The 140,844-nt window shown below is 40.1% G+C and overlaps 2 protein-coding genes across 2 annotated transcripts in view; both read right to left on the reverse strand.

Annotated features, from left to right (window-relative positions):
* Positions 1–23,301, reverse strand: part of ABCA4 (ATP binding cassette subfamily A member 4) — a 134,258-nt gene extending 110,957 nt beyond the window's left edge. The window contains exons 1-6 of the mRNA XM_021690258.1: positions 23,196–23,301; positions 15,623–15,716; positions 14,492–14,633; positions 12,465–12,604; positions 7,388–7,515; positions 2,992–3,189 (exon numbers count right to left, since the gene is read on the reverse strand). Coding sequence (XP_021545933.1) covers positions 2,992–3,189; positions 7,388–7,515; positions 12,465–12,604; positions 14,492–14,633; positions 15,623–15,716; positions 23,196–23,261 — 768 coding nt within the window. The 5' untranslated portion in view covers positions 23,262–23,301. The remainder of the gene's footprint in view (positions 1–2,991; positions 3,190–7,387; positions 7,516–12,464; positions 12,605–14,491; positions 14,634–15,622; positions 15,717–23,195) is intronic.
* Positions 23,302–55,870: 32,569 nt separating this feature from the next.
* Positions 55,871–118,505, reverse strand: ARHGAP29 (Rho GTPase activating protein 29). Its single transcript, XM_021690318.1, has 23 exons — positions 118,429–118,505; positions 112,753–112,989; positions 100,241–100,375; positions 90,317–90,413; positions 89,873–89,945; positions 87,446–87,494; positions 86,820–86,957; positions 85,884–85,948; positions 85,350–85,460; positions 85,163–85,243; positions 84,764–84,952; positions 83,883–84,020; positions 71,075–71,232; positions 70,400–70,539; positions 70,023–70,127; positions 67,697–67,795; positions 66,545–66,684; positions 66,083–66,271; positions 65,672–65,809; positions 61,379–61,611; positions 59,950–60,280; positions 59,702–59,810; positions 55,871–57,007 (listed from the first exon to the last, which is right to left on the reverse strand). The coding sequence occupies exons 2-23, from the start codon at positions 112,955–112,957 to the stop codon at positions 56,118–56,120; spliced, it is 3,813 nt and encodes a 1,270-aa protein (XP_021545993.1). The 5' UTR covers positions 112,958–112,989; positions 118,429–118,505; the 3' UTR covers positions 55,871–56,117.
* Positions 118,506–140,844: the final 22,339 nt, after the last annotated feature.

Genomic DNA, 140,844 nt, shown 5'->3' on the forward strand with positions numbered 1-140,844 from the left:
CGGGGCCATCGCCCCAGCTTACGGACATTGCCCCTCCTTCTTTGTTAATGAGCACTGCCTTGGCATTTAATAAAACCTTATTTGCACACTGGTGTACATGCGTATGAGAAACAGCCCAGGAGAACAGAAGGCACAGCATTCCCCGGTGCTGGGGCTAAGCGTGGCTGCCCGCCAGCCAGCTGCAATAACAGCCTCGTCCCAGAGAGGCCCCCACCCCTGGCCTTGGAGCAGCCGCTGCTTCCCCGATGTCCCTCTCGGAGGGTCTGAGGGTCTTCCCTGAGCCTTGCTGTGCTCTCAGGGCTGTTCTGAAAATACGGATAAGATGGGTACAGGAGCAATGAAAGCAAAAATCCTGTCTTCATGCCTGTAGTTTCTTTTGGGTTTCCTTATTAGTAATTAAAAAAAAAATGTTCAGCCACTCTGTCCATTTGTCAGATGAAGAAGCTCATGTCAAGAGCACCAGACAGGATGTCCGTCTTCTTTGCTTGCACTCCATGTGTCCTGTCTTGGGCTGGTCTTTCCCCACAAAGATGAACAGGAGCAAGAAAGGGCAGGTAGGGGTAATCCTGGGGACCCACCTCCTGCTGTTTTTTTTCCTCCAGGCCCTCTCTGGGGCTACACTGTCTTTGTTAAGAGAATGGCAGGGAAGATGAGTCCACAGCTCCCCGGTCTGACGGGTGATCAAATGAAAGTGCTTTGAAGCCTTAGTGGCATTTGGGGTATTATTATTATGCTTGGTCTACAGAAACTGAGGCTGTAAATCAAACTCCTATGTTCTAGGTCAGTGATTCTCAACCTGGGAACCCAACTCCTATGTTCTAGGTCAGTGCTTCCAACCCAGCTGGACATTGGAATGATCTGGGAAGCTTTTAAAAACACTGAAGGCCCACGGAATCAAAATCTCTGGGGTGGGGGCCAGGCACTGGTAGTTTTTAAAAGCTCCCTAGTGATTCAGTGTGTAGCCAGGCTGGGAACCACTGCTCCAGCGCCCAAATGTTGTGGGTGTTGGGTGTTTCTAACACCAACTGCTGTGACATGGTCTTTTTGCTTTTCTCAGGCTAAGAGTTCAGTGAGGGTGGTAGGGTCATGGTTGGAGCCTCAGCCTCAGGATAGTGCCTGGCCCCTTGAAGGCACCCGGGTCAGGTCTGAGTGCATGAACTCACGAACAGAGGTGGTGAGCAGGCACACAGGATATGTCTCAGGTCAGTAAGGGCGACCAGCCAAAGTTTTCCTCTGGTTTCTGAACTCTAGCACTTGTAGAAGGAAAGACTTTCTGGTCTTTCTTCTGTGATAAACATTCTGAAGCCAGTGATCTGAGCTTGGTTCCAGCCCCTAATGGAAAGTTTTGCCCAGGTCTCCCTTGATCCTGCTACATCCAGAACTGTCTTCCCAGTATTGCTGGTCATGCTCCAAGGGTACATTTACCTATACCAGCAGCCAAGGTACTTCAAAAAGAGATGCATGACCCTGCCTTTTTTCTATTGCTCAGACGATTGCACTGTCCTGGGTGCCCAAGGACATTAACACCTCTGCAAACACAGGTACTGGTCTCCAGCTTTGCTGGTGTTCAGCTGCCCAGCATAAGGGATCTTTATTGCCTTATTCACTCTTACGATTCTGAAAACAAACCAAGGAGTGCGTCTAAAATTGACTTCCTTTTGGAATTTTGGACAGAGAAGTTTGAACCACATGCCTTTTTATTCTCCCTACGGCATGGGGAGCCAAGGGGAATTTTCTGGGGTCCCGGGCTCTCAGTGGTGGGCCCTCTTACCATTCTGGAGACCCACCCTGATGAGCTGGGAACATTGTTGAGTAACGTTCCAAGGGAAAGTCACGTTTTGAAAGGAATCAAGTGTGAACTCTGCCAAAAACTGAGGGGCCTTGTTTTATTTATGTTGTTGTTGCTTTTAAAAGCCTTCAACTTGCTTTGTAAGACAAGCTGAGAGTGGGTTTTCGGGGACTTGAGAGAGCAACCATAAAAAGGTAAAACACAAATTCCTGAACCAAGTTCTCTTGACTGACATACCCTACAACACAGTTTCAGAAATTAAAATGCAGGCACAAGAAAAAAACACAATTGGATCCTAGAAACATTTTATAATTATAGAAACAATATGTCTATTTTTATACATGTCGCCTTCTCTGAAGGATTCTAATTTTGAGTGTTTCTTAAAGCATGGCCTATAATGACCTCCACTGGAATCACCTAAGGTAACAGGGCAGATGAGTCTCTGGAGATGGCAATTTGGAATTTGCATCTTTTGCCAGCTTCCCTCATGATGTTCATACACTCTGAAGTGTAAGAACTGCTGTTCTTTACCTCCTTTTTATAATTCCCTCTCATCCTTCTAGCAAGAGAGGAGGTATTATCAGGTCCCAAGAAGTGTGTCTGAGATGCGGTTCTAGAACACAGGGTTGTGCTAGATGAGGGCTTTCCAAATTTTTGAGACAACGAAATTTTCCGTTATTCTTTTCTACCTGGAAACAGTAACCTTTGTGGTCAAGAGCAGACCCAGAGTGTGAAGCTCTGATTTATTAAAATTTATTTAATGATTTGCACCTATTTTTTTTTCTGCCATTCTATAAAGTATTATATTTGTTATATAGATGAGTGATGGGGCCAGCAAAGGTCAACTATCTTAGGAAATAGTAAGTAGGGCAGGGAGTCAAACCAGGCCTTCTCCTTTGCACACTGCTAGAGGTGGTGGAGAGGATTTATTCCACATTGGGAGTGGACTCACACATGCCACAACCACATAACTAATGGTGAACCTAACAGTGACTGCTGGGTGCCTGGGCCACTGCTTTAAAAATATTATTGGCCAAGATTCCTTGGGCCTTTGGAGCCTGGAGCTTCCTCAAGGACTGTCTTGAACACCAGGCTCATGGCCTCCTGACCATCAATTCATGAGTCCCCGATGACTTGTCACCAGGCCCCATTGCACCCAGGAATTACTTTCCAAGGGGTCAGCGGCTGAATATCTCCCTTACCACACGGAAGAGCTTGAAGAAGTCCACATTGGCATACAGAGTGTCTTCCACCCACTGTAGCGTGCCCTGGGAGAGGGAGCACATGGCGTCACGCACTGTCTGTGCCCCGTGGCGCTGGCTAAAGATTATGAAGCGATTCAGGAGAGCCTCGTTGCAGGCGATGTCCTTCAGCATCAGGTCTGGGACTCCGTGAGCAAACTGCAGGGAGGAGAAGCAACATTGGAAACCTCCCTGTGGTAGGAGAAGACCAGCCACCCCAAAGGTGTCCATGCCCTAACCCACAGAACCCACGAATACATTATGTTGGAGGACAAGGGGAAATCGGATTGCAGATGAAATTAAGGGTGCGAATCAGCCGACTTTAAGATAAAGAGGTTATTTTGGATTATCTAGGTGGACCCAATGTAATCACAAGGTTTTTTTTACAAGCCTGGCAGAAGAGGGAGGTAGAAGAAACAAGGGCAAAGTAATGTGACATGAGAAAGACTTGACTGGCCACCGAGGGCCTCGAAGATGAAAGGAGGCCACCAGCCAAAGAGTGGGGACAGTCTCTGGAAACTGGAAACGGATCTTCCTCTAGATCCCCCAGTAAGAAGTAAAGCCCTGCCAACACCTTGACTTTCAGACTTCCGACCTCTAGAACCATAAGATGATACATTTGTGTTGTTTTAAGCCACTAAGTTTGCTTGGTGGTTTGTTATAGCAGTCACAGGAAACTAACACATTCCCAAGCCTCATTTTATCAGAGAGCCACTTAAAATGTGAGCAATCCATTCCTAGCATGATGCTAAGGTACCATCAGGACCTACTCCCCTGAAGCTGAGGACAGGGAGTGGCTAGAATTCATTTGGAGCGATGGCAAATGACCAGCCCCCTCTCTCCTTTCTCAACAGATTTAGCAAATAAAAATCCTGGATGCCCTGTTAAATTTAAATTTCAGATAAACAATGAACAGTTTTTAGTATTGGTATGTCCCCAATAGGGTCCAAATTAGACATACTTACGCTAAAAAATCATTCATTTATCTGAAGTGCAAACTAAACTGGATATCCTGTATTTTATCTGGTGACCCCAACTGCTGGATAAACCACATCCTATAGCTCCTGTGGAGCTCATCGACAATGACTCTTGGACAATGAATCACAGTCTGCTGATGGCCTCGGAGACCAAGGAGGCCACAGCCCTTGCCAGAGACCCTTGGCCACCTAGTACAGTAACTGGCCTCTTGGAGTCTTGGACTCCCAACACCCAAGTACCACGAACAGGTTTATGGGCTTCCCTGACCTCTGGAGTCTCCCCAGGACCTCCAATTACACAGTTCTCAGGGCAGGAGAGCAGAGCAGGCTCAGGCTCTACTTAGACCCCACCCCACCCCCACCTCCCACTAAATGAGGTCACGGCTGACACGGGGTCGGTGTGGACTCCATCAATCTCAGGGGACTGTAACTGGGTGCATGTTCTAACAGAGCCTTCCTGTTTTGCCCACACACTGCTTCTTATCCCCAACCCTAATCCCAGGGTCTAAAACATTCTGAGGTGGAGGGAATCAATGAGCTCACTTTGCCCAACCTCTAATATTCTAGGGGAGAAAAGTGATGGAGGAGAAATTACACAGCAGGCTAGTGGGAAAGCTGGGACACTATGAAGGTCCTGGCTCCTTCTTTCACACAGAGACTCATTCATTCAATGCCCATTCACTGAGTCCCATTCTGCAGGGACTAGAACAGTTACTGGGGATACAGAGAATAAGGTGAGTTTTCTGCTCTCCAAGGAGCTTACCGGCTGGCTGGAAATGCAGGCAAAGCGGTAAGTGCTCAATTGAATGTAGTGAAACCGGAGCACAGAAGAAGGAGTGTTAAGAATAGCCAGTGTGTTTTGAGTGTTTCCTGTGTGCCAGGCACTGTTCTTAGTGCTTTACATATATTAATTTTTTTGACCCCCATAACAATCATAGGCACTTTTACTGTCTCCATTTTACAAATGAGGACACAGAGGCACAGAGTGGTTACTTAACTTGCTTGAGGTCACACAGTTAACTGTGTGGCCTTGCTGAGATTTGAACCCAGAGCTTGTGCTTCATCACTACTTTAGCTCTTTGCTGAGTAGGGAAATGGGAGGGGGGCAGAACAAAGAAGGGAGGGTTTATGAATGATTTCACAGGGGAGGCAACACTTAAGCTGGGCCTTGAAGTAAGTCCAGGAGTTTACAAGGCTGGGGTTGGGGGTGGGGTGAGTGATGAGGCAAACAACTATTCCCCTCTCATCGTCTAACAATTTCCTAGATGGGGAGAGAGGTACTCGGATGCCAGGCCGAGAGGACCCAGGAAGGGCATGCAGCCCCTGATGAAGAACAAAATCCCATGTTTGCTGAGACTGACCTATCAGAGAGCTGTAAGCCCCACGTGGCTATTTAAATTTAAACTAATCAACATTAAATAATACTTAAAATTCAGTTCCTCAGCTGCACTGGCCCCATCTCAAAGGTCTATCCTCAAGGTGGCTATCCTCTTGGACGGCATGGAGAGAGAACACTGCCATCGTGGAGGAAAGTTGTGGTGGACGGTGCTGGTAAGGAGTGGCACAGTTGGATGGAGACCCGATGGGCTGATGGGGAGGCAGGTGCAGCCGGCGACCACGCTGAGAAGCAGGGAGGGCACAGGGCCCAGAGGGAGCTGGGACAACACGACCAGCCTCTTCCAGCAGCAGGAACTCTGGGCTTCCTCTTAAGCTCTGACGTTTGCTAATCAGGGAAGCACCAGCTCATCAGAGCAAGCAACACTACATAATAGCACAGCCCAGGGACACTGGCCCCTTCTGCCCACATGAAAGGCTCAGCTCTGATGCCAACAGCACAGCAAGTAAAGCTCCAAATGTCACATCTGGTTGAGAGGAACTGGAAAGAAATTTCCCCTAAATTCCTGCCCTTATCTCCATCTCCCTTTTATTACCAACTGGAAGTCATCACAGGCATTTCCAGGACTTCAGTTTTATGAGCTAAGAGAAAGCAAAGGGGAGAATGAGCCATGGATGCCACCCCCACCCCCCCCCAACCCAGGTGGGGGTGTGAGGGCGAGTGGAGCAGGGCAGCCAGGCCTGAGTTCAAGGGCCTGGGCACTGCGGGCACTGTGGGCACTGCGCTCCAAGGGCCCCGACACCCCGTCTCAGGGCCAACCCTCAGTTCCTCTCGTCTAGTTTCAGGGAAAACCTCAGAGACGGAGAAGCCGGAAAAGCAGGTATGGGCTTCACCACTGCGCAGGGAACCAGCCCCAAAACCCCTTTCGACAGAGCCGGCCCTGCCCGGGCGTGTGGGCTCCCCCTCCCTCCTTTGGGCTCAGACCTTTATCTCTGTACTGACACAAGCCCTGAAATTCTCTGTTTATGTCTCAGTCTCCCCTGGAGTCTGGAGGAGGTGCAGACCTGGCCAGGAGAGGCGGGATGGGTGTCTGCACTATCGGGCCGCCGCTTATCTTGCATTCTCACTGTGTTCCTCATGCCAGGAACCGGCGTGCCCAGGATGCTGGGCAGGAGCCGTGAGGCCCAGAACTTCCACAGATGGGAAAGTCCTGTGTTAGTGGTAAAAATGCTCTGAACACATATAGGAGATTATGAAATGCATGAGATAGATTTTGGGGGTCATGGCTCCATAGAAGAAGGAGCTTGGCTGGCACCAAGAAGAAAACGTGCAGGAAATCAGAGGTCTGTAACCGGGGCAGGTTAGCTCCCTCCGTGCACTCAGACACCGTGCATGCACGGCCCGTTTCTCACACTGGAATTCTCCTCTCCCAGCTCTTCCCACGGCTGCCGTCTGTTCAGCCAGGTGGGCTCAGATACCACCGGGCAGGAAGGCCTTCCCTGACCATCTCATTTCAGTCTGCCCCCATCCCATGCCTCCTAGCCCCTCCCTAACTCCCAGCCCTGCCAGATTTTCCTTCAGCACCTATCTTGACCAGGAAACGCTCCGTATCTTTGCTTATTTGATGATTGCCTGTGGTCCCGGCTGGAATGTAAGCTCCCAGAGACAGGGGTTTGCCTATATTGTTCACTACTGTATGCTGGTACCTAAAATGTCCCTAAATATTTGATGAATACATGAGTAAACCTCAGTTTCCTCAACTCTAAGAGGATTCTGAGCCACGTGTTCTCCAAGGTTCTTTCAGTTATACAAATCTGAGCTGTTTGAAGTGCTGCCAGGATTTGGGCTGTTTAGGAATCCTATGCCAGGAAGGCTCATTATTTCAAGAGACCACCCCCTGCCCCCAGGTATTTTTCTGAATATTTGGAACAAATCATGGGTTCTGAACGTAAAAGCGAGAAGGAAAAATAATGCAAGTTTTTCCCTGTTTTTCTCAGGCTCAGGCCTCACCCCTCCCTTCCCGGGACCAGTGATATCCACCTACCTGTTCTGGACGAACTTGGGAGTTGACCAGAAGGTAGACAACTGAGTCAGACAGGCCAATGTTTTTCATGAGAAATAGTGTCAGTGTTTCTTCATCTTTTAGGATATCCCGAATTCGTATCCCTCTTCCTGTATATCAATGAAAGAACAGGGTGTTGAATGGGGAATAAGTCAAAAAAGGGAGAACATGTAGAATTGACTGGAAACATTTCTAATTGGCTCTCAGCAGAAGGCTCTGTTCTTGGGTTCCCTGGGAGCTTGGAGGTCAGGGCTCCTGCCAGTAGGCTGTCACCAACACAGTCACGGCATTTACTGCTGACGCAGCCAGGCAAAACTTAGTGAGAAGGCACAGAAGGTGGGAAAAGTTAGCTCAGGGCAGGAGAGGGCTCATCAGATGCATTGTGGAGTGGTCTAGAACAGTGACTCTCAACCAGATGGGGGTGAGGAGCTAGAACGGGGCAATTTTGTCTCCCCTGGGAATATTTGGCAATGTCTGGAGACATTTTTTTTTTTAAAGATTTTATTTATCTATGAGAGAGAGAGAGCCCATGAGAGGGGGGAGGGTCAGAGGGAGAAGCAGACTCCCTGCCGAGCAGGGAGCCCGATGCGGGACTCGATCCAGGAACTCCAGGATCATGACCTGAGCCGAAGGCAGTCTCTTAACCAACTGAGCCACCCAGGCGCCTGGAGACATTTTTGAATGCTGCAGCTGGGCAGGTGCTATTGGGTAGAGGCCAGGGATGCTGGTAACACATCCACAATGGACAGGATAACCTCCCTCCCCAGTACAAAGCAAAGGACCACCTGGTCCAAAATGTCATTAGTGTTAAGGTTGAAAAAGCCTAGTCTAGAATGAGAGGACATACATGCTGTGTCCACAATGTGTTGTCATGGGGTAGAGGGCTCTTCCTGGCATTTCTGTCATCTCAGCTAAGACTCTAAGCTTGGTGTGCTGACATGGACTAGGAGAGATGGGCCTGTTTGGGGCAAGAAACGCTTCAAGTGGGAAAGAGGGGGTGGTCTATTGCCTGGACTTATAATTTCGTGCCCTGATCAGCCCCAGTCACATTCTCTCTGGCTTCCCCCAGGATATACTAAAAGCAGAAATTTTTTATAAGGAGGCATAAAGGACTGCTAACCTTTAAGGTGAGCCTGCGGTAAGTGATTGAACGATTTGTGTCTGTACTTTGCACACCTCACAGGGATATTGTGAGGGTGACTCGGGGTAAGGACAGTGAAGTGGTTAACTCCCAGGCCTGAAAACAGTGAGCCCCCTCCATAGATGCTTGTTCTGATTGCATTAATATTTTGACGCCTTCCGGGGGCTTCACCCCCAGGTTACCCACCTCTGTTGCCTGCTTCCAGGGCCAACACGCAGCCTCCAGTGGGCCATTGCCACAGTTCACGGGGCGCTGGCCAGCAAAGAAGGTTACAGGCCCAGACTCTTAGGAAATCATTTCAACATTAAGGGAAAGCGTCTGGGTTACATGAAAGTGCCCAGGTCTACATCCCAACTCCCCCCGGGAGCCTGGTTGACTACTTATCTCTTAGCTCTTCTTCAATTAACTCTGATTATCAAATGTCCCTGCTCCTCCCTGGTCCTAACACCCCAGCACCCCATCTTCTCTCCCCCAAATTCTCCCTTCACCAGGTGACCAAGAGGCCTACCTTACCCCCTTGAGTGCTTCCGTTTTGGGGTTGTGCCTTTCCCTGAAGAGCCTGGTCCAGGTGGAGGTTGCTGCCAATTTCCTCTTCCAAGGGGATGGGTCAAGCCCGCGGGCCTACCCACACAGCTAGGGCAGGGGCAACCAGTCCTGAGACTCTGCCCCACAGCAGCCTCTCGGGAGTCGTGCCACCAGCCAGGCTCACCGCCTTTCCCATAGGGAAAGCCCAAAGGCTTCAGGGGAACCGGAATACAGGAGGGAGCCCAGGGGGCAGGAGGGGGTCTGAAAGGGGCTGCTCTATTTTATTCTTGCCTTCCCCTTTTCCCGATAACATAAGTCATGTCATCTTCCAAACCCAGCTTCCTTTCTTCCTTCCTCTGGATGCCAGCTCAGTTGTTCTTCTTTCCCCAATCATTTCTCCATAGTCAGCATTATGTTATATACCGGCCTCAGTGATACCCGGGATGGACGCACACACACACACACACACACACACACACACACACACATACACAGAGTCTCTGGAGAGTAGGGGGCTATGGACCCTGCTTTCATTATACCCCTCCCTCATCATACCTAGCAATGTTGGGCACCCAGATGTAAGCCCTTGAGGTCACCTCTCTCTGACACCCAGCATAAGAGCGTGACATGGAATCAGGGCCTCGATAAATGACTGTGGAATGACAGGAGGCACCCAATAAATACCTGTTGTCATGACCTGAGAGTCGGGACCCCATTTGACTGTTTATCAATTCGTTATTCTTTAACTCAGTCACCTGACCTTCCGTACGGATATCTTGCTGGGGAGGGTAGCCATTTCCCCGCCCTCGCCCAGGTGACTGGGCTGCCATGGCCCTAGGGGGAAGCGGTGGGAGCGTGCTGGTTCCACACACCTGCAGAGGGGTGGGGGCCACCCTGTAGGGAGAGTGTAAGAGGTGGCAGATACCAGACGGAAGCTCCACTAGACTCCCAAGGGAGAAATGTGAACGGGGGCCCCGAGGAAAGAAAAATAAATTTTGTTTAAAATGTGGTTCTTCTTGTTCGTTTCCCTGGGAAGAGGCTGAGGGAGGGGGCTGCTGAGGCCCACGGAGCTGAGGGGAGCTGAGGGCTGGGGTGGGAGAGAAGCCAGGAGAATGTGTGGGGCTCATGGGAAGAAGGTGTTTGAAGATGAGTGAGAGACCACAGTGCTTGCTTGGGCGTGAGAGGGGAGGGGGCTTCCCGTCTGGTGCTTTATCATTAATCCTCCCCTGCTGAGAATGCTGTAGGACAGGTTTGCTAGGAAAAGAAAAGGCCACCCAGGTCAACCATCGGCATACTTTCCCAGGTGACTGGGGACTGACAGGCAAAAGCACATACCAATGACAGCCGCCTACCTTGCTCTCGAAGGCTTTACCCTCCACTGGGGCTTTGGGCCAAGGATTCAATGTTCACAGTGAGCAAGGTCCCCAGGTGACCCTGGGATGGACCCTGATATAGTCTGCCATGTTGATGGTGGGCCTCGGTCCCTGGCCTGGAATTCCTTCAGAGACTTTGAGGATGGTCCCCTGTCCCCACTTATGGCCACCGAGGTCAAGGGTGCTGCAGAATCTTTGTTCCCAGCCTCCAAATTCCTTTGGGGAGCCTTGGTTGACCTTTTCCCACCCTGTCTCCCCAGATCTCTGAAGCTGCTCTCATTTGGAGAACTTCCCCCACAGCCTGAAGGCCAGCAGAAGGAACCACCTGTATGCCAGTTCAAAACTAGTTCTGTGTTGGGGCTGGGAAGCTGTGACTTTGGTTCTCACATACACACTGTAAAGACCACAGAGAAATTGTGGTTTGAAATGACTTCCTTTACATTTCCTCCCAGCTGGACTCCATCGGACAATGAGACAACCAAATGAAATGTCTGCCTCATTCCAGATCCCACTGGATGAATGGGGTAGGCAATCACTCCAGGGGTTAGACAGCCCATGTTCTCATCTGCTTCTTTAATCCTGGCAACAGTGCTTTCTGCTTGCTGCCTCTCCCCCGAATTTCTTACTACGAAAATGCTCTTTGTGCCCACACCTTAGAAGGTCCTTCAAGCTTGAGCTAAGTAACTCTTCTATCCAGGGCAGCAAAGAAGGTCGTGTTTGTAATCTGGTCTGCAGAAAATTACTACATAAAGTACATGTGTTACTATTTTTGAGAGAATTAAAATGTAATGCAGTCACCTCAGCATGCCATCTGAACATACTCCTGTCCTTCATTGTTCCCAGATGGACAGAAGGGAGAAGGTGGCCGGGAGGGAAGAGGATAATATTCTCCTAAGGATAGTTTCCCCTCCAGACTGTTCTGCACTCTTGAAGCCCCCTGCTTCCCTCCACCGCCCTCCCCAAGGTGTGGTCATTCTTCTTTCGGTCCTTCCACTTCTGCTCTGGGAGCCCTTGGCATGGGCACCCACTCTGACCCATCTCTCCAGCTGCATGGGTGATGACCCCTGGAGGGGTCTCCTACCCTGGTGCCCAGCTCTGCTACCTGCCCGCACAAACAGTGACCCAACAGCCTGGCCTCTCATTGCTTCAGTCTCCTCCATCAGCTCAACCTTTGCCTCTGCCCCCCTTCAGCCACTGTGGCCACACCAGGGGCTCCTTCTCACTGCTCCTGTCTGCCTTCGAAATCCTGAATGCGCAGAGTTCAGTCTTTGACCACAGTCGTCAAGCCCTCCATCCCGTTCAGTACCCCAGTCCTTAAGCAGGATCATGGAACTCCCAGAGGCCTCTGTTCCCTTGTCCCCCCCATCTCCTCCAGGCCATTTCAGTACTTCTGGCTTCCCATCCATCCTTACGCAGCCTGGACCCGATGCTGCCTGTTTTCTAGTCACCACCCTCAACCCCTTGCCTCCTGGACCTTCTGCAGTACCTCCCTAAAACCCCCAGCCCTGCATCACCTCCCTCCACACCTGCTGTGTCTCAGGGCCCCGGATGCTGAATATCCCTGGAAGAAATGGAATGATCGTTTGTATTTATGCCACAATAAACATATGCACTCTGACCTCCCTGGCCCCTTACTTGGCATTGGTTCTACATGGTCCTGGTTCGCTCACTCTCTAGTGCTCTATGAAAATGCTCCCACACCTTTTCCTTCTCCTGCTTCCAGACTTAACCTAGCCTCATCCTTACCAGAGTGCAACCTCTCTCGGCATTCTCCTTTCTGTCTCTAGACTTGCCTGGAATGAGAACTTTCCTGCCCTCCTCAACTTCCTAACTTCTAAGCTGATGGAAAGAGGAGTCCTCACCAGGGTGAGCTTCATGCCACCTCTAGAGCCTTTCCCTCCTGCCTCCTCTGATATCTTTTCCCACCAAATCTCCTGCTCTTTCCCATGCCTTTGGTCTCTCTGACGGGTGAGGCAAGGGAGAGGCAAGTGATGGTTGAGAACATGCAAGCCCAGCATACCTGCAACTCTCTCAGGGTGAGTCCGGAGGGTGTCCATGAGCTGAGAAAAGGTGTGAAGTTCCTCCCACACATGGCCAAGGTGCTGCGTCTCTGGGGCCTTCATGAGCAGTTCCTGAAGATCTCGGAACACCCTTGCCAAGCTGTAAGGAAGACAAAGCTTCATCAGTAAAGATATCGTTGTCATTTTCATAATAATAATAACACTGCTAGTTTTTCAGATACCACATGCTTGACCTAGGTATGACATTACCGAAGGAGAGGACCAAGGAGAAAGGAGAAAAGGCCTCGTTGTACTTAGAGGCTAATAGAGCTGGTGAGCCATTTGTTCAGCTTTCCAGCTTCGGCGGGGCCAAGTCACCTCCTAACCCCATGCTCTGTGTGTCTCCTGCCCAGAGAAGCCTTAAGCAGGATGACATTAGAAGATGGTACTGGAGGTTCTTCCCAGCGTTGCCACTTCTCTGAGACCTGCCCTTCCAGCCATCATAGGCATGGACAACCATGCTTAATCCACAAGTTCCTCCCTGCGAGCACACGCGCGCAAGCACACACATAAACACACACACATGCGCGTGCACACACACACACACACACACACCCTCTGCCGTGGCTGACTGGATGAGGAAAACAAAGTTGAACCAATCAGCTATGTTCCCAGGAATTTGAATGTTATTCACCGATGCTCTTCCAGTTGCCTGAGGCAAGGTGCTCTGAACTGGGCAACCAGAGCCATTGTGGGCATTGAGAAGCAGGGACGTTGGTCGGTGGAGGGAGATAAATATAATAGATGCCCAGCAAGGGACAGAGGCTGAACCCTGCAGGCCCAGCCATCCAGCTCCTGTCCTGCACCTCCTGACGCCTGCCTAGCTTCCCCAGGCTTTGCAAGAAGGTCTAGTGTCCAAATCATATATTTCCTTCTAGAGCTTCAGCTTGTTGGAATGGGCTTCTTTGCCCTGCAAGCAAAAGAACCTTGAATAAGCCCGTATTTCACCTACAATGAGAGTGTGAAATGTGAAACCCAGGTTTCCTGGTTCAAATGCTGAGTGCAGCTGGAGTCTGAAGCCCCCTTCCCCAACTCCCTCAGGTTCTAGACACCACCAGTGCCAGTCCCACAAAGCCCCAGCTAGTCCCCACTCAGGTGTCTCCCAGGCTCCCTGATCCCACTGTGCGACCCCATGCGATCTCTATGGGGAGGTGTTCCTTCTCAGGCACCTCAAGGGGACTCAGGCTGAAGTTATAGATTGCAAGTTACAGTCTCCAAGCAAGTGTTTGCAACCCTGTGAGCTCAGCTAAAATGTCACCTCCCTGACATTCTCAGGAAGACTGATGTTCCCTCTTCTGTCTTTCTATATGCCAACGATTGGCAAACAGATACATATTACAGGCTTGTAGGCGGTAAGTCTCTATCACCACTACTCTCCTCTGCCACGGCAGGGCAAAAGCAACCATAGTTTGTTCCTAGTGGGGAAGGCTACCTCTGAGCATTAGGCTGACTTGCCAAGTGTCCCTTTTCTTGAGTCAAAATGCAGGTTTGTCCCAGAGGAATTATATCCAGAGCTACTTTAAGGAAAAAAACGGGAGTAACCAAATATCTGTTTCCATCTGACCTAGTGTTTATTTAAGTATAGTGAAGCCCACTCCCCAATAAGCCCTTGTTGGTGTCCCTCAGGTAAACTCAAGATCAGCCCGGTGGGTGAAGGATGACCCTGTGCACGTCCCTGAGCCTCTGTCTATAGGACATGCTCACATCATGTTCTTCCACCTCCTGCTCAGAAAGGGAATTCCAAAGGTAGACTCTCTTCCTATGGGATTTGACTTATTATTAGACCCCAGATGAGAGGTTATTAACCTGGAGTCCACAAGTCCCCTGAAATCTTATGCACAATGTAATGTTTTATGTGTGAGTCCATTTTGGGGGGAAGAGGGGCCATCGGTTTTCATCAGCTTCTCGGAATGGTCTTTAGCCCCCCAGGTTAAGAACCAATGCCCTCAAGCCATATCCTAAGATTTTGGGGAGTCTCAACACTTACATGGAGTTGTTATAGTTTGACACAATTCCAGGAGATTCTCCCGGGGTGGGACTTTGAAAACAAGGATTGTTCACATTGCAGAACATCCCCTGGAGCCACGGCAACATTCCTGCTGAGGGCATCGCCTTGTTGGGGAAATGGCCTTGAAGACAGGAAATGAAGACAAGGAGTTACTTATGGAAACCATGCGGGATGCCGCTTCTAGTTGCTGGGGCCTCTGCAGGAAGGAGCCCAGCCCCTCTGGTGTTTTCCTTCATTCATCAACATTTAAGAAACAGGAGCATCTAATATATGCCAGGCCCTGTGCTGAGTACTGAAGACAGGGTCTCTCCTCTCAAGCTCCCAGTGCAGTGGGGTGATGGACAAATGTTCTACTAGAGGCATGGAGGGCATGTGGAGGGGGCATAGAAGGGGGGACAGTGGAGGGATATTAGCTCAAGATGGCTCCACAGTGTTGCTCATGCTTTAGGAGAGGAGGTTCATCTACTCCTTCCACAACTGTTATGAGCACCTACCCCAAGCATGCAAGAAGGTTGCAAGTTATGGGCTCCTTTGGCAGTGGGGGGGAGGGGTTGATGGGATTGGGGTGTGGGGGGACAGAGAGAACAAGGTAAAGAAGCAAGAGTTTGATGGATAGGAGACTGAGGAGCAGACAAGACCCCAGGAGCAGAGTATAAAACAGGCATTCACAGGCTCAGCCCAGGTCCCACGATACCTCTGGGATCCAAGAAATAATATGTTACTACACATGGCTATATACCACCCCTTCTCATTCTTGTCTAGCACCGTATATTTCATTTCCCTAAATTGGTTTCCAGAATATTTTAGGGAACCCATTTATAATCTGCTCCCTTTAAAACTAGTAAGAGTTTAGGTATAGAAAAAAAACCCAAAAGGACCAACAAAAACAAAAACTAATTTCACAATGCTTCCATAACCACATACAAGTATTTGCGAAGATGTAGGATTAAAAAGTTCATTTGTATCATGCTGAACAATCTCTGTTTTTTGCACTGGAGGCAGGACATGATGATGAGTAGAGCCAATCCTGGCACCCCAAACCCCCAAGATCTTTCCAACTGAAAGGTTTGGACCTCCAGACCTGCCAGGGCTTCCCCCCTTCATGCTTACATTCATGTTGGCTGTAGAGTGGGTTGATATTCCTTAACCAGATCAAGATCAGAAATAAAGATAAAGGCCATACAAGTTCCACCACAAAGCGAATCTGGAAAAACAAGACAAAAAGACCAGTGATGCTAAGAGATTACAGGAGACACACCCAGAGTGGACACACAACTCAGCACGTGTCTGTGCAATAGGGCTTGGTTGTGGTATATTTCCTAAAGGACTTCCTTTTCTCTCTCCCTCTCTCTCTAGAGCTCCGGCGGTGGGGTGGAGGGGACAGAGGGAGAGAGAGAATCAAAGAGAATCTGAAGCAGGCTCCATGCCCTGACGCAGGGCTCGATCTCATGACCCTGAGATCATGACCTGAGCCAAAATCAAGAGTCAGATACTTAACCGGCTGAGCCACCCGGGCACCCCAGGCTTCCTTCTCTTATTCCCTTTCCCTCACTACCTCTCTCCTGAGATATTAGACTCACAAGACTTTGTGTCCATCTGGGTTCCACCCTGCCTCTATTTCAGGAAACTGCATTAACACAGGACTTTCATCAAGGACCAAGATGTGTGCTTCCGTACTTCTCCCATGTCGCTGTGCACATGAATACAGATTCTGCTCTGTAGGGCCCCACCGGCTCTCACGTGTCTCATGAGCTCTTTCCCCCCTCCCCATTGCCCTGCTTTCTTCTAGGGCACACTAGATCTTGCATACGTGGTCACTGAATGAATGAGCAAAGGACTCTGAAACACTGTGATCCATAGCAAGGTCAACAAAAATCTGGGTTTACCAACGTCTTTCCCGCCACAGGTTTCTCCTTGCTTAAAGGAAGAAAGAAGGGCATAAGGCCGTCAGTTTTGACAGTACTGGCAGAGGCTGCTGATAACAACCTATGGTTGAAAGCCAGAACTTAAATTTAGGTTCGACTTAGAGTTTAAGGACTCTTGACTCCAAAGGAAGGAGCAGTTGGTTGTTGGAGCCACAGTCCGTGGCATTGCACATGAGGGCGTGGGTTGCAGGTGTGGGATGGTAGCGGGGGAGGAGCGGAGGAGGGGGATGTGATTTGGGGAATGGAATAGCTCTTCTACCCAACCCCCACTCCAGAGACCTTAGGAAGGGAACTCCTAAGGTCTGAAGGACGACTTGTGCCACTGGCTAAGAATGGAGAGAGACTTAATGCATAGACCAGCTGGGGCCATTTGCATGGTCTTTAACCCTTTGTCATTCCTTTCAAAGAAAGGTACATAAATGCTCAGCAAAGTGGTAGACACCATGACAGGTACTCAGTAAAGGTTTATTCCTTTCCTGCTATTAGGGTCTGCTGGCTACAGAATTACTGCAAATTATAACATAAAGTGGTGGTGGGGGGGGGCAAAGATAATGCATTGAAGAAAAAACAAAAAGTGTTTAGGGCAGGTGGTGATTATGCAGCTGTAACTTTTTACTCAATGTTTTATTCAAAATATATCAAGGGAAGCTATGTTAGAGGAAACACATCAAAATATTATTATATATTATACATGATGTAGATTTTCCTTAAGGCACTCACTTTTCAGGGTTGCCCTGACACATGATCCTACAAGATGGCAAAACATCAACATTGGACATCCCATCCAGTGTTACAGAGACTGACCCCTGGCACACTTGATAGCCGTTGGAATGTTGGCAGTTCCCCCAGGGCCAGCAAACCAAGGAGGAGGAGAGGGCTGAGCCTCTTCCCCAGGGACTCTATCTCACTGTTAACACTCTCGCCCTTACTAGACCTGCACAGCTGTTCCCACAGCACCCTGCCCGTCCCTTGTCTTATCATTCATCATAAATCAGGGTCATTACTCCTTCGTGGAAATGGAACCTTCACTGGTCGTGAGCTGTCTGAGGGCAGGGACCCTGTCTATCTTTGTCACTACTGTGATTCTAGCACCCGACACAGGGCCAGCTTCATAATAGGTGCCCCATAAATATGGAATGAGTGAGCCTTTGTCAAGGACCAGTCTCGGAGGCTCCTTGGGAAGCTGGAGGTCACCGACACTTTGCAGATTTAACAAACCACACCCCCAGGGGCATGTTCTGTACACTGGCTTCATGCCTTCCATCCCAGGTCCTTCTGTCCATGAGTAAGATCAGGGAGCAAGTCTGGCAAGATCACAGGGTGAGGGATGGGAGCAAGCGATGAAACCGGAAGTCGTTCGTGCTGTCTTCACCGAGGAAGTGAGGCAACCAGTCCAGGTTCCACACATCTGATTCTTCCCCTTAAGACAATTGTGTGCAACCTTGGCTTTCTCCCAAGTCAGTCCGCTTCCTTCCATGTAGCAATGTCTGTCTGGGAGTAGTCTGGTATGTCAGACATTTGGGAAAGGGAAGATCTGGGTTAAGAATCACTTTCGGGCTTGTTTCATCACCAAGGCTCAGTTTTCCTATCTGTGAAATGAGACTATTTTGTCCTTCAGTATCCCCTAAGGGTTGAATGTGTCAGTCCTGTGGGTTTTGTCTGGCTCTGTTCCCTATTAGCTGTATGACTTTGGGTTGCCCATCCAATCGCTCCATGCCTCGGGACCTCATCTGTAACACAGGGGCTGGTACCAGAACCTACCTCCCAGAGCAGAATCTGGTACAAGGTAACATTCAATAAACACAAGCCCTTTATTCCTGACCCTCACTTCCCACAAAGACCACAGGGACGTTGTAGGTCACGACACACAGTACCAGCTGAAGAGCAAGGGGGTTATCATTAAAATGACCTTGCAAGCTCTTAGGTCTGGCCCCCCGTCCCATTCATGTTTTCTCCCCCTCTCCCTTTCTGGATTCAGAACTGCTCATTTGCCAGATTGGAAACATGGGGCTTCCTGAGAAACTGACCACTCACCGTCCCCTGCTCTACCTGTTCTCAGGGCTTGGACCGGGAGAGGGATCAGCCAGCCTGGCTTCCCTGTCCCACGGATAAAACACCCAAACCCAAGCTGGTGCACCCCCACCGTCTTTGCCGTGTTCCTCACACACTTTCTCCTCTACTCACTCATTTGTTCCTGTATTTTTGAAGTATCTGGTCTTTGCAAGGCATTGTGATTTGAAGCCCCCCCCAGTGGGGGGGGGGGACCAGATCAGAATTCTTGTTCCTTCCTTCATTCTTTGGGGGTGCCTAGGACGAGTGCGGACTTGCAGGTGTCCACGTTCCCCGCATCTCTGAGTTCGGGCTGCTGGTTCTGCCCCGGGTCCCTGCCCCTCACTTGACCACCTTTTTGAAGGCAGCTCCCAAGTGGCTGCCGGCAGAAATCAGGCAGGGGGAATGCAGGCCATGCCCCACATCAATTACCCGGGTTTCTCTGGGCGTGCGACCTCAGGTTGCTTTTTGTTTGTTTGTTTCTAACACTTCCCAGGTAATTCCAATGTGCAGCTGGGCTGAGACCCAATGGAATAGGTAGTGCTTGGTAATCTTGGACAAACGTTTTTTGAGAGGTCCGTGTTATTGTTCTAACTCTGCAAGGGTTTGTTTTGGAGGGGCTGCATTTCACACTCCCTCCTGCACAAAGACCACCGGCCATTCCTTTCCAGCCAGGCAGGTCCTCACAACAACCTCTCCCTGTGGCCCCCGCCCCAGTCGTGCTCTGCATCCCCACCCCAAAGCGGCATCCTTGTCCTTGATGCTCAACTGTGCACAGGCATACCCCAGGGAGAAATTCCACAGCGTAATTAAAAACATGTTTTCAGGGCAGCTCTGACTCCCCCCACCCTTTCCCTTTAAACATGTCTGTAACTTTAATTAAGCCCAGCCAAGGCTCAGAAGGGGCCGATGGAAAAAAATTTTTTCCCCCCAAACTGGTATTTCCTTGTTCTCTCTCTTTTTTTTTGCTTCCCCTCCCCCTCTCTTTACCATTCAATCTACATGGGGGAGGAGGGGTTGCAGGGAAGGGCAGAGTTGTGCTTGTTGTTTTAAATCTCGGCCAGCTAGATTTCCTTCCCTCCTAGTCTGTTTCCAATTTAAAGGTGGGTAGCCGAGGCTTGAAACGGGCTGAGTCTCCCTCCGGCACCCACAGCCCAGCCAGGATTCTTGCCTGGATGAATACAGACCCAGGACCTGGGTATGCTTGCGGCAGGCTGCCCACCCTCCCTGCACCCTCCCTGCACCCTGCCAACTTCTCCTTGCCTAATGCTGGGCCCCGGACCAGAGCCTGCTGCCGCACCAGGTGTCCAGGACACCCCTCCTCTCATGAGTCCTCAGGCCTCCCCAAATATCCTGCTCTGACATGGAAGCTGGGACAAGGGGATGACACCAGGGAGGCCCAACACTGTGAGCTCTCGGGGAAAGGAGGCACACCCAGTGATCTTTATAAACCCCCCCTGGCACAGGGCCTGGCCCATGGCAAATATGGGCAGGGTATATTTGTCCAGGACGGTGGGGACAGCTCTTGTCATGGGAAGTGCCCGTTCTATGGCCGAACTCCTTGAGAAGTCTTCTCTCACGCTCTCCAAACCCCATTTCTCTCCTGAGCCCCCAGAACTCCCATCCTCAGCAACGCCCCCCCCCCCCCCCCCCCCCCCCCCTCTCCCCCCCCCCCGGGCCCCTTATGCTGTCCGTAACCTTGCGCCGGCGCCGCCCCCCCCCCCCACCATCCTGAGGTCCCCGAGAGTGGGGGCTGCGTCTAACTCAGCAGGCTGTCCTGGCTGTATGGGCCCAGTTCGCCAGGTCAAGTGTGAGATTATATGTTTTACCCTGGTGCCATTGTTCCTAGTAACACCTTTGACTTTCAAAACTGCCCTGGTTTGGATGATAAATTAGACAGCCACCCTGACTCTGCAGTCTCCACGACCCCAGTGTGGGGTAATGGCCATGTCTGCCAGCCCCACCAGTCACTAACCTTCGCTGAAGCCTCACTGACCTCATCAGTCCCCATGGGGACGCAAGTGGTAGCTCTCTCATGGACCTGAGGTGACAGTACAGTGCCAGCCACTTAGTAATACTTGATAAGTGTTAACGGAGGAAGAAAATAAAAAGGAAGGAGGAATGCAGAGCTCTGAAGATTTTCATCTCATGCCCTCAGGGATTGGGAGAAGAGGAATGGGGAAACTTGGTATCTGTTTTGCCCTTGTTCACAACAGAGAATGCCCAGAACCATGGAAGTTTGAGCAGTTAAAAACCTAGCAGTTGAGTTATGGGTTAGGTGTGTTGTACTTTCTTTAGAGTAACCATTTTGTTGAGGCAAAACCTTCCAGAAGAACCAAAAGCTTAGGGAAGGAGCCACGGACCCCTGTCAGAGCTGCTGGGGGCTGTAGAAGAAACCTCCATCTTTACTCAGACATCCTGGTCATTCCCAGAATATGGTGGCAGTGGGCAAGTCGGCTGGAGGCACACCAGACAGAGATCTCAAATTGCAGGCCAGCAGGATGGCATCAAATGAATGTCAGCCCAGACCAGGCCTAATCCCGGGAGCTTCCCCCAGCCAGGGTTCTCAGCCGGGGCGGTCCTATCTCACCACTGAGAGGCTGGCAACGTGTTCCCCCTGGGAGCACACTGCGGGAAAGACGGAGTCCCTGAACAGGGGACACCCGCCAACGCCAGGGAAAGGGAGCAGAGCCGGTGAGAGCCTCTGAGCCAAACCCTGTCTTTGAAAATAGAGTTATTCTCTGTAATAGAAACATGCTTGCCACAGAAATGGAATCATTTCAGCAGGTAAAGTCCTCAAGGATATTTTTTGAGGGCCACAAAGAGCACATTAAGAGTAGAACTAGGGTGCCTGGGTGGCTCAGTTGGTTAAGCGACTGCCTTCGGCTCAGGTCATGATCCTGGAGTCCCAGGATCGAGTCCCGCATCGGGCTCCCTGCTCAGCAGGGAGTCTGCTTCTCCCTCTGACCCTCCCCCCTCTCATGTGCTCTCTCTCTCTCTCTCAAATAAATAAATAAAATCTTTAAAAAAAAAAAAGAGTAGAACTAAGTGAGAATCTTAATTTCTTATGGGAAAGAGAGAGAAAGAAACAGTTGCAGATTGGATTTTCCTTGGCATTTCATAGATTGTGAACACCATGTGGACAAGGCCCATGCTTGTCCTGTCTGCCCTTGTGTACCCAGCACCTGGCACAGTGCCTAGTGATTATTATTTGTTGATTGAAGGAGCACATTAATAAATACATGAATTTAATAGCGAATCTTGCTTAATTTTGTCTATTTTCATTCTGGAAGGGAAACTCATGGAAGCAAGGGATTGAGTGTCTGATTACTGTTAGCGCTTGGCTCCTGAGGGTGACAAATAACTTCAACACTAATTTGATAATCAGAGTAGCTTTGACAAGGAGAGCAGCCTGAGGACAGCGGTGTTTCCCATGTCTGAGGGGGGTCCTAACTTGGCTTCCCCCTGCAGCCTCCCTAAGTCCTATCCCAGTGACACACAGCAGAAAGGACCGACCACCTATGCACATGGTTGGATTATGTCCTTTGCTATTTGCTCTTTTCTGGGCTAATGATTAAGCTATTGTCCCTCCGCTCCAAATCTAGCCAGGGTCCCTCTTCGTGGGACTGGGTGGGAGACCCCAACAGCAGCCTCACTGCACCCCTCCCTCCCAGGTCCGAGTTAGAGCTCTACCACCATCTCTGTGTTTCCAAGTGCTGAGAGTTCCACGCTCTTCCCTTGGTTCCCTCAACACCAGGGTGGAAGGGACATCCTACACTTGTTACCTCCATGATACCTTGTTCACTTTCATCCCCTCAGTGACCAGCCTCGGACTTAGCTAACACCTTTTTATATTCCAGATTCTCTCTGATTGAACTCTGACCGAGACACTCAATCACAGGCCTTCAGATGCTCCACCCGTTGGCCCCCTTCTCCCCTAACATTTTTTCCAACGCCCAGGAAAACCCTGCCCACCTGCCAAAACCCATCTCAAATGGAGGCTTGGAACAAATCCATTCTCCTTATCCCTGGCCTAGCCCAGCCCTTATATCTGCTCCCTGAAAGGGCTCAGTTAAATGTCTGTGCTGGTTGAGAAGGTACCGTATCTCATTGAATCTAAGACACCCTCAACTGTAAGATGCACTGTTATTTTTTTGCACACTAGGAAAGAAACAGATGTGTCTAGTTAAACTGTCACTTGCTTGTGAGCTGCATCCCCATGTCAGAAAGGTGAAAATGTGGAAAGCCCTGTGTACCTCATAGAATCAATGAAACATAGTGTCGTTGGTCTGGGAGGCTCTTAGAGAGTGTTGTTTTTCTTTGAGCCCGTTCTTCAGGGCTGAGGATCTTCCCACAGCACCGTATGGACACTCAAGGGCTTGTGCGCTGGACTGGCAGGGTTCAAAGCCAGGGGGTGGGGGAAGGGAGGGCCAGGCAACGGAGTCATATGCAGGGAGGGCAAAAGAAGACCATACTGTGGCCGTGCTGGGCTGCAGGTGGAAAGCGTCCATCTCTGGACAGAGAAACAGGTCTTCCTGTGAAGGACACTTGTCGGAGAGGTTCACGGAGCAGTCACCTAACCGTCGCTTCAGTGCTGAATGGCAATGGGCCCACCAACAGCTCACCTTCCCTGCCCCCACCCCAACCCACCCCATCCACTGTTGATTTGCTCCACACCTCACTTTGAGACCACAGACTGCACTTGTTACCTTTTGCCTTTTCCTCAGGGTCCAGTTCTTCCAGAGCAAAAGCTGGATCTGTCTCACAAAGCCCATGCTGGTGACCGCACGAACAGGGGATCCCCTCGGAGCCCCCCGTCGGCGGAGGGACAGCGACGGTCGTAAATGGCGCTCGGGGCACCTCTGGCCCTGGCGCGCGGGCTGCCGTGTCCTTCTCCGGGGGATTAAAGGCTAGTTTCCCCCTGCCAAGTATAATCCCTTCTAATTCACGTGTAAGCCCTTTGTTGAGGAAAGCAGGCCGCCACTCTGTTGGCTCCTTTAAGAAGGAAGAGAAAGAGAAAGCTGAAGACCCGAGTGGCTGGGCATTTGGCAAATGGAGGCGGGGGCATTTCAGGGGTAACCAGAGGGAAGCAGGAGCCCCCGTTCACACGGACAGAAGCTACGAGAAATTCGAGGCGTGCGGGGACCCTAGCTTCAGTGGGTCCTCCGGGCAAAGGCACCCAGGCGAGGAGCAGAGTTCGGGCTGAAATCGGCTTGCTTCTGCCGACTGACCCCGGAGCCCTGCTAGAGGACTGCATCCAAGAAAAAGGAGCGCCTTTTTCTTTTCACACAGGGGCCTTCTGCTAGCTAAACGCAGAACGCAGAATGATGCAAGTGTGAGGTCGCCTCCACCCAGGGCCGCGCCATAGGGGCTGGCGGAGCCCAGAGGCTGCGAACCCCACCACGGGAGAAATCCGGTGTGCAGTAAAAGGGAAGGAAGGGAATGCACAGAGAGGCCGAGGCCGAGGGGCGTGAGTCCCAGCGGCGGCCCTGTCCCTGTTTCCGGCCGTCCTTGGGACACAGCTGCCCCCCTCTGTGTGGCAGGTTTAAAACTCATCAGTCATCATGCATTATTAGCTAGGACTAAACCTCTTTTCTAATTGATCCAAACGTGGAGAATATCAACTGATCCTCCAAACACTTTGGTGGCCAGTGAGTCAAGAGGGGTATTGATATTTGTTCCTAGTTTTGAACCAACTTTCGATTTAAAATTTATTTACCATTCCCTGTTATAAGAATTCTCTCTAAAGAGCCTCAAAGTGAAACTATAAACACATTTTCCCCTTTGTTTTTAAAAGTGGAAGCAACACCACATAGTTTATCATCAGAGAGAAATGATGACTATTTCAAAACCATTTGGCACTGAGTAGAGGAATTTCTCCACAAAAATAATCTCGAAAAGTCCCATATTTAAAAATATCTTTGGAGGAGAAAAAATTGGAAGTCATGAGAATTGAGGTAGTGCATGTTTCCCTACCTCCTCAGGATAGCATAAAATTAATATCTATTTTTATGAAGTACTAATTGCTAGATTTAATTTTATATTTTTCCTGAGAATGATTATACTAAAAAAAAAGTTTCTGAATTACTAAGCAATAGCAAAATGCACAAAAAATTTCTTTACAGACTTGATGTGAGTGTAACCCCAGACCTTTGCTCTTACCTAAAATATCTACAGTTTGATTTCATGTATTACTGGATCTTGACTCTTATTTGACATGGTGTCATTAGTGAGTCTCGGGGTTTGGAGCTATTGTATGTTGCTTTGACGTGGCCACTCAAGGCAGCAAAAAAGGCATGCCCATCTTCTCCTTTGCCTTGCTAGAAACATTTACACAGTGTCATAAAAGAGGTCCAGGTCCCATCACTGCTGTGGAGTAGAAATTAAGACCAAGCTAATAGAACGTAAGCATTCAGTGGTATTATGGAATCGTTGGCTCCATACACTGAGAAATAAATTATATTTTATTAATTTAATCTCTCCTCTGAGAATCTTGCACATAGCTGGCACTAATTTAACCTTTCCTGTAAGAATTTTGGACTTCAGGTTGTTATTATTGTTCGGCTGGTGTTACTAAATTTTAGCGTATGAAAATAGTACTATTTGAAAACATGTTCACCTGGAACATTTCCGCAGGCTTTCTTTCTTACTTAGTGAGAGGAGAGAGACACTGCTCTCATGCCTAAGCAATCTTTGCCTCCAAAATATTCCAGAGCCACTCTGAGGGACCACAGAGAGAGAAAGGTCTAGAATGGAAATCTAGGGAGCTCACCGTTTAAGAACAGGCACATGAGTATTTTATCACAGCATGCCTTCTAATAGTAAAATGTGGAAACTCCCCAAATGTCCATCACAGCAGAACAGATACATGAATTGTGAGGTATTCTCTCCGTCAAAGCTCCTATAGCAGTAAGCATGAACAAACTATACCTGCAAAAATATGGCTAATTCTCCTATCCACAATGCTGAGGAAAAAACAAACACCTGACACAAAGCATTTGTAGTCCACATTTATATGAATTTCAAGCACAGGCAAAACACATCTCTGACGTTCAAAGTCAAGATGGTGGTTACGCTTTGGGAGGGCAGGTGGCTGTAAGCAGGTGCAAGGGGTATTTCTGGGGGTGCTGGAAACTTTTTCTTTTGATCTGAGCGCCAGGTACTTGGGTGTGTTCAGCTGGTGAAAATCAGTCTGTAAACTCAGGATTTGTACACTTCTCTGTATGTCTGTCATACTTTAATAATCATCGTTTTTTAAAGAGCAGTTGAAGGACCAGAACTCAGTGCTTCACTGAGTTAGATGAACTAGAGATGACGGGGAAAGGTCTGGAAAGAGGGGTGCCCTGGCAGCCACAGAAAGGAAGAACTGTTCCTCAGTACCAAATGGCTTGAGGAGAGCGGGTAGCATAAAGCCCACTGGCTTCGATGACTGACCCCTGTGAGAATGGCTTGAAGGAGGCAGAACCCAGAAGCAGAGAGCTGAAGAGTGAGACGGGAGCGGGCAGCTGCCGACACATAGCTTGACTGTGCAGGCAGATGTTGGAAACGGGAGCCAGGGGGAGCATCAGGTCAACCAGGTCTCCGTTTCCCTGAAGACAGGAGAGATTGTTTGGCCATGTTAGTGTGTGGGAAAGAGCCAGTTGAAAGAAAGATGCTAAAGTTAGTGGGGGATGATTGATGGGGTCCCCAGGAAGGGGCGGGGGTGGAATTAGCCTTGGGCAGGGGAAGGGGCACTCTGCATTCCATGGACACCGCAGGGAAGGAGGCCAGGGAGGTGCAGGTGCAGACTGACTCAGGAAGCCAAGGCTGGGAGACAGGGGAGCTCACCCTAGCGGCTCCGGTCTTCACTGGGGCACAGAAGAATAAAGAGAGTGAGTGAGACAATGTGAAAATATTCAGTGACTAAGAAATTGTCAATTTATAGAGAGGGTATATAATGGGAGAGTAACTTATAGACAATGGGTAGAGCTCTCAGGAGCCAAATTAGTCGTGGATAACCCCCCTCCCACCACAGACAACCCCCTCGCACACCTGCTATTCTATTTATCTAATTAGTTGGCAAATCACAGGTAGAATCTCGTTATTCGGTTCAGCTTAACAGTTTAAACCAACAATCAGCATCAACAGAAATGTTTTCTGGAGCTTCTTTTCCCAGTTAGAGTTAATTCTGCTCCAGGTGAGCTGGTCCCTTTCAAACGTCTGCTGTTTTCAAAGGAAGACAAGGTCCTAGTTTCTGGATGTCACCCTCTACCTCACCTAGGCTGCACCCCATAAGGCCCCCCGTTGGTTTCCCTGTATTTCTCTCTTTCCTGGACACCCGGCCCAGCTCACATCTCTGGAGTTGGTTCCACGTTTTTCTTATTCTTTAGACTGAATGAAGTGTCTACGGACACCCCCACGTCCAAAGGCTGATGACTTTGGAGAAATGATTCATATGGAAACTAAAGATCTAGCAATGTATTTGTGTAAACTATCTTGCCTTGTACCTTTGGAAAGGCTTTGCGGACTTCGGGAGGTAGGGGAGGGGAGCAGTGCGCACACCCCCGTGGGAAGAACACAGCGCTAGCAGCAAAGTCAAGCCGTTACCGAAAGTGAGGAGGCCAATTGCTATTCCAAGCACATTTTATACACTTGCTTCCAAAGCTGCTTAGAGTTTCGCTGACTTGATGTTCGGAAAACCCACCAGAGCCCAGAGATTTTACATTTTTCTGGGTATTAAGTGCAAAATACTTAGCAGATAACGGAGTTTTGGGGGATGCCGGCGAGTGTTTCCTAGCAGACCATTAGTCTGGGCTGTTATCACAGGAGCTATAGCTGGGTTTTGAGCTGCGGGCGGTGCACAGCGTCTGAGGACACCTGAGTAACCTCACTCCCGGGGCCAGGCCTGCCACTCTCTGATCTCGGGGCATCGTGAGCTCAGCTGCAAGAACCAGGCATTCCAAAGGACTCTGGCTAGCGGCTAGCGACGCAACCAAATGACAAACTTAAAGAACAGAGGAAAAGAGCCACTTGGGGGCCAAAAATAATTTTTGAACCCGGGACGCGGACTAATTCAGAACAAGTTCTTTGTGACGATCCATTTAAAAAGCTATGTAACGGCAAGAGTCCGGGTACCTGTGAGGAAGGTGCGTGCCTCCTCACAAGGCTAAGGAGGAGCTGGCGCCCGCCCTGAGGAACTGGCCATCAGGAGGTTGGCAATGGCAATCTCTGCAGACCCGGGCCACACGCGTCTGCGTAACTTTCAACGACAGGTGCAGAGCCCGCCTCCTGGGCAACCTGGCAACAGGCGAACGAGCTGCAGGCGCTCCCTTCCATTCACCGGCTAAGTGGCAACGCCAGGCAATGACCACAGGCCACGTAGTCCCGCAGTTGCTGTTTGACCTTGAGCCTGGCGGAAATAGAAGGAAAATGGCAATTACGCTGGCAGTATTCTGTGAGGTGGGAGAAGCCGCGTGGGAAAATACTTTACATGGATCTTGTCTGCTCAGCCCGACAAGGAAATCTTGTGGTTTGTTGTCGGATTCCTTCAGCTAAATTTGTCAGAGGGGGGCGAAAAAAACCCCTCTCTTGGGTGAGGAAATCTCTCCCTTCAGACGGTGCCCTGTCGCTCCCCTCTGCAATGACTCATAGCACCCCTGGCTCTCTGCTTCCTTCTCTCTCTGCGCCTTCGGGCCGGGTAAGGAGGAGCGGTGGGAAGTGGGAACGCTGCTCCGGGGTTCTAGGGCGCACAGAGAGCCGCGGCCGCACTGGGGACCACGCAGCCCCCCTTAGCGACCCTCCCGGGGGCCCCGTCCCCACAGCTTCATCAAAGTCTGCTTCTCTTTACTCCTTAATGAAATGAAATTCTTGAAAAAGCGCTAGGCCTTGATATCACTCCATAAAGAGCTGAGCGTGACTACTGTGATAGGTTGCCATGACATGGTCTTTGCAAGCAGACGGGACTGGGCTCAGGTCCCGGATCTGCCCCTTAGCTGTGGACTGCTGGCGAATCACTAGACCGCCCTAGGTTTTAAAAACCCGGATGTTGCTATCAGGAGGATGAGAGAAAATGTCCGCACTAAGCTTCTCAGGAAAAATGCATGAAGGTTTTTTTCTTAATAAATGATGCTTCTTTTTCTCTCAGCCACTGTTTAAATAATTAGGTTATATCTGGAGAAAGATAGGATGTGGTCCACTGAAGTTCCTTAACAGACAAAACTGTTTTGCCTTTTTAAGAGGCCACCTCAGGTCAATATTGGTTTCTCAAGGCCTGGAGAAGCCATCTTAAGTGAAAGTCCTTTCATCAAAGACAAAGCAAACCTTGCAGTAAAATAGTTACCACTGGCTTCCAACTTTCAGCAGCTAAATTGCAGCTAGAGAATGGTAAACACTCAGGGCCTAAACTGAAGAATTAATCCCAGCAGGGCTGTTAAAACCTTTTCCAGAGCACTTAGGCTTTCTCTCGGAAACATGTTGGATCAGGACTTTGAGGATATCAAAAGCACATTTTTAAACTCGACTCATGCTCTGTGTAGAAGGTGCATCTGGGTTTGGATCCCCTCGGTAATGCAGGGTAAAAAGCCTATTTCTTAGAGAAGGATAAAGCAGCCCTTGGGCTCGAATTTCCTTCTGTATGGAGTGCATTGGGCCCAGAGCAGGGGAGGTGGGCGCAGGGTGAGCTCTGGGAAGAATGTCCAGGGGCCTTGTTACCGTTAGTATGATGGAAGGTGAACATGTGAAGAGATCAATAGAGATCAAGCAGAGAGAACTCCTCCAAGAGAAGTCTGTTTCCAAATGCAGCAAGCCTTGTCAATGCTTCCTAAAGGCACCTGCCTTCCACCTTGACCATGTTTGCTAGATCCAGGTGACACCTGTGCTTAATAATACTTAGTCAACTTTAAATTGACTCACTTTTCGTGCTTAGCTGAATCCTCAGCAACAATCAGGGAAATCACAGGTTTTGTATATTTTTTTAGAGTACTTGAGAGCATAGAACTATTAAAATACATTTTTCACACTCCTCTGAACATAATCCTGTGTCCCACCAGTAGGTACACTGTGCTTTGAAAGACACTTCTTTAGATGAGCAAATACATCGTGAGAGAAGCGACTATTACAGGCAGGAGGTTAATGATTATTTTTCTGTACTACTTACCAAACCTCCCAATCTCCTTCTGGTTGAAGAGATTCTTAATAAAGCCTTCCCTTTTCTTTAGTATCTATAAATGCGTTCATGTTTCATCTCACTTGAGCCTTACAACACACGGTGAGGTGGGCTGGATATATGGTAGGACTCTACTCATGGAAGAAATCAAGGCTCAGAGTTTAAATTCCTTACTCACAGACACACGGCTAGTCAGTACTAAGGCAGGAGGAAGAGCCTAAGCTTTCTGACTCTTCATTGGAGTGTCCACTACTCCTTAGTTATATCCACTTCTCCTTAGCAAATCATGGTGGACAGGGGCCAGGTGTGTGTGTGGGGGGGGCGTGTTTACACTATTCTCACCATCATGCACCAATTTCAAAGACAGGATCTTAAGTCAAGGCCAGATTGACACAGAGACAGGACTTCTCTTCTAATTCAGTGGAAAACGGTATGGCTTCCGTTCTCTTCAAGATTTTGGTGCCTCTGAGTCAGGATATGTGCCTCTGAGTCAGACACACTTGGGTTTGAAACTCCATTCCACTGCCTAATAGTGTATGACCCTGGGAAAGTTTGTAAAAGTTTAATTTTGACGAGTTTCATCATCTGTAAAGTGGGAATAATAATACTCAATGCACAGGGCTGTCAGTGATAGTGGCTGTTGAGAACATCTACCTCACAGGGCCATGATTAAATGAGATAATCTGGGGCGCCTTGGTGGCTCAGTTGGTTAAGCAACTGCCTTCGGCTCAGGTCATGATCCTGGAGTCCTGGGATCGAGTCCCATTCGGGCTCCCTGCTCAGCGGGGAGTCTGCTTCTCCCTCTGACCCTCCCCACTCTCATGCTCTCTCTATCTCATTCTCTCTCTCAAATAAATAAATAAAATCTTTAAAAAAAAATGAGATAATCTGAAAAAAGAGCTTATCACTGTACTGGGCCTAAAGGGAATATTAAGTGGTAGAGTTAAGGATAGAAAGAAATGTCAGAAATGTCTACTGTTGACACCCTGGCTACCTAACATTTTGAAATCAGTGATGGACATGATTGAACTTTAATAATGGAGGCCATCTTCATACATAGGAAGATAAACCTGTGATAAAGGGGATGTCCATTTAAACATTTACCATGTCCCCTCAAAGCTGTCAAAGTGCACTTTCCTCTCCCTTGCCTCATTTCTGTGACCCAGTGACCACTGCCATCCCTCCAAATACCTTCGCGGCTGCAAAGATATTTCACATTTTTATAGGGCTTAAAAATGTGCACTGACTCAGGTATACCAACGCACCCTTCCCAGCTGCCCTGTGATGCAGATACCATTCTCATTTCACGGATGAGAAAATGCACTCAGAAAGGTTGCATGACCTGCCAAGGTCACACAGCGTGTAAATAGAAAAGTTGGGACGGAAACACAGACCTTCTCATTCTTTCCAACCATGTGAGTCTCCGACAAAGCAGGAAATAAATACATGGTTGAATCTTCCTTTGACTTGCATCTCCTCTTCCTGGTACAGAATGTCATAAGCTTCTGCAAAAAGTTACCCAGTGCACTGGGGAGCGGGAAGCATCCCCTCTTTGCTTGACATCGATGCAGGAAGCTGTCCTTAGCTCCGGCCTGGACTGCCATTGGCAGGTCATGGTCTTATCCCTTTTATTGAAACAGGGAATTCAGGCCACTGGAAGTGAGCATTTTCTAAAAAGGAAAACTGAGTCATTTGTTTTTCGCTGATTTCCATTCTAACCTCCTTCTGCGTTGATAGATGGCAAATAGCTCCCAGACCTTGTGGTGACTCATCCACACATTGGCAGCTTGTCCGAGGTTCCAATTCAGTTTCAGGATACTAATTTCCTATTTCCTCCCCATTTCAGAAGGCATCACGATAGACTTTATCTACCACTGTAAGCATGCAAAAGGAGGAAAAGATGGGTTGGTTTTACAAACTGCTGTGCTCTTTCAGTCGTGAAGATGAGACCTCGGACTGAGATCCTATGGGTAAATATATCACCGCCATCTTTTTCAAAGGTCAAGTAGCCCTCTCCAAAGGGCCCTGGGTCCTAGACTTCACTACACCTTCGAGAAAGAGTAAGGGAAACCAAGATGGGAGAGCGAGGGAGAGAGGAGGTAAATGAGGAGAAAAGAGCAGATGGGGGAAGGGTGTTACTTTAGGTCCATGTCCCAATACCTCAGCCCAGAGTAGGGAAGATCTGGGATATGGAAGCCAATGGGAAAGGTCCTTCTCCTCTCTCCTCTCCTCCCACAAAGACCTTACAGCCTGAACCACCATTTGAGTTGAGCATTTTTGCGACACTGTTTACCAACTTGCCACCCAGGACAGAGAACTGTTATGTTGTCAGATGACTTAGCAGTATTCTCTCATGATATGATGAGTTCTATTTGAAGTTGTTTTAGTGGAGTCTATATTTTATTTTCATTCAGATTAAAGGGTAGAACTTGTAAAAACGTTCCCAATAGCTTTTGTAAGAGTTTAATTCATTGGGTTTGAAAACTTTGGCTCCGAGACTGAATTTCAACCAGGAGTAAATGTCTCCAAGGGGCAGATGAGGTTCTTTGGTGTATAAATACACTTGTTAGAAAACAGGTTAGAAAAACAGTTTAATACACAGTTTAATACGCCTCGGTTGTGAAGCCCTTCCATAAGTTTCCTTCAGATACTGGAAGTGAAAAACAAAAGGAAACAAAGCACAACCCACTACAGTCTTCCTGTAGGTGTCACTTCCCCTGTATCAGGATCACTGCGAAGCATGCAGATCCCCAGGCTTTGTTTGTGGTTGAGCCACTTGAACATCTCTGGGGGTGAGGTCTAGGAATCTGTAGGTTTAATGAGCTTTCCAGGCGATTCTGATGCACTTAGCATTTGCGAAGCACCATGGAGATCAGAAAGACAGGCCATTCTTCCACTGGGGGACCAGGGCTGCCTTCAGGCCCCGTTGTCTAAGTCCAGTTAATTCTCGCAGGTTTAGGATTGCTACAAATGAACTGCTGTTGTAGGAGCCACCAAAGGTGGAACTGATTTATACCAAGAAGATATAACACTGACTTCCATTACATCACTGGTAAATCTTTGGGAATTTTTTTTTTTTTTAAGATTTATTTATTTGCGGGGGGGGGGGGGGGGGGGGGGAGGGGCAGAGGGAGAGAGAATCTGAAGCAGACTCCGCACTGGGCTCATGCCCGACAGACAGCTCAAGCTCACGACCCTGAGATCACCACTTGAGCCAAAATCAAGCGTCAGACACTTAACCAACTGCACCACCCAGGAGCCCCAGTCTCTGGGAATTTTAGCTTACTGGATCATATAACTCAACTCTGGGATATTATATATGAACCTCTTATTGGAATGGATGGTTATTTATCCATCTTTAAGTCAAGGAGAAGAACTCCATATATATAAAGGTTGTTTTATGACAACAGAGGCCTATTCTTTCTGCTATCTTAGCAACCAGAATCTTTTAATTAAAACTTTTCTTTTAAAGATTTTATTTTTTTTTAAGTAATCTCTACACCCAACGCAAGGCTCGAACTCACAACCCTTACATTGAGAACCGCACACTCCACCGACTGAGCCAGCCAGGTGCCCCACAAAAATTTTTTTAATTACAGAAGAGGTTGTGCCTGTCGGGTTAAATCAGTAATCAGGTGACACAAATGAGGCAAGAGCGGCTGTGGCTTTGTCCACATTCTAGTTCCTTCCAGTCGCTGGACTTAAGCAAGGACTGCCAATGCCCCTCAAGTGAGGCTCCCTCTCAAACCAGTTCACCAGATTACAGAACCAGTTTTTGAGGGTTGTCTATGTGCCAGGCCAGTATGCTGGGTACTATGGATAGAATTAGATATAATATTAAAAAGAGGGCCTCTCAACTCTTAGCTGGGCATCAGAATTACCGGTAAAGCTTTTTCAAAATATTGCAGAACGGGTCCACCCCACATCTGTTGAATCGGAACCTTTGGGGGCAACATCCATGTTGGAATGCACAAACCGCCCCAAGTGGGCTTAATGCAAGGCTCAAGGCCTTGGTGCTAAATCAAGGCCAAGGCTCAAGACCATGGTGCTAAAAATCGTACCTTCTGAAAATTTTTAGTCTACAATGGATGATACTGATATAAATACATCTGGCAGGGGACATGTATTAAGAACACGTTATAGACAAAACACAGTAATGAAAGATGACATTAAATCCAACATGGAAACAAACGCATAGATGGAGGGATAAATGCAGAATTGGCCGTGGTTAGGGAAAGCACAGAGAGATTTCTGGGCAGAGTCTCTCCCCTCTGGTTGATGGGAGGAGCACAGACTCCGCTGTTGGTTTTTTTGGAGTTTCAAATTAAAAACTTAGAGTCAAAAACTGGTTCTAGTTTAAAAGGCAATGCTTTCACTTTTTCATAATTCTGATGTCTTGGAAGTTATATAAAAATCACACAAAGGAACTATCCAGAGTGTCTAAAATTTGTATTGAAATTATACGGCCTTTAATTTTTATTGTAGGGTAGAGCTACAAACAGCTGAGTTCTGCATAATATGTTGTCCAGGAAAAAGGAAAGACTAAAACAAATATGCTGTGAACATGTATGAACACATATTACATCTGTATTTAAACGAAATCCAGGCTGTCGTATAGTCGTAAGAAATCAAAGCTTTGTAGTCTCGCTAACGAGAGGTTCTCTGAAGGGCATTCTGTGGAATGCATTTCTCTTGGCGGTTGCTCCAGGGGACCCAATTCAATTCTAAGCAGATTTCTATAATCCTTAGCTCTAACTGGGTCAGCGTCATCTGATTTTAAGTATTATTACAGGAGACATATGCACAATGATTACTGAAATAGCTACAACCACCTTGTCTGGGGAGTTGCTTTTTCTTTGAAAATGCTCAAAAGACCCAAATCACATACGTGGACAAGTCTCTGGTGGGACCACCACTATGATAGGGGCAGGAACCAACTGAGGTTGCCCTCAGAAGATAAACATGCTGAAACTTCCACTGAGGTGTTTTTTTGTTTGCTTGTTTGTTTGTTTGTTTGTTTAATGGGCTGCTTAGGAAAAATGCTTAATTAGCTTACCTTATTCTCTGTATTGGTTCAGGAAGATTCTGTTGGGTAATTTGAGGACACGGATTTGACGAGAATTTTCAGAGTTGGGAGGCTAAACGTTTTGTTTTTGAATCAGAAAATCTAAACAAGGGTGCCTGGGTGGCTCATTCAGTTAGGCTTCTGCCTTGGGCTCAGGTCATGATCCCAGGGTCTTGGGATCGAGTTCCGCATCGGGCTCCCTGCTCAGTGGGGAGTCTGCTTCTCCCTCTCTCTCTGCCTCTCTCTCTCTCTCTGTCTCTCATGAATAAATAAATAATCTTAAAAAAAAGAAAAAAGAAAATCTAAACAAAACAGCCAATTGTGTCCCTTACCAGAGACAATTATCAACAGGTGGGTCAGTGATTCCCCCTTCAAGATAGCTGTTAGGTGCTACTCATTAACTTAGGGTCCTTTTCCTATACCGGATCATCTTACCGGATTCTCTTACTCTTTGTCCTTTGTCAGTGATTCTCTTTGAAGTTTTAATTTACAATCAGATTTCATCCACAAATAGTGATCATTCTATCTTGTCCTTGCTGAATTTTTTACCTCTACATTCTTTCTCTTGCTTAATTGTATCAGCCAATATTTCTAGTACAATGTTCAATGGTAAACAGTAGTAGTGACAGGTATTCTTACTATGTTTCTATGGGGACACCTTTGGTGTTGTTCGTCCATTAAGTATGATGCAGACATTTAGGCTGTCACCCTACCCCAACCTCAAATACAATTACGTGAATAGATTCTGTTACAGGACCATCCATACTTCCCTGAAATAAACTCCAGAGTTCACAAACGTTAAGAGGCAATCTATTGGCTGGGTCGAAGGAAGCCATAGTACCATTTTTCAAGTAAATGAGCTACAGAAGAGAGGGTCTTATTCTGTTTGCTTTTGAGGTCTCTGGATTGAAAATTCATCACAGGAAACATGCTTTATCCATCTCCGTATCCCTAAATATGCATTACCCGAATGTGCACCATAAGAAGTATCTTTAAATGCCCTCCCCTCTTTGTAATAGTCTTCAAGTCCTGAAGCCAGATTACCTAGAATTCCCCAACCCCGCAGATACCGGTTTTCACGCACCCACACAGTTCCCTAGCCACAAGGGCTGCTGGTAGTCAGTGGGCTTCTAAGCTCGACACCATTGTTCTTTTCCATCAGGCCGCTCGCCCTGCCTATTTGTAATAAGTTGCCTTCCAGCTAGTGATTTCCACAATAGAAAAAGCAGTATCTCTTCTTCTTCAATGGCCTTCAGAAGCTGGCAAGTGTCAACAGGCTGAGGATTCTAAGTAGGATGAGATGCCAGGGACCCCGAAGGCAGGATTTCCCTGCTTGTCTCAGATTATACAGGTTAGGGTGCTGGGAGTGGACAGGAAGACCAGGCAAGAAGGAAGGAATGTCAGCAAGGAATGATTCTCTCATTGCCATTTACCAGTGAAAGGAGACAAAGATGTCCATTTACTAGGTAATTCCATTATATTCTCTGGCTTGCTTGTATTGACATGCTAGAAGACATGTGAAGGTATACTGAAGTACAGAAATACTCACATCTATTATTTAATGGTAAGATTAAGAGCCCTGAGATCCGAAAGGGTACGTGCACCCCGATGTTTATAGCAGCAATGTCCACAATAGCCAAACTGTGGAAAGAGCCAAGATGTCCATCGACAGATGAATGGATAAAGAAGATGTGGTATATATATATGATGGAATATTATGCAGCCATCAAAAGGAATGAGATCTTGCCATTTGCAATGACGTGGATAGAACTGGAGGGTATTATGTTGAGCGAAATAAGTCAAACAGAGAAAGACATGTATCATATGACCTCACTGATATGAGGAATTCTTAATCACAGGAAACAAACTGAGGGTTGCTGGAGTGGGGGGTGGGGTGGGAGGGATGGGGTGACTGCGTGATAGACACTGGGGAGGGTATGTGCTCTGGTAAGCGCTGTGAATTGTGCAAGACTGTTGAATCTCAGATCTGTACCTCTGAAACAAATAATGCAATATATGTTAAGAAAAAAAAAAAAGAAGGTAGCAGGAGGGGAAGAATGAAGGGGGGGAAATCGGAGGGGTAGATGAACCATGAGAGACGATGGACTCTGAAAAACAAACTGAGGGTTCTAGAGGGGAGGGAGGTGGGGGGATGGGTTAGCCTGGTGGTGGGTATTGAGGAGGGCACATTCTGCATGGAGCACTGGGTGTTATGTACAAATAATGAATCATGGAACACTACATCTAAAACTAATGATGTAATGTATGGGGATTAACATAAGAATAAAAAAATTAAAAAAAAAAAAGATTAAGAGCCCTGACTTTGTAATCTCACAATTCTATGCGTGAGTCCTGGCTCTGTCAGTTACTGGTTGTGTGATCTTGGGCAAATGTCTTTTTTTTTTTTTAAAGATTTTATTTATTTATTTGAGAGAGAGAGCATAAGCAGGGGGAAGAGACAGAGGGAGAGGGAGAAGCAGACTCCCTGGTGAGCAGGGAGCCCGATGCGGAACTCGATCCCAAGACCCTGAGATCATGACCCGAGCCGAAGGCAGACGCTTAACCGACTGAGCCACCCAGGCATCCCTTGGGCAAGTGTCTTAACTAAGACTTAGTTTCCTCTTTTGTAACATGGAGATAACACACCAACCTGTTTCTTATGCATATTTGGATAAAATGAGAGAATGTATATAGAGTACCTACCAGTGCCTGGCACGTAATGGAGGTTCAGTAAATGTTAGCTACCATGATTTTTCTATTAGGTTTCCTTAAGTAATCTTCAGTATATTTCACACAGTGAGGACTAAAATCAAAACTCCAGAACAAGAAGGGTGGGCTATTCTTTTCCCTCTAGTTCTTAATGCTATTTAGAACTATAATATAACTTCCCATGAAATGTATTTCATCTCACAGCCAAAGGAAGTGTGATTTGAAATACTGAAAACCAAGTGTATGGCTCACAGACTTGAAAAAAAAACCTAAGAGACCATGATTTCAGAGGAGTCATGAGTCCTCGAAATAGGTTGCAAAAGTGCAATATGCATATATATATTGCATATGCAATATATATGTTATACATATGTATGGCTATAACAAGGTCATAAAAACATTTACTAGAGGTAAATATGATATGAATGGACTAATGTGGACATTTAGGCTATCTTGGCTCTCGTTTAGACACATCAGTTAAAAGCCAGAAGAGAGAACTCCTGTAGGTAAAAACGGCACTTACTGGAATAGCAACTGAAAGATTCAACTCACAGTCTGACCCATTCATCATATTCAGGGGTCAGCAAACTATTTTCTGTAAAGGGGCAGATAGGAAATATTTTAGGCCTTGCAGGCCATGGAGCTCAGTCCTAACTACTCAGCTTTGACATTGCAGCCACAGACACTATGTAAATGAATGGCATGACTGTGTTCTAATAAAATTTTATTTACAAAAACGGGTGGCAGACCAGATGTGGTCTGTGGGTCACAGCTTGCTGCCCGGTTCTAAACCATATATCATACTCCAAGTAAGATGCCTTACTCACCTATTCAAAAACAAGCTTAAATTAATCTGATCTCTGTACTAGTTAACAATTTGTGAGCTGTTCACATATGAAGACATGTAATTATATATATTTGATATATATAATATATATAATTGATATAAATATATAACAAAGTTCTAAATGTTTTCTATAATTTTAAGAAAGCTTAAAACCATATTGTATTTGCCCATATTTCAGTTGTTGACAGTTTTGTGTCACTTGACAATTAAAAAAAATACAGTTAATCTGGTCTTTGAATTGTGAGTTTCAAAGAAGCCACACTATTCGGAGTAAGATTTGATGGCTTTAAAACACTAGGAGTTCATCCTCTCCCAAAATTTCAGCTTTGTTGTACATGTAGTTTGATTTTTTAATCTGTAATCTAGTTCTGAACTTTTTCACCATTATATACAATATTTAAGTTGTGAGGAAGTGTGATTTGAAATACTGAAAACCAAGTGTATGGCTCACAGACTTGAAAAAAAAAAACCTAAGAGACCATGATTTCAGAGGAGTCATGAGTCACTAAATTTGACTGGAAATTTAAAATTTACATGTCAAAGACTAAGTGCCAAAAGACAAACTATCAACATATTTTAAAATCCAACTAATGAGATTTAAGTAAACCACATGATTCAGAAACAGGCTTAGGTGTATCTTTATGCAATCCAGATGACTGACATTGGTAAATATTATAATTGGTAAATATTGGTAAATATTATAATTGGTAAATATTATAATTCTGGTATAAAGATACATAAATATAGTTGCTAGCTATTATAGAAAATATTTGAAAATGAAGCTGTCAATTGCCATTTGGAGGATAGAAGCTTATGTTTAACAGGGGACAACTGTTAAAAAAAATCCTGTCATCTCTTTTTACAAGTACATAATTTATATTGGAGTTTTTTTCTTAACCACTATAGTCAGAAATATTATTTCTTTTTTTTTTAAAGGTTTTTTTTTTTTTAAGATTTTATTTATTTATTTGAGAGACAGAATGAGAGAGAGAGCACATGAGAGGGGGGAGGGTCAGAGGGAGAAGCAGACTCCCTGCTGAGCAGGGAGCCCGATGTGGGACTCGATCCTGGGACTCCAGGATCATGACCTGAGCCGAAGGCAGTCGCTCAACCAACTGAGCCACCCAGGCGCCCCAGAAATATTATTTCTATAAATACGCACTTAGTTCCACTCTAGAAGGTAAAACTGCTTCTTACTGATTATACTTATCAATTTGACAGCTGTACCTTATTGAAAATAGGTTAAAAGAGCATTTTATGGGAGCAAAATAATCAATGGAATTAAAAAATTTTTCAGTTGGCATGTTGTATTTATAAGTTTCAAAACATAAAATGTAATGATGTCACTCAAGAGGCATATAGAATGTCATTGCATGTTTTGAGGGCAATGTTCTCAGAGCTCTGAAAGCAATTCAAGAATTTGAAGTTGAGCAAGATCTGGATATTTACTGATTTTTTTTGAAGAGCATCTTGGTCCAAGGCCAGAAACCTGTTGTTTTCTGAAAAAAGGAAAGAATGTCAATTAATTTTTTACAGACCCAACTTGAAGCGCATTTAATTAATAGCCACATTTGACTGAGTTCAGAGATGGATAACCTCATAAATCCATACAGAGCTCACTAAAGTTTGTTGAGAGGTAGAGGCAAAGTAAATGGAACAGTACCTGACCTAATAAATTCTCAATTTATCTTAGCTATGTATTCTGATCAACATTTCTTGTAGTGTACACTCTATTATGGGATAGCAGAACTACCACAGTCTTAGAAGTCAGACTGGCCTGGTTTCACATCATGATAAAACGAAATTACTTAACCTCCCTTGGATGGTTTCACCATTGGCAAAATGGTGATATTCCAGATTCTATAGAAGAACACTTGCAAAACTGGTCTTAATTTATATTTCTGGTGTCTGCCATTTCTCTCATTAAAAGGCCTTGCAAGAAGTAGTCTATCTACAGGCAGAATTACAGGTCTAATTAGATTTTAGAAGAAGTCAATCAGGGGTTTTTCAGACATTTTTCATCTTGAGGGAGGAATGATGTTTTGAGTTCTTGGTCTGCAAGCAGGTATATAATGTCACAGAGAAGAGAAGAGAGGGGAGGGGAGGAGAGCGGAAGAGAAGGGAAGAGAAGAGAAGAGAAGGGAAGAGAAGAGAAAAGTAAAGAAGAGAAAAGAAAAGAAAAGGGTTGCACTTTAAATATCACAATCAAACTTGGGAAGCCCTTGACAAAAAGCCCGAGTTGACAGATGGACTCACTCTCAGAACAATGGAGAAATTATTTTTTTAAACAAGTATTCTCAGTCTAAAAGATGCATAGGAATTAGTGAATACTCCTTTCTGCTTTAGATAAAAACTGTTACCTATTCAATAGAAATACCTATCCCTAAAATTATATTAAAAGATTAAAGGTACACTTTGAATGAAATGGTAAAGTTATAATATGAGTGTTTATTTAAATTAATGTAATAAATAACTGCAAAACACACTAGTTTTTGTTTTGGTTCTTTTTAAAAACACATTTAATTAAAAAAAAAAAAACTTGTTTCTGTGAAATTACTTTTATGAAAATTTCAGCAAGTATTTCCAGAAGACAAATTCAGGGGAGTGAAATTGTTGGATCAAAGATGTCATGATTTCAAGAGGCCAATATTGATAAATCAACCTCAGAAAAGCTACACCAATTTACACACCAACCAAATGCAGGTGTGTCCTGAATCCAAAGGCTTTTGCCAACCCAAACTATTTTCGGTTACATTCAACCCACAGTGAGAATATATCCCATTAAATGCCTCAGATGCCTTCTTATCTGATCAACTCACAAATGCGCTACAACATTCATCCTGTCCAATGCAGCTTGAAGAGTTCAGTTTTAAGTCAAAAACACCATTCTCCCCGTTGACTGTTTCCTCCCAGGCTTACTTTCTTCTCTTTCCTATCAAGTCTGGACCCACGGTCCATGCTTTCTCAAACTAGAAGCCTCAGCTCCTTCCAACCTGGTCCCCTTTTGGCAGCGTCTCCACTAAAAAATTCCAACTCCTGGAGAACTCCAGCCCTCTGCTCATGCTGTCCTTTCCTGCTGCAAAATATCAGACAAATCTGTGCCTCGGCACCATTCTGGCTTTGAACTTCAGCTGCCCTGAGCACACTGCAATCCTTTTCCCTGCGGCCAGGTCCTTCTCCCACATCTCTGGGGCAGAGGTTTGCCGACGGGAGGCCATCAGAATCACCTGTCAGTCTTCATGTCATCTGACCTTCTTCCTTACCTGCCACTGCTGACCTCTCTCCCCTGGGCTTCCAGGGCATTGCGCTCTTGGTCTGCCTTCCCAGGTCCTTCCCCGCATCTATGGACCACTCTAAAGGAACTGACTGCTGGTGGTCGGGCCGCAGCCACCAACCAAAGTACTTCTTTTTTTCTTTGACATTTTAAAAAAAGATTTTATTTATTTATTATTTGAGAGAGAGAGAGAGATTGAGATTGAGAGAACGAGTGGGAGGAGGGGCAGGGGGGAGGCAGACTCCCTGTGGAGCAGGGAGCCCCACGCAGGACTTGATCTCAGGACCCTGGGATCATGACCTGAGTCGAAGTACATTCTTAAAGTTCTGAGGGACGAACTTAGAGCGTAATGGGTAAGAGTGCAGACTCTGAAGCCCAGCTGCCGGGTTGAGCTCAGTTCTACCACTTTTGCACTGGGCAAGGCAATGTCACCGGCCCTAAGTATCTGCATCTGTCAGAAAAGATCATGACTGTGTATCTAGGATGATGTGTGGCCTAAATGACCTAATCATGAAAAGTGCTCACGATGATCTGGTATACAATAAGCACTTGAAAAACGACATTTCTCTTTCCACCATGTGAAAGTATGGCAAAAAAAATGTCTGATTGGAAACCAGGAAGAGGGTTCTCACCAGACATGGCATTTGCAGACACCTTGATCTTGGATTTCCTGGTGAAAATGTGAGATATAAATGTCTGTTTTCTAAGAAAAAAGAAAGTACTACTATAAATAATTGGGAGCCCTAAATAATAGGATAGTGAAATAAACACAGATACAGGAAGCAGACTGGGTTCAAATCCTGACTGAACAATTTTCTAGGGGCATGCCATGGGGCAGAGTGTGACACGCATCTTGGCCTGCTGGACAGTGTGTTTAATGAAGCGAATTCCCTCTTTTTCATATCACAGAGTTGTTCAATGAACTAAAATAAATAGAATTAAATACCTAGCACAATGCCCAGAATAAAACAAGTAGAAATTTGAAATTTTTTCTTTATGTCCTCCTTTTTAGACCCTGTGATTATTGATACTATCAGTAGATAGTAAGCAGATCAAACTTAATAGGGTTCTACTTTAAATACATATTGGAATTTAACTCTACTAGTGTATAAAAATTCAGTTAACAATAGGGACCTTTCCATCGTATCTATGAACTCCAGTGAATGAAATGGTACATTTTAAAGAAAAAATATACATATATATATATATGTGTGTGCATAATGAGCTAGACAGACTATGGCCAAAAGCATGTAGGAAAAAAAAACCCTATAAATTTCAGAAGTCTAGTTTGACCCTTTTTGAGCAGTTAGAGCAATATACTTAACTGTGGAACCAGAAGTGCTAAAGAATTTTCACTTTATCCAGCACATACATTAATTGGCATTGATTCGTGGCAGAATTTCCAGCCTGTTACTTTAGTGCCCTGCCAGTACGTATTAGATAAATTAGTGTTACTGGCCATTCTGATCCTTGTAACATTTGATTAATACATTATCAACCCGAATTTGTACAAACCATTGAGCAATAGTTAAGTATTATGATGCCTTTTGTATACATACAACAAACTGTCTATTTTTCAAATTATCTGCTTTTTGGAAAAATACAAGTCATACTATTTTAGTTTCAATATGAACATTTGCTTCTATTCTCAGACTTGGTATACAGGAAAATTCCTCTATCATTCCTGGGAAAAAAATGGTATTTAATCAAATCTGACTTTTCCAAATGTAAAAATAGAACTCCCTGAGGGCCAGCCAGCTTCTGATACTATTAGGTTGTAAGCTCCACACGGACAGGAAGTATTTCTTAACTTCTGTTTTGTCTGTATTATCTGGTATAGTGGATGTCACAGGTATTGAACTGAGTTACAAAGAAATGCATACAATGAAACCCAAAGCTGTCTAAAATATACAAAAATCAAGCTCTCTCCAGAAGTGTGGACTCTACCACCTGCGCGTGGTTCAGGAACTCAAGCCTGGGAGAATGGTGTGTATTTCTTGCACTGTCGTTCCAGTTCTGCTCTGGATCTATGAAATATTCCTGGAGCGATACTTACACCCTCTGATATCCCCCTTTGTTAGTCGTATGTGGCCAGAAAAGCTTTTCGAGAATCCCATGATGAAAACAAAGGCAAAGTAGACTATGCAGGTACAGACGTAAGTGGATTACCAACAAAAGGACCAACGGAGATCTCCGGTAAAAAAGATGTTATTGGTCCAAAGGATCTCATTGTTTTAAAAATGGACCTGATAATATGAAGCACCTTGCTTGTAATTATCTCTGACTTTTTTCTCTGAGACCAGAATTCGGGATAGATAGCTATATACCTGATACTACTCCGGGAATACATGACACTTATATTTAAGATGTATTTAGTTGTATTTAATGATCTCATTCCTGAGTTCCTTTTTCATTAAAGTAGCTTTCATTTCTATTATTGCAGTTATGAATAAATAGAAGGTTTGTGCCAGGAGACGCTGCTACTAAATCAGTACTCAAAATCCTCTTTGAATTTGAGCAGAGCACAGTATTACTGTGGAACAAGTGCAGTGAGACTTCAGGGGAAGTAAAGAGGGGCTGGGGGAGATGATAAGCCTTGAAACATAAAGATAAATTTACCGTCCAATACAAGGGAGCAGCTTACTTATGAGAGTAGTAATTACTGCTTCTTGCTCTGAGGAAAATAGAAAAGACAGGGGGGTAGGCAGCAACCTTTTGGAAAAAGGGAATACCTTTTACAGAAATACCTAATGTATATTATAAAATTCTAAAAATAAATAGATTTTTGTATATCTATGAATACAGCACACAACAGTAACATCATATTCAGGAGGATGGGAGAGCAGGAAGCAGGAATAAAGACCCCAGGCAGGGAGCTGAGAGCACAGGACACGAGCTATGTCAGCAAAGGACTTGGCATGGGTCTCAATTGCAGAGTGGCAGGACTAGGGCATGAGCTTTCTTTGCTCCCTGCAGATCATACAAACAGGGCTCTATCCAAGTGGAAGATCTCACTTACCTCAAGGCCTTCGGGAGCTTAAGGCTGAGAGTTAGAAAAGGTTTTACAGATGATTTCAACCAATATCTTTCCCCAAAAAAGATACCTCTTCAAAATATGCTTAAGAGAATCTATAAAGAACTTCTCAAACTCAACACCAAAAAAACAAATAATCCAGTCAATAAATGGGCAGAAGACATGAACAGACACTTCTCCAAAGAAGACATACAAATCGCTAATAGACACATAAAAAAATGTTCAACATCACTGGCCATCAGGGAAATACAAATCAAAACCACAATGAGATACCACCTTACACCAGTTTCAATGGCAAAAATTAACAAGACAGGAAACAACAAGTGTTGGTGAGGATGCGGAGAAAGGGGAACCCTCCTACGCTGTTGGTGGGAATGCAAGCTGCTACAGTCACTCTGGAAAACAGTATGGGGGTTCCTCAAGACATTAAAAATAGAGCTACCCTACGACCCAACAATTGCACTACTGGGTATTTACCCCAAAGATACAGATGTAGTGAAAAGAAGGGGCACATGCACCCCAATGTTCATAGCAACAACGTCCACAATAGGCAAACTGTGGAAGGAGCCAAGATGTAATTCAATAGACGAATGGATAAAGAAGATGTGGTTCATATATACAATGGAATATTACTCAGCCATCAGAAAGGATGAATACCCACCATTTGCATCGACATGGAAGGAACTGGAGGGGATTATGCTGAGTGAAATAAGTCAAGCAGAGAAAGACAATTATCATATGGTTTCACTCACATGTGGAACATAAGGAATAGCGCAGAGGACCACAAGGAAAGGGAGGGAAAACTGAATGGGAAGAAATCAGAGAGGGAGACAAACCATGAGAGTCTCTGGACTCCGGGAAACAAATTGAGGGTTACAGAAGAGAGGGGGTTGGGGGGATGGGATAGCTGGGTGATGGCTATTAAGGAGGGCATGTGTTGGGATGAGCACTGGGTATTATGCGCAACTAATGAATCGTTGAACACTACAGCAAAAACTAATGTTGTACTATATGCTGGCTAATTGAACATAATAATAAAAAAATTAAAAATATATGCTTAAGAGGCAGGCAGTCATCTAGTTTTTGCTTTGAATGTGTTCTCAGTGAGAAATCATGGGGTCCCACCTTCCATTTTGAACTATTCTAACTGTAAAATGACTTCCTTATATTTTTGAGCAGCAACCTGCCTGCCTGTGAATCTCAGCCTTTGGTCCCCATTCTCCCTAAAGGAGCAGATAAGCACTGTCACTTTAATCCCTTCCCACTCCAGGATGTGAGGATGGCCGTCAAGTTGCCCAGTTCCCTTGTTCCCAGGCCAGGCCTCCCCAGGCTTTTCAGTGCATCCTGAGTGCTCCATCCCCACCCCCAACAGGTATTATGTCTAAAATGTTTGAAAACCATACATTTATTACATATCATACTTCAAATATTATTTGGGCACTGATGACTTCCATGTGATTTCAACAGAGTTGTCAGCTCTGGGCACATTATTTTATGAGTAGCCTTTTCAGATAATAGCTTAGCCCAAATAAGATTATAGGCTTTAAAAAATTCCCTTTGAAATTCAATTTAGCTCAAACAAAGGGAAGTAGTGAGGAAAGAAAAGACTTATTCAATGGGTAACCAAAAGAATTTGCAACTAACACAACCCACTCAACTCCCTCATGCTAGGAGATTTTTGTCTTTATCACATGAAGTCTTTACAGGATCCTAAATAATTTAAGGCTTGCTCGAGAATGGGCCCTAATTCCTGGTGATAGCTGGAAGTGCTTTGTTTTTTTACAAAGTTACTTACAAATATTCAGTTAAATGTTTAGGCCCACATTTCCAGAGGGTCCCTGGAACAGCCCTAGGTTTACAGTAGGACTCAAAGTACTTGCTGACAATCAGCCTATAAGCCCAGTGCTGCATGGTAAGGTTGTTCCAAGTTTAAATTCAAGGGATTGATTGATTGATGAGAGAGAGAGCAGGGAGTGGGGAGGGGCAAAGGGAGAGGGAGAATCCCCAGCAGGCTGCACGCCCAGGGTGGAGCCCCACTCGGGCTCCATCTCACAACCCTGAGATCATGACCTGAGCTGAAATCAAGAGTCAGACACTCAACCGACTAAGTCACCCAGGTGCCCCAAGGGCTTTATTTAATGAATAAAGCCTCTGTAATATATAGTGTGCACACATAGACACACACACAGCTATGGACTTTGAGGTAAGTTAAATCCTAGAATATACCTTCCACAGTGCTGGGGTCTTAAGAGGAAGAATACAGCCAGGAGAACAGGACTGGAGCAGTCTGGTGGAAGAGTGGAGGAGAAAGAAAAATGTCAAAAAAAGCATCTCATTGGTTCAAGTGCTACCTTTTTCTTTTGCTAGCTTGATTACCTATGGGCAGTTACCCTCTTTGAAGCCACTAAAGGAAAAGTTCAAAATGCCTACTCTGCCTCTCTGAGGATCATGAAACTACCTATATCAACGTACCTTAAAGTACATTTGTAAAAAATTAACAAGAAACAGTAAGACTGGGTTGAATGTCTTGATTAGTTTGGAGAGAACTACTATTTTCATATTTTTGAATCTTCCAATCTGCAAAAATGGAATATTCTTCTATTTGTTTAGTTCTTTAACTTATATAAAGATTTTGTGTATTTCAGTGTAGAAATAAACATCTCTATGCATCTCTCTTTAGATTTCCTAGCTCTTTGATGTTCTTAATGTTATTTTAAATATCGTTTCATAAATTCCCTTTTCTATTTGGTTTTGATATAAATTAGTAACTTTTGAGTGAAGTTGTAAGCAGTTTGTTAAATGTACCTACTAACTCTAGGTAGTTGGTAAATTCATTTAGATTTTCTATGTACATAATTATATCATCTGCAGACAAATGGCTATTGTCTTTCTTTTCAGTCTTTATGCCTTTCATTTCTTTTTCTTGCATTATATATGGCAAGAATCTCTAGTATAATGTTGAATAGAAGTAGTGATTGTAGGGATCCTTGTGTCATTCCTCTTCTCAAGAGCAAAACTTTCAGTATTTTACCACTAGCTAAGTCTGCTGTAGACTATACATCAGTTTACAGAAGTTCTATTCAGTTTACTAAGAGTTTTTATCATAAATGGCTGTTGAATTTCATCAAATCCTTTTTCCAATTTGCATCTGTTGAGATAACATTTTTATCCCTTTATAAAAATTAATGTGGCAAATTAAACTGATTGATTTCTCAAATGTTAAATCTCATTTGCATACATGGAGAATTAACCTCACTTGGTAGTATTATCTTTTGCATATATTGAAAGTCACCTTCCTATATATTGTGATGTCCTTGTCTGGTTTTTGGTATCATGGTTAGGTTGGACTTAGTTTGGAAGTATTCCTTTTTTTTATTTACTGGAAGCATTTGTATAAAATTGAGGTAATTTCTTCCTTAAATGTTTGAAAGAACTCACTGGTTCTGTATTTTCTTTGTGTGAGGGCTTTTAATAATTGATTCAATTTCCACTAACAGAAGAAATTCTCTAGATTTTCCATTTGTCAGTTTAATTTTTTGAGGAATTTGTCCTTATTCAAATTTTCAAATTGATGTTGTCTTCATTATATCATCGCATCTTTTCACTGTAGAGTCTCCAATGATACTATACTTTTCATTCTTGATGTTACTTTTTTCTCTTATTGATGTCTTACTGGGGGTATGTCAGTTTTCTTAAACTTTTCAGAGAACCAGCTTTTAGCTTTGTTTTTCTTTAGCTTCGTTTTCTATTTCACTGATTTCTAATCTTTGTTTCCTTCTCATTCTTTGTTTTACTCTTCTTGCTTCTAGAGATGAAGTGTAAATGATTTTAACTTTTCAACTTTTATAGTAAATGTAGGTAAGTGTATAAATTTCTAAGCATTGCATTAGGAGCTGCAGTCTACAATTTTTGATATGGCACATCTTCATTATCATTCAGCTTAAAATATTTTCTAATGCCTGTTATTTCTTGTTTGAGCCATGGATTATTTAGAAGTGTGTTCTGTTTAATTTGCAGGCATTTGAAGATTTTCTAGTGCTCTTTTGTTACTGAATTTTAGTATAATTTCCCTGAAGTCAGAGCATATTTTGAATTGTTTCAATCCTCTGAAATGTTTTGGGGCTTTCTTTTTGGTCTGCTTACAAATTGTCAGTTTTAGTAAATTTTAAATACGGACTTAAGTGAAACATGAATTCTGTCATTGCTGACAGTATTCTCTACATATCAATTAGGTCAAGTTTGTTAACTGTCTTCTCCAGATCTGTATTTTTACTACTTTTTTGTCTGTTTGTTCAGAGTTATGTTAAAGAAGCCCTTACCATTGCGGATTGTCCGTTTCTCTTTTTAGTTGTCTGTTTTTGCCTTATACATTTGAAACAATGTTATTATGATTGTGAAATCTTCCTTGTAAATTGACTTACCATTTCAGAATATCCCTCTTCATCTCCAGTAATGCTTCATCTGACATTAGTCTAGCTAGGCCAGTCTCTTCATTAGCGGTTGCATGTTTTAGCTTTTGCCATCCTTGTACTTTCGGTGCACTTGTACTTAAGATGTGCCTCTTGCAAATCAGACATACATGGGTTTTGTTTTCTTCCCCAGTCTGTCATTAGCTTATTACTTGAAGTATTTGATCCTTTTTTCATTTAATGTAGTTACTGATTTAGGTGATTTGATATCTACCATCCTACTACTTGTTTTCTATTTGACCCACTCTTTCATTTACCTTTTTTTTTTTTATTGTCTTGTCTTCTTTTGGATTACTCAAATATTTCATTTTCTTCTTTTAATGTACTCTTTTTGATATTACAACACATATCTGGGTTAAATTTAATACAAATTATTGTATTTACCATTTTCCTTGATAATACCAGAACTTTATACTTCTTTGTTTTTAAGCTTTTTATTATTATCATGTATTCTAACTCTACATAAATTTTATTTTTTGAAAGATTTTATTTGAGAGAGAGGGAGAGAGAGTGCACACGGGAGCAAAGGAATGGAGGGTGGGGCAAAGGGCAAGGGAAAAGCAGATTCCCCACTAAGCAAAGCAGGGGCCCCTGGATCCTGACCTGAGCCAAAGGCAGCTGCTTAACCGACTGAGCCACCCAGGTGCCCCTCTACATACATTTTAAACTTCACATTGCTAGTATTGTTTTGTAACAGCCAATATTCATTTATATTCACTTTTCTGTAAAGGTCTTCATTCTTTGCTACATTTCTGTGTTTGTACTGAAACAAAATCTGCCTCTGTTTTACTCTCAGTCATGGGACCTCATTCTGCCTAAAGGAGCAAGTAAGATGTTTAACTTCAATCCTTTGTTTTCACTTATAATATCTGAAGAGAACTATTATGTGCCCGGCTTCCAAGTTAAGCATCACGTTCTCTACCCTGCCAACTCCACCCTCAACCTTCACGAACTCCACATTCACAATGGGTCACTAATCCCTGTCAATTATGTTCCTAAAAATAAATCAGAATTAGGTCAGTGGCTTAATATAGGGCCCGTTTCTCACCTGGAATGCTGACTCTTTTCCTGATTACCAAGCTGGGAGATCTCATGAAAACCATATTCTCTGTATGTTTAAATTCCTCAATAGCTCTCCATTATAGCACTGTTTTCCAAACTGTTCTTTTGGAATTGAGTGTGGAAGGGTAGAACTGCTTGTATATTCTACCATCTCCTCTGTTATTCTCTCATTATTAGCAAAGTTTAAACTACAAAACTCACTGCAACCCAGAAGAACTTCAGCAATTTTAGATGCAATGGTTTTAATGAAATGAATAAATTTTAATGCACCCATACACTAAAGATGACCTTGGAGTTGGGATATAACCCAAAACTTCAGTCTCCTAGCAACCAGGAAGAAAAACTATAGCCTGAAAATATATTATTTATGACAACATCTGGCTTAAAAAATGAAGATAAAAATAATTTATCAATGATAGAATTTATAATATGTTAATCAATTAAGGTTCAAGTCTTAGCTCCCTCTCTTATTAGCTCTATAACGTATAGTAAGTTATTTAATCTCTTTAAAGTCTATTTGCTCATCTGAAAAAGGCAGTTAAGAATACTTGCCTTAGTAAATTTATCACAGGAATCCTTTATAATAAGTTAAAAAAAGGAAAAAAGGAAAAATATGTTTGCACCTACAAACATTTACATGGATTAATCTTAAAAAGATGATGAATGTAAGAAGCAAGCCACAAAGGAATTAAGGATGCCACTGTAAAAAGTTAGAGACAGTCGAAATTAAATAATACATACATAACAAATTTTTTTAAGAGCCAGGAAATGATGGATATAGAATTCAAGACAGAAGGGCGCCTGGGTGGCTCAGTCAGGTAAGCATCTGCCTTTGGCTCAGGTTATGATCCCAGGGTCCTGGGATCCAGCCCCACATTGGGCTCCCTGCTCAGCGGGGAGCCTGCTTCTCCCTCTCCCTCTGCCTGCCACTCCCCCTGCTTGTGCTCTAATTAATAAAATCTTAAAAAAAAAAATCTTAAAAAAAAAAAATTCAAGACAGAGATTACACCAGGGTGGGTATGTGTGTGGAGAAAGGGGGAGAGGTTTGACTAGAGAGGCATGCTCTGGTGGTTCCCTAACATTCTGTGAAGGGGCTTGGGTGTTAATGGGAGTTCATTTTATAGTTATTCTTTAAACAATACACATATATTTGCACATTTATGCATTTATGATCCAATTTAAAACAAAAATCACTTAAAACTCCCAGTGAATCTGAGTTAGATATGTATCTGCAGTTGTAGATGGAGAATTCATAGTTTCCCTGCTCCTGTGCTTATCACAGCACGGTCTGATTTCACTGGCGACTGACTAGATGAACTGTCACAACTTTGAAGAAGATAGCTGGATGCAGAGAAGTTTTTAATTCATTGGAAGTAGACCTCAAAAAGGAAATTTCCGGTGTAAAATGAAATGAGATACAGACAGTTAATTTAGCAGAGAGCAACTATAAATATGCCAGGCTCCGTGCCTACCATCGTAAATAAGATCTTCCCATACTTGATCTATGTCCTGAGCTTTATTCCAGGACCACATTTACTTACCAATCAGCACTCCTTAGACAATTAAAAAGCTCACTGGTCTATTCACATTCGTAACTCAGAACCACGGACAAATAGTCTCTTTCACTCTGCTTTCTGAAACGTATGTTAATTTTGTTTATAGGGTAATTAAACTTGTAAAGACATTAAAAAACAACGTAAGTTATATGGCTTAGGTATTACAGGAAGTATTAATATTTAAAGATTACTTTCAAGTATTAGAGCTGAGATAAAAAAGGGATATTAAAATAATTTAAAACTTCCTATAAATTTCATAAATACGTCCATGTTTAAACATTTCTGATATGTTTATTCATTTGCAAACTTTTCCTAGTGAATTTAATGAGCAAATATTTAATAGTTGCTCATTATCAAAAGATCATGAGTTTGTCCCTTCCCTCCTCTCTGGGTGGGGTGGGGGATTCAGTCAGATGACCAGGGCCTAGGATGGATCGGTGGGGTCAGGAGTGACATCACTAGGGTCAAGATTCAGCTGGCCTGGTCCTTGTGGTTGGGGCTAGGGTTTCAACTGGCATATGAGGGAGGAGGGTGGTCAGGACAGTGCAGTGGTGGCTGACTTACGTGACAGATTTGGAGCCAGGTGGGCCAATGCAGCTGCGGGCATGGTCAGGAGGTTGGAACGTAGAGTAAGCAAATAATATACTTAGGATTATGGGAGCTAGATTTCTCACTATGAGAGAAAGGAGTTACAAATACGGAAAGGGAAATACTGGATTAAACTCTGAAGTACTGAATTAGAATTGAAGGTACCAATGTGAACTCAAGGTTTCCATTATATATGTATATATAGAAATATATATAGCTGTATGTCTGTGTGTACACACATGTATTTCTTTTTTTTTCTAAAAAATTTGAGAGAGAGAGAGAGAGCACAAGCAAGGGCAAGGGGTATATCCTGAATCTAATCATGAGGAACCCTAATTGTTTTATCTAATCATTAGATGAACCCTGAGGGACATGCTACCTGGCCTATACTCTTCGAAAAATCAAGGTCATGAAAGAAAAGACTGAAAAACTGTTCCAGATCAAAGGAGACAAGAGACAGGACAACTAAATGCACCATCTGATCTTGCATAGGGAGGGATGCTGGAGCAGAGAACAGTATTGGGGCAATCAGCAAATCTGAATGCTGTCTGCAGATTAGATGTTCTATATCAGTGTTAACCTCCTGATTTTGATTGTCCTACTGTGGCTATGTAGGAGTGGTTGTTTTAAGGAAACATCATTCAAGTATTTAGGGGTAATGGGGAATCATGTCTGCAACTTACTTTCAAATGGTTCAAAATTGGTTCAATATTGGATGAGACTACACTGAGTCGATAAATAAATGGAAGGTAAATGAACATCTTTACAATATTGAGGTTTCCCATCCATGCACATCATAGAGCACTCCATTTTTTCCAAGATCTCCTTAAATGCTTAATATAGTCTAAAATGTCTCCATGAAGATCTTGTATATATTTTGTTAGATTTATTCTCAGGTATTTCAAATTTATACTGAGATCTTTCTAAAAACTTTTATTTATTAATTTATGACATATAGGAAGACAACTGACTTTTGCATATTGTGAATGTAGCAACTTTGCTAAACTCCAGATATTACTGAATTGTCTGTGGATATAATCATATCAGCACATCAAAACAATTTCCTGCCCCTAGGAAAGAAAACCCCAGAGAATTACACTGACGATAACTTGCCATGAAAATATACATGGTTGCCATTTAAAGAGATGTTTATAGTTGTACAAATACTGTAAGTAATACAAGGTTAGCTGGGAATGGTGTAGCTATAGTACCATTTTTAAATTAAATCACCCAAGGAAGGGACGTATGACTTCACTGGCTTCTGAAATCTCTGGACAAGTCCTTCACAGGGATCATCCTTCTTCATCTCTGTATCAAAAGAAATGTATTGCCTGAAGTGCACTAAAAGTAATTTTAAGTATTCATAGATGCTAATTAAGTTCTCAGCATGTAAAACAAGCCTATCAAAGAAAGTCATGATCAACCCTTCACAGATGACTTCTTGCAAACTTGAACAAGATGCTTTCCACAAATCTTTCTGGTGGTCTGGCAGCTCTAAAAGGGCTCCCACTATTGCCCTTTCCCTTGACTCTCATTCTTTCTGAGTGTCATAAAACAACCTCCTGTGAAGAACTGCTACCACGTTCCTAAGTGGAACAGGGAGCAGTGTACACCCTGGGTACTCTAGAAATAGCAGCATCTGCTCAGGAGACACTTGCTCAATGTCCCAGGAAACGAGAAACCACCTAGAGACCGATGGACTAAGCTGGATGAGATGCCAGAGAGCCCTACAGACAGAAAGGACCAAGTGGAATTCTCACTGGTGAGGTTTAACAGCGAGGCCAGCTGTTGCCAGGATGGATTCTTTGACTTGGTTGTCTCAATACATTAAAAGAAATCTGAAGGAGTTTAAAAGTATATTTTCAAAGTTTCAGGATGGGATGATGAGAAAGTTCTAGAGATGGGATAGTGGTCATGGCTGCAGAACAATGTGAATGTACTTAATGCTATTGTACACCTAAAGATGGCTAAAATGGTAAATTTTATGTTACACATATTTTGCCACAATAAAAAAATTTTAAAGGTGAATTTTCTATTGTTACCTGATATTACTTAGTAATAACACAGTCATCAAGAGTACTAACCATCAAGAATCTGACGGCCCTGTGTTTGAGACTTGACTCCAACTGTTACACCTGTGGAACCAAAGCACAACATAACTAAGCCTTGGTTTCCTTATCTGTAACACAGGAATAGTAAAATACTTACCTATGTATTATAGGTTGCTGTGAACTTGATATCATTTCTGTAGGAATTTAGCAGAGTTCATGGCACAAAGAGAGGACTTAATAAATGTTGGCTCTTATTTTCTTTTTAGGTTTTCGTAGCAATACAATTCTTTTATATTTTGTACAGTAAGGACTAAAAACAAGACTCTAGCACAAAGGAGTTACTCATTTCTCCCTAGTCCATAATGTCATATAGAGCTAAATAGCAACTTCCCACAACATGCATTCCATGGTATAGTCAAGGGATGTATGAGCCCAAGTGTTGACCACTAAGCCAATGGTTACTAAATCTCAAAGTCTCACACCCTAAGAGGCAACAACTTCAGAGAAGCCACGAGAACTTGAAATAATTTAACAGGTTAATATATATATATGTATATATACTTAATCTATATATATTTAATATATATATAAAATATGTATTTTTTATCAAGGATAACATGTTCCTATAAAAGCATATGCTACAAATAGAATTCACACATAGAAAAAGAGGCTATTTTAATTTTTTGTCCCTTTTATATCCTATTTTAGGCAAAATGATGAAACCCAGAAAATCACAGAACTGCAACAGTTCTAAAAACTGGGAATTTTATAAATGAAATATATCCATCCAGTCAGCTATACCTTTTCTCAAATTCCAAACAATGAGGCTTATCAAACTATACTCTTAGAATCAACTTAAATAAATCTTTGCATGATTTGGATGAAACATACATTGTCAATGGTTAAAAATTCAGGTAGAAAAAGTACATAAAATTACTTAAAAGTGAAACCATTTCATACCAAAGGAGTGGTTAAAAAAACAAAACAAAACAACCCAGACAACATGAAGAAAAATGCACTGAATTTTAAAACATTTTTGGACCATTATATAAAATACCGAAACATTCAGAACTGTTGAACAGCAAAAGTTTATGTAGAATAAAGCCAAGAGGTGAAAAAATATTAAATGTGTTAAAACCATCTAAAGCCAAATAAGACATAACTGAACTATGTAATTTAGAAACAAGTTTAAGTGCACTTTCTTTGTACAATTCAACTGACTACCACATGGAAAATCTGGCCATTAATCAAAATGAAATTAAATAGAGATTTGCAAGCCTCTTGGCCATTGTGTAAATATTGAAAGGTGAACTGCCAATTGAAAAATAAAAGGTTACATACATACCATATAAGTGGTCAAAGACGCACTATAAAATCATGTGAACAAAGCAATCATACCAGACAAAGATCTTTCAGGCACTTGCATTCGGAAATAGTCCTTTTATAAATAAGCACTGTAGTTTCGCTTCAAAAAATAAAGCGGATTTTCCCCAATTGCACCTATTAGCTGAGAACTATATCATATATTAGGGATGCATTTAAATGGACCATTTTATGGGAAAAATCAACTAAACTTTAAAAAAAACATGAGTCCACCTATTTATTCACAACTTTAAAAATACAGAGAATTCCAGTGAGGCACAGATGGGGCCCTATCAAAACAGGCTACCATTCAACATGACCAACACAGTATAACATGACGTAAGGACAAAAAGCAAAACCTATGATGTGGCAATACTACACAGAAGGGGCCCTGTTGGAAGTTTCTTTCACGAAACAAACACCATACCACAAAACGAAACAACAACAAAGAAAAGCTGAATTCTGACACCCCTACACAAACTGCGGGATTTCATCTTCAAGGTCTTCGAACTGTTGCATTCGTTTTAGCCTCGGCCTCTGACATGCAGGAGGCACTTCAGGCAAGTCCCGCTCCTCAGAGTTCGCTCGCGGCTTGCTGGCGGGCTGCGTGGAGGCAGCGGGCGCCTGGTCCGAGGCGGGAGCTGTTTTTAGCACGGGGCCCTGGGGGGCGGGGGCTGTGCCGGGAGGCAGTGCTGGGGAGGGTGCGGTGGGCTTCTCCTCATCCCCTCGAACGCCGCCAGCGGGAGCACGGGGTTTGTAAAACGTCGTCCAGTGCTGGGGCTGCAGCGTTCTGGGTGCTCTGACTGCAGCGGGAGGGCAGGAGTCGGAGGACCGTCTCTCCGACACCTGTCTCGCTGACCTGACTGGTTCTGTGTACGGCTTACTGGGCTGGGGGGCACTGCCTGGCTGGTCCCCGCCCATCCTGACGCTCGCAGTTCCCCCTCTTTCCTGGAGTGCGTTGGGCACAGTCATGGCAGTCTTTGTACTGAGGCCATTTTGTTCATACTGTTTCTCCCGAGTTTTTTGTAGAGTTTGCTGGTTAAAGCCATCCAATTTGGAACAGACAATAGTAGGAGTATCTTTCCTATTACCTCCTTCAAAGGTAGGATTCTTGCAAAACTTGTCTGAACTTCCATTTCCCATATTTCTGACATTTCTCTCATTAGGAGGGCTTGCAAGAAGAAGTAGTCTATCTACAGGCAGACTTGCAGGTCTAACCTTGGTCCTTGGAGCATGCCTTTCAACACTGTTTGTTTCCCTATCTGATTTCAGAGTAAGTAGCCTGGAAGTTTTAAACACGTCTTCCATCTTTTGTGATGCTGATTCAAGTTCTTGGTCTACAAGCAGACCCACTTTGTTGTCTAAAAAAGGAAAAGATTTATTTAAAAATCAAACCTCATGACATATGGTTAACAAGAGTCTTAACATTTTTCCAAGTTATTCTCAGTTATCTATGCAGGGAAGTTAAATACTCATAAAGTATTAAAGGTGCACTTGAAATAAAAATGTTAGAATTTTATATTTATTTAAATCAATATAATAAACAGCTACAAAATCCACTGCAGGTTAGTAAAAAAAAAAAAAAATTTGTTGAAGTAACTTTTTTTTTAATGTGCTCCATGTAAACAAGTATTTGTGAGGTGAAAGGAGTATCACAATTTCAGTAGGTATTGGTAAATTAACCCAGAAAAGCTACACCAATTTACACACCAACCAAATGCAGGTGTGTCCTGAATCCAAAGGCTTTTGCCAACCCAATCTATTTTCGGTTACATTCAACCCACAGTGAGAATATATCCCATTAAATGCCTCAGATGCCTTCTTATCTGATCAACTCACAAATGCGCTACAACATTCATCCTGTCCAATGCAGCTTGAAGAGTTCAGTTTTAAGTCAAAAACACCATTCTCCCCGTTGACTGTTTCCTCCCAGGCTTACTTTCTTCTCTTTCCTATCAAGTCTGGACCCACGGTCCATGCTTTCTCAAACTAGAAGCCTCAGCTCCTTCCAACCTGGTCCCCTTTTGGCAGCGTCTCCACTAAAAAATTCCAACTCCTGGAGAACTCCAGCCCTCTGCTCATGCTGTCCTTTCCTGCTGCAAAATATCAGACAAATCTGTGCCTCGGCACCATTCTGGCTTTGAACTTCAGCTGCCCTGAGCACACTGCAATCCTTTTCCCTGCGGCCAGGTCCTTCTCCCACATCTCTGGGGCAGAGGTTTGCCGACGGGAGGCCATCAGAATCACCTGTCAGTCTTCATGTCATCTGACCTTCTTCCTTACCTGCCACTGCTGACCTCTCTCCCCTGGGCTTCCAGGGCATTGCGCTCTTGGTCTGCCTTCCCAGGTCCTTCCCCGCATCTATGGACCACTCTAAAGGAACTGACTGCTGGTGGTCGGGCCGCAGCCACCAACCAAAGTACTTCTTTTTTTCTTTGACATTTTAAAAAAAGATTTTATTTATTTATTATTTGAGAGAGAGAGAGAGAGAGAGAGAGAGAGATTGAGATTGAGAGAACGAGTGGGAGGAGGGGCAGAGGGGGAGGCAGACTCCCTGTGGAGCAGGGAGCCCCACGCAGGACTCGATCTCAGGACCCTGGGATCATGACCTGAGTCGAAGTACATTCTTAAAGTTCTGAGGGACGAACTTAGAGCGTAATGGGTAAGAGTGCAGACCCTGAAGCCCAGCTGCCGGGTTGAGCTCAGTTCTACCACTTTTGCACTGGGCAAGGCAATGTCACTGGCCCTAAGTATCTGCATCTGTCAGAAAAGATCATGACTGTGTATCTATGATGATGTGTGGCCTAAATGACCTAATCATGAAGAGTGCTCACAATGATCTGGTCTATAATGGGCTCTCAAAAAATGACATTTATTGTAATTACTCTTCCTAATTGGGAGCCCTCGATCATGAGATAGTAAAATAAGCACAAATATCAGTTCAAATACTGACTGAACAATTTACTAGCGGCATGACCTCTGGCATTATTTAACTTCTCTCAGAGTATTCAGCTATGAGTCGAATGGGGTTGATACTACAGACTTTATAGCACAGAACTGTTATGAAGATCAAATAGGATAAATGGAATCAAACAATAAGCACAGTGCTTAGCCCAGAGCAGGCAGATGCTTCAATGACTGTTAGCTCCCTTACTTTTTAGACCCTGTCAGGCTATGATCACTGACATATGATTACACATCAAATTTAACATATATCTCCACAGTTTTCAAAACTGGAATTTAGTTCTAATGACATATAGCATTATGGTAACAATGGAAGCCTTTTCACCAGCACGACAGCTACTAATCACTGCAACTAAAATTATCATACAGTGAATAAAATATACATATTTGTGCTTAACGTGTGAAAGGTGACAGGTAAAAGCATTTGAAAAAAAATGTTAGGAGTTTTAGGAGTCTAAATTTTTTAAATTTTAGGAGTCTAGTTGACTTGTTATGAGCAGTCAGGTCAATACAATGATTCGTAGTAACAGAGGGTATGATAATTCATGCTGCTCAACACATTTCTGCCTTGACTTTTAATTGATGGCAAACATGAAAGAGAATTTTTTCCAGAAAGAGAACAAAAATACTTATGAACTCCAAGATGTCTTTGTATAAGAAAGATTATTGTAAAGGATGACATTCATTTAAATGTAAGGTATAGTAAACAGCAACTTTTTAATGACCAGTAAAGATGCATTTACTAATGAAGCTTCTTTCTCTGATTTCTCTCAACTTCACTCACGGCAGCTGTTAGACAAGGTCTGTCGGCACAGTTTGAGGTCAGCAAACATGTATTTTATTTATTTATTTTTATTTTTATTTATTTTTTTTTAAAGATTTTATTTATTTATTTGACAGAGAAAGACACAGCGAGAGAGGGAACACAAACGGGGAGTGGGAGAGGGAGAAGCAGACTCCCCGCCGAGCAGGGAGCCCGATGCGGGACTCGATCCCGGGACTCTAGGATCATGACCTGAGCCGAAGGCAGTCGCTTAACCAACTGAGCCACCCAGGCGCCCTGCAAACATGTATTTTACATGGCCACTCACCAATGAGACACATATCACATTTTTCTAATGCATTTTGCTTTCGTTCTGATTCCTCAAATGATGTAGCTGGCTCAAAAATTTTGGTTTCACTATCCACAGTATGCATATCCTGTTGACAGAGGAGAATTTTTTAATTTGAAGAAGTAAAACACACCTCAGTACAACTCAAAGATTTTTAACTTTAACCTTATTAATAACTAGTAAACATTACAAAGTTCCACCACAATTCCATAAAGGTCAAAACTCACTTCCTTTGAAGAGAAAAACAGTGACTTCATAGAATGTTCTGGGTCTCTTTCTTCTGGTGATAACAGAGGCTTTGGAAGGCAGCCTTGATCCCCATGAGGTGCACCACCACCTGTACTGCACATGACTACCTCTTGTGGCTGCAGGGATCCATCGAAGATCCTCTGTGAGTAAGTGATGAGGAACTCTACCAACCGCGCTTGGTTTGAGTATTCGGCAAGAGAGGAGATGGTGACAGGAGCAGTTGTGGGCCTTGGCCTAATGAGACTTGGTCCAAAGATCACCCCCAAGTTTTTGGAGTTCATTTTGTTTTCTTCTGCGTGATTTACGACTCTGTGAAGTAGAACACATAAAGCTGTATTAGATTTGCCTATTAGATTTCCTTGCTGGTAGTTTACTATGGGTCGGGAAGGCTGGAGGAAAAATGGGCTAGCAGAAGTCTAGAAAAAGGATATATTTATTTGATTAGATACTGACCACGCACTGAATTGGGTTTCACAGTATTAGGATAAAATTTAAGCAAGTAGAGGAACTACTAAAGTTTTACCGGCAGAAAGCAAAAACAAAAACGAAGAGCCGCTCCTATCTTAGTATATATATAGCGCATCCTCCCGGGTCCTTATGCCGGAAACTTAAACATCATCGTCGATTGCTTTCTCATTGCCACAGCTGGTCTTCAAGCCAAGCTGATTCTGTCTCCTAAAGAGCTTTCTGCTCGACTGCCACTCCCAATGCTCTGGCCTTATTTCAAGCTCTCCACACCTTTTATTTCTATGACTACCCAAGAAGCTCTGAATTGCAGTAAACGACCCCCGCTCCAACCCATTCTCCATACTGCTGCCAGAAAGATCTAACAAACAAATCTAAACATGCTAAATTCCTGGCTCAAAATTCTTTAGTGGGTACAGAAGGAAGGCAGTCAGCTCATCTGGCAGGTATGTATGACTTTATCAGGCCTCTGCCTAGCTCACTTCAAGCTACTGCTTGCTATGGCCCAGCCTAACCAAATTACCTACGCTTCCCCAAAGCAAAATTACCTCGTGTCCCTGTGTCTGTTACCCTCTACCTGCAATGCTCTTTTGCACATTCTCTGTCACCAAACCACCACCCGGTTCCTCAAGTCTGGCTCAGGGCTACCATCTCTGATTCACGACCCCTGCATGCCCTCATCATCCTCCGCACGTTGTGCCGGCTCCGTGAGAACAGGAACGGCGCCGCGCTGCACTTGCCTGCAGGTCTGCCCTCAAGCTGACCCGCACAACAGATGACAGAAGCCTTACATCTGCAGCCTTACTTCCCCCGCCAGAGCACAGCACATAGGAGGCATCTGAGCTGCAAGATGGTAAATTTATGTGTTTTACCACAATAAAAAAAAAAAAAAGATCAATTATCCACCCACCACTGAGTGCTTGCCCTATATAAAACTCTTACCGCTTAAGATGAACTATGAGGTAATGAAGACTGTTAAAATTTGACACTGGCAGTTGTCTTAGAAGGTCTTTGCTTTTTATAAGAATTCTGTTTATTTCTATACATGTACTCGGCCATTTTTTGTCCTCGGGGTTATCCTTTTTTGATTCATGTTCTTCATTTACATGTTGGATCTCTTTTGCAAGGTCTATAAATTCCTTGTACAGCCGGAATAAAATGAATGGTTCTGGGAGCTAAGAAATATAAAATCACATTAGGAATATCATTCTGTCCATTTTTTCCCTGTTAATAATTTACTGAATATCTACTGATGGATTTAGCATGTCCCTTCTAAGGGACTTAAGATTAATCCACATTTAGAAATACACATATGTTTGTTATTGATGTTATCTATAAAGTGAGTCTGACATCATCGCCAAAAATTACATCTATATTAAAAATGAGTTAATTGATAATCAGTAAAACTTTCTAAAACCAAAAGCTGCATGAGGGATTTTAAAACTCTGCTATATATCCTATACCAATTACATTCATGACTGCCCCAAAGTTAGCATGATCTTCAACTGTTTTATTACAACAAGCCCAGTCATATTAATTAGAAAAAGCTTCTATTCTGAATTTTATTGGTATAGGGTAGACAGAGAACAAAATGCTATTGGTTCCTTTTGTTTTACTTTGGCCAGATTGAAGATTAGCATAAGACAATATGGCTTATAAGAAAGACTCTGTCAACATTTTATTCATCTAATTTTTAAATACAACTTGAATTGCCATAAATAGGTTAAGGAAAAAGTTCCTCTCTCAAACTATCAAGGGGCATGCCAACTTGATCTCTCTCTACTGGCATAAGTGATTTCAGTATTTCCACTGCTCAGTGATGGAAACAGCCTATCTCTGGCTAGCTGGTGTCCTATACTATCTATGGTGAGGTAGGCACCCACTTCTCCAGTTTCCCCTGCTGGTCCCAGAGAGGGGAAGCCTTGAGATTAATTTCTACCTCTATTATTCTGAGATCTGAAGGAGCTCACTTAACCTCTTGAGGCTTCAGACTTCCCATATATGAGTAAAATGAAGGCTACTCTCTAATACTATAAGAACTGAGCATGGCTCCCCACAGTATTCTTGAGATGGAATAGTACTGGACCCCATTTATTTCCTCTCCCTGACTGGCTAGAAGAGACAGAATGATTCATTGTGAGATTAACAGTCATTCAGAGGTACTCCGTCTCCATTTCTCAGCTGAGAATTCTGCAAAAGGTGAAAATCCTGTAAAGAAATCAAGTTTCCTGGGCTAACACGGCAGATCCAACATCTGTACCTAGTTTCTTTCCCTCCGGCAACCCCACTGAAACACAGTTAAGCCCACAAGACTAGGAGAATAGGAAAGGAGATAAAAGCTACATTTCACCATTGAAGAGCAGATAAATAAGTAATGGCTTAGCAGTCCTGAGAAAGCTAAAATTCCAAAATGAGAACCAATGCAATTTATAAGCGACCCAGAGACTGTCAGCACTAGGTACTCTGATCCTGGAGGAGGGTGGGCTATTTAAGAAGTATAAGATCTCCAGATCCTTGTCTCCATTCCATGCTTCTGAACAACCTCTTTCCCAGGAGTGTGGGGATTTCTTCTCTGGGCAGTATAAAAGAGAGGGCCTCTGGATGGGCAATGTCAAGCACAAGCAACAGGTGGGCAACTATCTAAAAATAGGGATTTGGTGACTGTCTGCATGCTATGGCAGAGATCCTGGAGCCTTCTTACCCAATGTGGCTCACAGAGTTCTGGCACCACACCTAGAGGCAGGGAAAGACCATTCTCTGGGGTATCAGCCAAGCCAAAGAGCAGAGACCTAGAGATACAGACAACAGGTGTTTCCCAAATAGCCCTCCTAGATCACACTAAAACTCAAAATTTTTAAAGCCTGCATGTATTCAAAAGCTTCCAAAGAGATTTCAATTCCCAATTCTTTCATTTTAAGTGATAACCATGAAAGACTGAAATAAAAATAAGCAGAAACAAAACCACTTGAAGGTCTAGAACTGTGTTGACAATTTGGTAGTCACTAGCTACATATGGCTACTGAGCACTGGAAACGTGGCTATTCCAAATTGACATATGCTCTAAATGAAAAATATACACCAGATTTCAAAGACTCAGTAACCCCTCCTTTCAAACAAAACAAAAACAAAAAACAAAAATATTTCAGCAAAAATTTAAAAGTATTGATTAGATGTTCAGATGATACTTCAGTATGTTAAATACTAAAATTAACTTCACCTGTTTCTTTTTATGTGGCTCCTAGAAAATTTAATATTATATATAGGGCTCAAATTATAGTCCTATTGAAAAGCACTAGAGACTAAGCAGAGAAAAGAATCCTTTTTAGAAACAAGTTATGAATATCTCAGATACTACAATCATTAAAAAGGATGTTGTAAAAGGAACAGAGAACCAAGTTCTTAGAAATTAAAATATGATCTCAGAAATGAAATAGATTACAGTAGGTGTGGAATATAAAACTGAGGAAATCTCAGGGCACCTGGGTGGCTCAGTTGGGTAAGCATCCAACTATTGGTTTCGGCTCAGGTCTTGATCTGGGGGTTGTGGGTTTGAGCCCCACGTTGGGTCCCATGCTGGGCGTGGAGCCTACTTAAAAAAACAAAACAAAACAAAACAAAACACCTGAGGAAACCTCTTATAAAGTGTTAAAAGAAAACAAAAACAAAAAAAGAAATGAATAATAGAGAAAAGATGAAAGAACCAGTACAAGCTGTCCAGTATGCACATTTCCAGAAAGAAAATACAGAGAAAATAGGAGGAAATGAACAACAAAATAAAAGTCCTAAGAACAAAAGGCCAAGGAGGACAAGAGTATGTGGAGTACCTGAAATGACAGATGAGAATATATCCATATCAAGATGAAATATATCCATACACTGTGAAATTTTAAAACAATGGGGAGGAAAAAAGAAGATTCTACAAGCTTTCAGAGAGCAAACAATAGGCCTCATACAAAGAATCAGAAATGAGAAAGATTTCACACTTCAAAGAGAACAATAAAAAATGCCTTCAAAATTCGGAAGAATAATAATTTCCAGTCTAGAACACAATAACCTTCCATACTATCCATATCCACTCTTCCATCCCATTCAAGAAGGTAGAATAAAGACATTTACAAATAAATAAATTTACACGTATTCCACCTTGCTCAAGAATGGCATGACCAAAACAGGAGCATAAACCACAAACAGGAAGACGTGACACAGAAGACAGGTGCTCCCTCAGAAGACAGAAAGGGGCGGAAAAGGGAGATCCTAGGATGACAGCTATTCACAATATTAAAAAGAATCCAGATGCAGAACAGTACTCCAGAGATGGACATGTAAAGAACCATCACTGCTCTGCTCTCTCTGACTGTCTCTTCATTTTTACCCAAGGACAGAATGCAGCTGGGCTTGACCCAGCTCTTTTCTGTACTTGGCTCATCATGGCAATGTCGTGATCGTTCCTGCAACCCCTTCAGGAGCTGCTGCCTGAAGTCACTAAGGCCAATTACTGCTTCACCCCACAGAAGTGTTCTGTTTTTGTTTTTTTCTTTTTTGGATCTACTGTAAGCCCCAGATACAACTGTGAGCACAGAAACAGAAAATACAGAGCAGCCCAGCCCTGATTATATTCCTGCTGAATCTCCAGTACCCAGCTTATACAAAAGCCCTGTGTGATGCCCCAAATCTGTTGAACTGCATGTTCCCAGGATGCCTTCATGATCTTGCCCACTGACCTGGCACAATGGCTACTTGAGAATATCAATGAAGGTAAAGCTGGACCATGACTCCGACAGTGTTGAACTTACTGAATCCTTCATTAACGGTGTGAATAATACACAGCTAGATTTATGTTTTCCTCTCAGTTACCTAAAACCTAATGATACACCGTTTAGGAACATACAACAGGTATTAAAACTATTAAGAAAAGAGAAGGAGGTATTAACGTGGTTAGAATAGACCACTGGGGTGGAGTTGAGGGCTACTACTAGAGAAGGGCACATAGGAGCCTTCAATAAACTAATGTTCTACTTCCTAAAGCTAGGTGATGGGAAATGAATGTTTTAAATATTATGGGCCTTTAAACTGTACATGTATTTTATATACTCTTTGATCTGTAACAATATTAGAGACACATTAATATGGTCTATGTCAATGAAAATATATGTGTAGCAAATGTCATCAGCAAAATATGAATCATATTTTTGTTCTTTTCTATTTAATGGTATGTTTTAAGGGTAAAAACTTTACCTGTCGAAGGTATAATTTCAAGACGTCACAGATGTCATGTGAACTAAATTCTGAAATGTCTACCAAGTGCATTCCGTTTTCCAAGGCTTGACACAGTTTTTCAGTTTTTATTTTGTTTCCACATACACGATAAATTCCCTTGAGAAGAAAACGGAAAAATTTGGCAAAATTCTCCTTTAGAACAAATGGCTAAATGCAGACATCTACATATATCTGATGTGTCTACTTCAATTTTTATTAATAATTTAGGAAAACCTAGGGCCAAATGAGGTAACATTTTCTAACAAAGTCTGAATAAATTCAGTTACTTATTAAAAATTGAGAGCATTGTTTTCCTTTAAAGTCTCATCATTAGAACAAATCACACAGGCATTTATATTTTTAAACTTAATTTTAAGAGTTACAACGTACCTGTAGACACAAGGCTCTATTTTCAATCTCTGAGGCACATATCTTGAGTATAAAAGGGATGCCATCTGGTTCCTTTTTTGCAACTTGTGTGAATTCTGCTCCAAATAAGTGTATTTTCCCTGGAAGTTTCTGATGACCACAGATGATGACTAAATTTTCCAAACACTTACGATGACAAACAAGGAGACACTACAAGAAAATGACAGTTAAAAAATGGTTCACTCACCTTAAAACTATGGACAACTGAGCAAACTATAGGTAAAGTGGTAACACAACAAAAATAATTTTAAAAGGTATTACTTGTGGTGTCTGAAATACACTTCATAGCTAAATGAAATATAAAACTACACTGTGGTTCAATTTATTAAAAAGATACTTGCAAGAGAGCCTAATCAATAAGATTAGTAAAGAGTATAAAGCAACAAGCATGAAGGAGCTAATGTAATTCCTGAAAGATCTTACCTCTTCACATTCGACACCTTGGAATACTACAATGCCTTCACAATCCCTACATTTTGTGGGGGACCTCAATTTTCGAAACTTGTGAGTGAGAGCTGCCTTTGACATCAATGTTTTCTTAAATGTTCCAAGGGAATTGGGTCCTTGCAATGGAAATAAATTAGTGTAAGAATTGTAAGATGACAAAAATTATAACACATGATGCTAAATTTTGAAAAATCTTTAGACTTTGTAATCATTCATATGTTACATCAAGCTATTATTTTGAGTCTATAACATCAAAATAAGCATCCAATTTATAGATCTCTTACAAAGTACACATTTATCAAACATTTGAGTAAAAATCACCAAAAAACCACTAAGATACTTTTAAAAAGCATGGCATAATGTTTTCAACACCAGCGAATCTACACTGTTATTGATAGACTCTTTATAGCACCTGGAAGTCGGTTAGAGGTGGCATTACAGTCTTAGAAAATGCCCCTACAAAAGCTTCAAAGAAAACTGGCTGTGTGAGACCACCAGTGTCACTATTATTTGCATTAAAGATAAAGCTACTCTTATTCTGAGTTCATTATAAAATTAAAGGTAATACTAGCTAGTTCTATATCAATATCCTACCAAAGGTCAGATGTTCCATATCATTCTAGTAAATGACGCCCAAACAGGTATAAGAAGTTCTCAAATGTACAAAACTAATTTATATGAGTCTAATTCAAGTCATTAAGGTAACTGGTTTCTCTTCTGTATCTGTCAACATCCGTAACTTTCCTTGTCCTCAAGAACAAATTTATTTACTTTTCCTGCCTAACTTCTTGCACTATTTCTTTTAAAGAGACTCTCTCAGTTTCTCATGCATTGCAACCCTTTTAACAGTTAAGTCACTGTATTAGGTCTATAAAAGATTAAAATAACTAGCCTATTTTTGCACCATGCTAATACATTTTAGATCTAGTAGTTCTGCTTATAACATTTCACTAGTGCATTATCAACCCCTACTTGTACATAACTTTTTGGGATATATTGAAGTCAATATAATGTCTTTTGTTTAATACACAGCAAAGTAATTCTTTAAATTATACTGTTTTCCTAATATCATGCAGTGTTGCTGACTCAAAGGGTTTAGTGGGAACTTGATTCAGGTGAAGGCAATACCAGCTTCTGAAGGGGAAGGTGGTTCTCTTTCATCTAGATCATCTGCCGAAGACATGGTTCCACTGGATGGAGTTCGTGGAAGTTTTCGATGAAAGTCTCCTAAAAGAAAATTGTGAATACAATCACCTGACCATTCACTCTAGAATTCAAGAAATGGGTAATGACATTATTTTTTGAATAGCACAAGTCATACTATTTTGTGGGCTACCATACAAAAAGCTGCTTCCATTCTCAGACTTTACATATAGGGAATTCTGCTATTTATTACTAGGAACAAAAGAGAATGCAACCAAACCTGACTTTTCCAAATAAATTTAAAATTGAGGAATCATACACTCCAATGAGACCTTTCTGCCAACTTCTGATAGTTAGAGATTATACGCTCTACAAGGACAGGGAGTATTTTCTATTCGTGTCTTACATCTACTATCTAACAAAGTGACTGGCACAATGGTAAACTGTCATTAAATGCTTGTTGAATTACAAAGAAATGTATACAAAAATAATATACAAAAATGTAATGAATACAGCCACACTACAGTAACATCACATTCAGGTTACGAGGAGGATGGGAGAGCAGGAAGCAGGAATAAAGACCCCGGGCAGGGCGCTGAGAGCACAGGACACGAACTATGTCAGCTAAGGACACTGCATGGGTCTCAAGAGCGGCCGGAGTAGGGCACGAGCTTTCTTTGCTCCCTGCAGATTGTACAAACAGGGTTCTATCTATCCAAGTGGAAGATCTCACTTACCTCAAGGCCCTCATGAGTTTAAGGCTGAGAGTTAGAAAAGGTTTTACAGATGATTTCAACCAACATCTTTCCCCAAAAAAGATTCCTCTTCAAAATATGCCGAAGAGGCAGGCAGTCATCTAGTTTTTGCTTTGAATGTGCTCTCAGTGACTGAGAAATCATGGGGTCCCACGTTCCATTTTGAACTATTTTAACTGTAAAATGGCTTCCTTATATTTTTTGAACAGCAACCTGCCTGCCTATGAATCCCAGCCTTTGGTCCCCGCTCTCCCTAAAGGAGCAGATGAGCACTGTCACTTTAATCCCTTCCCACTCCAGGATGTGAGGATGGCTGTCATGTCCCCCAGTTCCCTCGTTCCCAGGCCAGGCCTCCCCAGGTCTTCACCATTTATCATGTTAACTAGTTTTCGAATTTTTGTCTTTATCACATGAAGTCTTATGAGATTCCAAATAACTGAGGGCTTGCTCTAGAATGGGTCTTAATTTGTGGGGATAGCTACAACCATCTTGTTTTTACAAAGTTACTTACAAATACTCAGTTAAGTATTTAGGCTCACATCTTCAGGGTGTCACTTGCACAGAGCTAGTTTTAAAGGAAGACACAAAGTAAGCTACAAACCCCAATGCTGCATGGAAGTTATTTCTAACTTTAAATTTCAAGAGACTTATTTACATGAATAAATAAATAGAACACTATTAAAAAATGCCTTGGACTTTTGAGGTAGGTTAAATCTTATAACATATATCCCACCATGCCAAGGATCCTAGGAGAAGGGCCGGAAGAACAGGACTGGAACAGTCTTTGGTAGGAGAGTGGAGGAGAAAGAATGTCTAAGTAAGAATCTCATGGGTTCAAATGCTACCTTCTTTTCCTGCTAGCTGTATTACCTATGGCAAGTTAGCCTCTTTGAAGCCACTAAGGGAGAATTCAACACATCTATCCTGCCTCTCTAAGGAGCATGGGACTCTCTTTACCAAAGTACCTTTTAAGGTACATTTATAAAAACTGAATAATCACAGGCACAAAACTGGTGTTAACTGTACTGTTCATCACAGCAATTAACTACAAAACAATCTAAAAGGTACAGTTATGTTCACAGAATGGAATACTATATATAGCATAAAATAAAGATATATAAAGAGAGCTATTCACATCGATATGGATCTAAAAAAAAAAAAGATGAAAGAAGTCACACAAAAAATGGTATAATTCCATCTGTGTAACATTCCGAAGAGGGCACAGCTCAAGTAGATATAGGCAGTAAAACACTGAAAACAGCTAGAGAATGACTGACAAAATCCAGGATGATGGTCTGTTCTGGTGGGCAGCAGGGCAAGGTTTTCCAGGAGGTGTCCAGAGGGCCCTTCTCATATACTGATAAAGTTTTATTTCTTATAGGCTGGGTGGGAAATATATGTGGGTTTGCCTTTGTATTTTTTTTTTAAGCTGCACGTGTATACGTACATACTCCTCTCTAGGAGACAGTCCATTAAAAAAATAAGGTAGCTAAAATATATCCCCCAAAAGGACTATTTCATTGAATTCTCTCTGCTAGACTTAAATGCTTATGTACCTGGACTTATCGATTCAGAATCCAGAGATCTAGATTCACTGCTTCCTCCAGTGCTCTCAGAGTCACTAAACATCCCAAATGTCCATGACCTTATAAAAGAAGGACCTTTAAGAAAAGAATATTTAAAGTCAAACGTGGCTACAGACGGATTTCATGAGGCGAAATATGGATATTACATAAAATGAGACAAGTCAAATTTAACAGTGATCGACAGTCGACTTTAAGACACAGGCACAGTGCTTACAACTGTGAAGAAGGCCTCATGAAGTTTTCATTCAAGGCCTGATGTTTAGATTCCAGAGTTGCAATCATTGAGTAATCACATTTAAACAACCTGCTCTTCCACAAACCAGCGCTCTCTTGAGTGTGAAGTTTACCTGTGACGTCAGCACTCCCGGAGTATCTGTCCTCTTCAGTCTTACTGGCGCTGTCCGGAAGGCGCACCACGTCCTCTAACGAGTCGCTAGGTCTGTACCCAGAAGTGTGGGGGCTACTTGTTAATGCTTTATTTACATTCCTGAGAAAAACCCAAATAAAACTCATCATTTAAAGAATGACTAACACCCAGCCTATTTTATTCTATTTTTGGAAAAATATGTTACTATAATGAACAGTAATTAAATAGTAAGAAAAAACCTTATTATATGGTTCAACTTCTTAGAGGAAATGTGAACAAAATTTATTCATCATTTGAACTTACTACAGCTGAAACAAGGAAAAGAGTAGCAAAAGTATGGTCAATGATTCATGTCATGGTTAAGCTTTTCTAGTATCACCTCTATGGAAAATGTAGGCTGTTAAATCTGTGGACATTCAAAATAGATATGACCATGATTTGCCATTCTCAAAGGATTTCTAAATCTCAAAGGACTTAGCTCTGTGTCAAAACAAAAAGCTTTACTCTTAAGTGAGTTACATCGGAATATAAAAAAAAGTTCAGAAAGTTTTAAAGTCAATTCTGCCAATGTTAGAAAAGATGCCACCTACTACCAGATAGGAACTTAGCAATAAAGGTTTTATCTTTTGAAATAATTTCATCTACACATTCTTACCCATCAACTTTTTCTTCTTCCGTTGCATTTGTGGCCTTGACAAAGTCACTGTACTCTTGGCCTGGGTCATAGAGTTTGGCACTATCACAGAGAGACTGTAAATTGTTTGCAAGGGAGGCTGCCTGTAGGTGTTGCATCTGGAAGAGGTTAACTGTCACCTGTGGTCACAGACAGAGACAAAAGGCAAAATAACTTCTGCTATACAGAATGCTGTATAAATATACATTGATTTCCAAAGAAAAAAGATCATACATTGAAGCACAGAACACTGAATATCATTGTGAGCATACGACGTTGTCTGACTTTGTGCAAAGTCCAGATCAGGAAGAAAAAAAAAAAAAAACAGTTGTAATTCAATACCAAGGAGTAATCGTTGCTAGCAAAACTAGCTTTAGGGGGCACCTGGGTGGCTCAGCTGGTTAAGCAACTGCCTTCGGCTCAGGTCATGATCCTGGAGTCCCGGGATCGAGTTCCGCATCGGGCTCCCTGCTCAGCAGGGAGTCTGCTTCTCCCTCTGACCCTCACCCCTCTCATTCTCTCTCTCTGTCATTCTCTCTCAAAAGTAAATAAAATTTAAAAAAAAAAAAAAAAAAAAAAACTAGCTTTAAACTGCAAAGTTCAAAAATACATCCCCATGTCCCTACTGGCTCATAATTTTAGCAGACAGATGTGTTTTTGAGTATCCCCAGCTCCATACTCTGAGGGTCTGACCATAATGCTCTAAACTCTTAAGTGAAAAACATAAGGGGAAACGTTTCAATCAGAGCACAATTATTTTGACTTTTATTTTTTCAATCCTATAAAAATAAAAATGTTTTATAATTATAATGTAACCTATAGTACTCAGCTTTAATAATTAGCCATTATCTTGAATCTATCCAAAATATATTATCCCACTGAGTTTCTACAAATGCCTACATATACTATTACTCCTACTACTTGTAGTAACAGTAACAATAGCAGCTAACAAGTGCTTGCAGACATGCCAAATCCATTCTGAGAGCTGCACACGAATGAACTAATTTAGTGTTCCCCAAAACCTAGGCTTTGAGTATACTATGGCAAATAAACAGATGAGATCCCAGTCCTCAGAGAGTTTATGTTCTCCTGAAGGTGGTGTGAGAGAGAGGGAGAATAAATTTTTCTTTTTTTAAAGATTTTATTTATTCATTAGAGAGAGAGAGAGAGCATGAGCAGGGGGAGAGGCAGAGGGAGAGGGAGAAGCAGGCTCCCCGCCGAGCCAGAAGCCCGATGCGGGGCTCGATCCCAGGACCCCAGGATCATGACCCGAGCCGAAGGCAGAAGCTCAACCATCTGAGCCACCCAGGCGCCCCGGGAGAATAAATTTTGTAGATAAGATAATTTCTGGTATTGAAAACTTCTATAAATACTATATAAAATTGTCAAGTTACAGAATATAACCCGGTATGCATTTGTAGAAGGGCACTTTTGATACGGTAGGTTAATGAGCCTCTCTGAGGAGGTCACATCTGAACTGAGACCTGAGGTAAGAAAAAGCCAATGCAAAGTTTCAGGGAGAAGTCCAATCCAGACAAAAGGAAGAGGTAGCACAGAGACCCTAGAGCAAAAGTGAGTGAGAAAGAGCTTGCCATGCTCAAGAAACACTTGAAAGGTCAATATGGCTGAAGCACATCCAAAGAGGTGAAGCTTCGGTTTGAGATGATGCCAGAAAGAGAAACAGTCCTCTGAACTGCAGTAAGGAGTCTGAATTTAAGTACAATGGGAAGCCAGTGGAGGGTTTTAAAGGGTGTTAAGAGCTATCACATAATCTGATTTATTTTATAAAATGCCACTCTGGCTTCCAGGTGAGCAATGTGAATAAATGCCAAATTTCAATTGGCTTAATATTATTTGAAAGACTGCCATGTATCCTCTTCATCTCTCTTGATACACCAGATGATCAACTGAACTTCTGATTAGCCTCTAAGTCCTTTCCAAGGTAGACAGGCATTCCTAAAGGATAACTAAGACTCAGCATAAATAGTATTTGAAAAGTGCACATAAAAGAATAGCTTATTTGTGTTCTAATTCTCTCAAGGAACAAAGGAAATTCAAACCGCGGATGGTAAAGTTTAAGTCCTGCAACTGGCTCTGATGAAAAAATTCACCAGTTAATGGTAAACTGAACTTACTTACTCTCTTGATCCTAAAGGTAACTGTCCATTTTTTATAATTTTTAATAAGCTTTATGAGTCTAGTTAAAAACACCAATAATTTAAAAAGCCAAATGAATATACTGGCATAATCAATTCATCTGCTGAATATTTGTTTCTGGGTATTTATTAATAATAAAGACTTAAGCAGTAATATATACGGGTAGTCCAATCTTAAAATCTGTTTTCCCCAAATTATTCAGCCTTCTCACTTACCTAATAGAAACACTAAAGACTGAACCCCCATGGGGCAGATCCTGCAGGACTTGCTGGGCATCTTAACTGAGGTGGCTCACAGGTACCTCAAAAATCATCCTGCCTCTAGATTTTTTTGTGCCTCAATCTGCTCCCTGAGTCAGGAACTTAGACTTTTCTTCTAGGTCTCTATCTGAGAGCACAGTGACCGAAGTGCCTCACAAAGGGGAAATGACCAAATGTATAGTAATAAAAAGTGTTATTAGCCAAGATCATACTATAATTCTGTTCGTTTTCTGGGACTGCTCACTCGAGCACACAGGACTTCCAACTCTATGCCCAAGCTTTCATCACCTACAGCAAATTTTTAGTTCCTCCACCGGCACATGGATTCGTGCAAATATTTATGATAGCTGTTCAAATGGAATTTTAATTTCAAATAATGGGGAAAGTTTCTTTCATATAAATCAGCAATAATCTAAAATAAATTTGGTTCAGTATAATTCTCTATCCTGTATTACTTTAAAGATAAATTTTCCTTGAATGTACTTTAAAATAAAACAAAAAACTCTTCTTCTAATTCTTTCCATTCTTCAAAGCCCATTGATTTGGTTAGGTCTTTAGTGACTGGCCTGGTCATTTCTTCTTCCTCTCAGTAATGTAATTATGATCTTTATCCCCTACCCTCCAATACTTCATAATTCAAGACAATTTTAGATATTCAGAAGTAATCCTTGATGTCCATGATATAACTTAAAATTTTGCTAGGATATAAATGTGATTTGTGTATCTTCCCTAAGATAGTGAGAGAACCTGAGTGTCTAGAATCTTTGTATCTCAAATAATTTTGTTTTCTCTGCAATCACGTATGTGATATGTCCTAGAGTGAAAATAAAAAAAATCAGATTTGGGGGTGTGTAGTCTGGAAAAAGCATTCAAGAAAGGAAGATAACAATTACCTTTAAATATTTAAAGTGTTATTTTGTAGAAGAGGGATTATAGCAGTATGGTATAACTTGAAAGGTCCACAAGAAAACGGATTTTCTTTCTTTTTTTTTTTTTAAAGATTTTATTTATTTATTTGACAGAGAGAGACACAGTAAGAGAGGGAACACAAGCAGGGGGAGTGGGGGAGGGAGAAGCAGGCTTCCCGCTGAGCAGGAAGCCAGGTGCTGGGCTCGATCCCAGGACCCTGGGATCATGACCTGAGCCGAAGGCAGACGCTTAACGACTGAGCCACCCAGGCGTCCCGAAAACGGATTTTCTTTTAGCTCAATATATAAATTACATTAATTTTGGAGTTGTCACACCCGGGCTAAATAATCATTCAGCAAGACAGCATAGTATTTAAGAGCATAGGTTCTGAAGTCATTCAACCAAGTTCTATCCTAGCTTTACAATTGACATGCTAGGTGACCTTGATCAAGTTATTTGTAACTTCTCTAAGCAAATGCTTCATAAAAAGTTAATGTGCAAATGAATCATGTGTGGGATTCTTGTTCGAAATGCAGATTCTGATTCCAAAAGTCTGAGTTGAAACCCAAGATTCTGCATTCCTCATAGGCTCCCAATGTAATGAGTATGTGACGGGCCCAAGAAACACATTTTGAGAAGAAAGGTTCTCTAAACTTTAGTTTCTTTACCAGTAAGATGGAGCTAAAAACAGTTATATTTACCTAATGGGATTGTGTGAGATTTACATGAGTTAATGTAGGCAAAGAACTTTATACACTGGCAGGTACATACTCAATCTTAGTTATCATGAGCTACTGTCTGAGGTGAAAAGGACTTGTCGAGTGTAAAGACTGGCTTACGTAACTCATAATGTAATTTCGAATCCTGGGATTTTTATAATTCTTTTAAATCACTTTGCTAAAATTGGCTCTCTAAATTAATCACACATTAATTGGAATTTGGTAAACGAATGAGATACAATTTTAAATACTCAGGAACATTGTATGGAGAGTTTCTGATTCAAATGGAAATAGTTTGTTTCCCACTGAATCCTTCACTTTCTGAGAATTCTGAAAAGTAAATGTTAGCAGGCAGATTGTGGAAAGAAACAACAAATCAAGGTATGAGCAATCTAGAGGTATGCTTCCTGTTATTTCTTTTGCTACTGTTTCCCAGCCAATACTGAACTCATATTCAAAGACACGTGATTGAAAGAGTGGGGGAAAACCCACGGGTTTCTTTTGTCTGTCTGTCTTCTCTTGTCCCCCAGCCCCCAAGCAAGTCCCAAGCGCTGAGATACGGTGCTCTGGCACCAACAGCAGTAGCCACTGAACAGACATCTACAACTTTGAGGGGAATTCTTCTCTAGAACCAGATAAACTGGATCTGAAGAGTGAGGGGTCTGAACTCCCTACTGGTTTTTGTCTTTATCCTTTCCCTACTTGGCCCTCAATAGCAGCAGAGTAGGTTGACTAAGTTTCACAACTAGAAGACTTGGAAGGGATTCCTTAGGAGCTGTAGAGTGAACCTAACTAGATCAAATGCCTGCCCAAAATTTAAAAAATCAACATTCAATATAGGTTAGAAAGATGACCATGAGTCACATAAAGTAATACTGAGAAGTCCAGAATATCATCCAAAACACTTGTTACATGAAGGACCAGGAAATCTCATCAACACGCAAGAGAAAAGACAATAAACACACTAACCCTGAGATGACTCACCTATTTGGATTATCAGATAAAGACTTTAAAGCAGCTATTATGACGGTTTATTTATTTATTTATTTAAAAGATTTTATTTATTTATTTGAGAGAGAGAGTGAAAGAGAGAGTGAGCACGAGAGGGGGGAGCGGGAGAGGGAGAAGCAGACTCCCCGCTGAGCAGGGAGCCCGATGCGGGGCTCGATCCCGGGACTCCAGGATCATGATCTGAGCTGAAGGCAGTCGCCCAACCAATTGAGCCACCCAGGCGCCCTATTATGACGGTTTAAATACCTAAGGGCAAATAATCTTAAAACATGGTAAGACTGAAGTCGCAGCACAGAAATGGAAGATATAAAAAAGAAACAGGAAAATAAAATATCCCAAACAAAAAAATTTACTGTTTTGACTGTATAGGAAAATAGAGATAACAAAGGAAAGAGTCAGTGAACCTGAAGATAGATCAATAGAACAACAACCAAGAGAAAAGATTAGGGAGAGAAAAAAAAAAACACCCCCCTCAAACCCATAGAATAAAAACAAAGGTCTAAAATTTGAGTCACTGGAGTCTTAGAGGAAGAGGACAGAGTGCTACAAAAAAAATTTTGAAGAAACAATAGCTGAAAACTTCTCAAATATAATAAAAGTCAAACCTGCAGATTTAAGAAGCTCAGGGAACCCCAAACAGAATAAATTCAAGAAAATTCACACCCAAATAAACTGTAATCAAAATGTTGAAAACCAAAGACAAAGAAAAAAAATCTTGCAAGCAAAAAACAAAAAAAAACCTCCAACACATTCCACACTGAGAAAGCAGTAATTCAAATGACTATGGATTTCTCATTAGAAACACAGAGGCCAGAAGGCAGTGGAAGGACATTTTTAAAGTGTTGAAAGGAAAGAACTAAACTCTTTATCAAATGAAAATGTCCTTCAGGAATAAAGATGAAATAAAAACATTCTCAGATGAAATACAGAATTCACCACCAGAAGACCTGCTACAACAGAAATGCTAAAGGAAGTTCTTCAGAAAAGAGAGAAATGATATCAAAGGGAAAGAACCCTAGAAATGGAAGAGTAGAAACAAATGGTAAATATCTAGGTAATTAAAAAAGATGACTTCTCTAAAATATGTGACTTCTGAAAGCAAAAATTGTAAGATTGTCTGGTGAGGTTTTCAAAGTATATAGATGTAACATACACATATCAATTACAACCCAAAACAAGTAAAAGGGACTTATATGGTGGGACTATGTGGTTTCTACATTCCACTTGAAGGAGTAAAATGTTAGTTTTAAATAGGCCAGTAAAAAGTTTTTATAAATACAGCCCTAGTGCAGCCATTAAAAAGAAAAAAAAAGAAAAAACTGTAAAAAGAGATATAGTCAAAAGCTCAGTAAGTTAAAATGTAGATAATAAAATGCAAATAAGCACTTTAGATAAATTAAAATATAACTCTAATACGTAAATATAGATTAAATTAAATCTGTAATATAAATTATATGTAATTCTAAAAAATTATCAATTTATCCAATATAAGGCAGCAAAAGGGAAACAAATGAAGAAAACATAAGGTACAAACAGGAAAAGAGAAAAGTAGGCCTAAATCTGAACATACATTTGCATTAAATATAAACTGTCTAAATATTTCACTTAAAAGATAGAGATTATCAAAACAGATTTTTTTTTTTTTTTAGAGTGAGAGAGAGCATGAGAGGGGAGAGGGTCAGAGGGAGAAACAGACTCCCCGCTGAGCCAGGAGCCCAACGTGGGACTCAATCCCAGGACTCCAGGATCATGACCTGAGCTGAAGGCAGTTGCCCAACCAACTGAGCCACCCAGCTGCCCCCAAAACCGATTTTTTTAAAAAATCAAGACTGAACTATATGCTATGTAAGTAATTCACTTTTTTTCTCTTTTTTAAATTATGTTATGTTAATCACCATACATTACATAAGTTTTTGATGTAGTGTTCCATGATTCATTGTTTGCGTGTAACACCCAGTGCTCCATGCAGTACGTGCCCTCTTTAATACCCATCACCAGGCTAACCCATCCCCCCAGCCCCCTCCCCTCTAGAACCCTCAGTTTGTTTCTCAGAGTCCATAGTCTCTCATGGTTTGTCTCCCCCTCCGATTTCACTTTAAATATAATGATAAAACTCAAAGTAGAAGAATGGAAAAAGATATACCATACCATGATAAAAATAATTGAAAGAAAACTGAAATAGCTACATCAGTATTAAATGAAGACTAAAAGCAATAAAAATTACCAGGATAAAAAGAGACATTTCATAAAAATAAAAGGATTAATTCACCAAGAATATGTAACAATTACTAATGCACAAGCAACTGAGTTTCAAAATTCATAAAGCAAAAACTGATAGAACTAAAAATATACAGTATATTGAAGACTTCAAAACTCCTTTCTCTGAATAAACTGGTTACCAGAGGGGAAGTGGGTAGGGGGTGGGTTAAATAGGTGAGTGGGATTAAGGAGCATGCTTGTTGTGATGAGCACTGGGTGTTGTATGAAAGTGTTGAATCACTATATTGTACACCTGAAACTGATATTACACTGTATGCTGATTAACTGGAATTTAAATAAAAACTTAAAAAAAAGAAAAACCCTCATTTCTCTGTAACTGATAGAAGTAAAAAGTAAGTCAAGGATATAGAAGAAATAAATAGCACCGTAAACCAACAATAACCAATTGACATTTACATATACCAAATACCCCAGCCAACAAGAGCAGAACACACATTTTGAAAAGTATATGCATGGAACATTCACCATGACAGACCATATGCTGAATCATAAAACAAACCATAACAAATCTAAGAAAATTGAAATTATATAAAACATTTCTCTCATCATAACAGAATTAAACTAGAAATCAGTATCAGGAATTTATCCAGAAAATTCTCAAATACTTGGAAATTAAACAATCAGCTTCTATACTATCCATAAGTCAAAGATGAAGTCTCAAGGGAAATTAGGAAATATTTTATATTGAACAAAAATAGAAATACAAAATTCAAAATTTGTGGGATTTAGATAAGCAGTGCTTAGAGAGAAATCTAAATGATTAAATATTTATATTACAAAAGCAGGGAGGTCTCAATGAACAATCTAAGCTTCCACCATCAAGAAACTAAAAAGAAAAGCAAAATAAACCCAAAGCAAGCAGAAATTAAATTTTAAAAATAACAATAGAGAAACCAATGAAAATTAAAAGCTTTTCTTTGAAAAGGTCAGTAAAATTGATAAACCTCTATCTAGCCAGACTAACCAGAGAGAGAAAGAGAGAAGGTACAAATTACCAACATCAGGAATGAAAGAGAGGATATTATTACAGCCTACTGAGTCATTGACGCGGTAAAGAAAAACCATAAACAACTCTGTGCACATAAATTAGACAACTGGGACAAAAGGGACTGATTCCATGAAAGCCACAAACTACCAAAATTCACCCAAAAAGAAATAATTAACTGCAATAGGTTTATTCTCAAAAGAAACTGAATACATAGTGAAAAATTTTCCAAAAATGAAAACCCCAAGCCCAGATACTTTCACCAGGGAACGCCAGCAAACAACTGAAGAAATAACATCAGTTCTACACAATCTCTTCCAGAATACTGACAGGAAGGAACACCTCCCTACTCATTTTATAAGGCCAGAATAACCCTGATACTAAACTAGATAAAGACAGTATAAGGAAAAAAAAAAAAAACAAACCAATAACAACATACCAATGTCTTTTATTAACAGAGAAGAAAAAGAAAAAAATACTCAACAAAATATTAGCAAATTGAATCCAGCAATATATAAAAGTAACAATGCATCACAACCAAAAGCAGCTTATCCAGGAATGCAAGACTAGGTCAGCACTCAAACATCAATGTAATCCATCATATTAATAGACTACAAAAGAAAAACTGTATTATCACATTAATCAAATGATGTGGAAAAAATCATTTGATAAAATCTAACATCTTTTTTTAAAAAAAGCAAAGACACAATTACAAACGTTTATAATAATTTAATTAGCAAAAATTACATCTTAAGTCCCATTAACTGTACTTATATATTATTTGTTCAAAGATGTTCCTCTATCGTATTTAGGTACACATGATATGGTATGTAGTATGTAAAGGTACATATAAAGGAATAAAGAATATATGTACATATATATTCAATATAAGCAGTTTTGCTAGCTTATGCTGCAATAACAAACAACCCCAAAATTCTCAGCAGTGGAAAAAAAAATTCAACAGCTTCATCATAAAACTGTCAGCAAACTAGAAAAAGGGGAAACTCCTTACCTGATAAAGGGCATCATCAAAAAACCTATAGTTATCATCATATGTAATAGTGAAAGACTAAGTGCTTTGCCCTTAAATAGTCCAGAATAGGACGAGGATATCTTCTCTCACCCAATCCTATTCAATAATGAACTGGAAGCTCTAGCCAGTGCAGAAAGAAAAAGAAATAAGAGGAATACAGATTGGAAAGGAAGAAATAAAACTGTCCCTATTTGTAGATAACATAATTTTCTATGTAGAAAACCCCAATGATTCTACAAAAAAAGTTCCAGAACTATTTAGTTTTAGCAAGTTTGCAAGATACAAGATCAACATACAAAAATCACTTGTGTTTCTAAATACTAACAATGAACAATTGAAATGTGAAATTAAAGAAATGTGTGTGCATAGATACATACACATAAATTATATGTGGTATATATTTATCTATTGATTTATTTGTATGTCACATTCACAATAGCTGCCCAAATACATACATACATACAGAGGTTTAAATCTAACAAAACATGTGAAAGACTTCTATGTTGAAAACTACAAAATGCTGATTAAAAAAATATCATGTATTTAAATAAATGGAGAGACATACTGTCTTCATGGATTGAACAACTCTCTTTATATAGTTAAGATGCTACATATTATAGTCAATTCTTCCCATCTGATCTAAGATTTAACACAATTCCAATTAGAATGTTAGCAGGATTTGTTTGTAGATACTGCAAGCTGATTCCAATGTTTTTATGGGCAAAGGATCTTAAATACTCAAAACAATTCTGAAAAAAAAAATAAAGTTGAAGATTCACACTACCTGATTTTATTTTTTTTAAAGAATTTATTTACTTATTTGACAGAGAGAGACACAGCTAGAGAGGGAACACAAGCAGGGGGGGTGGAGAGGGAGAAGCAGGCTTCCCGCTGAGCAGAGAGCGTGATGTGGGGCTCGATCCCAGGACCCTGGGATCATGACCTGAGCCGAAGGCAGACGCTTAATGACTGAGCCACCCAGGTGGCCCTACCTGATTTTAAGACTTGCTATAAAACAACAGTAATCAACATAGTAGTAGAGTTTGGGCCAAATGACAGGTATATATATCAATGGAACAGAATAGAGAATCTAGAAATTGACCTTTTATAAAAATATGGTCAATTGATTTTTGACAAAGATGCAAAGACAAATCAATGGAGATGGCACAATGTTTTCAACAAATGGTACTGGAACAAGTGGACACCTGTATTAATAATGTCTTTTATTTTCCGTATTTTGTAATGTTTTGACATCTTAAAAAGTTTGCCGGCTGGGGGGAGTCTGCTCCTCCCAGGGGTAGGAAGCACAGGGGTGGGAAGTAGTGGGGGGTATGTCTTTCATATGCAACCCAAACAACCTCATTATCTAATTCTCACACACCAAGTTCTTATTGTCTCCTGCTCTGAATCATCCTAGGGCCAGGTACCAAGCAACTAGAGACCATCAAACTAGCCAATCCTACACTGCTTATCCTGCCCCACCTTGTCTTTCCCTTGGAAACCCCAATAAAGGCTCTGTTCTCAGCCTTCCCCTCACTCCTGACTCTGCTTCACCAAACCTGGTACTTCTGTGGCCCTACGTGGCACAGCACGTCCCCTTCTCTCAGGAAATATAAGTAACAATTCACCCTTTCAGTAACATCGACCTCTCCATGTCAGCATGCAATCACCTCCATAAATTAAATCCCACAGGCATAATTTTAACACAACATCTATATGCAAAAAACCTCAACCTATATTTCACACCTTATATAAAAATTAAGTCAAAATAGATCATATATCAATGTCAAACTATAAAATTTTTAGTAGAAAACATAGAAGTCTTTGTGACCCTGAAACTCTCTTAGCTATAATATGAAAAGCATGACACATAAACGAAGAAATTGATAAGTTAGATTCCATCAAAATTATAACCTTTTTTCCCCTGAAACAAACTGCTAAAAGAATAAAGAGAAGTTTCAGACTGGAAGACAAAATATGCAAGCTCAATAATAAGAAAACAAATCAATTTAAAAAAATTGACAAAATAGAGACTGCAAATAAGTCCTTGAAAAGATGCTCAATATCATTAGTCACTCCAGAAACACAAATTAAAACAACTACCACTACACACATATTAAAACAGTTAAAATATACAACAACCAACAAGTATTGTCAAGGATGCAGAACAATCGGAACTCATATATTACTGGTTAGAATGAAAATGTTATGGCCATTCTGGAAAACAATTTGGCAATTTCTTATAAAGTTAAACAGACATTTACCATAACATCCAGTAATCTCACTCCTAGGTGCTTACCCTAGAAATATGAAAACTTATGTTCATGCAAAAACTTGTATACAAATATTCATAGCAGCTCTATATTCACAATCACCAAAAACTGGAAACAACACAGATGTCCAACTGATGAATGGATAAACACTGTGGTACATTCATATAATGGAATACTATTCAGCAATAAAAAGAAACAAACTATTGATACAGGCATAACATTGATGAATCTCAAAGACATTATGCTGAATAAAAGAAGCCAGTCCCCAAGTCACATACTATAGGATTTCATTTATATGACACTCTGGAAAAGATCAAGCTATAAAGACGGAGAACATATCAGTATTTGCCAGGGGTTTAGGGGTGGGTAGAGAATTTGACTACAAAGGGGCAGCATGAACAAAATTTTTTGGAGTGATGGAATTCTTCTGAATCCTGATTGTGGTTACACAAATTTATACATGTGTTAAAACTTGTGAAATGTACATGAAAAAAAGGTATTTTATATATAAACTTTTTATAAAAGTCATTTTAAAGAGGCAAATGAAAACCCTTGAGGGAAGGATGCATTTTTGTTTTGTTTTTTAAGATTTTATTTATTTGAGAGAGAGAGAGTGAGAGAGAGCATGAGAGGGGAGAGAGTCAGAGGGAGAAGCAGACTCCCCACTGAGCGGGGAGCCCGATGTGGGACTCAGTCCTGGGACTCCAGGATCATGACTTGAGCTGAAGGCAGTAGCTTAACCAACTAAGCCACCCAGGCGCCCGTGTTTTTTTTTAATAAGTCACTGGGTTTAATTTTAATATTTAGTTTACTCAAATTTTGAAGAACCGATCTCATAGTGCTGAAAGAAGTTTCAACAGTCAAATCCATTTTGTCAACCAAGCCAAGAAAGACAGTGGCTTAGAGGCGATTTCAAACTCTCAGACTTCAATTTTAATTGGACAAATCATCGATCCACCAGGTGAGGGACCAGATAAAAAATGTAACTCAAAGCATTTACCACTATTAAAAGCTGAAAGTCAATTTCCAAACTCCAAATGTTGCATTAATCTCAGAAATTAAATCCCTTAAGACACATGACTCATCAAGCATCCCTCTTCCCTTCTGCAGATATTTAGACCCTTTTTTGCCCCGGCCTTCAAAATACTGAACAAAATACTTACAGCTTTAAGGGTAAGGTCACACTGAAAAACAAGTTTCTGGAGTTGTGTTAAAATTTCTCTTTTGGTATTTTCTAGATCATTTCGTCTCTCTTCAACATTTGTCACACAAACTTTGTAGAGTTCATTTGCTTCTTCTACCTTTAAGAATATCACAGAAAAAAAAAATAACACTGATCACTAGAATTTATATTTTAAAACAAGTACTTATTATAATAAAACTCAGTGGAAATAATTAAAAAGACTTTTTGCATAAAAAGTATGAAATAGTCTGTTTTAAATAGAATATTTCTAAAGATAATAAATTTGCTCTGGTCAGTGACTCAGGCACTTGACTTTAATGGATACTATACTGTCTACAAGATAAATGACTACTTCTATTTAACAGCCTTTTCTATTTATATTCACCATTTTCTACATAATCTTACAGAATTCATCAAATTATATTTCATAAGCAATATAAAGAAAGCTCCAGCCTAGCTTTGCTATCAGGTACTAGAATTAGCACACATATACACCCAGTTGCCTAAAAGGTGAACTTCCTGAACAATGAAGTAAAAAATATTAAACTACTGCCTTCTCTAATATACTTTTTCAGAAACAAAACCAAAGATTTAAAAGATAAGCAAAAATCTCTTAGTATACTGGTTCTCAAAGTGTGGATCCCCATCACCAGCAGCAGCAGCATCACCTGGGAACCTGTTAGAAGTGCAAGTTGTTTGGGGCCAACCCTAGAGCTACTGAATCAGACACTCTGGATGTGGGGCCCAGTAGCCTGTTTTAACAAGCCTTCCAGGCAACCCTGATGCATGCTAACATTTGAGAACTGAAGCCTTAGCAGATTATTGCTAATTCAACTTGCAAATAACAACAAAGATGGTTACTTTCTGAAGAGCTTCCTCTTCCAGCCTTCGCTTTTTTTCTAGCTGCTTGTTGAGATTTTTTACTAATCCACCACTTGAGCACAGATGCTCCTCTTCTGCACGAAACATGGAAGATTTTGCCTTTTCATACTCATCTTGACGTTGCATGCATAACAATTTTGCCTTTTTAAGAGCAGTCTCTGTTTCCAGCTATACAGGAAAAAAAAAGACTATTAAATACATAATAAGAAACAAACCCTAATGTATAAGTTTCATTAGCATATTCAACAAGATTGTTAAAACAAGCATTTTAGAAAAACTATAGAGTAAGGTATGCATCTTCCAGGGTGGATGCTTACATACTGCAGATGATTTCAGATGTTCACAAGTAGGTAGATGAAACTCCATTATAATACTCACCATTTTATTTTGTTCCTGTTTCCAAAGTTCTTTTATTTCTTTCCTTTGTTTTTCCATTTCATTTTTCCTCCCAAGTAGAGGCTGTCAAGGGTATTTCAAAACAAGAAAGAAAAAAAAAGCTGTTTTCTAAAGGTATGCTGTTGTTAACAACAACAAAAAAAAGTGTATTATACACATAAATTTTTACCTGCACAAATTTGTTGGCTTGGAGTGCTGCAATTGTCTGTTGTAAAAGGTGACTGTTCTTTATATCATTAAGAAGAGCACTGGCAAATAGAGACTGCAGTGGCATAAACTCCTAGAATTTAAAATTGAAAAGTAAATTTTCCAATGGAAATAGCACTAGAGTTCTAGATCCCCCCCAACTATTCTTCTTCAGAGGGAGAAATTTTAAGTTTAGACATTTTCTGCAGATAGATGACTAGTCATAAAGATGACTATATGAGGAGGTACTGAAGAATATTAATCATAAAACTAGGCAGGCAAGACTAGTGGCTAACAAAACAATCAACATTTGTATAAAATTGTGAATTTCCTAGTTTTTTTCCATAATGGGTCTCCACGTTAAGTTTAAAAGGTCTTTATTTTGCCCAGCCAAAAGTTCAGCATTTCACTTCTTTCCTATATTTAGCATACAAGTTTCTGACTTCACAAGGCACTATCATGAGGTCATCTAGGTAACCTCTTTGTCCAGTACCCTAGGAGGTCACTGAACACTTACCTGCATTCCAATGTTACTTCTAGTTGCCTCTGCCAACTTGACAATGTTTCTAGTGGACTCCAATTCTGAAAAGGTCAAAAAAAACATCAGAAGGTAAATTAACTTCTTTTTCCCCAATTTTGTGATTCCCAAATTAAAGAGTGAGCACACATACTAGTCTGCATCGTATGATACTGTGATTCTTATCCAGAGTGCTCATCGAAACCAACTAGGAAACTTTCAAAATATACATGCTTGGCCTCACTTCTCTTGGAGATGGGACCTAGGCCTGTGTATTGCCCTTTTATAAGGTTGTTCAGGTGATTCTGATGGGCAGTCCCTATTTAAAGCAAATAATTTTGTAGAAAGAGCACAGGATTTGGGTAAATCCTATATTCTTCCAGTTAATGCTATATAATCCTATGCAAATCTGCTATCCGACCTTAGGCAAGTCTTGCTTGCCCGAGCTGTAAAATGGGAATAATTCTTTTCTTGCTTTCTTCCCAGGGTTTTGGTAAGGATTAAATGAGGTACAGGATATAAAGTATTTTGTCAATACAAGTATTTTGTAAAACACTGGGAAAATACTAGCTATTAAGATGTTACCATGGCTGGTGCTCATACACCTATTGTTGCTTTTATTTCTTTTAACCATATTATCTGATTGCATTTCTTTTTGCCCAATGCAGTATGACTTCCTTAAAGGCAAAGACAGTGTACTATTTGTCTTTGTGTCCCCAGATCAAGTGGTTGGCCCACAGTAATGTTCAATAAGTACATTTATTGTAAGAAGAGTCTTTCCTATTTCAAGAAGAGAAAATGGACAATGATTTTATTCACTACAATGAAGCAGCTACTAATTTGGAATCATATTAGTCATCGTCTGTAGAAAATGAATTGCAAACAATTTAGTTCTTACACTCCAAAGTTAATCAGATGCCCCAAAGGGCAACTCACCCAAGTTAAGCTTCTTTTCAACCCATGAAACTATGTTCTTGGTATATTTTGACCATGTTTTAGCATAAGACAAAGCCAATTCTACAGAATCAGTGTTCTTCAATAGCACGCTGTCTAGTTCTATAGGAGAAAAATTTCCTGAAAATAAAAATATCAAGTATATATTAAATATCAGCACATAACTCTAAACAAAGAAGCATTCAAATCTTAAGATGTTCTTCAATGAAAACTGTTTAAAAAAAATACAAGTGACAAATTTAGAATTAAAGGTCACAGTTTAAACTTAAAATGGTTTCAAATTATATTTTTTATCTTAATACGTATTTCTATTATTCATCAAGTTATAAACCCTATATAATTCTTGATCAGTCTCTATATTATCTATTTATGCTAGCAGGTTTTTTTTCTTAAGTTTTTATGCAAAATTTTACACATCATTTTGTGTTAAAAATGAATACTTAGGTTACTGAGCAAGAAGAGATTAATTCAAAACATGTATTGAAAGTAACTGCAGGGGGTTGGGGAGTGATTAAAAAAAAGAAGAAGAAGAAAGAAAAGAAAGAAAGAAAGGAAGGAGGGAACTGCAAAAAATTTGACTAAGATTGTAAGTACCTCAAAAGCATTACCTTTTTCGTTGGATGAGTCCACTGATTCCACGGAAACATTTTCAAAAGACTTACAACATGGAAGAAAACAAATTTAAGATTAGAGCAGAAGATAACAGATCTTTGCTTCAGAAATTTTTCACTCTAATTTGTTATTGGGACATAATTCCTGTTAAAGAATTTCAAGTATTTAGAACTCAAAGGGCCTAAGAAATCTGTTTAAATGCTACTACATCTTACAAGAATTACATACCTTTTTACAACTGCAGTTCTCAAAATCCAAGAATAAACAACCTCATTGTTTACTAACAGCATTAGTTAACATTAATAAATCCATTCAAAACTTTAAATAATTCTGCAGATTTCAAAAATATTAGTAGGAAGTTATAGAAACAATCTAAATAGATCATCACTTAAACTGAAGACAAAGACCTGTTTCTTCCAGCCATCTTTTACTGTTTTATCATATGACAAAAGCATTTCTCTGAAAGTCTAGTGGACAACTTAGTGCAGAACTTTCTATGATGATGGAAATGTTCTGTATCTGCGCTGTCCAGTAAGGTAGATACTAGTTACATGTGGCTATCTGAGCATATGAAAAGTGGCTAATGTAAATGTAATGTAATGTATATTTTCTATTTTATTTATTTTAATTAATTTAAGTTTAAAGAGCTACATGTGTCAAGTGGCTACCTTACTGGACAGTGCAGGAGAACATATCTACCAAAATTGTGAGATCTTAAACAAATGTGATCTATTTGGTTGGGCAATACAGACTATGCAGGGATTCAATGCAAAAGGGATCAAAGAGACCTGGGTTTGAAGTCCAGCTCTATCACTTAGTAGCTGTACGACACTGGGCTATATATATTTAGGCTTAACTTTGGTTTGCCCTTCTGTAAGATGGGGATAAGAACACTACTTTCATAAGGCTCCTTTAAGGCTTAAGATGATATAGGCTTAGCATAGGGCATGGTACATAATAAACACTATTAAATAAATGGCAATTATTACTTAAAGTATTTTTCAAAACTCTTCACCAAAGTAGTTTTATTAGTAGCATTATATCATCATGGACTTTTAAAGCTCAGTCTCTAGGGTTAATTAAAAACTGCAAGAAGGAAAATAAGGTGCAAAAGAAAAAAAGGAAAAAGTATTTTCCTATTAAGAATTAGTGTAATATGTGCACACAATAGAGCCAACAGGAACAGGAAATATGATTCACACCTAAAATTTTAATTCTTCAGAGCCTTGTCACAGATATAATATTATTATATCTTCTAAATTAGTAGTATGTTTGAAAAGATAAAATTGAAGAAAAATTATAAACAATAGCAAAATATTTAAGGATCTTAAAATTCTTCATTACTGATATGGTTTATACACTATCCTTGATTCATCAACGGATGACTTCAGAAATAGTCAATTGTTTTCTCATTATTATAGTACATATAACAAATGCTTCAATTAGTCATTCATATTTTGTATCATTTTAAGAAAGACCTGCAATTTTTATATTACTTTGATATAACACAAATACTTGGCACATTTCCAAATATTTGTTGACCTCCTTCTGGATTTGAACATCCTTAAAAAGAAATTATTAACGTATGTCTCTACTGCAGTTTTTAAAAATAGCTTGCATTTAGTGAAAAAATTTTAGTCAAATAAAAATATTACTACTATAAGTCTTTAAAGCAATATTCTACAAACATTCTTCATGTTCTATTATTTCAGGGCAATTTTTCTTTAAATTGGGAATCGGGGGGCGCCTGGGTGGCTCAGTAGGTTAAACGACTGCCTTTGGCTCAGATCATGACCCTGGGGTCCTGGGATCCAGCCCCTCATCAGGCTCCCTGCTCCGCAGGGAGTCTGTTTCTGCTTCTCCCTCTGCCCCTCCCCGGCTCATGCGCTCTCTCTTGCTCTCTCTCTCAAATAATTAAATAAAATCTTTTAAAAAAATAAACTGGGAATCAGAACTGCAATCCTCTAACATACTGCTCTTAGGGAGAATGAGGACCTACAGCCTATTTATAAGTGATTCATGGTAATAAACTATAGGATGTGTGAAAAGATTAACACCCTCTTTACTTCTTGTGTTATTTTTCTAAGTTTCCACCAGTCTTTAAGAACTGTGACAATGTCAGGAGAGAAAAATGGTTAAGAATTACTTACTAAAATTTTGGACCATATGACACAGATTCATTACATAGGACACCATAAAACTATCAGATATATTCCTCTAAAATGATAGATCCACTTAGAAAGTATAATTAAATTTTTGCTCCAGAAACTGACCATAAATTATCATATTTAAAATGAAGTGATCTGTTTTTCTTGCTCAACTCGAAAACTATCAAAGACTAATGCTGAGATTAAGATCAGGAAATTATTGAAATATTAAGTTAAAAATATTAAAGTCTCTGCTTTCACACAAACTTGGCCTACCTTACTTTCCCGAGAAACAGGCAGTCGCAATAATGAATCATTGCCTACATCTCCCATAAGGAAGTTTGTCAGGCTATCCAGAAGTTAAAAAAAAAAAAAGAAATAGAAATAAAAAGACAAGTCATTGCATTGCTCTGTCACAGGCTTCACATTCAACATGTCATCTAGAATAAATTTTTTAAGTAAGAACCTTAGAAATAAACTCCTAGGAATCTATTCACATAAACCACATAGTCACTTGCAAATGGATGCTGCTTCTGAACAGCTACACAGACACTGCTGAATATAGTAACAAAACAATAATGAAATAATGAATGTATTATTTTCCAGTGTTGTGATATTTTGTATTGGTTAATACTTTACTTTCCATGTATCTACTAAATGATATGACATATTCTGAGACTCCCAGGCCCAAATTTCTTTAAATGACAGTCCTCTACTTACATATTCCCAAAGGTAAAGGCCAAGGTCTCAATGGAAGAAAACACTTCTCTGAAGAGATCGTTTTTGTTTTCTTCATTAACTTCTGTGAAGTTCACAGCTACAGGGAAAGGTTGGTTACAATAAATGAGGAAGAAAATATTTTAAACTACATTTATATGAAGTCATTTAACCTCTTAAAAGTTCACCATTACTTCTAGAAGCATTAAAAGATTAGGAAACTGAAAAGTCTAATACACAAAATGAATATGATGTTCAAGTTCTTTAAAGAAATCATACAAAAGAATCAGCTTGCATACAAGTGGCTGGCATTCCAAACCTACTACTCCATGCATTACATAATTTGACACATCTAAAAAGTGACACAATGTGAAATCAATCGGTCTCAGAGTCACAGAGTCCATGTTACATAAGACCTCTCATTAAAAGCACTCTGTGCTGTTTTCTCTTGCTTACTGCTTTATGGCATTTGTAAAAATAGCTAAATGCACTGCGGCCCACTTTAGTCAAATGAAATATATTTTTCACTAGGAATTACCAATAATTGAAGTCAAATATACATGTGACATAACACAGATCCTATATACAAAGCATATCACATAAACACCCAATGCTTTAGAAAATTTAAATTCCTATTTATTTATAGCCTTATTTCTTACAGGCTCTTAGGCTCTGAGGTCCATGTTAATTGATATATATTGCTGTCTCTTGTTTGCCATAGGGATATTCTAACATTCTGCATTTTGCTAAAGCAAATTGTGAAATATAACTGAAAAAGTTTTCTTAATCTAACTTCTTCCCTATGCACTTTTGTTAAAAGCCCAGATACAATTTACCAAGACAAAATCTGAAGGTGGAATTGGCAATTTTTTTAAAAGTAACTGCTGCTACTCAGGGTGAGTTTAAGGAGCAATTGGCTCCCTGTATCCCATTCTCCCTAGGATCCTTGCCAATAAAGGGAAGGTAGACAGAGCAAGTGAAGAGGAAGCCATCCTTTGCTTTAAAACAAGCTGTTTTGAAGTTTAGCTGCACAGCAGAATTACCTAGGGAGTTTTAAAAACAACAATCTGGGTCCTACCACCAGAAATTCAGATTTCACAAGTCTGGTGGAGCATAGGTATTTGTTCAAAAGCTCTCTCAGGTGATTCTAGTGTACAACTAGGGTAGAAAATGCTTGCAGGAAAGCAAGAATTCTTAAGCCAGGATGAAGGAAGCCTCAAGCCTCTAAACCTCATGAAATTACAATCAAGCTTTTACATGGATAAGCCTTTGTAGACATGAGGGGCTAAGGGCCACATCTTTCATCAGATTCTTCTAAATATCGCTGATACAAGCAAAAAGAAAAACTTTAAGAACCACCATAAATAATTTTAAAGCTATTTTTGGACTTCTGCTCTAGCCAAGATGGAAAAACAGGTTTACACTTCTGCCTGAAACAATCAAAAGAAACTCGTACAAAATACATGAAATAAAAATTTTCAAGACATTGGCTATAAGGCAACAAAAGACAAGAATCTTGACAGACAAGAAACGAACATGGTAAGCTCTACAATGGCCCTAGCTTTGTGCCTAACATCACACAGAGTAGACTTCCCAGTTAAAGAAACTACTATGGATAAAAGTCATTTTGTAATAATGAAGGAGTCAATTTATCAAGAGGACGTAACAATTCTATACATTTATGCACCTAATAAACAACTTCAAAATGCATGAAGCAAAATCACAATGAGAAATAGACAAATTTACAGTTACAGCCAGAGATTTCAATAGCCTTCTGTCAATAATTGACAAAACATGTATATGGAAAATCAGTACGAATATGGAAGACTTCAACAATACTATCAGACTCCCCTACCAGATGGACATTTGTAGAACACTCCATCCAGTAACAGCAGAATGCATGTCTTTTCAAGTACACCCTGAATATTTGCCAAGATAGACCATATTATAAAACAAGTCAAAATGGGTTTAAAAGGATTCAAACCAGGCAAAGGATGTTCTGTGACTAGATGGAATTAAATTAGAAATAATGGAAAGATCTTTGGAAAATCCCCAGGTACCAGGAAACTAAAATAACACACTTCTTAATAACCCATGGGTCAAAGAAGAGAAAGGGAAATTAGAAAGTGTTTTGAACACAATGAAAATGAAAACACCACATATCAAAATTGTTGAAAGGGGGCTGCAGGAAGGCGCCAAAAGGAAGGAGTACCAAGGGGCATCCATCATCTGGATTGGGACAGTTTCACAAGGTTTTTTATGTCAAAACTGATCAAACTGTATCCTTTAAATATATGTACTTCATTGAATATCAATTATACCTCAAGAAAGCTGCTTTAAAAATCTCACTGGAACATAAACTTTAAATAGTAATTTATAATGTTGATATACAATAACTTATAACCAGCAAAAATGTATAGCCTACTTATATTTCCTAACCTTAACCTGTTAGACTTTAAAGAAAAAAGACACCTTATAACACTACTGCAAATTCTGTAATTATTCTTTCTCTTTCTTACCTATTTCTTTCGTAGCCCTAAACATGACTGGGAGATTTAAAAAGTAGTAATTGTGAATCGCAAAAAGACAATTATTTGAACCATCTTCCTTCTTTATCTTCATCCTTACTTTAATGAGGTTACAGCCATCAAATGACAATTACTATTATTGCCCTTGCCTCCAATTCAAAACAGTCTTATATTCCTAATATCTTTTCTCTTTTTTGCTTCTGCTCAGTGTTTCAAAGAAAAGTCTTTGGCTCCTTTCCAGTAATAAATCTTTCCACTCTTTCCTGCATTCTCCAAATCCTATGCCACCTCCCTCCGTAGCTTTATTATCTCCCACTCAATTGACATTATTTTTTCTTATGCTACTAACATACTCAAATCTTCCCTCTGTGAAAAAAACTTTCATTTTACCGTATTTCCTCTTAAAGCTACCATTCAACTTTTTTTTTTTTTTTTACTGCCAAACCTCTATAAATGGGTCATGACAAAATTCACCAGGATTTGGCTTTTCATCTAGTCTAATGGTTATCAGAGGTTGAAAAACTTTGTGTAAAGGGCTAGATAGCAAGTATTTTAGACTTTTCAGGACATATGGTATGTTGCAACTATTCCTAAAGAAGCCATACATAAATGAATGAGATACGGTGATACATTAATGAATAAGAGTGGCTGTGCTCCAGTAAAACTTTATTTACAAAAATAGGCAGCAGGCCAGATTTGGCCCACCAGAAACAGTTTGCTCAGCCTGGTTAAGAGGATGGGTTCCGAAGCCAGTGTGCCTAGGTTAAATTCTTTTTTTTTTTTTTTAAGATTTTATTTATTTATTTGGGAGAGAGAGAATGAGAGCACGAGTGAGAGAGAGCATGAGAAGGGGAGCAGAGGCAGAGGGAGAAGGAGACTCCCCGCTGAGCAGGGAGCTCGATGCAGGACTCGATCCCAGGAACTCAGGATCATGACCTGAGCTGAAGGCAGATGCTTAAACGACTGAGCCACCCAGGCGCCCTGCCTAGGTTAAATCTTAAACTCTGTCTCCTACTAGGGACTTAACACAACTGCTCTGTGCCTCAGTCTCCTCACTTATAAAGTGGGGACAACAATATGTATTTTGAGAACTGCTATGAAAATGGAATGAACTTAGAACAGAGCCTGTTACAAAGAAAACGTTCAATAAATATTATTTTCACTCAAAACCACTTAACAACACTGCCAACAAAAACCTATTAGCCAAACTTGGATGCATTTTTTCTTCTGAGTTTTCATCCTACTGTCCATTCTACAACTCTCAACAGCTTTACCACTTAATACATATGCAACCTTGGACAAATCTATGTCCCAGCTTCCTTATAGGCAAAATGGGAATTGACAGAATAACAGTATTGACCTGAAAAATCTGCTGTGAGGATTAATGGGATAATCCATGCAGAGTTTAACAGTGTCTGGCATAGAGTAAGTACATCCTCAATAATGTCTGCTATTATTACTGCAAATATTAACCACTTTCTTCCACCTTGAAATATTTTGCACTCTTAGAAGCAACGTGTTATAGTAACTAGATAACGTGGGGCTTCAGAGTTTCGGACCTAAGTTCGAATCTAACCTCTGCCACTTCCTGTGTTATTCTGAATACATCACCTCACTGCAATTTCTTCATCTGTAAAATGGCGTATCACTGAAAGAAATGACTGAGAAAACAAATGTAAAGCACCTAGAGTACAGTGCTTGGTAGTTAGTAACATGAGCGCTCTCATGTTCTGTGTATCTATCTACTGACAATTTTACTTTATATAGTCATCCCCACCCAGCCTGCAGTTCTCTTTGGCAAAATATAGTCATCCCCACCCAGCCTGCAGTTCTCTTTGGCTTTCCTCTCTACACATTATCCCCACAGAACTGTATCCACTTTTATACCTTTGAAGGAAATGAATCCTTAAAACTACCTGTCTAGTTCTCACCTCTGAGCTCCAGATCCACATTTCCAATGGTATGTTTGATATATTCTTTCTCCTACTTCCCAGGCTTTACCTAAACACCAGCATTACAACCTCAACATGTTCTACCTGAACCCTATCCTCCCTTCTATTCTGCCCTGCAAGCCTACTCTTTTCTATATATTCCTTAGCTCATTATCTTTGCTTTCAAAATACCTCTAAAACATTTCTTCTTCCTTTCCTTGAGAGGTGTTTGGAGGTTCTAGCAGGGGAGCGCAGCTGCTCGTATACCCTTGACCGAAGAACGGTCCTCCTCTATCGGGGAAGGTCGTCCTCTTCAACCAAGCGTGCAGCTTCGGGAGGGACACACATGGAGCAGCAAGGGAGGAAGGGGACACCCGCCTAGCCAGCCAGATCAGCTGAATCAACCCTGGTGATCAATGGGGTGACAGATGTCGCAGCCAGATCGCCCTCACATCCTTCTTCTTCCTTTCCATTCCCACTGCCATTTAGTTCAAAAGGCCATATTTTACCTGTAGTCTGGATTATTTAACAACCTGCTAATTGGTGTTGCAGTCCCCACTCTCTTCTCTCTATTAGCCATTCTTCAAAATGGCATCAAAATTTTGCTCACGGTTTAAATAACTGTCTCCCTTGGGCTCCCTATTAATTCACAACAATAAGCACTGAGACACATTTAGTATCTCTTTAAGAAATCACATGAATAGCTTTCATACATAGCATCTATTAGTGACTTTCAAACGTTGACCACAACCTTCAGTAAGAAATACATATTATATCATGACCAAGTATACCATACACATATAATAGCTATTAGTTATATAACACCTATGAAGTTTCAAAACATCTTTAAGTCTTATATAATGAGTGTTGCATTCTGATTTTTCTTTTCTATTCTCTTTCATATTTTAAAAACGCTGGTCACAATCCACTAACTTATGTCATAAATCAGGGCCCACAGTTTGCAAACCACTGAATTAAAAGATATAATGTAGGCAAATTTTCATCATATGCATGGGGAAAAAATGTTTAGGGGAAAAACCAAAATGCAGTAAGGCTTACAAACTGAAAACTTTAAGTTGCTTCTGAGAAACACAAAAGACAATTTGAAGAAATGAAATGCATACTATACTCTCAGAAATGCTAAATATGTAACTTCTCCCTAATTTATAAATTTAATTATAAGTTTATAAATTTATAAATTTTACTCATCATCCTCAAAATATCAATAGATATTTTTTGGAATTTAGATAAGCCAATTCAAAAGTCCTGATGAGAAAATAAAATCCTGAACAAAAAGAGTAACAGAAAGAGGAGTTACCCCTACCAGCTACTAAAACATACTATACAACTACAATAAAGATAGTGTGGTATTGGCACATGACTAAACAAATCAATGGGACATAAAATAAGGTCCAAAAATAGATATAAATATATATGACAGTTTAATGTATTTATGATAAAAATGGCATCTCAGATCAATGGGGAAAAGATGAATTATTTGAAAAATAAGCTAGACATGTAGACATTCTAGAATGTATCAAGGACTTAAATTTAATAAATGACATCATGAAAACATTAAATGAAAACACAGTGGAGAATGCTATCATAATCTCAGAGCAGGGAAGTCCTTCCTAATACCTGAAACCCAAGAACCATAAAAAAGACTGATAGATTTAAATGCAAAAATAAAATACCATAAGCAAATCAAAAGATAAAGAAAATGTGCAACTTCTATCAAAGATTAAGGGTAAATTTCACTTACACAGAGTTTCTACAAATCAGTACTAGAAAAAAAAGGCCAACCATCAAAAAAAAAAAACATGAGTAAAGGGTCAACTCACATAAAAGGATGTACAAATGGCTCTAAAACATATGAAAACATACTCAACTGCACTCAAAATGAGGGAAATGCAAGTCAATCTATACTGAGATGCCAATTTTTACTATCAGACTGGGTGACAAAGCTTGGTAACCAGCTCTGTTGGCAAAGGTGCAGTAAATCAGCCTTTTCAGCACTGCTATCAGAATGGCAGAACCACTGCAGAGGTTATTTAGCAATATAAAAAAAATAAATACAAATGAACATGGTTATTCATCAAAGCATTATTTGTAATAGAAAAAAATGGAAATAATCCAAATATCCAATAGTGAATTGGTAAAATAAATTATAGCACATGAGCATAACAGATTACCATGCAGCTTTGAAAAAAAAAACAAATCACAACAAAAGAATTAGGGAATTCTTTATGTATAGAACATAATTCAGAACAATGAGCAAGGAGCAGAATGCTACCATTTGTGTAAAAAAGAGAGCAAAAAAAAGAACATATTGTATTGTTTATATATGCATAATATGTCTCTAGAAAGATACACAAAAATCCAGCAATAGTTGCTGCTTATCTAGGTAAAGGAAAGGGTAGCTAAGCATCTGAGGTAAGAAATACACTTCACTGCTAAATACTCTTTTATGCCATTTGCATTATGAACCATTTCAATGTATTGCCTATTAAAAAATTAAGTTTTCAAAACAGAAAGAAGACACAAAGCTTCTACAATTTTAGATGCATAATTAAAGCTTGTGTTTCTTTTTTGTCAATTTTTCAATACAGGGCAAAATACAGATCATGAAAAACCTAAATAAATGGTCGTATTAATTTAAATTACAAATAAGATTGACTAAAATAATTGTAAATAGTGAAAACACAAACACTTACGTACATAATAAATTACTGAGTGCTGAAGATGTCTTTTATCTACTTCAAAAATAAGCTGTATCTCTCTTACCATATTGCAAATATTTTGTCAGACTTAACTTCCTGCTTGGAAACAGGAGACACAGGAAATACAAATCACTACTAGAATGAATGGGGAAGAGCTTTTTTAAAAAAGTTTTTAATTTAATTTAAAGCTTTAAAATTACCTTTAAAAGGTAAATTCCATACTTTAAAAAAAAGAGGAGTCAAAAGATTCCAATTTTATTCCAATGCATTTATTATGCATAGGAAGTGGACAGACTTTATGCATCCACACTTACAGGAGCACAAACAAAATTATACCTCCCTGATTCTAAAGTGTTTTTTTTAATGTCTTGGTATATTTGCCAAATGCATCGACAGTTAAGATGTCCAGAGCAAGTCATGTCATCTTTGTTTTTGAAATGTAATCAGGGGCTTAAGACAAAATGATCTCCACATTCCAGAAGCTTTCTGATCCTAACGCACGATAGCTTTTTTTCTTTGAGCGTCCCCCATTTAAAATAGAAATAAAAATGCACTTTAATAGGTTTTTGAAAATATTAAAATAGATAGCATATGCAAAACATCTAGATTGCCATAGAATAGATATTCAAAAATGGTTTCTACCTCCCCCTTGCCTTTCCAGGATTTGAAAATTATCATTAAAAGAAAAAATTAAATAAGCTCTAATTTAACCTTGATTTTTCAGGTCACTGAATATTTTTCATTTTTAAACTCCCTTCGCTTAGATGGCCTCAACAATAAGAGTAAGGAGGAAAGGTTTTATTTAAAAACAGGAACTTATACCAACGAAAAGACAATTTTTAAATTTTCTAGTCTCATGGAGTCTTACTGAAACAGAGTAAGTTTACGAACAACAGAGTAATCTTTTAAATTTCACCCAAACCAAAAGTAAAATGGTAACAATAATCCCAAAGGTAAAGACAGTCATAGTGGGAGATAATATTCAAAAGATAGCTTTACCTCAAAGGAAAAAAGATCTCCAAGGCAGCTGAGAGGCCACTTTCTTCAAGTCTGTTTCTGGAATGTGGACACCAACTATACACAGGCACACTCCTTCCCCAGGACATCCTGACTGCACACAATAGCTACTGACAACAATTGAATGAACTGTGGTCGCTATTTCCAAGCATGGAAATTTTACTATCTATAGACGCAAATTTCCCTAAGTTAAGTTAAATGGCACTTATAAACAGTCTATTTAAAAACAAATTTGGTTACTAAGCACATTTTTAAAAGTCACAACAAACTATTCATTTTTCTCATTTAAAGCCATCTACATGTGTTTCAATGCTTGAAATACAGAAAAAGAAAGAAACAAAGAAAAAGAACCACTCAGGTACAATAAATCTAAGTCAAAAAGCAGGGGAAGTGGTTCTCAGGTATATGGACCATATTTTATTGACAGGTTTTTATTTTCTCCTCCTGCCTCATCCCTTGACACTTGCCCTTTGCCTTCTCTAGATAGGAATGTGTTCACCAATTGCACCAAGTTCTTCACATCCAGATTTCTTACAAAAGTGCTCTGTGTCACAGTCCCCAACCTCCACACATCCTAACCCAGGAAATGCCCACCCGACCTTTGAGACTCAGAACAGGTAATTCCCCTCCCCCCAAAATCCTTTCCTTTCCTTATTCAACCCATGGTGAGTCACTTTCTATAGTTACTTTGCTTGAATTCAGATTACTTATCAGTGACATTTAACACTGACAATCACTTCCTAGAACCTCACACTTTTTAAACTCCATGACATCTTTCTCTAGACCATCTCCCTATTTCTTAGGTGTTTTTCAGGCTCCTCTATTTTCTCTTTGTCCCTGGGATCTCATACTCAGCCCACACTTACTCTGCATACTCTTGAGTTGGTGCCGTCCTCTTCCATTACCACCTACACACCAACAGCTCTCAGGTCCCCACCTTCAACTACAAACTTCACATTAATCCTCAACATTCCACCTGCCCTGTTTCATCAAACCAACATCCATCCCCTCTTCTGTAACAACCATATTCCACCTCTAGCACACTACTGCTTCTTAGATCAGACTGTCAGCCCACACCCAGCCCCTTATTTCTAATGATCTCCTAACTGAACCCCCTGCCTCATTCTTCTCAAATACTCCCTTCACCCTCAATCCTTTTTATACACTGCAGTCCAGAATAATTGATTCTAATAAAATATTTTTGGTGGCAAATCATTTCATTAGAGGATAAATCCCAATTCTTGGATCTTTAGCACATGTAATATACATATATGTGTGTGTGCATCCGTATATAATTTTATTTTTCTTTTTCACATTAAAAAAAAGATCCCAATTAAGTTTTTTTCTCTGTTTGGCTCCCTCCTTTAAGCGGGGTCACTACAAATGGCCATTTTCCAGCAACAATTGTCCTTACAAAACAACTGACATTTAAACTTTTTGAGTTTTTTGAAAGAGTGCATGCTCTTTTGAAGGTTTTAAATGCCAGTTGTTTAGTTTATTTCAGTTATTATTTTTAAACTGCTTCCTGCCAAATGCAGTTTTAATTTTTGAAAGGAAGAGAGTTTTAGGTGTGACTTAGTGGGAGTATCTACATATCGAAGTATACATAATTTTTATTGATATACATACCAATGCCATGTGGGGAGGTGGTACTATAGTCATTATGGACCAAAATGTATGACTTAGATGCTTTTTGCCCATACCAACCGACTTTTAATACATCTTTCTTACCTTTTACTTTTGCAGTAAGGATTTCTGCAGCATTTTGAAGATCAACAGAATTGAGGTTCTGATGTTTATTCATTACAGATTTTAAAACACGGAGAAGTTCATCCAGACGTATATGAATGACTTCTTCACAACAGTCTTAAAGAAAAAAGAAATTTATTTGTTTCCCAGACCAAGTTCCAGGAATGCAAACTATGAAAGACCATTTTGAAGCACACTTCAAATAAACAGAAGCAGCGGCCCCACAATGTTTGCCTACTATATGTTCCCTTGTGTTTTCACCACTGCAATTAGTATATTCAATTTATACAGCCCTCAGAAAATCTATAATCATTTTAAGTCAGTAAGGATTTCACAGTTATGGTCAATTTAGCCCTACCTTTTTCAGTTTTCCCAGTCTAAATACGCTGTCCAGATTGTGCCTTCCTTCCCGGTCCCTACCTGTCTATCCCCAGCCTGCTCTGCTCATTTACACCAACTCTGGTCAGATGCACGCAGACACGATTTTATAATCCCTGGAAATAAGGTGGTCATATAATTTATCATCCAAACCAAAAAACTCTAAGCAAGTGAAAAGGGAAGTGCTACTCCTCCTGCCAGCACCAAGAGGCATATTCCTGGATCGCCATCCTAGGTATACAAAAAAGTATAATCATCCTAACTTTAAAACCCCTCAAGTAATCTTCAGAAGTCTGAAAAGACAACTACTTTAAATGCAATACCCTGATGCAATTTTCCTTTCTGTAAGCTTACATACAGCACTAATGTTTAATAATAGTTAAATAATAATAGTTAATAATAGTTAACATTTTTTATATGCTTCCTATGTGGTAGGTACTGTTAAAAGCTATTATCTCATTAACTTTCACATCAATCTTATTAGATAATTTTAAAATATCCATTGTGCAGATGAGAAAATTGAGGCACACCTAAGTTCACCAAGTTACTAAACCATGGGGCCAGAATTTGAACTCAGGGAGTATAATTCTAGAAGCCATGCTCTTAATGTTAGACTGCCTCCTCCTGAAATAGCTTAAAAAACAAACAAAAACCATTTTTTAAATAGAGTGTCATCTTATACAATTAACTTTTTCAGAAATGTTGAAAAGATAACCATTAGAAATAGAAACTGTCTTTAGAATAAAAAAAACAAAAATGAAAAACTCTACCATATCCTTCAAATATGCCATTCCTTAACTGTATTATCAAGGGAAAAAAAGGTGTAGGCAAGGTGGGGAGCTGGGTACATCAGGGCAAAGAGTATTCCAGGAAGAGGCAAAGAAGAACAGTTCAAGGAGTAATGGAAGCAGAGAGAATATAAGTGCTTTCAGGAGAAAATGTTACTCATTTTTTTTTTTAATTTATTTTTTTGAAAATGTTACTCATTCATCCAACGAATTTTAATGACAGAAATATAGGAGAATAGGTGCTGGCTGAAGTAACCTTGGAAATGAGTAAGTCTATAAAGACTAAAAAAAGCAAAGGACATGCACATAAGTACTGTACTCTAGTTGATAAAGCATTTTCAATGAGGATTCAGGTTAACAATTTTGATGTTGCCATACATACATACAGGAATTGAAAAACTGTGTAAATGGATGGTAGATGTTGGGAGCCAGGCATCTCACTGCTGGAGTAGAAATTTACAAATAAATGTAATGATTCATATTGCAGTAGATTAGAGTTGGACACTTCAGTAAGAATTCATGTTTAGCTTAATACAGACACAAGTGGTTACATATAGAAATATTTATAGATATGTGTATTTACACAGGTTCGTATACACACATATATTTCTTTGCTCTGTCCGCTGAAAGGGCCTAAAAGAAATGACACCCAGTAGGAACAAGCACAACTACCACCCTGAGCTTGGTTTCTACTATCATTCGCTAATAAAAGATATCAGGGCTCCTTAGACAAATGGATGATGCTAGGACTGGGACAGAAAACATGCAGGATGAGTTAGGCACATCTAGTAAAGCCAGAAAGTAAGAGCTTAGAAAAAACTGACCCTCACACTGACTACGGTATGTCAAGGGTACACAGGAGCCAACTGAAAGAGCTCCTAATGGCCAAAGGTAGAACAATCTGAGCAACAAATAAAGTAGTACTGTATTATAACTCAAAGTATAAAGTAAATATCCATGAGTACATACTGACACAAATAAATGATTGAATAAATTAGTGAGTGGAGGAAAAGAGACAAATCTCCTGGATAGAAGAATGCCAAATAATTTATATAGATATTTTGTCCTCAGGAGGTGGAGCATGCATATAGTGACTTCCTTCCAAAGAGTACAGTAGAGAAAGTGGGACAGAATGAGTAACTTTAAACTAGAGAAACTTTATTATTAAGACAGGTGATCAAGGTCGACATTAATAGTGATAAATCATGTTTCTAGTAATTATTCTGATATGACCCATGATGAAAATGGCACTTTGCAGCTGTTCCTCCCAATATCCCAATCTAATCATGAGAAAAGCATCAGATAAATTCTAATCAGGATGCATCCTACAAAATACCTAACCAGTATTCCTTAAAACTGTCAGATCATCAAAAATGAGGGAAGTCTGAGAAACTATCACAACCAAGGAGGGCCTAAGGAGACATGAGAAATAAGTATAATATGATAGGATCCTAGAAGAGAAAAGGGACATTAGGAACAATTTATTGAAATAAGAATAAAACTATGGGCTTTAATCAATAATAATGTATCATTATCAAATACTGGTTCACTAACTAACAGATGCACCATACTAATGTTAAGATGTTAATAAAGAAAAACCTGGTAAAAGAATATATAGGAACTCTCTGTCTTATCTTTTCAGTTTTTCTGTAAATCAAAAACTGTTCTAAAAATAAAGTCCATTTAAAAAATAAAATACAGACGGGCAAGAGATATTAGGAATATTATATACTTTTGGGATTTTCCCAGTAAATATATATTACTTTTATAATTAAAAAATTCATTTATAATTTTTCAAGTCCTAGGGAATATGTGATATGCAGTTTAAGGAATTATCTTAAATGATCACTATATCGTCTGTTTTAGAATTGTGGATGTTATTTCCCTCAGTAGGTTTACGTAGTTGAGACAATATGGCTTAGTGGTTGGTTAAAAGCATTATCTCTAGAACCAGATTGCCTGAATTTGAATTTCAGCTCCATGGTTTATAAACCTTGGGCAAGTTACTTAACCTCTGTGTGCCTCAGTTTCCTCACCTGTAAAAGGAAGATAATGGTAGCTACTTCATAGGATTGTTGGATTCAATGAGTTAAAACACATAATGTACTTGGAACAGTGGCCAAAACATAGTAAGCCCACCATAAATGTTTACAGCTATTTTTATTAGTTAATGCAATAGTAGAAATAGGTTAATAACATAGGTTAGGTCTGAAATGGAACCTAGTCGCTTTGAAATAAAAGAAACTTCTGGAAAATAATATAGCTTAAATAGTTGTAAAAATAACATAATTACATTTTTTCCCAGTTTTGCATTGCAAAGTCTATTGTTTTATATATACATACGTGTGAGTGTATATATATACGTACACACACATATATACATATAAAGCTAGTTAATGGTAATACTTCTGCCTACTTATCAAAACCAAGGCTGAATACCTAATACCATAAAGAGTTGTACTGTACTCTTTTTAAAACCTAACTTATGTTAGTCTTAGAAAGGAAAGGCAGTTATCTCTATTCTATACTCTGATGTTTCACAATAAAATCTACAGATATAAATACACTTGGGGAATACTATAAGAATACTTTGCCTTATTTTAAGGTCTCAGGTCAAAGAGCTTGATTTTTGAGTGCCAACAACCATCAATATTCAAAACTAGTGTTGGGTAGCAAGAACTACAAAACCCTAATGACTTAAGTGCCTAAATAAACCAAGGTAATAAATTCTGGTCTTCTCAGAGTCAAGGAAATTAAATATGTGGAATTAAATATATTTCAAAATTGTTAAATGTTTTTCAATTTTCTTAGTTTCAATTTCTAAAACAGTAAATAGTAACAGATACAGCCCACATAAACAAAAACCTTCAGGGTCCTCAATAACTTTTAACAGTGTAAGAGATCTTGAAAACCCCTGCTATGGGATTCTTAAAAATCACTGCAAAACATCCCAGTAACTGTTAACATATTATGGTATAAAACATATAAATGTTTTACCAACTTGAAATTCTTTTTTTCCTACAAGGAAGCCTTTATAAACAGATATTGAAGTCGTTTCGAGTCAAAATACTAAAAAACAGTAACTGAGTTATTTACTAATAAATTTCAGAACTATGTCAAATTACCCTATAAATAATTCCAATTTCCTTTGATTGAACACATTTCTGAAGCCTACAAATCAACAGAAATGAACATGACAACTATGTTTTAAAAATATTAATTACAAAGATTCATAAACTTCCCTGAATAGATGAATCAACTACTTGAACATCAGTATATTCTGATAATACTTCAAATGGAACTTTATGAATTAGCAAGCCCTTAATTATATTTTTAAGTGGTAAAGAAATGTTCTGTTTTTACCAAATGTCCTTTTCCACTATAATAAGCTAAAGCTACCTCAAATTATTTTTATGAAGCAAAAAGCCTCTTAAACTGAAAATATAACATTTTTTAAAAAGGTGTAAGGAGTTTAAGCAGCTCTTTTGCCAACACTAAATACTATTCCCACTCCACCCTGCCAAATAGTAGCAGCAATGAGCGAAGCCAATGAGTTAGTAACTGTTCTTCCCCAATACATAAGAAAGCTGTAAGTGGCTGACTGGTATCATAGAAAATAATAGATTCAGGGGTGCCTGGCTGGCTCGGTCAGTAGAGCATGGGACTCTTAATATCAGGGTTTTGAGTTCAAGCCCCACATTGGGCATGGACCCTACTTGGAAAAAAAGAATAGATTTAGATCAAGAAACCTGTGTTCCAATGCTTGATCTTCCACTTCCTTGAAATGACGTTGAAATATACAACTCTTAGTTTCTCTGATCTCAGATTAATCATTTGTAGAACAGAATTAGTAAGAACACCTGTTTTACTTTATGTTGTTGTGAATGTCAAATAAATGAACAAAAACAAAACTGCTTTATAGACTTAATACATAAACAGCTATTATTTCTAGTAAATCTGTAAGCCACACTAAATACCTTTGACAATAGATTTGTCTCACACAGAATTACAGTCAACAACAAAGACACTTATAGCAAAGTCTCACAATATTTTGGCTAATGAAAAAGAGATACTAAAGTTAAATTTCAGTTTCATCTTATATATAAAATCTAAATTAGTAAATTAATTGGAAATAAATCTATAATTAAGGATATATTTAATATAAAAATATAATAATTTATGCAATTACTATAATGTTCAGCCAAAATCTTTTTTTTTTTTTTTTTTTTTTTATTTATTCATGAGAGACAGAGCGAGAGAGAAAGGCAGAGGGAGAAGCAGGCTCCCAAGGAGTAGGGAGCCCGATGCGGGACTCGATCCCAGGACCCTGGGATCATGACCTGAGCCGACGGCAGACGCTTAACCATCTGAGCCACCCAGGCGCCCTTTTTTGATTTTTTTTTTTTTATTCAGCCAAAATCTTAATACTAGTTACCTAGAAGAGTAAAACTCCTGTATCCCAATGTTTGCTTGTTTATCTACCATCCCTGTAATATGGTAATCCGAATTTTAATTTATTGTTTCACTCATCTGTGCCGTTTATTTTCTGCTTCATTCAGCTTATCAAGTGAAAACAGATTAGCCAGCTCCACTTTTTGGTTCTCATGCATTAACACAATACCACAGTGTTTATACTGCAAACACTTCATGGAAATGCTTAAGTAAATAAATGAAAAAACCATGGTGTTTTCCTTGATTTTAAAAAACTGACAATAATTTTTAAAACCAGTCTTGTTAACTCAGCTTAACCTCTCTGGGAAAGCAATGAAAACAAGGAGGAAAATAAGTTTCAGAACTTATCACTAGGAAACTCCTTTTTTTTTTTTTTTTTTTGCCGTAATGCCTTCTGAATTTACAGGATAAAAGCAAAGTCTGAGCAGCAGCTTTCTTTATCCAGCCACTTGGGGACTGTAAAAATAATAATAGCTGACATTTTAAAACACTTATTCTAAGAGCTTTACATATATGAACTCTAATCTTCACAACATCCCAATAATGTAGGTGCTATTCTCTCCTTCCAACAGATGTAGAAACGGAGGCACTTGAGAAGTAACTTGCGCAAGGATACACACAACCATCAAGTGTCAGAATGAGGGTTCCCCCTTAGTTGTTCTAGCTCTAGAATTTGTGCTCTTAATCACTATGATATGTTAACATGATTAAATAAGTTATGGCTTAATGACAGGTACTCTGCAGTCTGTGATTTAACAGGCTTTAACCTCTAATCAAATATGCCAGTTACTATTATAAATGGTGTTAATGATGTAAACCATTCCAGGAAAGTGCAAAAAAAAAAAAAAAAGGCAGTCACCTAAGAGCTGGCACATATGTCATAAAGGAGCTACCTGTATTTCATACTTCATTCCTCAAAGATTCATTTCAAAGTCATAACCTATCAACATTTACCTGAACTTCTCCTAAGTGATATCCATTAGAAATCACTTCTGGAGAGGTTTACTTCTAAAAGAACATGGCAGAAGGACATATCTGAGACTAGCAACCTAAGCTTTCTAATATTTCAAAAAATTTCTGGCACAATATAGAGGATGAAAGTTAATTAATATTCATCAGTGGTAAAATTAACTCTATTGAAATTTGTCTGAAATAAATTTGCACATCCTCCCGTATACTCGCCTGGGTAAAACTGAGTTAATCAACAAGACAGGACTTCAATTGAGACTTTGAAAATTTATGCAGAACTTCCCTCTCACAATAGAACATATTATTTAATGGCATTAAACTTATTTAACTTCTTCTATTCAAAAAAATTTGCTTTACAAAGTTAACCTCTTCTGACTATAGTTCTGCCAAATTTAGGACCTAGACAGAATTAATCAGAAGCTATCACTTATAAGATTCAGTTATGTTTTTACAAAATACAAAATAAAAGTGATAGACTCTTAAATCAGAAAGCTTTTTTTAAAATTAGAGAACTTTATCTGCAACTGATGATAAAGTTTTATCTTCCTTTCTAGCCTATTTAAAGAACAAAACAAAAACAAGGCACCATTGTCACAACAGTAAACTTTTATTAAATTCCAGTTTTAAAATAGTGTATTAGACAAACTACCAATTTTCCTTCAAATGCATTTTACAATGGCAATGGATACTTCCAAGCACTGAGGAGCAGAAAAATTAAGTAATTTGCACTATTCTTTCTAGCCCAGTTAAAAAGACTTGCACCTTTCAAATTCCCAGAAGCTGAGCCTCCTTGAATGGTGTTCTACCTGAAATGAGGAGGTATGTCGCAGAGTTTAACATTTATGAATCTGTTCTTTGGAATTAAGAAGACATTATTCCTCAGGGGACAACCATAAACTTAAGTGGTATTTACACAGCACATAAGTTAACTGCTAGTGTTGTATTTAAACACAGAAAGCATATGTATAATAGAGCACCTTCAGCATTTTAAAATAAAATGTAAAATCTGGCCCTGTAATTATTCATAATGCATCTTAATGACACTGGATAGAAATCTAAAACCTCAAATTCCACATGTACTACTTATACAAGACTACAGGGCAACCTCCTCCTGGAAATAAACAGTGGACAGAGAATCAACAAACACTCTCAGTTATTCTATCAAAGCATGAGTTTTCACAGTCCTCTGATGTCCCACATTAAACTCTCCATTTTTATTTGTAAATAAAAAGAGCAGAGACGAACTGCATACCTACCTTACCTGTTACCACAGAACTCTTTGGAAGACACTTATTTCTCTAATCAGTTCCTCAACAACTATGGCAACATGAGCTTCACATTCTCACTTTTCACAAATTTCACAAATACCCACATTTAAGAAAGTTACCATAAAACTCACATTAAAAAAATCCTATAGACTGATGGGAGGCAGGTGTCCTCTAAAATGTATTATATGGAGGGCCCCTGAGTGGGTCAGTTGGTTGAGTGATCAACTCTTGATTTCAGCTCAGGTCAGGATCTCAGGGTCATGAGATTGAGCCCCAGATGGGGTTCCACGCTCAACAGGAAGTCTGCTTGAGATTCTCTCTCACTCCCTTTCCATCTGCCCCACCCCGCCCGGCCTGCACATGCATGCTCTCTCCCCCTCTCACTCTAATATAAATAAATAAATCTTTAAAAAAATGCATTATGTATTTGGAAAACAAATACTTAGCTGTCTTCTCCAGCTCTCAACTCTCAATATTCAAAACAACGTACAATCTCCAACTCCAATGAAATTCTGAATCACAGAATTATGAAATTGGTAGCACCTCATTCTTAAATCATTAAATGACTGAGGCCATATGCCAAAACTAGTCAGCAGCAGAACAAGGCCTAGAACCTAGATAGTGTGATTCTCTTTTCAGAGCTTTCTGCCATCCATTACTACCAATTTCATCAATTTGTATAGCCTGGCTGGAAACTGATCTGCTGGTTCAAATCAAAGAATAGCATTAAAGCTCTCACTCCAAAGGCAACTTAAGGGCATTCTAAATAGACCCCAAGAGTTCCTATTTCTAAATAACATTTACTTAAATTTGCTCCAGTAACAGCTTTTTCTAGGTTTCTTTTAATGCTATAGAAATAAAAAATATTTATAGCTCAAGAATTCATCTCAGTAGTCTTAAGATTGATTCTATGCCAGTACTGTCCAACAGAAATTTCTGCAACGATGTAAATATTTATTTCTTCACTTTCCAAAATGGTAGCCGCTAGCTACATACGGCTAATAGGCACGTGAAATATGGGTACTTCAACTGAAGAGCTGAATTTTTTATTTTAATTAAATTTAAATAGCCACATGTCTAGAGGTTACCATATTGGATAGTGCAGGTTTAGATGTTCCCCATTGAAGAACTGGCTGATGAAATAATGAAGACTTAGTAGTATTTTTTTTATAGTACCTGCCATGTGAAGCAGTTGAGATAGCATGGAAAGAGCACACCATTCTGCATTTATGACCTCTGGATTCCAAATGAAACCACTATGTATCAGCAATAAGAGGTTGATGAAATCACACAATCTAAGTTACACCTACAACTCATCTGTGAAATGGGGCTAAAACTACCTGTCTTTGTGGGGACTCTTTGATTAAATGCTGTCTGTATGTAAAAATACTCTATAAAATGCAAAGCACCATATATAATTACATATCATTTTTTTTCTTTTTTTTTTTTAAGATTTTATTTGACGGAGAGAGACAGAGCTAGAGAGGGAACACAAGCAGGGGGAGAGGAAGAAGCAGGCTTCCCGAGGAGCAGGGAACCCAATGCGGGGCTCGATCCCAGGACCCAGGGATCATGACCTGAGCCGAAGGCAGATGCTTAACAACTGTGCCACCCAGGCGCCCCAATGACGAATCACTTCTATAACAAGTTCAAGGAAAGGAAAATGTGGCTCTTAACCAATCATAAACATATTAATCTAAGCCTAGCCTCAAAAATATGACTGAACACCTGAAGCAACAGTCGACTGATTTTGCACATCATTGCCTCATGAAAGGTAACGTATATAAAGAAAATGTTATTCAGATTATACCAAAAGGTGATTTAACGGTATACCTACATTCTTTACTTTTAAAAGCTAACTTTTTTAGCTTTTTAACAGCCAACAGACATGGTAATGAACAATGCCAAAAATCTGGCATCCTTCCTCTTAAGGAAGCAAAAGACAAAATATTGGCAAGGCCACTGACAAGGTTCCCTCACTCCAAAAGAAAAACAGTGAAACAGCTTTTATTTGTCTAGCCAGTTTATGAGTAGAGTGGTAGTAAAGAACAGCAGAAGTGCAGGGAAAGTTCTCAATACCCAGAAGACAAAAGCATGGCCTATGTCTAGTCTATAGGAACATATATAACAATACCATCTCAAGTAACTACATAATTTTAAACTTTTTACCTGCTTTCCTGAAGATTGTATCTCGTGTGATTCTTGTAATAATTTTATTAAGGGATAGTTTAATACTCTAACAAGCTGAAAATCATGATCAAATTTGAACACAAGCATATTATTATATAGCATAATTATTATTTATAATGAGGTTAATTTATATGTTTATACATACTCCCTATATTAAAATTTCCGGATTTTAATAACAATGATCCAAAGACAGAAAACAAATTTTTGTTAAATCCAAGATTTTGAGATAGCATACATATATCCTTTTAACTCTGATTAAAGAACCAAACATCCAAAGGTAAATAATGAAAATTCTCTGCCCATGGCTTACTAATGAGAGTTGGTTATCCAAAAAATGTTTACATTTTTAAAATTAATTTACCAGCCATAAATGGCAAACTTTTTTATTATTAGCAATAATATCAAGTATTTAAATTTTGAAGTACTGGTTTTCTTATTAAAAGGACAATATCTTGAGGAGCCTGGGTGGCTCAGTTGGTTAAGTATCTGACTCTTGATTGTGGCTCAGTTCATGATCTCATGGTCTTGAGATCGAGCCCTGTGTGATGCTCTGTGCTCAGCGGGGAGTCTGCTTGAGACTCTCTGTCTCCCTCTCCCTCTGTCCTCCCCCACCCTGTGCGCACACTCTCTCAAATAAATCTTTTTTTAAAAAGGGTAATATCTTTATAAATTTTTAATATTAAATTTTCATGAAAACTGTATTTCCATATGCCTACTTTTATCTCAAGGGGCAGTCTCTTTTTGCCATCTTACTTAGAAACTTTCTCTTTTCTTACTTAGGATCAGCTTTCAATCCTTTTTAGTCTCTGAATTATCTATTCACAAATTGAAATTCACATTAAAAAACTGAAGATAAAGAGTTGTCCCACATGTTTTAAATTACCATCATTTTAAATTTGTGAGACAAAGATCAGGATTTATAAATGATATAAATCTCCTGAGGAAAACAAATAAAACAGATAAAAATCCTAACTAAAAATCTTATTTATATTAATGAACACTTATATCGATAAAGAAAATTGGATTTTACCCTAAATTGAGGTAAATGATTTGTCAATCAAGGCATCATTTTAAATTTCACTTTCAAAATTAACCCAGTTATGAACTTACACCAAAAAGAATGACTTTTACTATATGTAAATTTAAAAACAAATTTAAAACAAGCCAGTTAAGAACAAGGCTTTATTTAAAACTATGCTTCTTTAAATAAATGGCAGATAGTGTCATTTTGGTAAGAAATTTATTCCCAGTATAATGCTTAATGTATTTAGAATACCCTTCCCCAATAAAAAGAAAACTTTATTACCATTTAATCGACCATAATTGATTTCAAAACCAAGCTATTAAAATGAATAGGTATATAGGCAACTTTTTTTGTACTATTATATATAGTCTCAAAAACATGATTTATGTGATTGTTTTAAGGAAAATTCAAATACTAAAATTTTGAGGCTATAATTTAAGACCAGTTATTGTGGGCATTTCATATTGAAAATTAGGTTAGAAATAAATTCTTAAAAGCAGCATTTAGTACAAGATGTGATTTAGTCTCCTTTCTAGAACATATATCAGAAAATGAGTATTTATCTTACATATACAGAAAATATTTATTGAACTCTTATGTCTATGAAGCCCAAAGAGATCTCATATAAATAAAACTAGGAATATTCATTTTCTACATCCAGACCTACCATTATGAATATGGAAATGAACTATTTATCACAAAAGAATAGGGGCTGTATCTTTATTATCACTGCCATCAAATCTGAATATAAAATTATGTATTAAAAGTTAAAAGACTTAGGGATTAAGATCAAGTTGGGGAATGCAGATGTATGTAGCTCTTTACTTTAGGAGAACCAAGTCTTGTCTCCATTATCCATTTCTAACTAGACAGAGAATAAATTCTGTGATTATCCCTTAGGTGAAGAATAGGTTATAGAACAGCAAAACAGAATTAAGTGTGATCTTAGAGAAAAAAAAAAATCACTCAAATGCAGTTATTCCAGATTAAGTTTTAGGAACAATATAGAAAACTGAATCCAGGCAGAAGTATCAAAAATGTAAATGATAAACATTAGTCTGCTTATTAAAGACTAATCAAGGCACTGTATTACCATTAAGAAGAAGGTTAAAATTCCAACGATCTAAAATTTTCCCATGTCAAATGGGTCTAAATGCTAAGAACCAAAGACTGAGTTTCGTTTTTTTGTATTCTTGTTCCCTCACACTTACCAACGTTTCTATTATGTATTGTACTGTATCTGATAATAAAATAGCTTACACCATAACATCAAACATCAAACATTTGGGGGGAAAAAAGTCATAAAATAACAAAAGCAGAATACCTTGTTCCTACCACTGTGTACGTGTTTATCTGTAGCTAGGCTGGCATTTAAAATTTTGCAAACTATCCAGTAAGAATGCTAAGAGAAAACAGTTGACAAACCTGAAAGAATAGCTTCTTTCAAATATAGTAACATATGCGAGAACTTCCTGATATCATTCACCAACTCCTTGATGTAATCCGGATCAAAAATGGAATTGGAACTTATGGACTTGAGCCCCATTTCAGGAGTTGTAACATCAGTAGAGAGTTGGCCTGATGACGAAACACGTTTTTTCTTTGTCTTTTTCTGTTTGTGAGCAATCATCCTTCCATAGAACAGTCAGAAAAACTGAAATCCTTAAGTGGAAGGGAGAAAAAACAAAAGAGAGAAACACAAATACCACATCAACCAGGGGAAACATTAGGTTTCCACAAACAGCCCATAGCCCACCTCCATATTCCATTTATGACAACAACAAACACTGTACTACTAATTTATTTATTAAGTGCCAGTCATCTTGACAACTCTATGATACGCAAACTACTATTTTCTTCATTTCACAAATAAGCAGCCTGAGCTTTGGAGGTTAAATCATTTGTCCAAGCTCTCAGCTAAAAAATGATGAACTGGTACTTAAAACCCAGATCTGCCTTGTTGCCAAAATCCATTCTCTTAATAACTTCCTCTTAACTCCTAGGGTACAGAATTTTTTTAATTGTAAAAGTTGTTCTGAAAAGTCACTTGGCGGAAGAACATACTCTAACTCCATGACATCAGCTTCAAAAATAAAGATGCAATATGAGCTCTAACAAAAGAAAAGACCTGTTTTCAAAATCCCCTCCATCACTCACTGTCTGTCCTGACAAGCTGTTAATCATCTCTTCATTTTGGTATGCTCATTTATAAAACAGGAATAACATTCTGACAATACCTATACCTCATGAGATTATTGTAAGCATTCAAAGAGACAATGGTATAGAAGTGTCTGATACATAAAAGAAGCTGGATTACAGTTAGTTCTCAATAATAATGCATACATACACACACACACATACACACTCTAGGTCATCAAGTTTCAGCAAGAATAATTTTCTGTTGAAAACAAGTTCTAAGGCTGTCCACTAATCTGATACATCCCGATTGGTTGAACAAATAAGTGTATGAATATCAGAGCAATATTTTTGGTAATTTCAAAATGGTATAGTAAAAACACAATCTTTTGAAATGAGAAAGACTTAGACTTGACTTCTGGCGCAATACTTTCTAAATGTGTGACCTGTATAATTTTGCTTACAGGCTGTGTGAAAATTAAAAGGGGATATAAAATTAGAAGACCTCATATGTAAAACACTTAATCCTGGCACATAGTTGAAACTCAGAAAATCTTAGTTTGTTTCTGCTTCATCCTCACATTTTACCTTTCCAGAATTGAAAGCCCTAATTTTGTTTGCATTTCTTAAATCAAAAAGGAAATTACTGGAGGGATTAAGTTAGCTCAAGCATAATCATTAAAACATTTTTCAAATATTTTGTCTTCAATATTTTGATACTTTCAAAATGGTAGAATTACTAAGAACTTCTGTGAAATTTACAGTAGGAAGTTTTATGTAATATTCACTTCCAGGTCATGTGTAAGATATACTATTGTATTATTGACCCTTTCCTATACTTCACTGAACTCTATAGATTTTTTCCTTCCTAATCTACAGTATCTTTAATTTATCTACTTCTATCTGTAGTATCATACTAGGTTAAGTACCACCATTTCTTGTTTGAGCTATTGTTACTAATTTCCTAATGATCTCTCCACATCCATTCTTATCCTGTTCCGAATGTAGTAAGTACACTTTTCAAAACATGAATCCCAACATGTCATTTCTCTGCTTAAAACTCTTCCAAAGGACAAGTGATAATCTATTGAGAACTGTAAGGCACAACATGAGATCTGGCTCCTACCTACCTCTGCACTGTCATCTGGAGTCATAATTCCTACTCGACACTCTCAACACTCCTGCCACACACACTCCCTTCAAATTTTCCAACAGTACCTGCTTACCATGACCCACACAGTAGGAAACAATTTCACATCATGAGCCAGTACACACATTACGTATGTTATGTTTGTGTGTGGTATGTGTGTTGGAATGCATAAAACATAAAACAAATTCTGGTTCTGGCTAAGGAACCAGGTGATGTACCCAGATGTTTTCTATACTATCCCATTTCATTTTTTAAAATGCTGACTGCTGCCCATCAAATTGGTTTCAGACTCATAATGGGTCATGGCCCTACAACGAGAAAAACACTGACTATTTGACTCAGGGTCCTGTCCATATACAGTTCCACTTGCCTGGACTACTCCTTCCCCTTTGTTTACTCATTCTGACCTCAACTCAAAGATCACTTCCTCAAAGAAGTCCTCCTGGACCACCCCCGCCCCTGTAACAACCACCACCAAACTAGAGCAGAATCTCCTGTTAGATGCATTATAGCATCTTATACTTTTCATCACTGCACTTATCAAAGTTCAAATAGATGATTCATGTTTTCCTATCTAGATTATAATCCCAAGGAAACCAAGACCATGTTATTTTGCTAACCACGTGTTCCCTGCTCACAGCACAGTGCTTGGCATAGGAGTGAAGAACTACTCAAAAAACTATTTGCAGAATAAATGAATTTGCAGAATGAACACTGGACTTATAAAGTTGTAAAGTTGCAATTAATTTTTACAGAAACAAAAAGGTTAACTTTGGATTGTCTGTTTCAAATGGAAAATATATACGGTTTTTCAAAAAATCTGTCTATAAAACCCTATCTTTCAAAAAAGAAAAAAAAACAAGTATATAAAGCTGATAAAGACAAGATTACATAAAACCGGAATCAAAGTTGGATTTCTATTCTTGTTTCTCTACTTCTGACTATTAAATGAAATTTCTCTACTTCTCTAATAGCTTTTAGTGCTGCTTTATTCAATATTCTTGTTAATCTCAAATTATTTCCGAGAATGTAATTTCTACATTTAAGCTAGTTCCAAACCTATCTAACATTAATCCTTAAATGTGTAGATAATTTCTAAAATGAGCCCAGGACAATTTTTTTTAGTACAATTATTATACCTAAGTCTCCCCACCAACAATAAAAACAAAACACTCAAGCACCTTGTTTGGGCAGCTCTTTTACAAATCACTCATTGAGAAGACTATTCCTAACTTAACACTTTTGCAACTTACTTATTAAAGTCATTCTGATTAATTTTGACAGCTTTTAGTTTAGTAAATTTGATCATTGTCACTGATAAAAAGATGGTTATTAAAGACCTATATCATAAGTTTCAAATAAAACAATTCACCTATCTAAGCAATTCACCTATTTCACCATCTTCGCGATGTCAAATTAGTAACCCAAAGTTGTAAGAAGTATTTCAAAAATGCCTAAACATTTTTACTCAAGACTAAGAAAATCTATAAGCAAACAAAACAGGGAGGGAGGAGGGAGGAACTAAAAAGGGTTATTCTCTACCCCTAGTAAGCATTATGATAAGTAATGTAATAATTTTGTTATATATAATTTACTATTTTTCATATTGGAAACTGAAAAAAGGAAATATGACAGGGGAAAAAAATTTTAAATAACAAAGTTAATCCAAGTTTTCATAAAATTGAACTATGATAGTGGAAAATTTGGAGGATATACACTTTGCAAGATCATCCACACTACCTTCCCATGTCCCAAAATGAATATCCTCTAGTTGGTGGTAACATAAAATGTAGTTACTAACATACTGCCACTGGCAATTTAATTAAATGAGGTAATAATATGGAAAGCACTTAACACTGTGCCTGGTTCATCATAAAGACTCAATAACTGTTAGCTATTATTACTAGCAGTGCTTTATTGTGGAAGATTTTTTTTTTTAATATACTTAAGTAATGAACAAGATGTGGCTTCACCACAACATATCTGTAGATTGTGAGCAAGAAATATAGCACTGGAAACAATTCCAGAAACTTAATTGACTTTGTGGAAACCTACTAAATGGCTTTCAAGTGAAGTTTGAACCGTGCAAACAGATTGTTGAGCAAAATATTTGCTAAACTCTCCTAAATCTCATGCATCTCTTCCAACTCCAAACCATCAACATTAAAAACGTGTTTTATCTACTTAGCCAAGAACTTTGTAGCAAACAGAATATTACTACACAAATCTACTTTCTCTATATGTTGTAAATTCTAAGTAATATGTGCATTAGAAATGTGAACACTAACTTCCCAGTACTCTGTAATGTGACTTTCCCAAGACTTAAGTAGCCTGTGTTAATCAAATGTCCCATGCTCCATCCTCCCAAAAACACATCATTATATAAGTACTTTCATTTTAGGCACTAGGCTAAATGAAGTGTAAAACTGCCCCAAATATCTACTTAATAGTTCCCATCTTACTATTCCCACCTTAGGAAAAATTGCCAGATATTTCAGAAATCTGCTATTTCAGCACAATTTCTGATTTGGTATGAATCTATTTAAAGATGCTTTTAAAAAATCAGAAAAAAATCATCTTGGTGGTCTTTGATTATATTTTCGTAAATCTCCCCACAAAAACAGCAAACGGGCAAGTCAAAAGGTTTTATCAATAATATGCAAATAACTGTAATTTCTAAAGAAAGGCATGCAGTGCACATACACTTCATTCCTGGGCAGTTAGAACCTAGCACGTTTAAAAAAGAGGAAGCTGCCCAACCTCCCACGCCTCCAGAATGTCTAGCATTCCTGGCAGGCAGGGCTCTCTCTTGACCAGCCAAAACTACCCAATGCCAAAGAGCACGCTCCCCATCCCCGTATTTAAATACCGAGTGGGGAAACGGAGCAACCAAAAAGGGCAGCGGACATGGATGGACAGCGACAGAGGAGAGATACTGTCACGGAGACAGCTGGAGAAAGGGGAAGGGGCGCTCAGCTCCCGCCTTTAGCAGCTAACAGTCCTGCCCTCCCAAAGGGTGTTAGGCCAATTCCTTCTTAGAATGAGAGTAGAAAAATATTATCATGGAGACACGAGGCTCAGTCATTAGGGCTCTTGAGCTCACCCGTTAAGAAAAAATAAAACAACAGTCAAGCCCCAAACACATCCATAACGGAATTGGGAAAAACCATTGACACTGAGGCCTCGGAACGAAAGAGACCCTCCTCAGCCCAAAAGACAGACGAGGAGAACAATTCACCACCGAAATTCTAAAACGTCTCGGGAATGGAACCCAGTTGAATTGAGGACTGCTCTCAGGACAGGTGGGAGTGGGGCGGGTCAGAGCTAAGACCAGGTTCGGTAGCGGTCAAGAGCACACATTCTGGAGCAAAACTGCCTGGGCTGAAACCCGCACTCTGACAATTACTAGACTGTGTGCTCCGCCAGGTTAACCTCATTTTCCCCGTGTAAAAAATAAGTTAAATAATCATGGACCTGTCGGGAGGATTAAATAAGTTAAAATGTGGAGCAGTCTTAGAACAGTACGTGGATGGTGGGACGTGTTACATGTTTGCTTTAATTTCAATCGTCATCTGCTGTGGGCCACCATTCGCGGCTGCCCGGCGCGCCGTTCGCCCCGTCGGGCCCCTCCCAGAGGACCAGCAGCACAGAGGACACGAGCCCGACCCTCAGCGCAGCCCGCAGCCGCCTCGGCTCGGGGCCGCCGCATGGGCCACCCACACCCTGGACCGCAACTGGACCGCCGCATCGCCGACGACCCCAGCCCCGAGCCCCAGCTGCCGCGGCCGGAACGAGCGCCGCCGCCCCACACTCACCGCGGCGCTCCATCCCGCGTCTCGGACGCGGACGCCCGCCCAACACTCACGGCCGCCGCCGCCTCCGCCGAGGGCTGGAGCTCGCCGCCCCCATCCCCCACGGCCCGCGGACGCCGGGCCAAGCCGCCGCCGCCGCCGCCGCCCCAGCAGCTACGGCCACCACCACGCCGCCCCGCTCGCTCCGCCCCCCAGGCCTCGCACCGCCCGCCCGGCCGCGGCCCGCCCCCTGAGGCCCAGCCCATTGGCCCGCGCGCCCGAGGGGGGCGGGGCTCCGGCGCCCTGCAGCAGGTGGGGGCGGCTGCCGGCTCCAGTACGCGGAGCGCGGGTTGTCCTCGGTGCCCCAGCGGGCAGGCTGTCCCCAACATTGCAGGACGTGTTAGCCACCGTGTGCGGCTTGCGGCGCGACAGGCGGAGCGAACCTTAGGCACAAGGCACCTGATGACTAGATCTGGCTAACAGGAGTTTCTCAGATGAGCATCTACATTTCTTACGAGGAACTTCTTTTGATCGCCTGTTCCTCATCAACGCCTTTAAGAAAACAAAAACAAAAACAGGACCTCACACCGGTAAAGTGTAACACAGGTCTGGCTCAACTCCCCTCTGTAGAGGGTAATATTTTCCACTTAAACCTATTTTACTTCCTTAAACTGCTCTCTCAAAACTCAATGAGAAAATGTCTGAGAAGGATGGAATAATTAAGGAAAGAATCAGCGGCCCAAAGCACGTCAGCTTCCATATCATACTACACACTGGAACAAGCAATGTCCTTTGTGTCAGTGTTGGAACACTTAGAAAAAACTGATGGAGAAACAGAAGTCACATGGGGCAGGTGACTGTGGGTAATGGTGGAGACAGAAAAATTTTCACTATGGGAGAAAGCAGAGAAACACAGGAGAGTGTGAAGAGGAAAATTAGAAAGAAAATGGGGGTGCAGACATAGGAGGAGGCAAAACCAAAGAAGGTCAGAAAAGGTGATGACAGAGAAAATAGGAATGAGAAATAAGAATGAGAAATAAAAGAGAGAAGGGAGAGACAACCTACTTACAGAAAAAAATGAGCCTGATAGAGCCAACAAGTGAAGTAGTGAGAATAGGAGAAAATACTCATTGACAAAGAGAAGAGGAACATCTTTGAACCCTTACAGGAAAAACAATGTTAGTGAAATAAAGCAAATGTGGTCCCTCGGATGCTACTTGGAAAAGATAAATATGAAAATGCTCAGCTCTTTGGTTACTTTAGCTGCACACTGGATTTTTCAGACTCAACCTATACAAATTTATCCCTTCAAACCCCAAACACCACAGTACTAAGGACATGTCACCGATAATCAGGAAATATCAAAACCAAACTGTCCTTCTAAGCATACTTTAAAAAAAATGCACCATGGACTCTCATCGCAGAAACTGATGGTGCCTTGCATGGAAACAAACTAGTAAGAGGAGAGGTCAGGAGTCCCTAGGCCAAAAGGGGACTGGAGCAGTGCAACCCTGACTAAATCATAAGACTTTGGGGAAGAAATCTGAGGTACTCATGCAACCTCAAACATCTCCTTACATCTATTTTAAATATTAATTACTTTGTGCTATCTTATCCACCATTACCTTTAATAAGGAGGACTGTGTTCCTTGTTGAAGTGGAGCTCACAATGTCATTGACAATGTCTTGAATAAGGTCCTGTTGGGAAGAAAGGGTATGTGGGGAGGAGGTGGTAGTGTGACAGAAACAGTGAGGAGCACACAGGAGGGAGGGAGAGAAAAAGTGGAGAAAGAGAGACAAAGATGTGAGAAGGTGAGAAGCAACTGTGGAGAGGAGAAAAAGGCAGAGAGGAAAAGAAGACAAAGATGCAGAGACAAGTACAGGCAAAGAAAATAAGATGAGAGAATTAATAAGAGAAGAGAGATAAAAAGAAGTGATAGAAAGAGATTTAGAGACTACCCACTGACAGAGAAAGGGAAGAGGGACACCTCTCACAGTTCTAAGGAAGTGAAGCCAATCAGGCCCCTATGTTGTTACATGAAAAAGATAAATATAAGAACCCCAGGCTCCCTGATTACTGGGCTCTACTATTATTTTTGCAGACTTAATTTTTAAAAACATATCCATTAAACCTTAAACATAACCATACTAAGTTCAAAAGCACTAGAAATGATGAAGACACCTAAGATCTTCAAACTCCACTGGAGGAGAATGATACACTATGGACACTCACCATGGAAACCACTGATGACTAAACTGAAGGACATTAATGGGGAAAGAGGAAAGAATTCTGAAGGCCAATAAGGGTAGGGGCAGGGCAACCCTCAGGGAGCTCACGGGAGGAAAGTCTGCCCCTCAGACCTGCTCTGGGTTAATCTCAAGACCCTTCCCACCAGATCTACCTCAACACCATCTCAAAACACAACTATTGTGCATAGAACCTGACAGAGAGTGGGGTCTTCAATGAATGTTAGACAGTTAACTTATAAGTAAGGTTATCTGAGGGAAATTTTGAGAAGTCTCTCAATCCCAATCCTTTTACATCTTTTTAAAAATACATTAATTACCTGTCATCTTTTCCACCCTTGGAAACATTTGCAAAAATGGTAGTTCATCTTAAAATTAAAAGGGTTATTTTATTAATTCTCCCAATTTGCATTTTGTTTTAAGTAATTCTATATCACACAAATAATATCTTTCTGGAAGTTCAAAATTCTTGGTTTATAATTAAATTGTAAAATGCTACCAAAAAAAAAAAAGTAAACCCATCTACCTATGGTAGAAGTCCAACATCTTAAAATGTTCAATGAGTTGCAGAAAAAAAATTTATGAAAGCAACATATAATTGAAAATAAACTACTTGTGTTTTTACCAATTCACATTGTCTCTGTTATGTTTTTCCTTCTGAAACAGAAACTCACATCCTCTATAATGATGCTCTTGAATCAGCTACTCTATAAAGCCTCCAATTGCTTATTGTTAAAATCTTTTTCCTGTGTTCTCGGCAGTGTTAACTAGCCAGTATTGTTATTTTTGCTAGGTAGGTGTCTTCATATTCCTGAAGTTGTTTCTGTAGTTTAGGTAGCCTACTTTTCATAACAGAACAGGGGTCTAAAAACATTTTACAATGTCTGGAGACATTTTTGGTTGTCACAACTGGGGAGGGGGTTGTACTGACATCTAGTGGGTAGAGGACAGGGATGCTGCTAAAACATCCTACGTGCACAGGAGAGCACCTCCCCTAAACCTTTATAACCCCACTCCTAACAGTTATCAGGCCTAAATAGTGTCAAGTTTGAGAAATAATGTCAAGGTTGAGAAACTCTGCTCTAGGCCTAAATACTACTTTATAAGCAATATAGAAAAATAATGCTAAATTATATCATAGGATGTACCCAGCAAAATCTAGACTGTGGGTCATTTTATAGAGCAAATAACATAATTTCTTAAATAAATTGCAAGGAAAAAGATGGAAAAAAATCTGTAGATTAAAAAAGGCTTAAATTTTTAGATACATCAAGTGCAGGAATAAATGAGACCAGACTTGCCCTTCCACTATATCCTTTTCAGAACTGGACTATAGACAGCATAGAACTATGATCCTTGAGATATGGGATCACAAACAAATGACGTAGGCCTTCAACTGCCCCAACTTTCTGCCTGGAGGCACATTCTAGACCATGGCACAGGAAGTAGAAAGACAAGCAGAGCAGATCGGGGCAGCTGGAATCTGTAGGACAGAGTACCAAAGAGGAAGGAGGTAGGCAAAGGATGAGCTCCAGAAATTTGCCCAGGCAATCCCTTAATTCTCTTGCTGAATACAAAGCCGCACATGTGTGGGTGAAATCCCACCAAGGATAGGCAAAGAATTTCCAGGAAGCTGTAACTGAACAATTTCCAGGGCTCCCACAGGTCTGGAAGACCTCTGAATTTTCATCAGCCAGAGTTGAGAGACCTGATGAACACTGAAGAAGAGGTCCCAAAATGGGATGTGTTAATAGTATAATCTAATTCAGACCTAACAAATACAGTATTCTAGATTCACCCCCCCAAAAAAGCTTTAAAACAAGCCTCATTCTGTAAATTTAAAAAATCCATATTTAAAACAAAAGTAATAATGATGTGCTGTGGCATTCACAACATATACAGAAGTAAAATGTATGACAATAGCACCAAGTAAGGAGGGAAATGAAACTATACAATAAGGTTCTTACATTATATGTGAAGTAGCATAATATTATTTGAAGGTGTGTAATAATAAGAAATAATAATAAGAGAAAGCTAAAAATGTATATTAAAATCTTTATAGATACTTTTAGGAAGCCAATGGAGGACATAAATGGAATTTTAAGGAATTAATCCAAAAGAAGGCAGGAGAAGAATAAAAAGACAGAGGAAAAAACCAAACAGATGAGACAAATTAAAAACAAACAGCAAGATGATAGACCTAAGCCCAATGATAGCAGTAATTACATTAAATATAAATACTCTAAACACCCCTATAAAAAGGCAGAGATTATCAGACTGAATAGAAAAATAAAACTCAACCACATACTGCCTATAAGAAACAGACTTGAAATATAAAGACCGAGATAGATTGAAAGCAAAACAACAAAAAAAGATGCATCATGCAAATCAAAAGAAAGCAGAAGTAACTCTAGTATATTAGACAAGGAGTTTTACCAGGCTAGGATATCATAATGATAAATGAATCAATTAGTCATAAAGACATAATCCTACAAATGTTTGCACCTAAAAAGAGCTCCAGAATATATGAGGCAAAAACTGCCAGAAATGTGAGGAAAAATAGACAATCCCAATGATAGTTAAGATTTCAACAATCCTCTTTCATTAACTGATAGAACAAATAACAGAAAATCTGTAAGGATATAGAAAAGTAGAACAGTACTATCAACCAACTTGACCTGATAGACATTTATAGATAACTCCACCCAACAACAGCAGGGTACACATTCTATTCAAATGCATATAAAATATTCACTAAGTCAGACCATATATGGGACCATACGAAAATAAATTTAAGGGATTTGAAATCATATAGGGTATGTTCTCTGACCCAACCAAAATTAAATTTGGAATTAATAACAGAAAAATAACTGAAAAATCCTCAAATATTTGGAGATTATAAAATATACTTTTAAATAATAATATTTTGAACTGAATGAAAATGAAAACACAGATTTTCAAAATGTGTAAGTTACACAGTAAAAGCAGTGGTTAGGTAAATATGCAGTTTTAGATGTTTTTAAAAATAAAGTTCTAAAATCAATGATCTAAGCTTCCACTTTAAGAAGCTAGAAAATGAAAAGCAAATTAAACAGGGTAAGTAAGAGAAAGGAAATAACGGTAAGAGTAGAAACAGATACAGAAAACAGACAACAGAGAAAAATGAATGTAACTAATAGCCGGTTTTTTGGAAAGAGCAATCAAATAGATAAATATTTAGCCAGACTGATTAAAAAGGGAGAAAATGCAAATTACTAAAATCATGAACGAAACAAGAAATATCAGTACAGACCCTACAGATATTAAAAGGGTAACAGAAATGTTACCAAAACTTTGCCAGTTCAACAACTCGGATGAAATAGGAAAAATTCCTAGAAAGATACAAATGACCAAACCTAACACAAGAAATAGAAAACCTAAATAGCCTTACATGTATTAAAGAAATTGAATTTATAATTTAAAATGTCTACAAAGAAAACTGCAGACCCAGATGGGCTTAATGATGAACTCTATTGAACCAGATAAAATAATCCTACAAAAACTCTCAGAAAATAGAGGAGGCAGGAACACTTCCCAACTCATTCTATGAAATCAACATCACCCTGATAACAAAATCAGACAAAGATATTAAAAGAAAACTTTAGGCAAAATTTCTTAACGCAGTATTAGTAAGTCAAATCCAATAATATATAAAAAAGGATAATACATTATGACCAAGAAGGGTTTGTCCCAGGAACGCAAGCTTACTTTAATATTCAATAGAGAAAAACCATCTGACAAAATTCCACATCAATTCATGATTAAAGCAGTCAGCACAGAAGATAATTTCAACCTGATAAAAGGCATCTACAAAAAATCTACAGCTAGCATCATGATGAAGGACCATGTTTTCCTCTTAAGATAGGGATTCATATTGTTACTGAAGGTCTCTGCCAGTACAATAGAACAAGACAAAAAATAAAACACATTTAGATTGAAAAGGAAAAAGTAAAACACTTTATTCCAAGTTGACATGTTTGTATACCTAGAAAATCCTAAGGAACCTATAAATAAGCTACTACAACTAATAAATGAATATTATAAGGTCACAGAATATAAAGTCAGTATACTTCAATTTTATTTCTATATACTAGCAACAAACAATTGGACAATAAAATTTTAGAAACTAATACCATTTACAATAACATCAAAAAACAAGATTTTTTAGGAATAAATTTAATAAAACACATACAAGATCTTAAATTTAAAACTACAAAACACTAATGCAAGAAATTAAAGAAGTGAATAAATCAACAAGTGTACCATGTTCATGGACTGGAAGACTCAATACTGTTAGAACTTTTATTTCTCTCAAATTGATCAACAGTTTGAAGTAATCCTAAACAATATTCCTCCTGGCTTTTTTGTAAAAATTGACAGGCTGAGTGTAAAATATATATGATTATGGGAAAGAACTGGAACAGTCAAAACAATTTTGAAAAAGAACAGTTTGAGGACTTACACTGCCTGATTTCAAAACTCAACTACAGAGCTACAGTAATCAAAATAGCATGACATTGATTTAGAGACATGCATCAACATAATAGAATAGAGTCCAGAAACAGAACCACATATATACAGTCAACTGATTTTCAAGAGGTGTCAAAGTAATTCAATGGGGGAAAAGAGTCTCTTCAGTAAATGATGGGGAAATAAGTTGATATCCATATGAAAAACAAATGATCCTGGACTCTTACTTCACAGCATACCTTAAATTAAACTCAACATGTATCATAGACCTAAACATATAATCTAAATCTATCAGCCTTTTAAATTCAGGATTCAGAGGGGGCAGCTGCCTGTTTTTATAAATAAAAGTTTGGGGGGAAACACAGCCATTCCTAAATGTTTATGTATTGTCAATAATTGCTTTTGAACTACAACAGCAGAGTTGAATAGTTGAGGTGCTATAGTCTACAAGCCTAAAATATTTATAATCTAGTCCTTTAAGAAAAAGTTCGAGAATCCCTCACTTTCAAGAAAACATGGGAGAAAATCTAGGGAACAATTTCTCAAACAGACACAAGAAGCAAGAACCACAAAAGAAAACATTGGTAAACTGGACATCATCAATATTTAGAATCTCTGCTCTTTGAAAAACAACTTAAGAAATGAAAGACAAGCCACAAATTGGGAGAAAATATCTGACAAAGGAATTATCCAAATTATATCAAGAACTGTTACAACTCAATAAGAAACAAACAACCCAATAAATTAATGAGTAAAATATTTGAACAGAAACTTTGCAAAAGAAGATACACAAATGGGCAATAAGCACATGAAATAGTGTTCAACATCATCAGTATCAGGGAAATGCAAATTTAAACCACAATGAGATACCACTAAATATCTATGAGAATTCCTAATTTTAGCTTGAATTAAATATCAAATTTTGGGTAGGATGTAGAGCAACTAAAACTCTCACACATTGCTGCTACATGAAGTACCCCTTTGGAAAAGAGGCTGGCAGTTTCTTAATACAATTAAACATACATTTACCATACAACCCAGCAGAAATGAAAACATATGTTCATCCAAAAACTTGTACATAAATGTACACAGCAACTTTTTGTCATGATAGTCAAAAACTGGAGAAAAACCAAAGGTCCATCAACAGATGAATGCATAAACAAATTGTGACATAGCCTTAAAATGGAATACTATTTAACAATAGATATCCACGAGATAGCAAAAACCATGGGTGAATCTCAAAAGCATTATGTTAAATGAAAGAAGCCAGGCACAAATGAATACATACTGTATAATTTCATTTACATTAATTCTAGAAGATGATGAACCTAATCTTTAGTAACAAAAAGCATGAATCGTTGCCTGGGGACAGCGGTTGTGGTATGATGGTGGGGGAGTTCCAAATGAGCACGAGGGAACTTTTTGGAGTGATGGCAATGTTCTAAGATCTTGATTTACAGAGGTGATTACATGGGTGTACACGTTTGTCAAAACTCACTCAGTGTATAAAAATCTGATAGCATGCTGGTGCTCAATGAATATTAGATAAATAAATTATAAAATTACAGAATGTTACATTTGAATAGTCCTTCAAACTCAACTGACTCCTTTCCTTAATACTTTTCAAACTATTTTCCATCTTCTTTCTTGGGAAGGAAGACTATGGTATTTGAAAACTTTCCCAATGACAAATATTGAAACATTTTCTAAGAAAAAGAAAAATTCTTATCTAAGGAGGCAGTATAAGCAAAAGGCTATTTTGCTTATCAGAGTAATAATAAAGATAAAGAAGGAAGGGTAAACACTCCACAAAAATCCTCATGTACCAAAACGTGTTCCTGACTTTCCTTTTAAACCTCCTTGTTTCTTTACACATCCATGTGTCCTTATGTACTGTGGCTCATCATCATCTGGAGCTGAGGTAGGAAACGAAAAACAAACAAAATAGCCTTCAAAGCAGAATCACGGAAGCTGATCAACATCCTGGTATGCATTACAGATAACCAGCAATTCTGTCCAGAAGGTCCTTTCTGCCTTCTGTGCTTACTGAAATTATTCTCTTAATTTCAATCTCACACAAAACATCATTTCTTCCAAGAAGTCTTTTCATTTCATTCCCTCTACTGAAAATAAATCATCCCTCTACTTTCCTATAGGACATTCAATATGCTTTCCTGGGTAACCCAATGTATTATGCCTTGGGCCCTATCAATTTGTAACTACCTATGAAAGTTTCCACAGGACCCTGTCTAACATACAGTGGGATGAAACTAAAGTATCAGGGTGACTGCTGAATGAATCACCAATGGCACAGGAATGCAAATCCTTCCAGGGGGCCTTCTGGGTGTGAGCTTTGTTCAACATAGTGCTGACTCCTGGGACCAACAGCAGTGGTTGTAGAAGCCCACATTCCTAGGTCAAGGGCTTCTACAGCTGGGAAGTGAAGGCACCGATAATTTAGGTGGATGTTCTATTTTAGGCAGATGGGCAGAGTAGGAACGACCAGGCACCACTGATTTGCTGAACAGTGCTTTCTTCATCTCAGCCAAAGTTCTATTTCTTACCAATTTGGGGACTGAAACATTTTCTACCCAGGCCTACCTTACTTTCCTTCAAGTTCACTCTCAAACCCTTCTCAGAATCAGGAGACCAGAGCTATTTGTACCATAAAGCTAATGAATTTTAAGTGTCAGGGCTCCTCACTTGCTCTGTTCCTACAATCAGGAAGCATTTCTAATTATGCATTTCTGGCAAACTGCCTAAAGAAATCTCTGAAGAAAGGAATCTAATCTCCAAGATTCTCATAATTTGTTCTGACTTCTTTACTCATGAATTCTTTTTTCTGAAGAGAAAACCCCTTTCCCAAACGGAATGAAGATGCAAAGCTAATTCCCACTAAAAGAGGAAAGGAAAAGAGAAATGAGGAACAAAAAGTTTGATGGCAATTTTGGCTCCACCAGTGTCTTGGAACTTTCACCAAACACTTAATACTCCCCAAATATCCAATAGTAGAAGACCGAGGACATCAAAAAAAATCCCCAAACCCCAATGTACAGAGGGGTAGTGGTAAAAACAAAAACCAAAAACAAATAAACAAAAAACACCTCACCCTTGTCTGCAAAGAGTGGTGGTGGTGAAAAAGCGAGATAGACTCTGGACATTTCAGATGGGCTCAAAGACAAGGAGAGCCCCTGGCTACTCTTCTGGCCAAAGGAAGACCGCCCTCAGCACCAAGTTTCCATGATAGGGTCCTGGGACATCCAGGGAAACAAACAAACTCACAGGGATACGTTGTCTTCCTAGTAGCTCCAAGCCCCCGCCTGTCAATTCCATTTTGCAAAGCACAGGACTTGTCCTAGAGGCAAGGCTTGGGAAAAGGTGGACGGAGGGGGTGGAGGTGAAGGGCCAGTTACTTGGGAAAAAGAGGAGTAGGGAGAGGGGAGTCATGTGGAGAGAGTGACAGAGAAGCTTGAGTGGGGGCACTCAGAAAGGGAGAGTGTTTTTCTACCTTCAGTTCTTCCCCCACCTCTCCAAATAATAAACAGCCTGGGCCTAGATGACGTTAAGTGTGATAAGAAAAGGTAGATATGGAACACGAGATGTCTGTTATTTTATCTCATCCTTGCCAGTTGTCAGACTGAAATTTCAGAAAACACCACCAAACTTCCAAAAAGATCCCAAGCGAGGAAGACGAACGTTAAGTCCCCGTGAAGGAAACCAATAGGGTAAGGGGGTAAAGGAAACCCCGAACTGTGCACGGAGGCGATGAGGGCGTGTGGCCAGAAAAGGGAGAGGGACTGCAGGACGCTCGGGGGGAGAACCTAGAATGGGATGAAAGTCCGCCGGGCGAGCCTTTCCCCCGCGGCCGCGCGGCGTCGCCTAATTCAGGACACCCAACCGGGGTCCAAAGTGTCCGCGCAGCGAATGCTCGCGCCCTTCCCGGTTCCTCCGCTCCTACCGCACCCGGGGCGCCGTTCGCCCCGTCGGACCCCTCCCAGAGGACCAGCAGCACAGAGGACACGAGCCCGACCCTCAGCGCAGCCCGCAGCCGCCTCGGCTCGGGGCCGCCGCATGGGCCACCCACACCCTGGACCGCAACTGGACCGCCGCATCGCCGACGACCCCAGCCCCGAGCCCCAGCTGCCGCGGCCGGAACGAGCGCCGCCGCCCCACACTCACCGCGGCGCTCCATCCCGCGTCTCGGACGCGGACGCCCGCCCAACACTCACGGCCGCCGCCGCCTCCGCCGAGGGCTGGAGCTCGCCGCCCCCATCCCCCACGGCCCGCGGACGCCGGGCCAAGCCGCCGCCGCCGCCGCCGCCGCCCCAGCAGCTACGGCCACCACCACGCCGCCCCGCTCGCTCCGCCCCCCAGGCCTCGCACCGCCCGCCCGGCCGCGGCCCGCCCCCTGAGGCCCAGCCCATTGGCCCGCGCGCCCGAGGGGGGCGGGGCTCCGGCGCCCTGCAGCAGGTGGGGGCGGCTGCCGGCTCCAGCACGCGGAGCGCGGGTTGTCCTCGGTGCCCCAGCGGGCAGGCTGTCCCCAACATTGCAGGACGTGTTAGCCACCGTGTGCGGCTTGCGGCGCGACAGGCGGAGCGAACCTTAGGCACAAGGCACCTTTTGTATCGTCCAGCAGGTAGCAGATCCTCTGTTCTTGTTTAAATGGACATTTCTTTGGTGGGCACTGAATTTCTCCCTATGGGCAAACTGATCTTCAACTTGCTTTGTCTGCCTTCTTCCCACACCTTCCTTGTCCCTTTCAGAACAAAAATACATGTTGTGCTCAACTTTAAAACTGACCCCCTTTCTTCTATCTTCGACTGATTGTCATTTTCAGAAAACTAAACTACTCATAACATTAAATTTTATATATAGTACCTGGCTCAGTAAATACTAGTTGAATGCATGTCCCCCGACTATGCTTCTTGCTTCTTACCATTAAATGCTCCTTGAGTAATGGGACTCATCAACGGTGTTGGGGAAACGAACAACCAAAATTAAAGCCTTTATCTAGATGTTGGATCACACATCATATATGAAAAAAGTACAGCATTTCTATTGAATAGTTGGAGTATAAATTAGTAACACTTAACAACTCTACCAGGAATACTCTTTCTGTCGTCTAGGCTGAGACAAAGCAGGCACTTCATGAATAGTTGCTGAATAAATGAGCAAAATTATAGGAAGGGAATTTGAAAAAAAAAAATCCCTCAATCTCATCCTTCCTTTAAATCTTTCTCAAATATATTAAACACCTGTCACAGTCTCCACTTTTCGTCATTAGTCGGGAGAAATAGGATACTTGAAAGCATTCTCAGAGAAAGATGGTAATTCATTTTTTGCAATAAAATAAATACAATTATTAACTGAGAAAGAATGAACATCAGAAATCTGTCATCTGGGACAGATCTCTCATGTGTGTAGTAAAGAAAAGAAGGAAGAAAGGGCAATACCTCCACCAAATCCTATAATAGTGTCCCAGCACATGACCTTATAAACTGACTTGTTCTTACCTATAAGGGTTTCTTGGTTAAAATGGCTCAGAATCACAGTTTTGGAGCACAAGGAATCACAGACAAAAATTCAGAGACATATTTGGATTAATATGGATTAATAATGAAACTTTCTGACAGATGGTGTAATATTGCTATTTTATAATTATAGTATTTATTAATAACACATAACCACTCTGCCTATTGAAATGTTCTTCATTCCTTCCATGATAAAGAGAATACCACCTCTTCTCTGAAGCTTTCCTGTTCTCCTCACTGAAAATCAATCATCCCATTTGACATTATATGGTATATAGAATCCTATTTTTGTGCCACTTGTGATTCTCATGAAGTATTTTATTTGGTTGTATTTATTTATACTAATTACACTATACAGGTCTACAGTATTATGTTACTTTGGCCTATGTTCAATACAGAAGGGGCTGCTACTAAGTATTTTCTGGAGGAATGTTGAGGGAATGACCAGTGAGCCCAGGAATAAAAATCTTTCCAGGATGCCTCTTGCTTTCTTTCTAATTTCTTTCTTTCTTTCTTTCAATTTCTTTCTTTCTTTCAATTTCTTTCTCTTTCTTTCTTTCTTTCTTTCTTTCTTTCTTTCTTCATAAGCTCTACTCAACCTCTTGGAACTAGTGAAACCAAGTGCAATGGCCATGAAAAGTAAAACCTGCCCCGGGTACCCTGTGCCTTGAGTTGAAGGGCCTGATGATAATAGGCAGATGCTCCATGCGGCAGGTGGAGATGGGAGTCCAGCCCCACAGGACAGTACAGTAGACAGGTGCTCTACCTCTCCGTCATGCTTCAGTGACAGTCTGTTTAGTAGAGTGCAACATGGTCCACCAGACCTATCATATGTTTAATTATTCCACAAATACTTATTGAGTACCTCCAATATGCCAGGCATTGTTCTAAGCACAGGGGTTACATTAATGAACTTTAAATCCACTTCCAGACTCTCCTCAACAATGATTACATCCCTGGGAGAAGAGAAGAAATCATGGAAGCAGGTAGGGAAGGCCCAAAGGCAGGCAACTTCCCTGTCTTTGCTGTTGTCCTTAACCTGCACTGCAGGAGCATTTAGAAAGAACCACAGAGAGCCCGACAGGCCACAATGAGTACAAAGGCTCCAGATTCCAAAGTGAAAAAAACTCACCAAGCAGGTTATTAATCTTGATTCTATGATGGTTGTAATTGAGAAACAAGGAATCAATTCAGACCACATGCTGGAAATGAATATGAAAGAGATTGCAAACATCCAAGAATTCTGTGTTGCCATCAGGAGAGGAAACTAAGATTGACTGAAAAAAAATAAAGAAAAACTCAAGTGAGTATATGCATATATCATATTCATTTTATGCCTAAATTAACATATAAATCTCAAACCCCAGTTCTTTTCCTTGTTATTGTAAGTTCTCTGTAAGACATTTGATGACATGAACCTCTGATCTTGAGTCATCACATACCAGGACCTTACCTAATGTCCTAAGAACACGTGTAAGGAAACTCTCCCAATAATTAATGGTTGGCACAAAATAATACTATTGGCTTAAAAAATTGAATTATTGATGTTGTTGTGAATAAAGAGGTGATGATGATAGTAATAAAAACTAGCCCTCCATGGTCTACTCTGTGGTGGATACTGTCTTAATTATTCTTTATATTTAGTAAGTCATTTAGTTCTCACAAGCCTATGAGGTACTATTATTATCCCCAGTTTACAAATGAAAAACTGAGGCACAAAACAAAAGAAGTTCAATGAAGAGTTTCTGCTGGACTTGGGGTGCCTGGGTGGCTCAGTTGGTTAAGTGTCCGACTTGATTTCGGCTCAGGTCATGATCTTGGGGTCCTGGGATCGAGCCCCGCCCCGAGCCCCATGTCAGGCTATGCGTTCAGCGGTAAGTCCGCTTGAGATTCTCTCCCTCTGGCGCCCCTGCCCTGCTTGTGCGTGCACTCTCTCTTTTTCTCAAATACATACATACATACATACATACATACATACATACATACATAAAGTCTTTCTTAAAAAAAAGTTTCTGCTGGACTTAAAGTAGATGTTAAGATAAAGATAAGTTTGATCATTCTTTCCTTGGAAAAAATAATGGGGAATCATTCCTCTCATTCTTACTCTACCACTCTGGCCTTCTTGCTGTTTCCCAGATACCCCAAGGTCTCTATTGCATAGAGCTTTTGCCTTTACTGTTCCCTCTACCTGGACTGTCTCTACATGACTTCCTCTTTGTTCCTTCCCAGTTTCCTGTTATTCTGTATCATTGACGTATTCCCTGGCCAGTCCATAGAAAACAGCATTTCCCCTCTTTGATGCTCCCCCATCTTTCTTACTCTGTTTTAAATGTTACTATGGCACTTAGCCCTCTACTGATTTGGGATAGTTATTAGCTTATTTACATGTATTTTTATTTTCCCTCACTAGTGTCAGAAGTTAAGCTCCCTGGTGGAAGGGACTCTGCCTGTTTTGTTCACCATTGTATCCCCAGATGGTGGAAAAGTACTTGAAATTAATCAACAAATGAAAAAGTTTAAAGAAAATAACATATGCCTAAATATTAGATTTCTCTTCTGAAAAGATTAGTTTGTTAACATTTTGAAAATTTTAATCAGATAAGAGAACCGTATTGCTTTGTTTGACAAAGATTTTATATTAGCTGCTTAGAACCAGCATATTAACACATGACAAATTTAATTACTTCACCCAATCTCTATCTGAAAGAGCCATAAATAACTCTAGAATCTAAAATTATTTCCTTCCTTCTTTAAAGTGGAGGGGCAAACATTTTCTGCTATTGTTTTTCTTTCATTTATTCTGCCAAATGCTGACTTAAGAAAGCAAATACAGCTACCCCTCACCTGTGAATTCTATTCCATGGTCAACACGATGCTTTGGAGTACATCCTGTCATTTGATCTCACCAAAACCTTATGAGATAGGAAGATGAGATCTGTTTTTCCCAAGAGCGTATGATAAATTTTCAGAGTCAGAAGGATATTAGAGCTCATCTACTCCATTCTCCTTTATTTTATAAGGAAAGCCTAGCCCAGCTTTCTCAGAGATCATACAGTTAGTCCTTGGCCTAATTCAGCTGGAACTAAGACCAGAGCTCTTTCTATACTAACTGATAGATCAAGCTCTTAGAAAGTCTGTAAGTCTATGAAATGAGATTAGAGCAGCTACCCAAATCATTTTTAGTTTCATGTGTAAATATTTAAGCTATATTAACATGTTTAAATAGGAAATTTGTTCTACAGATTTACTCCTATTATTTTGGAGGTCTGACCTGTTAAGTTACTAAAATTAATGGCCCTAAAAAAATGAATGGCTTAGCATGTACCCAATGAGGAGTTTGGTTTGCTCTTGAAGTAGAAAGTTGTCCTGAGACATTCTGGAACACACACACAGATTACTGTCTTTCTCCTAGGGAGAAGGCTGGTTGGTTTTAGGAAGGAGTAAAGCCCAATGGAAACATTGCTAATCTCTTTCTTTATCTACTTACTGAACAAATATTGCTGAACTCTGAGAAACAATGCTACCACTAGGGACTTTAATGAGTGTTTATCTTTCTAACTGCATATTTATATAGGGGAGGCTGCCTGTGGCATGCTTGCCAGAGGATTGGGAAGTGGCTGCTTGTAAAAGCTGAAAAAACTTAGTTTTACAAACCTGTTTCAGCAAAGTCTCCTTTCAAGTTTATTCGAGAGGAGGTTGCATTCTATAGCATCAGAAGAACTATTACTATCTCGTCATTTAGGTTCCTGGACTTAAACTATTTTATTCTGGGATGCCTGGGAGGTTCAGTCGGCTAAGTGTCTGCCTTCGGCTCAAGTCATGATCCCAGGGTCCTGGGATTGAGTCCTGCATCGGCTCCTTGCTCATTGGGAGCCTGCCTCTCTCCCTGCTTGTGCTGTCTCTCTCTCTCTCTGATAAATAAATAAATAAAATCTTAAAAAAAATAAACTATTTTATTTTGAAACTATCTCAATAGCTGGGGCTTAAATTAGAAGGAAGAAAATATAGGGAAAAACTAGTCCTATGAGTTAATAATCCTATTAACTCTTATTGGTGTCTGGAAATGTCTATAAACGCTTCTGTTTCGAAGACCTTAGAAAATATTAATTGATTATCACTGATGGACTGATATCCTTTGCCAGTGATAGATTTGACATTGTTATTATGCTTGATGACATATTCAATTTAGGATGCTCATCAGTGTAATTAAATTTTGTCTGAGAGCTACATGGTCCTAGAGTATATGAGGTCACAAACATAACCATATATGTTACTAGCCAGAAAGCTGATGAAATCCCTGTTATGTAACATCACTGAAACCATCAGCCTAGTATATTCAGGGTGGAGAACAAATGGAGTGGCAAACAAGGCATCAAGACTGTAAGTTGCCTTGCTTAGGAGTTAGCCTGAGTCGCGCTACAAGGTGAAACACATCTCTCGTGTGAATAGATGAAGACAAATACGCTTAGCTGGAATGAACAAGATCAAGCCAACTTCTAATGATTTCTTTCTGGGTAATGACTAAGAATCAAGAGAGGAAAAAAGAGAGTTCCATTCTGGAAAAATGACTAAAAGATAAAACAAGCTTATCAAGAAACCAGAATCTAAGGAAATGAGTAGACCGGTAGACAAGAGGTCTTGATATAGACCTTGGAGTTAACTTAGATACTAAAATGAGTAGAAGCATAGAATGTGGGTCAAGGAACAATGGTTTTTAGAAGGACTCCTTTAAGATGTTTCATGGAGAACTGGTATTTTAATCTACACAAGCTTTTCTGGAACACCAAGTCAGTGAAATGGAGCTGCCAATGTCAATAGCAATGTTATATTCATGAATTAGTGTTTGAAGTGCTATGAAACTGAAGGGGCTAGGTGGTTTTGGTAGTGGGGGTTGGACAAGACTGGGGAGAAGGAAAAGATAAAGGACATAGCACAGGGAAAATTTCTTGAGAACAAAGTAGATCACTGATTTATCTTACAAGATGTTATGGGCTGAATTGTGTTCCCTCAAAATTCATATGTTGAAGTTCTAACCCCTCATACCTCAGAAAGTGACTGTATTTGGAGATGGGTCTTTAAAAAGGTACTAAGTTAAAATGAGGAATTAGTGTGGGCTCTAATACAATATGACTGATGTTCCAATAAGAAGAGAAGATTAGAGGGTGCCTGGGTGGCTAAGTTGGGTAAGCGGTCGACTCTTGATTTTGGCTCAGGCCATGATCTCAGGGTCCTGGGATCAAGCCCCGCATCAGGTTCCACACTCAGAGGGGAGTCTGCCTCAGGATTCCCTCTCTCCCTCTGCCCTTCAACCCGCTCTCACATGCTCACTCTCTCTCTCTCTCTCAAATAGATAAATAAGTCAAAAAAAAAAAAGAAGAAGAAGAAGAAGGAAGAGAAGATTAGGGCATAGACACACAGACCATGTAAAGACACCCAGGGAGACCATGTGAAGACACAGGGAGAAGACAGCTATCTATAAGCTGAAAGAGGCCTCAGAAGAAACCAACCACACCAAGACCTTGATCTTAGACTTTTAGCTTCCGGAATTGTGAAAAAATAAATTTTTGTTAAGCCACCCAGTCTGTGGTACTTTGTTATGGCATCTGTAGCAAACCAACACACAAGATAACACCATTTAAGTTCTAGGAATCAAATAATAATACCATTAATGGGTTCTAGTTTGACCCAAGACCATTTCCTTCTCCTGCCCCATAGAAATATGAAGTCCAAGTTTGGCTGAATGTTGCCATTTTCTAACTCTTTAAGAGGATATTTCTTTTTCATAATATTCACAAGTTGCAATGAGTCAATATCACTCCTACTCTGGGGTGTAGGCCAGGATGTGGCATCATCTCCATTGTAATATTGTCATTAAAATCAGAAGGCAGGATGTTTACAAGCCTGCTGCTCTGTGGGTATTTTCAGTAGGAGGAGACTGATTGGTTTCTGCTCAGAGTGGAAGGGATGCTCTGGTCTCTTCATTTGTATCTAACAGAGGAAGATTTAGAGTGGCAATTGGAACGATACCACTGCTGCCCCTGCAATTACTATTGGTAGCTAGTTAATAATAGCAATTCCATCACAGTTCTTGGTTCATAATAAGAGCTTAATAAGTGTTCATTCACTTTTCTATTATTCTGTCACAGCATTTCACAGTATGTGAAGCTCCATCACATATGTTATCTCAATTTATCTTCAAAACAAGTCTGAGAAATATGAATTACTGTTATCACTTTTATTCAGATTTCTGATAAACTGTATCTCAATGAGGGTAAGCTATTTTACCCAAAGTTGCACAGTTAATAGCAGAGATTGAACTCAGAGCAACGTCACCTGTCTCCTCAAGCAGTACTCTTTCCAACTCACCCACCAGCTCTAAATAGTCCTATCCCACACTGTAAGTTTCAAATAATCTACTTTGATCAAGGAATGACATTTTCTCTATATTTCTGTATTATGTATATTTCTGTATATCAAATATTCTAGGTAATAGAGAACTTTGCCATTTATTATATGTATTGTGCTTATTTTACAAATACTATATGAATAAACATTTTGCACATGCAAATGAGCAGAAGAAGAGAAACCCCCTCAGTAAATTACTTCTCTCACCACTGGCCTTGGTTCAAGAATTTCTAAAGAGTGAGTACTTACAAATAATAATAAAAAGAGAATACTTAGAAGATACTTCCTCTTACATACAGAATTCAAACTACTAATACCCAGGGATAGATTAGTACCCAGTGTACTAATATACTAGTGTATTTATTTTATACTATAGATATACTATATACTATAGTGTATTTATTTTATAATATATATAGTCCATTTTACTTGGGGTGTATATGTGTATGGGGTGGAGAGGCAACCGCATCGTTTTATAGCAATATGTCTTTTTATTCGTTATGCCAAACTTACAAGCAAAGTTTTGGAACATAATCCATTCATTGGATGGGGACTCCTTAAAAATTCAGAATTTTCGGGGCGCCTGGGTGGCTCAGTTGGTTAAGCGACTGCCTTCAGCTCAGGTCATGATCCTGGAGTCCCGGGATCGAGTCCCACATCGGGCTCCCTGCTCGGCAGGGAGTCTGCTTCTCCCTCTGACCCTCCTCCCTCTCATGCTCTCTGTTTCTCATTCTCTCTCTCACAAATAAATAAAAAATCTTAAAAAAAAAAATGGGTGCCTAGGTGGCTCAGTTGGTTAAGCGACTGCCTTCAGCTCAGGTCGTGATCCCGGAGTCCCAGGATCGAGTCCTACATCAGGCTCCCTGCTCGGTGGGGAGTCTGCTTCTCCCTCTAACCCTACCCCCTCTTGCGCTCTCTCTCTCACTGTCTCAAATAAATAAATAAAATCTTTAAAAAAAAATTCAGAATTTTCAAAGAATTATTTTATGTTCCTCTTAAACCAATCCTTTCATGATTTGGAGGGTACGTCAAGAATCGTACAATGTCTATAGATTATTGTGACATATATGACATAACCCAATGATAGATGCCCTATAGACACAGAGAAGGACTAATTAATAAGACACTGGGTGATGACAAAGTATTAATGACATTACATAGGTGTTACTATGCTGTTGGAAATTCTGTAAGAATCCCTGATAGCTTGTGAATGAAGTCCAGAATATGCATTGATTGATGACTCACCCCACACTCTTTCCTTCTTAGAGAAGGAAGATGATAGAAGCCCAGGTCAGAGATGTTTGATTGTGGTGATGAAGGGCCAATTACTAGGCATGATATACAAAGGTATTAAAATGGAGATTGAAAATTCAAAACCCTGGAGGTAGGGGCTGAGAGAGCCAGAAGGCAGGCATTCATTTCTACTTAGCTCCAGAACATTGAGGTAATGGGTAGGGTGACCAACCACATATCCCTATTTGCTTCAAGCAGTTTCACTTAATGCCTGTTGTTCAGGCATAATTATTAACAGAAACTCCTCTCACTCACAAAAGTGTTCCAGCTTGTAAAATATGGTATATGGACACTCTAGTCATAGGAAAATTTAGGCATAATACTGCCTGGTCTTCTGATTTTTTCAACTCAGAAATTTGGGTTTTAAAAAACATCTTTGGATTTTTAATGTGGGCAACAAATTCCAAATTTTTAAAAATGTTGAGGCCAAGGAAAACTCATGAGGGGCAGAATCTGGCATGGGATCCGCCAGTTTGTAACTTCTAGGTTAAAATGTTTGGCTGATATGAGAATGCTCTTTGGTTTGCCCTTTGGAGAATTTGTCTCTCATGTGGCTGGTGAGAAAAGGTCTTTGGGTGCTTCCTACGTGGGAGGGCCTTCTTGCTCTAGAAAGTTCCAATAGAAATCAGTGTGGACTTCATGAACTAAAGGGCCTGATATGAGCAACTTGGGCCAGTTGTTGTAGCCTTTAGTAATGATTATAGTTAGTGCTTCACATGTACCAAGGAGCACCAAGGACTGCTGGCAACCATCAGGAGCTAGGAAGAGGCAAGAAAGGATTCTTCTCTAAAGCCTTCAGGGGGAGCATGGTCCTGCCAATGTCTTGATTTGGGACTTCAAGCCTCAGACTGTGAGAGAATGAATTTCTATTTTTTTTTTTAAGATTTTACTTATTTATTTTAGAGAGAGAGAAAACACAAGCAGGGGTAGAGGGAGAGGGAGAAGCAGACTCCCTGCTGAGCAGGGATTCGCAATGCTGGGCTCGATCCCAGGACCCAGGGATCATGACCTGAACAGAAGGCAGATGCTCAAGTGACTGAGCATTGTCGACTGTACTAAATGCATTACATAGATGATCTCATTTACTCTTCACAATAGTTCTACAGGGAAGATATTACTATCTCCGTTGTCCTAATGAGGAAACTGAGACTTAAAAGACTAACTAGTTTGAACAAGGTCATCCAGCTAGTAGGTGGCAAAATCAGGATCTGAACTCATATCAAACTTGACTCCAAAGCCCACAGCTTTATCCTTACTGTCTGTGGCTTCCCAAGGTAGAGAGATCAACCTTTTTTCCCTTGGGACATTTTTTCATTTGAGTGAATCCTTTTTGACCTCTTGTCACTATAGAAAATTATAATATTGACTTTGGGTCTATAAGAAGACATTTTCTTGTTTTTATTCAGGGTTTTAGACCAGAGGCTCAGTGGTTCAGCCCAAATCTTAGAATGGGGGCCCCTTGGAAGTTTAGAGCCAAAGTCCCAGTTAGTTATAAGCAGTGTTCATTTGCCAGGTGTCCCTTCTGCTCAGATTGCTTGAGAATCTATGATGATGCTAGGCAGCTGGTCAAAGATTTAAGGTTTCATGATCTTAGTCATCTCTGTATCCTGTACCCATTTTAGAAATATAAATAAGAAATAGACCTCGCCCAATGGAGACTAAGAAAAGCATAGGATTTTCTTTCCATTATCTACTTGACCAAAAATTGGGGAATGTTTAACATGTTATACTGGGTTGGGTTGTGTCCCCCCAAGACTCATGTCTGCCTGGAACTTCAGAATATGATCTTCTTTGGAAAAAGAGTCTTTGCAGATGTAATTTGTTAAAAGGAGGTCACCCTGGATTAGGGTAAGCCCTAATCTGATGACTGGAATCCTTATAAGAAGAGAAAGAGACACAGAGGCCTCCATAGAGAGAAGATGGCCATATAAAAATGAGTAGAAATTTAAAAAATGCACCTGTAAACCAAGGAGCACCAAGGACTGCCGGCAACCATCAGGAGCTAGGAAGAGGCAAGAAAGGATTCTTCTCTAAAGCCTTCAGGGGGAGCATGGTCCTGCCAATGTCTTGATTTGGGACTTCAAGCCTCCAGGACTGTAAGAGAATGAATTTCTATTTTTTTTTTTTTTTAAGATTTTACTTATTTATTTTAGAGAGAGAGAAAACACAAGCAGGGGCAGAGGGAGAGGGAGAAGCAGACTCCCTGCTGAGCAGAGATCCCAATGCTGGGCTCGATCCCAGGACCCAGGGATCATGACCTGAGCGGAAGGCAGATGCTCAAGCGACTGAGCCACCCAGGTGCCCCAAATTTCTATTGTTTTTAACCATCCAAATTTGTGGTAATTTGTTATAGCAGCCACAGGAAACAAGTACACATGTTAAAGAAAAAAAATTACTGTAATGCCCATTCAGAATAGGAATGGAAGAATTTGTGTTGACTTTAAATTCAGAGTCC

Source organism: Neomonachus schauinslandi, chromosome 4 (genome assembly GCF_002201575.2).
Source record: "Neomonachus schauinslandi chromosome 4, ASM220157v2, whole genome shotgun sequence".
Lineage (NCBI taxonomy): Eukaryota > Metazoa > Chordata > Mammalia > Carnivora > Phocidae > Neomonachus > Neomonachus schauinslandi.

What these genes read in the sequence shown, in the direction of transcription:
- ARHGAP29 (XM_021690318.1), bottom strand. Translation starts at nt 112,957, where the DNA reads ATGATTGCTCACAAACAGAAAAAGACAAAGAAAAAACGTGTTTCGTCA. An exon ending in CTGTTTCTCGGGAAAGTAAG is followed by an intron (nt 87,495 to 89,872) that starts GTAGGCCAAGTT and finishes CCATGTTGTAAG; the next exon opens with TCTTTTGAAAATGTTTCCGT. An exon ending in GGACTCATCCAACGAAAAAG is followed by an intron (nt 86,958 to 87,445) that starts GTAATGCTTTTG and finishes TTTTATTTTCAG; the next exon opens with GAAATTTTTCTCCTATAGAA.